The following is a 144179-nucleotide window of genomic DNA, read 5'->3' as shown; positions in this document are numbered from 1 at the left end:
AACGTAAAGAGCCGAAATTACCTAAATATAATGTCAATAAGTCAAAGACATCGTCAAGTAAAATAAGCCCGCCTAGCCCGGCTGTGGTAAACACATGTACATTGGATCATGTAGACAATCTTATCAAGGAAATTGAGACTACGTTAAATTCCACCTCCACTCAACCAGAGTACCTGATATGTTTCGAAGTGGTACGTGGAAAGTCACGCCTGGTGCTGATGAGTCTACCCTAAACAAGTATTGTATTGTATTGTATTGTAATCGTATTTATGTAGCGCTTACGACCCCTGACGAGACGTTGAAGCGCTTTTCGGTGAGTAGCACACTACTCTGGAACCCAACAAGAATTAGTGATGGATTAGTATCGGGAAATAATGAGTACAGTTTTAGTATTATTATGAGTTAATTTGATCTGCGGATATGAGAGTTTGTTAGTTAGATTGACTGGAGTAATGGAGGGGTGGAGGAGGAAAGAAATCCAGAAGTGTTAATTGGGAGTATATCCTTAATTTACTCAAACCAAAGGCTTGGGATGAGTAAAGGGGGATGGAGGAGGGAAGAGTATGTGGAAGGGTTAGGGAGAGCATAGTAGCAGAGTGAGATAAATGCGGGAGAATTTAGTAGGGTTGTGTGGGAGGTCACAGTAGTAGAGTGAGGTTTGGTGAGTTAGATGTGGAAGCGGAGGGAAGAGCTTAGGCAGAGCTATTTAGGAGATGAAAGTAGTAGAAAGGATTTGGGATGAGTCAGAGTGAGAATGGAGGATAGTTTGATAGAGACATGACACATGATGATGGGTAGATAAGTGTGATAAGATGAGAGCAGGAATTCATAGATATCTAGTATAACAACACACCCAGGAGCCATGCAATGACCCACGAACATGCCAAGCACAGAAACAACATATACACATACATACATACATATATATATATATATGTATACACACACACACACACATGAATACACACACATATGCACATACAATACATAATTAGAACCCTGGGTAAAATATACTTAGTCAAACAGGTTTAAATAGTGTGTGTGTGTATTTTATTGTTATGACATAGTAGCGATACATATTTTCTAAAGAAACTATACATAACTAGAAATATACACATAGGCGGTCATTCTGACCGCGGCGGTCGGCGGTCGCCGCCCGCCAAGCGGTACCCGCCGAAAGACCGCGGCGGCCATTCCGGCTTTCACGCTGGGCCGGGGGGTGACCGCCAGAAGACCGCCGGCCGGCCCAGCGGGACAGCCCCTTCAACAATGAAGCCGGCTCGGAATGGAGCCGGCGGAGTTGAAGGGGTGCGACGGGTGCAGTGGCACCCGTCGCGATTTTCACTGTCTGCACAGGCCCTGTTAGGGGGCCCCTGCAATGCCCATGCCAGTGGCATGGGCAGTGCAGGGGCCCCCAGGGGCCCCACGGCACCCGTTCCCGCCACACCGCCAGAAACCGGCTGGCGGGAAGGCGGTCGGAATCCCCATGGCGGTGCTGCAAGCAGCGCCGCCATGGCGGATTCCCTGGGCCAGCGGGAAACCAGCGGGAAACCGCCGGCTCCCCTTTTCTGACCTCGGCTTTACCGCTGCAGTCAGAATCGCCCAGGAAGCACCGCCAGCCTGTTGGCGGTGCTTCCGCCGCACTCCGCCATGGCGGTCATGGACCGCCAAGGTCAGAATGAGCCCCATAGTCTGAAGAAAATATTTATCAACATAGGCATATGCAGTTCATAGTTGTTTGAATATGGTGGTTATGAAGGAAAGAGCCAACTCTTGAGTAGTTTTCTGAAGACAAGAAAGTTATCTGTGGCTCTTATAGTTGGGGGTAATGAATTCCATAGTTTGGCTGCTTGAACGGAGAAGGATGTACCACCTATAGTCTTTTTCTTGTATGGTGGTGTTCTAAGGCGGGGTGCCAATCTTGAGCGGAGGTTTCTTTGTTGGATGTATTTGGTTATTTTGTTTCTGATAAAAAGCGGTCCTGTTCCATGTATAGCTTTGTGGGTGATACAAAGCAGCTTGAAAGTGCATCTTCTGGCAACGGTAACCAGTGTAGTGCTCTCAAGGCAGGGGAGATGTGGGCTTGCGGCTTTACATGTAATAGTAGCCTGTTGCGGAATTCTGGATACGTTGTAGTTTTTTCATAACAGATAGAGATGATCCATGGTAGAGGCCATTGGCATAATCCAGTTTGGATAGTATAAGCGAGATAGTAGCTTGCACCTTGTGTGGAAATCCGAGGTGGGGGAAGATGCGTCGTAAAGTCTTCAAGGTGATGAAGCTTGTCCATGCTAATTTGTCCACTTGGGCATTCATAGTTAACTTGGAATCCATGGTGATTCCTAGGTTTTTAACTTCCTTGGATAATTAAGGAGGTGGTCCGAGATCGTCAGGCCAGACGCACAGAGGGTCATAACTTTTCCAGTCACCACATATGAGTATTTCTGTTTTGGAGGTATTTAGTTTGAGATGGCTCCAGGTCATCTACTGATCAACGGCTCTGAGGCAACAGAAGATTTGTGAGTTTTCAATGTTTTTGGGGCATTCTAATTTAAGTAGTATTTGTGTGTCATCTGCATAGTTGTAGCATGTGAGATGGAAATCGTTGACCATTTCTGGTAAAGATATCATGTAGATGTTGAAAAGCAAAGGTGAGATGATTGACCCTTGGGGGACCCCTGCTTTTGTGAGGTAGGGTTTGGACGAGGGTGTGGGTGGGTGGGTGTCGTCCTTTCTTTTGCTGCCCGGTCTCTCTCGATCGTTGTGTGTGCTTTGAACCAGGCAGCCCTTTTTAACCCCCATTTTTGCCCTCAGGGCATTTGGGCGAAATTCAAATAATGCCCGCACCCCATTGGGTCACTTGTCCATTTCCTGTCCCCCCCCCCTTTTCCGTTTCCGCCCCCCCTTAGGCACTAGGAGCGAGCGATGTACAGCCACTACGTTGCAACTCACAATCTGACAAGCCCCCCCTGTTGTGATAGATGTGTGTGGCTAGAACGTGAATTGCCATTATCCCCTAAAATAGTTGTTGTTCCTAATGTTTCCTGCTCTAGTAGGTTCGAAGTTTTGGACGACGAAGTTCCAATTTACACAATGTACTAAGGCTATACAAGCAGGAGGCTCACTAATGCCTGCTTTTTCAGATAGAGGCCCTTTTACTGGCACAAATCGGTCGGGGACTGGGGCAAATGAGGAATTTCTTGTGATCCACCAAAAATTAGATCTACTCAAAGAGTTGTTTTTGAATCTCACTCTTGGATTAGCGCAGGAACTGAACCAGGAGAATAAGTATTGGTGCTCCTGCAATGCTAGGGGTGGCGCTGTTCAACAGGAGCTACCGAATGAGCCAGGGCCTGGGTCCACCGAGTTCATATCATCGGCTCCACCGACCATTCCGAAGCTTAATGCTAAGGGTCTATTATGTTTACCTGCGGTTTCCCGAGGCTGCAACGCTCCTACGGCCCTGAAGTTAAGTAAGGAGTACTGTGAAAATTGTGATCAACTGAGTTTGTAAAAAGCTAATTCAGCAGCTGGTACTTCTAATACTGTTCAAGTTGGGTGCCTGATGCCAGCGAGACCTGAAACATCACACTCGCATGCAAGGAATAGTTCATCAACCTCTCATCCCATGGTGATTCGGAACTCTAAGTCGATTAAGGGCCAGTCCGGGTATCGCTTATACAATGAATTGCCCAGGCAAAGATGCACTGTATTTTTGACATTGGTACCAAGCCTGGGACATAAACCCTTTGAGGACACTGACTCATTAATTAATACGGTGCTCATTGGTTCTGGTATTAGAGGGGTTGTTTATCTATTATTAGATCAGATATTGTGCATGCTACACGGTTTAGAGGGGAACTGCCTTCTGTTGATTACATAAAGGTAAACCTTTCTGATGAGCCTCTGATGGAGGAACTCATTCAATATGAGGTCCATGTTTGTCAAAATAGGGCTGAATCATCAGACGTAGCAAGAATTAAGTTATATCCCCCAATTCAACAATCATCTGTTATTACAAACTTAAAGCCACAGAACAATCTTGAGTGCACCCATTTTGAAGTCTTCCCTTCCTTGTGATGATTGTGAGAATCCTGATCTTGATATGATAGTTTGACTGAGCCAAGAGCCTAGTGACAAAGAAGTATTGGGTGCTTCTTTCTTACCAAATTCCTGTGCAGCGGTAACATCCTCGATCCCTAAACCCACAGCTGAGGAAATTCTGGGTAATAATTATGTACCAGAACCAGGGCCTATAAATTCTGATGGTACTGAGCGAATTGTTGATCCTTTTTCAAAAACTGTGTATAAGTCAGAACTTTCCTTAATATCAGGGAATTTGTCTGGAATCAGATCTAAGTTGGATGATAAGGACTGGCATTCTTTTATTTAAAAAAATTATGTATGCATTTTTCAGGAAACGTGGCCTCTAACTTAGTTTTTTTTAAGGGGGTTTACCAGCTATGGCATGGAAGGAATTCCTTCAACCAGAACCAGGTGGGCGATGGGTGGCCCTATGATCTTGGTAAATAATAACATTGCTTGATTACATGAGCATTTGTCAATAGATTAATTGGACATAATGGGCAACAAACGTAAGTTACCCAGGGGCTCGACATTAGTGCTATTGAATGTTTATGCTCGCTCAATGCCTATAAATTGTGACTCGCCTATTTTAAGCATGCTAGATAGTCTTATTGGGACTTACCAACAGGTTGCCAAAACAATAGTGACTGGTGATTTTAATATTTCCTTTGAGCCCTCATCTGTGATTTGTTTAGTAACGGAGGAAGAAGGTGAGATCTGGGGGATTCCTAGCCTGACAAGTAACCCGTAGCATTTTCCAACTAATACTGCTTTACAAGTAGCTTCTATAGTGGTTGGCCACAACCTGTGAGCATTTAATGGGAGAACTCGCTTGGATACAAGTAGGACATTCACTCTTTAAAGAGGTTGTCAGAGAAAGGTCATTGATTATGCCTTGTTGGATGTGAGGCTGTGTGGCGAATCAGTAATTGCATACAGAGATCTAGCAGCTTTTTATACATTTCATATCATGCTTTGGACAAACTCATCCGGATCCTTATTCAATATTAGGCATTCATAGGACCTTTTTTGAAAAATTACAGGTTATTTTTTAAACAGAATCTCAGGGTGAAAAAAGACCAACCAGGAAAGCCCCTAAGTGATGTAACCATGATTGCAAGCAGGCAAAACGTTTATTAAGAAGAGCTGTCATGGATTACAATTGGGGGGAAATTAGGATTGCAGGCTAGATGTACAAGACAGCACTTCAAACAGCAAAGCGCAAATGGGACAAAAATAACTGGCAAGATTTATTGCACACCCTTAAATGAAGGATAATCATACTTTCTGGTCAATAGTTGCACAAGGGAGCAAAGGGCACTCTATCCCTAGGCGTTTTCACATATCACCTGATAAATGCGAGGATCATTTTTGCAAATTATATTCCACAGTTAGCACTAATGAGCACTCCTTAACAGAGGGGCTGATGAAGTTTAGTAATAGCCAAGTAATCTCTGTACCTTGTTCAAGCGAGCCACTTTTCTTTAGCCTGGAGAAGACCCTATCAGCTATAGTTTGAAACCCCTAAAGGCCCCAGGACCAGACTGAATACCAGGGGATCTATATAAATCCGAACCCCAGCTATGAGCTTGTTGCGTGAATATTTTGTCAAATGTAATTACAAAAGGTGGCGAGATGCCGGACACTTGGAGAGGGGCCAAAATTATTCCAGTGTTTAAAAAAGGTGATGCAGTTTGTCCTGCTAACTACTGCTCCATCAGTCTATTAGATAATCTTCAAAAATTATTTTCAAGGCAACTATTAGACAAATTACAAGCTTGGGCCAGGAGCGAGCAGATACTCTCACCCCATCAGACGGGGTTCCAGGCAAAAATCAGCACTACAGATCAGGTTTTCAGGTTCTACCTTTTATATTGGAAGCAGGTATTTCTGTAAAAACAGAAGCTTTATGTGGCTTTTGTTGATTTTCAAGCTGCCTTTGATCTGATTCCCTGTGATAACATATGGAGGGTATTATTGAATATGGATGCCCCCGTAATCTTGTTCATATTTTGATCAGATTACATGATAGGAACTATGCTCAAGTCAGGTGGGGTGAGCAGGGAGAATTGACAACTCAAATTCCCATCCTGCGTGGAGTGCGACAAGGCTGTGTACTTGTGTCTATTCTTTTGACCTTATATATAAATGACGCAATTGAGACCTTATAGAATGCGTAAATGATTCACCCTCCATGAATGGGGAAAAAGTTTGATTCTCCTCTTAGCAGATGATTTGCTGTGAACATCTAAAACGCCTATGCGCCTCCAAATTCTATTGAATAAATGTATGGCATTCTGTGAGACCAGGGGCCCAGAGTTAAATTTTTTGACAACCAAATATATGGTCTTCGGAAAGGTTTCCTCCAGAAATAATTGTGTTAAGGTGGGCTCTGAAATACTTGACTGGGTGTTTTGTTTTGACTATTTGGGAATTACTTTGCCGGATAAATTTAAGTGGGATTCTCAAATTAGTAAGAGTTCTCTTACATTATCACATAGGTCTAATGCAATTTTACGATTTCTTAAAGCAACATAGACTCGCTCCATTTCTCCAGCTCTTGAGGCCTATCATGCAAAGGCCTTGAGTGGTGCAATTTTCAGAGCTGAAATCTCGGGATGGTGGTTTTGGGGGGGAGCGCCATATTTGGCAGTCTCCCCCCCCCGGGGAATTTGCGAGAGTGGGTTAGCCCATTCGCGCCGTTTTTGGGCGCTATTGGGCTGTATTTGGGCTGGGAGAATTGGTTAGCTGGGCTACCCTATAAAAGGGCACGGACATTTTGGGAAACCACCATTTTGTAGTGGTAGTGCAGGCGTGCCTGCCCGCCGAGTGGTGTTACCCAAAATGAAGCGGCCGGGCCCCTTGGGGGCCGCAAGTAAAGGCAGCGTATGGCGCGGCTGTGGGCGGCATTGTGATCGATCCGCCCCCAGCCGGCAGAGCCGGAGGACCAGTAGTAGGCGAGCCACGCCCCTTTGGGGCGCGGCAAACGAGTGTAGGCCTCTCTGCGAGGCCGGGCCAAGGACAGGGGGCAAGGAAGAAGGAACCAGCACACGGGGATACCCCGCGGGAGGCAGGGGAAGCGACCCAGGCGGAAGTGACTCGGGCACGGGAAAGGGGGCCAAAGGAGGTGAATATGGCAGGAAATCAGGACAGGGAGGAGGAGGGAGGGGCGGCAAAAAAGGGGAGGGAGGTGTCACAAATACAACTAAGGGGGGGGGAAGGGGGGAGCCAGAGGAATTACCTGAGGTGCAGGGAGGGGAGGACCTGTGGGAGAAGGAGTCAGGGGGCAGGTGGGGCCTGGATGCAGAAGGTGGATGGGGCTTTAGGTGGGACGGGAGTGAGGAGGAAGGTCTAGAGGAGGAAGAGGAGGGTAGACAGGAGGTAGAGGAGGATGGCATTACCCTTAAGGTGCGGCCGCCTCTTCGGACATACGGGGGCGTCAGGAGTGAAAGGAAGGGGCAGGCAGGGTCCAGGGCAGGTAGTGTAGTACAAGATGAGTCTGGGAGGGGAAGAGCTAGCAAGGGCAAGTCAGTAGGGGTAGGGGCAGAGGAAGCGTTCCTGATTTACGACAATTTTGCAATGTTGCAGGGGGAGAGGAGCAGTAGTGAAGAGGGGGACCCAGGGGAGCCATGGGCGGGCTCTGAACCCTGGGAAGAAGAGAAGGCGGGGCCCAGTGCGGCTGGCTGGACCGACTATCAGCTTGGAGGTTCGACGGGACAGGACAAGGTCATAGGGCAACAGCGCCAGCCTGGAATGGGTCTTGCGCCCTCCACTAATTTGGTGAGTAATGGGGAGCGGCCTGGTCTGGCGGAGCACAGGAGAAGGGGAGCAGCGACTTCGCGGCGACCGTACGTTGCGACGGCGCCAGTGGAGGATTTGATAAAGAAGGCGCGATGGGGGACAAAAGTGGAGTGGTGTGGCAGGGAGAACAGCGCGAGGGAGGTACAGTTGGATTACGAAGAGGATAGCGTGGAGGAGGGAGAGATTAGTGATGAGGAGGCATGGTGGGCGACGGGGGGGAGTCTAATTCTTGTGGTGAGATGTTACAGGTGTCGGAGGTGAAGTCGAAGAAAGGATCCAAACGGAGGGAGGCGGAATGCACGCCGTCGCTGCAAACAGGTAATGAGCACAAAGAGTTAAAATCAATAGGGGTGGCGGCGGGGTTGGATGCGATTTCAGGGGAGCGGCTGCGAAAGGGTGTCTATGTAAGAGATATGGGGGTCACCACAGAGGAAGGGAAGGAGCAGGTAGGTAAAGAAGGTGAAGGGGCTGAGAAAACAGAGTCGGAACACGGGGTGGGAAAAGTCAGGGGAAAGTGTAAGAGGCTGCCCTATATGGGGACGGCAAAGCCTCTTGGCGCCCATCTCATGCAGGCGACAAAAGAAAAAATATGGAAAGGGGAATATGTGGAGATCTTAAAGTTGTTACACCGAGAGGTTCGGTCGAAAGAGGGTTCGAAGGAGGAGGAGTTCAAATTGGCCAAGAGGCCTAGAGTACCAGTAACGATTGAGAATTGGACGGCGGCTTTTCTCATATTTGCGAGCGTTTATTGTGAGAAGTTCCCGGAGAGGTCAGTGGCGATGTTGAAATACATGGACGTGATACGCAAGGCTTACTTGAACTATGGGGGTATGCGTGGGCCCAGTATGATGAGGAGTTTCGGGCGCGTATGGCCGCGGACGAAGAAACCCAATGGGGCGAAATAAACGCGGACCTTTGGCAACATACCATGGGTCCTGCAAAATTCGGGAAAACAATATTCACAGCCAGTGGCCTACCTATTACGTATCGGCCCTTTCGGGATCGCCCCACCCAGGGTGGGGCCAATCTTACCGGCAACACGGGAGATAGAGGAGCGTCCGGGACTGCGGGTTCAGGGAAGAAGTCTGGGGCATGCTGGGACTTTAATAAAGGATTATGCACAAGGGAGTACTGTAAGTTCCGGCATGAGTGCTCCAAGTGTGCGGGAAGGCACCCCCTTACCAGTTGCTACGGAGGAACCGGTGTGGGACAACAGTCAGCGTCAGGGGGGGTGGGGCCAGCGCAAATCAGGCTCAGTCCAAGCAGAAGGGGCCACTGTTGGGAAAAAGCTATTACACCAATTAAACTGGACAAATTGGCTTTCTGGGTGGGTCTGTACAGCAACGAGAGTCAGGGTCAATTGCTTTTGCGCGGTTTTTCGGATGGGTTCGAGCTGGGGTATCGGGGTCCGAGGCAGCGTCGGTGGGCGGACAACTTGCGGTCGGTAAATGGCAAGGAGGAGCTAGTGCGGCTCAAACTTGCTAAAGAGGTGGCGGAAGGAAGGATGGCAGGCCCATTTTCGGATTGGCCTCTAGAAAATCTGATTGTGTCGCCTATTGGGGTAGTGCCCAAAAAAAGAGCCGGGTCAGTATAGGCTGATTCACCATTTGTCATGGCCGGAAGGATCATCGATGAATGATTTCATTCCGGAGGAATTTACGAAGGTGTCATATGCCTCAGTGGACGTGGCAATGGCATTGGTAGAGGAACTGGGTCCGGGCACCCTCATGGCAAAAACAGATATTAAGTCAGCATTTCGGCTGTTACCGGTGCACCCACGAGATTTTGAATTGTTGGGCATCCAATTTAAGGGCAGCTGGTATGTGGACAAGGCTCTGCCCATGGGGTGTTCCAGTTCATGTGCATTGCTTGAATGCTTCAGCACTTTTTTGCAGTGGGTTTTTGTAACGGTCTCGGGCCATAAGGCGGTGACCCATTATTTGGACGATTTTTTCTTGCAGGACCAAAGGAGTCCGAATCCTGTAAGGTGGCATTGCAAAAATTTCAAGGCATCATGGGGGACCTGGGAGTGCCCTTGGCCCCCGAAAAGACGGTGGGGCCCTGCACGGCCTTATCCTTCTTGGGAATTGAATTGGATACAGTGGATATGGTGGCGAGGCTGCCCGAGGATAAAAAGAGGACCATGTTTGGACATGGTGAGATGTGGTGAGGAAACAGAAGGCGACAGTGAGGGAAATTCAAATTTTATTGGGCCATCTAAACTTTGCGTGCCGGGTGGTACGAGCGGGTAGGACATTTTGCAGGAGGCTTGGCATGGCCCTGTCGGGGGGCACTATGCCGCATCATTACGTAAGGCTCAGCGCAGGGTCCAAAGAGGACCTGCGGATGTTAAAGAAGAAAAGATTGGGTGGTGCACCACTTTAAGTTGTAGACATATTCTTTATATACTAATTGTAGAAGAGTCGCAGATAATTAAACAGGTGATGATACACGGTTTCTGTTCTTTTTCTTCCAAAAATTCTTTTTATTTGATCAAGAATACTTTTTATAACAGTAAGTTGATGAAAGCAAGCAGCCAACGCGTTTCGCCCTATACACTTGGGCTTCTTCAGGGCTGCAAGAGTAACATATAACCATAAAAAAGTTGAATGATAGTGGTATTCCTGATATCATTTAATATGTAAGAACAAACAAGAAAAGTTTTTTACATAAATTTTATAGTGCAAGGCACAAAACAATATTTATATACAGTTGTGATTTATGTCCCAATGGAAAGAAACTATTTTTTATATTTGCCATAATTCCGTGTAAAAGTCAAACTCGAGTTATAAGTCTAGAAAAGAACCGGCAAGGACCATAAGAACTGTGGTAAGTAGAATAATTTAGTGAACCCTAAACGAAAAAGTGCCAGCATTACCATACCAGTGTGTTTAGAGAATATCATTGTGCATGCAATAATGAAAAGCCCTAAAAGAGAGCTGAAAAGTAAGATATTTTAAGTGAAACTAAAGTGAGACAGAAGTAGGATAAATGAAAAAATATATAAATTGGTATAACCAACAAACCACCTACCAAATGGTAAGTTCCAAACTGTATTGAAAAGTTGTTTGCAAAATATGACTGAGCACAACCAAGTTTCAGAGTGCTAAAAATAAATAAGAGAAGACAAAAAGAAAAACGATTCATATATCCAAGAAGATGTCACTGATATTGGATAAAAGCGGACTGTGGGGCTTTTGTAAAGGCTCAAGGCGGCATGAAGCAGGCCAGTCAGCGGCTCTTTCGTTTTGCCGCTGACCGGCCTGCTACACCTATCTATCGACAAACGGCATATATTCATACCTTTTCAGGTAAGGCTGATATACGGCACTTTAACTCGCAATTACGACTTGGCCCATGTATTTAATTAAAATTGGATATCATTTACCTTATCTTATTAAATGTATTTTGTTATGGCTTCATGCCGCCTTGAGCCTTTACAAAAGCCCCCCAGTCCGCTTTTATCCAATATCGGTGACATCTTCTTGGATATATGAATCGTTTTTCTTTTTGTCTTCTCTTATTTATTTTTAGCACTCTGAAACTTGGTTGTGCTCAACTTTTCAATACAGTTTGGAACTTACCATTTGGTAGGTGGTTTGTTGGTTATACCAATTTATATATTTTTTCATTTATCCTACTTCTGTCTCACTTTAGTTTCACTTAAAATATCTTACTTTTCAGCTCTTTTTTAGGGCTTTTCATTATTGCATGCACAATGATATTCTCTAAACACACTGGTATGGTAATGCTGGCACTTTTTCGTTTAGGGTTCACTAAATTATTCTACTTACCACAGTTCTTATGGTCCTTGCCGGTTCTTTTCTAGACTTATAACTCGAGTTTGACTTTTACACGGAATTATGGCAAATATGAAAAATCGTTTCTTTCCATTGGGACATAAATCACAACTGTATATAAATATTGTTTTGTGCCTTGCACTATAAAATGTATGTAAAAAACTTTTCTTGTTTGTTCTTACATATTAAATGATATCAGGAATACCACTATCATTCAACTTTTTTATGGTTATATGTTACTCTTGCAGCCCTGAAGAAGCCCAAGTGTATAGGGCGAAACGCGTTGGCTGCTTGCTTTCATCAACTTACTGTTATAAAAAGTATTCTTGATCAAATAAAAAGAATTTTTGGAAGAAAAAGAACAGAAACCATGTATCATCACCTGTTTAATTATCTGGGACTCTTCTACAATTAGTATATAAAGAATATGTCTACAACTTAAAGTGGTGCACCACCCAATCTTTTCTTCTTTAACAATTGGGGTGTTTTTTTCACCCCAGTGGTTCCTTAGTGCAGCAGGAATTTTTGTGGAGGTGCACACTACATTCTACTTTTTAATATTATTTGTGTTTATTGTGATTACTTGGAAACTATTAGGGATTGATGCGTCTCTTTATGAGCTTGCTGCACTCTGTTTAATTAAAGGACCTGCGGATGTGGTGTGTTTTTCTGGAGTCGTTCAACGGTATTCCAATTCAAGCATGGTCGATATGCGATTGGGATGCGCAGATATTTTCGGACGCGGCGGGTGCGTCGGGCTTTGGTATTTACTGGCAGGGAAAGTATTGTGCGGAACAGTGGCCGGAAGCGTGGCGCGCAGGAGGGAGGAGCATCGCCTTTTTGGAATTATTTCCATTGGTGGTTGCGGTGTGTATTTGGGGACACCATCTACAGCACAAACGAGTGCTTTTCAGGGTGGATAACATGGCAGTGGTGCAGGTGGTTAACCGGCAATCGGCGAGAGATAAGCAGGTCCTGCAATTACTTCGCGTTTTTGTTTTAGAGTGTTTGCGCCGCGACATTTATTTCAGGGCAAAACATGTGCCAGGGGTGAACAATGACATTGCGGATGCTTTGTCTCGTTCGCAGTGGGAGAGATTCCGTGGGTTGGTCGTGGACGAGCGGGTGAGCAGGACAGCGATGCCAGTGGCGCTCTGGAGTATAGGCAGCAGAGGATTCTGCGATTGGTGGTGAACTCTTTGGCCCCGTCGACGCAACGCACGTATGTAAGGGCCTGGCAAGCTTTTCTGGATTCGGGGGCGCGTCGGCGGCGACGGCAGCAAGAACGGGTAGATGATGTGGTTAACTTCATCATGGATATGGTGGATTTAGGTCTGTCCAGAATAACAATGGCAGGGAAGTTGGCTGGAGTGGCTTTTATGGGTAAGTTGTTGTGGGGTTATGCTCCTTCAGCAGGGGAATTGGGGCAGTGCATTTTGGAAGGCTGGGCAAGGGAATAAGGGAATCGGTCTAAGAAACGACAACCTATTACCTTGGAGTTACTAAAGAAGCTGTTGCAGGCGGCGGAGCAGGTTTGTAAGGATGCAGCTGAATGTGCCTTGTTCAAGACATTGATGTCTTGGATGTTTTTTGGAGCTTTCGGGGTGTCTGAGTTATTGGGTTCCGCGTACTGGTCGGGGGTTTCATGGCGGGATGTTCATCTCTCTCCTAGTGGGGTGGCAATATCGCTGGTACGATGAAAGACCGATCAGCAAGGCAAAGGGAGACAAGCATTTTTGAGGGCTTACCCAAAGGAGGAGCTATGCCCGCTGCGTTTAGCTTTAAGATGGCAACAAATTTGGACTCTCACGGAGGGTTTGGTTTTTCGCCACAAGGGTGGGGAAGTGGTGTCAGCTTACCAGTTAATGTCAGTTTTGAGGGCATGCTTGCGTTACATAGGTTTAAACGCGGCCCAATATGGCACTCACTCATTCAGGATTGGCATGGCGACAGAAGCAGGGCGGCGGGGCTGGCAAAAAGCGGCAGTTTTAAATTTAGGGAGATGGAAGTCAGATGCATATAGGAGGTATGTGCGCTAATGGAGTTAAGGAGAAGGCCAGTAATGACAATTTTTTATCGATGCAGGTTCGGTTCCAGGGCCGGATGTGCAGTCCTTGTTGATTTGGCTGGTGGGACACTCATTTGTGAAGTGGGCGGCGAAGCAAGCACAGTCAACTGTTTTGGGGTCCAATCTGGGATTAGATAGAGGGCGGTATAGGGTAAGGTGGGAGGGAAAAGGAGGAATGTCATGGCAGGAATTGGTGGGGACTTTGGAAAGGTTGAAAGGGAGGGGCCCATGCCCAGACGTATTGATAATCCATTTGGGCGAGAACGACTTGGTAAGACGAACTGGACTGGACATTTTGAAGGATATGAAGAGGGATTTGGTCATGGTGAGACAACAGTGGCATGGGTGCCATGTCGTGTGGACAGCATTTATGCCTAGATTAGCTTGGAGAGGGGCGAGGAAACCGGGGGCCATAGAAAAAGCGAGGAGATTAATAAAGAAATGCGTACTTTTTGTATGGAGCAGGGTTTAGAATATTTAGAACACTCAGATATCCGATTTGAGGATAAGGAATTTTTCAGGGGCGATGGAGTACACCTGTCCTTTATGGGCATGGAGCTGTACCTGCTCCAATTGAAAGAAGCTCTTCGGGCAATGTTCAAAGAACCTTAGACAGATGCGTAGAAGTGATCTTAGACGCTGGGGGGGCAGAATAGAAGGGGACGTCCCTGCGGGCCGGATCCCCTTCTCTTCTGGTGGCGGAGACCGAGAACAGGCACATGACAGAGGAGAACGGGCGGGGCGAAAATAGGACAAGACAAACACAGATTGGAAGAGGATGGACAGTAGCAGGGCCACGAAGATAAGACGGACATTTAGGGGCTGGTGACTTGCACGCTCAAGACGATAGGACCTGACTAGAAGGTACTAGACAGATAAAACAGGAGCGGGAGATAAGGAGGACTGGACTAATGAGCTGCAAGTATAAAGAGGATAAAGGGAGGGGGGAGGGGGGCTTAGGCGAGGGAGGAGCGGTTGGCAGGAGAGTTTATGTATAGTGAGGATTTAGTTTTGTAAGGCAAAGGCCAAGGGATAAAATACTGTGAGTGCACCTGTTTCCAATAAAACGGCCTTTTACACACAAACTGGAGTGAAGGGTGCTAAATTATCTCTCGCAAGGTGGTTTTGGGGGGGAGCGCCATATTTGGCAGTCTCCCCCCCGGGGAGTTTGCGAGAGTGGGTTAGCCCATTCGCGCCGTTTTTGGGCGCTATTGGGCTGTATTTGGGCTGGGAGAATTGGTTAGCTGGGCTACCCTATAAAAGGGCACGGACATTTTGGGAAACCACCATTTTGTAGTGGTAGTTTGCCAGTGCGGCAGGCTTTTTCCCCACCCTCCCTCCCAGAGTAAGTGGTGGGTAGGGACGGGTGCTAGTTTGTTTGTTGGGTCATGGCTGCGAAAATGGTAATTTTGGGTTTGCTTTGTTCGAAAAGGGTGCACGGGAATGGGATTTTGATATAATGTCGCTTGGTACAGGTGCATAACGGAGACCGAGAACGGGCACATGACAGAGGAGAACGGGCGGGGCGAAAATAGGACAAGACAAACACAGATTGGAAGAGGATGGACAGTAGCAGGGCCATGAAGATAAGATGGACATTTAGGGGCTGGTGACTTGCACGCTCAAGACGATAGGACCTGACTAGAAGGTACTAGACAGATAAAACAGGAGCGGGAGATAAGGAGGACTGGACTAATGAGCTGCAAGTATAAAGAGGATAAAGGGAGGGGGGAGGGGGGCTTAGGGGAGGGGGGAGCGGTTGGCAGGAGAGTTTATGTATAGTGAGGATTTAGTTTTGTAAGGCAAAGGCCAAGGGATAAAATACTGTGAGTGCACCTGTTTCCAATAAAGCGGCCTTTTACACACAAACTGGAGTGAAGGGTGCTAAATTATCTCTCGCAAATGCTGGTACATATAAGTTGGCAGTGTCAGAAAATAATTTCATTAGGGCCGTGGTGTCTTTTCCTACTAGCACGCCACCTATCCCTTTACATTATGATTTAGGCATTAATTGTGTATCAGATCTTGTCCAGCTGAAACCTTTCCTATATTGGGTACGTATTTGGTCAACATCTGAATTGCTTGTTTATAGAGACTGGTTACATGACCTAATATGTTTAGATTGCGCTATAAACCATGGTTGAGATTTATATAGAACTGGTGCAAGAGACTGAAGTTAGATGCCTTTTGAGATACTCCTGAGTGAATCTGTAAATAAGATAGGCAGGTTGTAAAATCAAAGTATTGGTGCTATGTGCTGGAGCAACAAATTACCAGGGACAATTTGGGTCACCTAGAGGAAATGTTTCTCGAGTCTAAAATTGCCCCGACATTTGAGGACCTTTTGGATACTGTAACCCCTCCTCTTGCCAAAAGCCTTTATTTAAGCTTTAGGTACGGTTGCCTGCCTCAAAAAACATTTAGTAGTTCTTGCCATAGTTGTCAGGCTCCTGTGATATGCCCCATATGTGAATTGGCCCCAAAGTCAGTGGATCATAGTTTTATGGTGTGCCCTGTTACTGGGAAATACAATGGCTTCGACCCATCTGCTTATCTTTAGGGGTTACACAATATTAGGTGGCCCTGTGTATACTTAGAACTGATACAGCAGAACCCATTATGTACTCAGTGAGCCGATTTCTTCTTAGTATTTGGTATAAGTGAGATACATCTGAGTGTGAAATATTTATAGATGCCTGAACTTTATGCTTAAATTATAGGGTTGTATGTACGGGTAATATTAACAGAAAAAATATTGATCGATTTAGATGCTTTTTTTATTAAATGTGAATAATTTAAACACTCAAAAGCTCATTTGATATAAGTGATAATTGGTAATATTAACTGAAAAATATTGACTAATATAGATGTTTTATTGTTTTTTATGAGTTTTACTGTTATTTAATTTATTGTTTCTATATTGTTATTGATTGTGATGAATTATGTGTACTTTTAAGTTATGTTTTACTGAATAAAGTTAAAGCTACTTGAATGCTTTGCCACGTTGTGGGCTTTGAGAAGGTTGCGGCCAAAGCCAAATTTGCTGCTAAGGTGGTCCATCTCAATGCAAGGTCTAGATTCCATGATGGAGCACAAAGCCTGCATGAATCATGGGAATGCAGATGGACTTTTGTGCCGGTTTTGCCGAACTGATGATGATAGAACAGTAGGGCAGCATGCCATGCTTTGTGCGTCAATAGTTGTGAGCTTTTTTAACTGTGTCACAGAAGTGTAGGTCTTCTGGCCCACTCATGTAAAGCTCTGCTCGTATGCACTTACCCAGATCCAAGGGCTAACACTCCAAGTCTGTGTGTGTGCATGCATGCATATTTTGTTTGTTTGTTTGTGTGTGTCCTGTGTGGTGCATGCAGGGTGTTTATGAGTGAACCATAGTGATGATGGCTGTTGACTTCATATTACATGCCCCTGGCCTTAATTTCTGCACAAGATGGAGGTGAGATTGTTTTCCCGGATAGTGGAATTGTAATGCAGACATTCCTGAAGCTGGGGGAAGAAGATCTAGGTACTGAAATGAGGGAAGAAGAAGCAAGGTTCCTTTAGACGTTTGCTTACAATTGTGCTGAATAAGTGCTGTCGATTAGTCTTTCTGGAGTACTGCTGTTTGACAGATGGTAGGGTTGAAGGGTGGGACTGCAGTTTCTGTTGCACATGTTAAAAGGGGGGCCCTTAGGCGAGGCCTACCTTTTGTCTTTCCTTGATCAAACTTTCAGTGTGGCCGATAACAGCCAGGTGCAAAAAGCACACACCACTTTGTGCCTTTGTTGTGGGGCTAAAGACTTTCCCGCCATGGGGAACATCATGCTACACAAAGGTTGTGTCTCAAGAGCAGACTGGGTTGGACAGATGAAAGGAAAACCACCCTAAAATAGCTCTGAAAGTGCATACGCTGGATCCACATACTCTAACTACTTTACAGTGGGACTCACTGACCCACTTGTTGATCTATTCTAAGTACTCCTCTGAATAATCAGAGGACTGGTGGGCACCCAGAGTTGGTGTCTGCCTGGCAGCCAGAGGTGGGGGGAAATCCCTTGAGTCTACCCCTTACTGAAATTGTTAATCTATCCTGAAGTGCCAAGAAGCCAGCCTGCCTTCTGAGAGAGGAAAGAAACCTGTCAACCTTGCAAGAGTGACAGTCCAGGAGGAGCAAAGTTCCAATGTGGTGACTCTACAGAAGAAGAATACTACGTGAACAATCTGTGTGCCCAGTGTCCACAGGTCTCAGACTCCCCAATGCCATTCCTGGTGGGAATCTTGGCATGACCAGAGGTGCTGGTGGAGTATGAACAGAAGGCCCGGCATAACCTGAAACTGTGGAATTGCCTGAGCTTCAGTCACCCACCAGAAGAGGAGGCACTATGCCTGTCCAAACTCGTCCTTTGCATGGCATGATTAGTGCATGATTTTTCTTGTTAGTGTGGTGGTACATCACAAACTAGTAAAAGAGTTTTTTCAGTCTAATAATAGGTTTTTGCAAAACCATCTGGGTCTAACCACCATATGACAGTCCCTGCAAGTATTTGATACTGGTTGAGAGTCCTCACAGATTTTTCAATTATGGAATGGAATGGAGCATAAGGTCATTGGAAGAGCTAGCCAGGTAAGTAAAAGTGTTAATTCTGCCTAATGGATATGGCGAAAGGTCTGAATGTTTTGAATAAGAAAGATAAGTTGTTTCAGCAAGATGGAAGTCATTACTCAGACTAAATAATTTGACTTGAGAATTGTATTTTAGAGATTTCTGCAGTACAGACAAAAGATTATCAGGTTAATTTAGAATTTAGTTGATTCCAGACATCTGACAACAATAATTAGGTGGCCCTACCATCCTATTTAGAATGTATACATGGAATACCCTATAATTATTGAGAAAGCAAAATTCACCTATTTTTGGCAGATGGAAAACATCTCCGTCACTGACAGAATATCAGAAACACAAATATCATGTGGACAGAATATTGTGTCAAAAATATTGAGGATCAAAATATCGAGAAAGTAAGTGTAAATAGGTCACTATATATTTTCTATTCTTAACTGCACATCTACCTACCTTGACGATACATGCATTGCCAAGGTACAAATTTGTGGAGTTCTATATAGTCAAACTTTGCTTACCTATAGAAACTTACCTTCACAATATATTTGCCCTCAATATTCTTGACACAGTATTTTGTCCACAGAATATTTTTTATCGAATATTTGGTCTGCACACCGAAAGATCTGCCAGACTCTAATCCCACGATCATGGCTCAATAGTCCTTCTCAACCTGAGATAAAAAAAATATCAGGTGTTCTGCAAACCTTTGGTGGTAGGCGTTATTGGTGATATTAATGCAATTTCAATATTGTAGACTTTGGGCTTAATTTAGAATTTGGTGAACAGGTTACTATAATGTTAAAGATATCCCATCTGCCTTATTAAAAGTGCATTATATCCTATGACACTTGTAAAAAGGTGAACAGGATACCCGTCATGTTTCTGATGGAGTATTTGGTCTACCAAACTCTGATTTTTAGGTTTTTGTTGTAGGACATCAGGTTGAGTAGGTTTTTGTGGTCAGGTCTTGAAGAGTTTCACAGCTATTTCCTAGAAATCAGATTGTGCGTTCTGGATGGGATTTCCCAGGGAATCTGTTTTGAATGGTCAAGTTAGTTTTATTTCATCTAAGGAACTGAGTAGGTGTGTAAGTTAAGGTAAAGTGAAAGTTTTGTAAGCATTGTGAACCTTTACCCCCTGTGTTTTGAAAACTGTGCATAGGAGTTTGAATTTTAACCTGTTTGCCACTGGTGGAGATTTTTTCAGAGCTGAAGTGATAAATTCAGATTTGTTTAGACAAGAAATATTTTTGATTCTTGATTTCCTTATCCTCTGAAACTTTTGGAGTTCCTTCTTATGTGTTCCTACAAAGACTATGTTACAGACATCTAGGCGATATAGGGCCTGACCCCTGGTTAGTTCAATCTTGTCTCTTCATTGTAGAAGAGGGATGATCCTTATGATCATCATGAGGTGGTAGTTGGTGCATTTAACAACAGTAGCAATTTTGGGTTTAAGGAAGAGATCTTTGTCAAATCAGATTCCAAGATTCATTACTTAGTGTTGGGCATGTGTGAGCATCCGTTTGGTCTTCCAGAAAATGTCATGGTACACTCTGTGAGGATTCAGCATTGTTGACTTACCAGTGACCTAGATTCTTAGACAACCTGAACATAATTTCATCACTTAACTGCCCATTTGGTAGTAAGACAGCTGGGCTGACGATCTCTCCTGTGGCTTTTCACACTGAGTGAAAAGTCAAATCTACCCAGGACAAGTGTGTTAAAAACCCCTTGTGTCTTAGGGGTGCAACCAAATCTTAAGTGACAGCTTCTGAAAGTTCCATGGCCTTTATGATGGGTAGTGTATTTTTCTAATGTACACCATACAGAGCCAGAACATATTTATTGCCAAGGACCCTGTCTCAAAGCCAGCAGGAGAGGCATATGCTCATTGCACCAGGGTAAGGTTGCAGGTAATGGCAAAGAGGCAAGGATGTATGCATTCAGCAACTCCCAGCGTTTCTCAGCAAAGGACAGAGTCCAGACTGGGCAACTAAGCACAACATTTTGACTGCAACGTTAAACTCTAAGAATATAGGTGTGCAATCTCTGTAGCCCCATCTTGTGGTTATTCCTAGTGTGCTCGAGGAAAAGCCACATGACAGGCAGCACACATGAGGTGATATGAAGCGTACCCAAGATTCAAATTGCAGTGACTATAGCAACCTCCACACCTTTTTCCCTCCACACTGCCAGTGAAAAAGACCATATGCAAGGTTGGCATTCCCTTCCAAAAATTGACGCTGGCCCTCTAGTGCAATATGTACTGCCCTAGGCAAAAATGACGCACATTAGGGAACCAGTTCCAAAAAATGACACAAAGTCTGATTAGCATCAAATTTTTAAGTCTGGTCAGACTAGGTGTTCAAATGATGTCCATACACTACTACACAAGGAAAACACACAGAAGGAGCATTGGCAACCCCTGGACAACATGGAACTGTTAATGCTCCAGCTTGGCACACACCGCAGACAACAGCGATGACAACAGGTCCTACCAGCCCGGCCGCAGCTACCCCAAACACCAACACAGCAGCCACAAATGCAGCGCAGAAGGCGGGAGAGGATATTTTGACAGTGCACAACCATCCTTGCGCTCAGGGAACAAGAAATCATCAGAACCTACCGTCCGAAGCGGGAGACCATTGTACACATGATGCACCACATTGTGCCAGACATCTCTGCAAGGGTGGAAACTCCAACAACTAGTCCACTCATGACCAAACTCCTGGCTGTCCTCCATATGCTAGCGTAAGGAGTGTTCCACACAACTGGCAAACATGTGGCTGGTATCTCCCAGCCATCTTTCTTGGCCTTCCTTCCAAAGGCTCTGGATGCAATCATCTGCCTCACACCACATCACATCTGCTTCCCCGACACCCAGCAACTGCAGAAAGAGATCAAGCAGGGTTTCTACCAAATTGCTGGGTTCCCGCATGTGCTGGGTGCAACGGACTGCACCTATGTCCAACTTGTGCCACCTACTGCAACGGAACACCTCTAGAGGAACCGCAGACACACCCATTCTATAAATGTGCAGACCACTGTGGGCCACCGTGGACTCTTCACAAACATCCTAGCCAAATATCCTGGCAGCGTCCATGATGCCTAGATATCCAGGAACTACACCATCAATGAGTGGTTCCAGGATGGCAATATGGCAATGGCCTACTCGTGGGTAAGCCACCATACCAACACAATACATACACCACACACATGAACAGGGGAACACAGATGTACAGACAACAACAGATTTGCCACATGCCACACTGCACCGCATTCATTGCACATCACACACACATACAACCATATGTACATAATATAGGCACAACCTGACCTCACTTTGCATACAGAAGCTGGGCCCAAACCACTACAAGTGTCTACTGGATGACAACTAAATACAGATCCCACACACAAAACACCTACCAAGCAATAGCTCAGCAATGTGAATGGCATTGGCCATGTCAACGTAAAGAGAGTCACATATAGGCACAGCTCACATTTGTCAGGGTGTAGAAGCCTCTGCGGTACCAATATCAAATGCCATCCAAGTGTTGCCATCACCAACTACATATCACCTAAACATACCAGACGTACCCATTGTGTCCACCTTCACCTGTCTGGTGCATTGTGCCGCACCTATAGGAATACAACATCACCAGCCATGAAAGACTATGGGGGTTATTCTAACTTTGGAGGAGGTGTTAATCCGTCCCAAAAGTGACGGAAAAGTGACGGATTTACCACCAGCCGTATTACGAGTCCATTATATCCTATGGAACTCGTAATACGGCTGGTGGTATATCCGTCACTTTACCATCACTTTTGGGACGGATTAACACTCCTCCAAAGTTAGAATAACCCCCTATGTGTATGGATGGACACCTCACAACACACCTACGATCATACCCAGTAATTCCACAACTCCCTAACATGATAGCAGGGGACCAACAGGGCACTGTGGAAGCTGGACTACTGACAATGTATTGGCAGAGGCCAGAGATGCACGTGAATGAGTAGACATGGGACTTAGCAAGAAAGGTCATGCACTGCAGGGCATTGCAAAAAAACACATCATTACCTCTCCTGTCACACAGGTGTCTGAAAATGCATGCATACATCACCAAACATACAATACAACAGTGCCACACTGTACCCATGATCTACATGCAGATATGTATGCCAGCCAGTGATTGCCAACAACAAAACTTTGTGCAAGGGAGCTTTTCCAAGGGAAAAAGGGTGGGAATCACATGCTACACACAGGGCACAACACGTGTGTCATGGCACACAACACAAAATAGGTTCAAAGTCCCAGAACATCACTCATCAGCAGATCTAAAGTGAAGGGACTGAGGGCCACATGTCAGGAAAGTGGTGCAGCATGAACAGCAGTGTCACTGTAACTGTGCCCCTTTGCCACACCCTACTGCCACAATGTGGGCCCGTATACAATAAACGGCACACCATGGTGCAGAGTAGGTGCAATAGTGTCAAAATAATGGATGTCATAGTTGGACTCTGTAGGAGTATTGAGAATATACCTGACCATTTCATGCACAGTACCTAGGGACCCATTCAAAACTATGGTGTGCCCCCTCCCAATGCCTGCTCTCTGCAGGTATTGAGAGTGGCTGTGATAAATCATGTCTAGGAGCCTTGGAGAACCCTCTGCACCAACTTTGCTAGTCTTCCTATTGTGTGAATCTCACCCTTGTACACATGATGGCGGGCAAAAGCATAATCTGCCACAAAAGGGTCACTAAGAGGGTAATTACGAGTTTCGCCGTACCAGGACCGCCATGTTGGCAAGGGTGACAGCACTGTCAACGGGCCGGCAGAAAAGACAACCAAATTATGACCATGGCGGTCTTCCCAGCAGAAGACAGCCAAACCATCGCCTGTACCGCCAGTGTGGTCATGCCGCCACGGACGGCGGTAGCCACCTTCAGGCCGGCAGACACCATGTTCCCGCTGGACATATTACGAGGCTGCACACTACCAAGGTTTCTGCTGCAGTTGCACCACCACAAAAACCCTGGCAGAAACCACCTCTATCAAAGGAGACACTCACCTTATTAAAAACATACCTGTTTGGAGCCGTCATGGGACCTGAACTGCAATTCCTCCTACTGTTCCTGCTCACACAACGACTCCGAAACCAGCGATGATGACAACAACTGTGTGTCCACACACCTACCTGACACTGTGGGAACAACCCAAAATACACACGGTGCACAACATACAGATCAAGGACGGCAGGGAACGATAACACACATGCGTAACTACACAGCTGTATGCACACACACACACACCAATATACACACACGCACACACATACTACACACACCAAGGCCAACACACACGTACAATACACACACCACCATGCACGCACACAGCGCCGGCACACTCCAACACAACAATACATAACACCACCAATTCACACAACTACACCACAACCACGACAATACAAATGGTACCGCAAGTTAACACACCTCCACATGACACTACATACATACAACAACACGTTACAACACCTGACATCCAATATACACAATCACGCAGCCATAGAACGAGGCATACGTCATACCACGCTAACACAATACACAACGCTTCTGACATACCCATCACCACACACACACACACACACACACACACACAACAACCACACAAGGGCATAAAATACCACCATTACACATGTCAGCACAAAGAATACACAAACTATCAACATACATGCATGTTCCAAACACAAATATATCCTGGACACAAAACACAGCCATCACAGCAGGACACATGGCAGGGCCACACCCACACATGCTGCCCAGACCCAACAACTAGCACAACCAACACAAACACACGTCACCCACACACAAACCAAAGCAGGCAAGACCAAAACAGCCATGTGGAAAGAAAGGCAGGAAGAGTATGTTACCATCGAACCAACAACTGGTTGGGCCAGATATAATAAATAGAAATAGAAATAGATATAAATAACTATGTACAAAAAGAAGGCCATTGACCAGTCCATAGTGCACAGGGTAGAAGCATCAATGGGGCAGGCAAGCACCTCAGGGATTGAGGGGTTTGAGGGGGCTTTGGGCTTGGGTTTGGGCTTGTGAGGGGGTCTTTGGGCTAGGGTTTGGACTTGGGAGGGGTCGACTTCTTGGCAGAGGGAGGCACATGGGTACGAGCAGGGGGGTAGGGGAGGGCTTGGAGGTGGAAGGACTGGAGTTGGGGAGGGACACAGACCATTTGGGAGTATCACGGGGTGGGAGAGGAGTAGGGAACAGGGAAAACTACAAGAGGAACACCTTCTTAGACACACAGGGGTGGCCATGGCAAAAAGGTTTGGGAGTAGAGGTAGAGGGAGTGGTTGTAGGAGGTGTTGTGGTGGATGTCTTCGGTGCATGTGTGTGTGAGGAATGCTTGTGGGTGCTGGGTGTCTGTTGGGTGGGTGAGTGTGGGCATTTATGTGTCTTGCGAGGAGGGGGATAGGGTGCTGGAAGATACCATGTTGGATGGGTGACTGTCTGTTGGGGTGAGGTCTGCAGGTATGGAAGATGTGCTGCATGTGGGTGTGTCAGTGGTTGTGGTATCTATGGATGTGGTGACTGGGGTGGATGTCTGATATAGTGCTGACTGTGGGTAAAATATGAGTTGTGGCTGGATCAGTGAATGTTGGTGTGGTGGCTGTAGGTGTGTCTGGGGTAGTGTCTGTGAAAGTGGGGGTGCTAGGTGAGTCTGTGCAGGTAGTGAGTGTTGAAGTGTCTGGAGTTGAGTGTTGTTTCTGTGTATGTCGGTGGTGAATCTTGTGGTTCTTGTGTTTGTCTGCGCTACCCTTGGATGTTGAGGTGGATGCATGCTTGTATGTCTGTGTGCTTTGGCTGGGTTTGGTAAGAGGAGTTTGGGATTGGGAAGAGGGAGGTGGAGGGGGGCGGTAGACAAAGGGTGACAGGCTGCCATCAGTGGTGAAGCAAGAGCCTGAAAGGATCTCTGTAGGCCAGCCAGTGCACCGTAAATGCCCTCCAAGAACGCATTGCTCTGCTGGACTTGAGCTGCCATTCCTTGGATGGCATTCACAATGGTGGACTGACCCACAGAGATGGACCTCAGGAGTTCAATAGCCTCCTCACTGAGGGCAGCAGGGCTGACTGGGCGGGGCAGAGGTGCCTGCAGTGAAGGAGACGCCCACCCTCTTGGGTGAAAGGCACGGGCAAATGGGTGGGGAGCTACAGGGAGGGTGGTGGTAGTTAGGGAGGTGGCAGACAAAGATAGTGCTGGGGTGGTCCCAGATGGGTCCGCCACCGCCAGGGAGTGTCCACTGGAGGAGGATTCCGAAGATGGCATTGAAGATCCGGTCTCCCTGTGGCACTCCCTTCGCCTTCTGTGCCACTGGGTTTCTCGCTGTCACTGGTAGCAGCACCCTGGGTCCCGTGACCTGCAGCATCCCCACTCACCTGTCCCCCTTCTCCTTTACCTGCCGATGCTGACACACACAAAGAGACAGAGGGAGGGAGAGAGAGAGATAGTGAGAGAAAGCGTTAACATATATCTCACATACACACATGTGAGAACACATATCCTATCTCAGGTGCCAATACACATTTCCGACATCATGCCACAACATATCACTACTATCTACCCCTGTATGCCAACCCTCACACCTACATCTATATCCAAGTAGGTCAGCATGACCGGGGTCATCCACATGATCACCACCAAAGCCATGTTTGCATGCACATCATGCCCTGGCTGAAGTACAAATGAATCCCTGATGTCACATCATACCTCCCAATACCCCTTCACCCATTGGAAGTGCAGCTCACTGAACAAAACACATCAGGCCTCCACAGTTACAACAGCTGATCAGTCCATGTCCTTTGTAAAATATCCACGACAGTGAAGACTACTCCACTCACACACCACACAGCATCTGCCTGTCACACTACATGGCTGACCTAACACTCTGTACAGTAATGGCAATATAGACATCATAACTGATTTAGCCACTACAAGTTAGACACCCGTACAGGTGACATCTGATGTGTACAATACATGTCCGGTGTATAACCATGTGATTAGTCTGACCCAATCAAAGAGGAAGATATGCAGACACCAAACACATATATCACAAATAATCATACATCTAAGTGCATCTACAATGGCCCATACTGCACATATTACACATCCATACTCAATCACTGAGAGCAGTGTCACAACTGATGAACATCATGACCACACATTTTATATCATGGTCCACATACAATACCACCACACGTGCAGTTTCACCAGTAGGACTTCACAACATGATAACACCACCCTCACACACACCATTACAGATTTGTCAATACCTGTACCTCAGTAAAGAAAACACACATCTCAGACAGTAAATACGTGTATGCATTATGCACACATGGACCAACACCACTGCCTTTGCACTGACAACACATCCCACTACTACATAGGGCATCCTCAGGAGAGAAAATACAACATTTGATTCACATCAACATCCGATAAGTCACGCAATACCCAATCCTGTCCTAATCTGCCACTTCAGCTAGGCCAAGGGTAGCAGACACTGCCCCTCATTCTGATTCTGGCGGGCGGCGGAGGCCGCCCGCCAGAATTCAGCCCTCCCTAATACCGCTCCGCGGTCAAAAGACCGCGGAGGGTATTATGAGTTTTTCCCTGGGCTGGCGGGCGGTCTCCAAAAGACCGCCCGCCAGCCCAGGGAAAAACTCCCTTCCCACGAGGATGCCGGCTCGTAATCGAGCCGGCGGAGTGGGAAGGTGCGACGGGTGCTACTGCACCCGTCGCGTATTTCACTGTCTGCTACGCAGACAGTGAAATACTAGCGGGGCCCTCTTACGGGGGCCCCTGCAGTGCCCATGCCATTGGCATGGGCACTGCAGGGGCCCCCAGGGGCCCCACGACAATCCTTACCGCCATCCTGTTCCTGGCGGGTGAGCCGCCAGGAACAGGATGGCGGTAAGGATTGTCAGAATCCCCTCGGCGGCGCAGCGAGCTGCGCCGCCTTGGAGGATTCTTAGGGGCAGTGGAAAACCGGCGGGAGACCGCCGGTTTTCCCTTTCTGACCGCGGCCAAAGCGCAGCGGTCAGAATGCCCAAGGGAGCACCGCCGGCCTGTCGGCGGTGCTCCCGCCCCGTTGGCCCTGGCGGTTCTCTACCGCCAGGGTCATAATGAGGCCCACTGTCCCACTCCATCAGATGTGCCCCCAAGTAACCATTGAGACATGATGTATGCAGTAACTAAGCTATGTTGCACTGTAATTGCTAGGGCAATGGCATACAGTGCATATACATTACATATTGATAATGATGAGGTCTGACTAGGCACTTATCACCTGTAGTACCATCCCATTGGGTTCAAGGTTTCATTCCCTCAAGTTTAGCTCTTAGAAATGCATGATGATTGCAATCAGACCTAATCAAATGTACATGCAAACATATCCTATTTTAGCAACCTTCACATAACCTACAATTAGCAGATTACCAATATATGGGTATAAAACTATCAAGCCATTAGTCCAGTCCTATACAGGCTATATCTGTGGTGGAAATGTAATGGCTGCCTCACATTCAGTCAATGCCATTCACAGTACCTGATATATATCGTCCCTTGTGATAAAACAAGAGTCACACAGTTGCATATACAGGTGTGCTCCACAGATGGGAGTGGAGTTAGAGCGACAAATGCAGATGGATGGAGCAGGTCACACTCAATGGTTAGGGTGATACACAAGCTCACATCCATTGTATAGACAGGACGGAGTCACACATGTGCCAATGTCATTAGATCATCTACACAATCCAGACATGGAGATGTCTTAATATGGGAGATGTAACACAGACAAAAGAAGAAAGTCATGCACACTGGCACCATACCAACAGGAGTGGCCTGTACACATCTGACTTACCAAGTGCCCACACATACCCATAATCTCGGCTCAGACATCTTCACTTCATGCCCTCTGCATGCATGTATACCCTCAACGGTACACTTACCCCACTCACCATCACTCACACCTCTATCACACATGACTATGGCATTGGGCTCACCTGCTTCTCTGGTGTCCACTACAGCTGTCCATACAGGGGCGGGAACCCTTCCACAAGCTTCTCCAGCTCTTATGGGGTTAAGGCTGGGGCCCTATCACCTGCAGAATGAGGCATGATGGCTCCCACAGAGAGAGTAAACAGCAGCTCAGGTCATGGAGGTGTTGTTAGCAACAGTGTCAGGAGTCAAGTGAGCAAGGCTGAAGAAAATGACAATCACGGTTGCCACGTAAAAGACCGACCCCACCAGCGGTCATCGCCAGTGACCCCAGTCTGTCATAGGCAGCAATGTTAACCAATGACAAGTTCCATGGCGGTTGTGTCAGCCTACCACCATGTGCCGGTGGACTAAGGTCACTTCCAACTGTCCAGTGCAGCAGGACAGGCGGCTGCCATTTTGTGCACATAGCATGTTTTGATGTGCCAAAATAAGTGCACCATACACATATTCGCCCAAATGGCAGAGTAAGCCTATGTTGTGCCATCATGGTAGTGCAAAGACATGTGACTTGCATGACACAGTGACGTGATGTGGCAGTATATCTGCTGATGGGCATGTTTAGATACTCGGAGGCACATAGGACGGTAGCACTATATTGGTATATCCAGTTACTATTCAAATGATCAGTGCAGGACAGCTCAGTGTGCCACATATGGTACATTACACATGTGATGTGTGTCCCATACGACTTACAGGTTCAACAGTGTATGTGTCAGCAGTGCTGTTCATGGCCTACAGTATTAGAAGTGTGTGATTTTGACATGTTCTGCTTCCATGTGTCAAGTACATTTCTCATTGTACCTTGTCTTCTCTCTACCTAGATATCCTGCCATAAGTAGACTTACACAACCACCAGTGTACCATCCACTAGTTAACCTTGCAACCCTGGAGGACAGGCATATCATCCAGACCTATCGTCTGAATTGTCAGACCATCATAGATCTATGTACACAGTTGGAGCCTGATCTCTTTCCAGCCATACGCAATCCCTATTACATCCCTCCCACAGTAAAAGTCCTGTCAGTGCTATTTTTTTTTGCCACAGGCTCCTTTCAGTATACAGTGGGCTTGACAGCAGGGATGTCACAACCCATGTTCAGTCTTGTGTTGATGGATGCACTGTGTGCATTGTTGAAACACCTGGACAGCTACATCAGGTTCCCCCAACGTGCAGATTTTGCCTATGTGAAGGCAGACTTTTATGATATGGTACACATCCCTCATGTGATAGAGGCCGTTGATGGCACCCATATAGCCCTGGTACCTCCCAGTGCCAATGAGCAGGTGTGTAGGAACAGGACGAACTACCACTCCATAAATGTTCAGGTGGTGTGTCTGGCAGACCAGTGCATCTCACAGGTCACAGCCAAGTTTCCTGGATCTGTGCATGACTCCTACATTTTGAGGAACAGCAATGTCCCACACATGATGTCACAACTATACACTGAGAGGGCCTGGCTCCTTGGTATGTATGCATACAAAGGTGTTTCACTGTTATGGCACCTGTCTTTACATTCTTCCCTGTCGCTGTGCCTGTATTTTCACTGGTCCAACATTTTTTAACACAGGTGACTCTGGCTATCCTAACCTTCCCTGGCTATTGACACTAGTGAGGTACCCTGCCACAGATGGGGAACACCGTTTCACTGAGGCCCACAGGAGGACGAGGCGTGTAGTCGAAAGAATATTTGGCCTCCTGAAGGCCAGATTCAGGTGCCTGGACCTATCTGGAGGTGCACTCCTCTACTTGCCCAAAAAGGAATGCCAGATAATATTAGCCTGCTGTATGCCCCACAATCTAGCCCTGAGATGTCAGATACCATTGCTAGCCGATGAGGGTGAGGCAGTTGAACCAGTGGCTGGTAATGCTGACATGGCAAGTGATGAGAAGGCAGAGGAGGGAGGTGCAGTTGACTCTAGGACTGAGCTCATCAATCAGTACTTCCAGTGACATACAGGTATGGTGAGTGTGGGTTTGCAAGTGTTGCATATCCACATGAATTGCTGACAACAGTCCTACTGAGTTGACTCATCAGTGGGGGTGTAATGTGGTCCTATCCCTATGTGTGTGTTGGGGGAGCTGACTGATTGAATGTAAGGTGCACAGTAAAAGTGTCTTAACTCTTACAAGTGTACTCACTGCTGTTTCCTACATTCTCACCTCCACTGTACAGACCACTATTGAGTTATGTTTGCTGCATTCTCCTGTTCTCATGTCATTTCATCCACTGACTATGGTATTGAAATATGTGCCTCTGCTGTCTTTGGCTTGAGGCATTCATAGTCATTAGCCAGTGCTAAATGATTTGAGAATTGAGGGTTCTACATGACAGATGGCAGCTAAAGTGATTTGTGATGAATAGTCTGTGACTGGGGATGTATAGGTAATCTCTGGGGGGCCCTGCTTAGGAGGTATTCTACACTGGGCATGACATCTATGAGCTGCATAGGTGCTTTGTGTGGCTCCATGCCTTCCATCCTGATGGTACTATCTGCCATTGTCTTTTTGCATGTTAGAATACTGACTATACTCTTGTGTGGCCATGAATTTTTGACTCTCTGACATCTGTCCTGGAACATATCTGTTATAATGTGTCTCCTGCTAAGGATGCCTCCCTCTGATGTCCATTACACTGCCTGTTGGATGTAGGGGGCCATAACCAAATCACATTTTGCAATCATTACATTTGTTGATGTTTTATTGAAGACACAAACACATTAGCTGTGTTCCATTGGTGTTTATTGTGAATAAAATGAAATTGTGACAACAAAATTATGGTGCATAAATTGTCCAAAAGGAGATGAGTGAAGTCATGGTAGATGGAATCCTCAGAGTAGGTGGTACAGCAGTCGGCTGCACAGATCGAGAGTCATTGTGCCAATGGGAAGTTGGAGTTATGTCACTGAACAGTCAACAGGGTGTCTCAGTGGCACACAAGGGAGACAAATCAGGTGAGGTTCAATTCCTGGCAGTGGATTGGGTCTTGGCACCTGCTCCAGCTGGATGGACAACCACATTTGTGGGGGAAGGGGTTCTTCTGATACAAAGGGCGGGGTGTATAAGAGATATGGTTTCCCTGGCAGGGCCTCCATTCCACTAACTACCCCTGATGTGGATGGCTCAGATGTAATGTTGCTTGCTGAAGGGGCCTGCTGGTAGGTGGTGAAAGCATGCAAGGTGACGTTGATATCCCTCAGTACCCCTGCAATGGAGGCCATGGTGACATTGTGTGCCTGCCACTGCTACATGACCTCCTAGTGGTATTCCCTCTGCAGCCTTTGGTTTTCACCCAACATGGTGATGATCTGGCCCATCCTGCCCTGGGATTGTTGGACTCAGGACTTAGGAGATGGTTTCCTGGTCAGGTGGGACCCTTCGGGCCCAACCTCTGGCCCACAGCTTCCCTCCCATGCCCCCTGCCCCCATGTGCCTGTGCCCACTCACGGTGTTTGCAGGACCTTCATTGTCTGGGGTGTGAGGGGTCGACTCAGGTCCCTGTCCTGTAGTGCACACAATAATGTGAACAGTCCTTGGGACACAGGTTTGGGGACGAAGGATTGGCTGTGATGTAGAAGCCCCTGGGTTGGGGGGCGTGATGTGGGCAAGGTGAGACAGGGAGTCGTAGACTGACCAGGTGTCAAAGATGGGCCAGGTAGGTCACCAGTTTGCTGACATCCAGACGTGTTGTCCTCACTGGGGATTCATCCTGAGGAGGGCTGGCAGTCTTGGGTATCTTCTCCATGGTGGCACTGGCAGGGGTACCTGTGGATGGACTGAGAGAGAGAGTTGAATGCTGATTATCTCTTTATCATATGCATACAGTGGCTTGGCGTGATTCCCAGCTATGACAATGACAGATGCTGCACAGCATACCATTGATGGTAGTTAGTGGTCTGTGACATGTGTACCATACTCCATTTTGGTTGGTGTCATTCAGGTTTAGTAACTTTGGCTCTGTGGATGGGTTCTTGTAGTGTCTGATAGTTCAGATGACTGTTTTGCACTGTTAGCTAGTGGCTATTCAGACTTGCTAGTTGTGAGAGGTAATGCTGGTCATTGCAGGATGGTGTTCCAGTGAGAGGAGGGAATGTGTATGCAGGGTTAATAGTCCTTTGTGTGCATGTTGTGCATGTGCATGGAGTCTGCAATCTTATATTCCATATCATGTTCAGTCAATTTCTGGGTTGTGGATCCTGATTAGTGGCCAATTGGATTTGTCACAGTGCTGTAGCTGTGTTTTTCTTGTTTGGCATCGTGTTGTGCCTTTGCATTGCTGTCATTGACATGTAGTGGTCCTCGGTCATACCATCTAGTTGGTATAGCTAGTACAATAGTCATATATGCAAGAGATGTGATGTAATGTGCACATTCCAGCTATTCACGTAGATCTGCTAGTGCACTGTGGGAGTCGTAGTGATAGTATTAGCCAATGCCATCTGTGCCTTTGCCTGGGGCTGTGTGGGCATTTGGACTGGGTGGAAGTGTGGCTTGCAGGAAAGGGGCATTAAGTGGATAGGTGGGAGCTGTAGTGAGACATACACTGAAGTGGGAAGGATTTGGGTGGTGAGGAAGCATGCAGGACACAACAATTGTGTGACATTGAAGTTGTGGGTACTTACCAGAGACCAGTCCCCCAGGTATTCCAGTCAGGCCCTAGGGAGGCAGAATGTCCATGACCTTCTCCTCCCACGATGGGAACTGTGGGGGAGGGTGTGGGGTACACTGTCAGTCTTGTGCACTGTTGATCTGGTGTTGTGATGCCATGGAACGCATCTTCCCCCTAAGGTCGTTCCACCTCTTCCTGATGTCCTCCCTTGTGCATGGATGGTTTCCTACTGAGTTGACCCTGTTGACTATTCTCTGCCACAACTCCATTTTCCTGGCAATCGAGGTTTGCTAGACCTGTGCTCTAAAAAGTTGTGGCTCTACCCTGACGATTCCATCCACCATGACCCTCAACTTGTCGTTTGTGAACTGTGTGTGCTTTTGTGGGGACATGATAGTGGTTGTGTTGAGGGTGGGGTGGGTGTTGTGCAAGGGTGCAATGTAGGGTAATTGATGGGTTGTGGGTGGTGCTTGGGAAACGATGGACACTTGTGGTGTGTGTGTGTGTGTGTGTGTGCTCATTATGTGTGTTTTGTGTTGGTAGTGCAGTTGTGTGGTGTGTACTGAGTGAGATGTGTATATATGCCTATGGTGTAATGGTGCTATATAAGTGTATTTGCCTGCTCTCAGTGTATGTGAACATCGAATTTGTAGCAAAGTATTGTGCGTTGTGTGGGGGGCTGTTATATAATGCAGTGAGTAGGTGTGTCTGGTGTGTGGATGTGTGTAATGTGTGAGGTAGTCAAACTGTCCAATGTGGTGTTGTGTTCTTCTGACTGCAGTGGGTTCTGAGCATGGCAGTTCGCGCCACCAATGGCTTTCTGCCGTGAAAGAACCGCTGTGGTGGTTTGTGGCTCGTAGTATGGTGGGTGGAATTGTGTTGGGCTGGTGGTGTTGGTGGTAGATCCGCCTCCATCCCGCCCTCCTGTCTCGTGGCGGTGTCAGATTTGTGGCTGTTTTTTGGTGGTCTTCACAGTGTGAGTCATAATACGGTGGTCGGATAACCACCAACATGGCCGTCTTTTGGTGTCCGCCACCGCTGCGGTCTTCTGAAAAGACAGCCAAAGTCGTAATGAGGCCCTAAGTGTCGCACTGCATGCGTAGTGCCACATGGTAACGTGGTGGCCTGAGTTTGACCTTGTAGGGCTAACATAGTGTCAATACAAATGACACTATTGTGGTGCAAGGAGGTGGTAGGTTCCACTAACATTGGGACACAGAATCAAATATGGACCACACAACACATAATTTGTATGGCCGAACTGTCAGTCCAAATTTAATTTGACAATTACCAGGTCCCTGAGCCACAACCTATGATAGTAATGTCCACCACCACACACCAATGCAACCATTCACAAAAACAGGAACACACACAATACCAGATGCAAGTCTGAGTCACCACTCCACCTAAAGCTAAAATCTGCCATGGCACATATGAAACCACACATATGCATGACAGACACATGTTCTCACATTCCTTTGCAGCTGACCAAGGTTACGCATCCAGCCATGGGTGATGACTCCTTTCGGCCACCCGACAAAGGAGGAAGAGCAGGCATACAATGAAGGGCCCAGGAGTACATGAAATATGGTGGAGAGGAAATTTGGGCTCCTGAAGTCAAGGTTCAGGCCCCTGGTGCTGACAGGAGGAAGCCTGTTGTATGCACCACCCCTGGTATGCAAGATGATCCTTGTATGTGCATTCTTGCATAACATATGTTTTTGGAATAATTTCCCCTGGTATGAACTGGTAGATGTCCCCAATAAGGAGGAGGAAGACAATGATGCATTACGGGTGGAGGAGGAACACCAAATACCGCTGCAGGAGTTCGCAGGAGACAACAAGTTGTACTGAACTTCTAAACCTAGACACTGTGCAACACAAATCACCCTGTAAATATCACCATTAAATCACTTTGCACCAGATTATCCATGGTGTACTCATTCTCTGCCATATACCATTGGAAAATTGCTCATACCTCAGTGAGCAGGAAAAAAAACACAACAGTTACAAAGAATGGTGGAACATAGATTGGGATGTAAGAGGGTTTAGTGCCTCCACGTCGCACATCAGTCACATTACTCACGCTCATGTGGCTCTCGAAGGCCTAGATCCACACACCAGAAATACCAAGCAGTGTAATGTAGGCATTGCGCCAATTCCTACACCTTGCACCACAACATGGCTACACCAGGCAAGATGTATGCAAGGGGGGCATACGTACGGTAGGGGTTGTTTCAAAATGCTGTACTTGAAAATAAGGAACTAAACTGTGTCACATCTCGGGCTGGTAGCTGTAAACCAGTACTGAGCAGGTGTGCCAAGGGGGAACACCATTAGTTTCAATGGACCATCATGGACTGGTCAGGGTTAGGGCCAAACGTTTTACCCTAACCCTGCACTGTATATCAATGGCGTTACATACCGTGCCACTATTGGTCCCAACCCTGCCACGTAGTGTGCTGTCTCTCAATTATAACACACACATGTTTGCTAAGGGTCGCAAGACAAGTGGAGAAGCAATGGGTGCTGATTCACTTTCTACACATATGCCCCACAATGATGACTAGTGTACCATCATTGCCGGACAGCAACCCTGCTATACAGTTGTATGCCATTGTATGTAACAGTCAAAACAAACATGTTGTGGTTAATTGTATGTACCAAGTGTGTGCCTTGCACACATATGTCTGAATTCTCAGTACACATGTACCTCTTCAATGGTACAGGCCTGGTATTGTGTAGTGAAGTGCGCACAAAAGTCAATTTTCCACTAATGAAAATGTGTATGTATCACATGATCATACATAGACTTATATGACCCCCATATCGAGAAATATAGGTGGCACTGAAATGAATACACAGCTGTGAAACAATGGCCAACATATGTTCATTTTGGAAGGTGGATTTGGGAGGTTTCATATCCGATTAACACACCGCTTTGGCATTCATTACAGATATTACACTACACATATCTTTCCACACACGTCACATACCAGCCTTCATTGGCACATGTCAGTACACAGTGCTTAATTTGTCATTATAAACGTTCAGGTGCCCAAAGCTCTCCTCTTTATCATGCTGCTCCTGCAATTAAATGCAAGCCCAAGGAATACTGAGGCAGCATAATCCTGAAGCCATCTCTGGCCTCCTCAATCCATTTACAGGCACTCCCTGCCCCTTCTGCTTACTTTTGCAGCTTTCTGCTTTCTCCCATTGTGGCGCTTTTTCGGTTTTTCTCTTCCTCTATCTTGCCCATATGTGTCTTTTGCTCCCAATAAATGCTTCGGGCAGAAAAATAAGTACCAGCCCTCAAAAATAAGTGCCGGTGCTCTGCACCGGAAACAACAAGCACATATTAAGCATATTAAGCACTGTCAGTACACCATCTCCTGCATCATAGATGCATGGGCTACCATATGTTACACATGTAGCATAGCATCATGAAGCCTGAACCATGCAACACACCACAGTGTGGACACACATGCATTCTCATTGCCATGGGTTATGTGAAATCATCCAGCCCTAGTCCACTGCATCCTTTGAGTCCGATTTGTCAAGGGTATCACATGCATGAACATGTATTGGACATAGTCCATCATATCTAAAGTAGTGTTGTCAAACGTACATTTGGAAATCAGACATGACAATGTGGTAGACCCACAATCATGTGTTACATCACATATGTACACTCCCAGTATGTGTGGTAATATGTATGTGGAAAAAGTCTACTAACACATGCACATATGCAAATGGTATCACTCATTGCATGCATCACACACACATACAAACATATAGTAACACATGTCAATGTTACCATCACGTAAATGAATGCACATGCACACACATGTAGCCATACCATACTGACTAAATTCATGCATAGCCCCAAAAACAAAGTATGTGAATCTGAGTGCACTGTCAGCCAAAATCCAGGCATTCCTCTTATGCATCAACATTTTTGACACAAATGGCAATACTCCATACTTCGCTAATCAAAAAAATAACACCTGGCCCCTGTGCGTCAATTGCAAGTCGAAAGGCCTTGTCAGCCTTCATGGGAAAAATGCCAAGCTTGACCGTCAAGCGTCAAATTTTTTCACACAAATGGCAATCCTCCATACTTCGCTAAACAATAAAATGACGCCTGGCCCCTGCGTGTCCATCTCAAGTCTACAGGCGTTGTCAGCCTTCATGCGAAAAATACCATGCATGGCTATCATGCATAAAAAAAATGTGCATATCAGAAAACGTGACGTACACGCCCAGGAAGTGATGGAGCAGGACTTCCTTGCTGCAAACATGGTACCATGATTTCACTTTCACTTTTATTTTACAGTCTTTTTGTCTGTGATTGTCAGAGCGTGTGTCGACCACCAAATCAAACACCGTTGGGCAGACCTCATTGCAAGAGAGGGAGATCTACTGGATCACCTGGTGATTTGGATTGGTGGACCAGTTGGCAAGCACCCCTTTTGCATTGCAACATCCTCATTTGCATGACAGGGGGACACAAGGTTGACTGCAGCATGTTTTGTTAAGGGTCAGGACAGGAAGTTTTGCATCTCAAGCAAACAGCATTTAAGAGAGCTTAGCAATGCCCTGGGTGCAGACAAATTGCACTTTCCACTTTGTGTACATTGTGTATCACATATACAACATAAAGAGTCAAATATCAGACACACATGTGCAATGGTGCAAGGATGCATGTTTCCATGCACAAAAGTACGTTTGTCATGGTCATACAACTGTGTAAATGGGGTAATTAAAGTTGAAGTGATGGGAAACATGACACAGGAGTATTGTTAGTCACGGGTGTGTGTGGGCCGAGAGTCAGGTATGTGAAGAGTGACATGACAGTTACACAAATGTAAGCAGGAGTGATTGCCTCATGATGCTACATCTTTGTCTAATTCTTTTGAAGATAATTTTGCCAAGGGAGGCAACTGCTACCTAACCATATGTAAAAAATGTGACAAGTGCAAGCATTGTGGTAGTTGAAAAGTTGGTGCCACGTGACAGCAGAACAAGGCCTGAGGAATGCAAGCTGTGTATTCCTGCTGTAGGTGGCACTCAAAAAATATAGCCTCAACATCAACTTGGTGACACTGCTCCTTTATTGGAGTCAACTTATATTTCTGCCTAAGGCTGGTTGATTACATGACTGCTCCCTTGTCATCAAGAAGCCAATTTCCACTTTGCACGTGTGGCATATTCATGTATGGTGCCAAACATGCCAAGTGCAACCGTACTGACAGGGTTCCCAACATCAGTGTCCTGACATACACCATGGGGTGCCATATGTTACATATAGCACACACATGATGGAGGTATGTGTTGGTGCTATGTGATTGAAAACAGGCAAGCATCTGAGTGGTTGTCTGCTTCTTCGCATTGATCAACTACAAGAGTCAATGCTTTAGCCAATGGCCAGTATCCTTTTCCCCTATATTGTTATCTATATGTATCGGAAACATATATGTACATATGTCTGCCACCCAAATCTGTGCATGTTCTTGTGTGAAAACCATGAGCCACATATGTGACAACAACAAGGGCAACACAGTGCTGTGCCAACATCAGCAGCACTGCACTGAATTTGAAACACAGGCCTGCCCCGTATTACCTAGAGTGCAGGGCAGGCATGCATCTGTGCCTGCACGGCACATAACTCAGCATCCTTTGCCAATGCAGGCATACTTGGACCACAGTGCAAGTGTGTCTGTGTTGAGGGGAGTGTCTATGTACTGGTAGGTGTCCCTTCCTGAACAAAAACAGTCGACAATGGCGATATGCCACTTCTATGTGTGCTGCAGAATGCAGCCCATCTAGTAGTGCAAAGACATCCGTTATGTTATTTTGTAAATATGCAGGAAGGGACACCTATGTGCACACAAGCAAACATTCATGGCATTTTACCTCTACTTTGTGTGCCTTCAAATGGGGCACACATATAAAACGCAAGAAACAAGGAGGTATCAATGCATTCCTCAACTCTTTGACATGCTTACACTACATCTGGGCTGTTGTCAGTCTTTTGGTGCTGGCAACAAGAAAGATGTCTTGAAAATCTGGGGCAAAGGGAAAGTGCTGCGTGTGTAGGGTGTAGGGGCCATATTTACAAGGTGGTGTTAAGCCACAGTAAGTGGCTTAAGACCACGTTGTGTATATGTCGGAGTGCATAGCGCAACCAGAGCGCCACTAAAAGTGAGGCTCCAGTGGCAAAAGGGCCTTTTGATTCTGTCCCTATGTGTCCCGATGCAACCCTTTTGCATGCATTCAGTGTGTCCTATGTGCTCCCCCTTCTACCACTTGTGAGATTCCAAATAGTCCCACCCTGCAACTTACCCTGCTTTAGTGGTAGTTCTTGGTAGTCTGCGCTGTCCTGCGATTCCAGTGACCAGCTCCTCCGGGTTGACTGCTGCCACCATCTCCTCCAGTTCCTCCTGGGGTGCAGGACTTCCACCTCAGCCTGCAGATCTGCCTTTCGGTTCCTGGCCTGTTTCTCCTTATTTCTGCGCCTGCAATTGTGCTAGCGTTTCTTGCAATCAGTGACAGTCCTCGTCACCTCTGCCACGCTGTTGACTTCATCTACTATTGCCTGCCATATATCATCTTGCCTATCTATTGGCAATTTGGAAGTGACGAAGAGCTGGTGTTGGTGCTCCGTCACCTCTCTGACCAAGATGTCATTCTCCTCCTCACTAAACTGACACTTGTTCCTCTTCTCCTTCTCCTGGGGCTTTGCTGGACCCTCCTGGCTGACTGAGATCTCCCTGGGTCTCTCCTTGATTGCATTCTCCATCTTTTTTGCTCACGCTTTTTTTTTTTTTTACACTAACGCTGTTAAGTATGGCGCTAACAAATTTTGCGTCAAAAAACGTGCAGCAAAATGTCCTAACGTCACTTTTGCAGCATTAGTTTCATTTTTACTTAAGGGATGTCACAGAGGTTAGCGTCATTTTTTTTACGCTAACCATTCCTTAGCGCCATGGGCTTTATTTTATAAATATGGTGCACAGATGACGCTAGAGAATGGAGTTAGCTTGCGGTCATTTTTTTGACGCAAAATTTTGCAAGCACAGTTGTGCGTCATTTTTCTTAAATATGGGGCTGAAAGTCCAGAGATCCTTCAACCTTTTATCAAAATTAACAGCCTTTGGCCCTTCAACACTTTTGCTTTCACCTATGAACTTACTCTCACTGTAGCTCACTCATTCACTCATTCAACAATTCACTATCCTTCACCCAAATTAATTCCTTTACCTACTGGCTCACATTCACACTTCCACAGTAAGCTTCCCATTGCCACTCACCCAGGTCAAATGCCCAGTCACTGATAAATAGATAGCCACTCACTCAGTAAACCTCTGCAATGAGCAGTACTGGACTGGCCTGTTAGGCACCCTGTCACTGCCGGAAAGACTGCTTAAAGGCACCAGCGTGAGATTTTTTTTGGTCCTATCACTGCCCACGGGACCAAAAACCTGGCCCACACGCTTGCTCTTTCAGGCCAGCTCATCTGGCAGTGCCTTATGAGCCAGTCCAACACTGCCAAACAGTGACTCACTCACTCACACAATTTCCCCCTAAAAGCAAAAAGCTACACTTAGTAACTTTGCTAATGCTTGTTTTATTTTTCATTCAGACTACATTTGTTTCATGTGACAGCAACAAATCTAGCTATTCCCCTCTCACGTTAAACAAATATAATATTCAGGGGAAATAAAACAAGCATGCAGCGATAACTAAGAAGCAGCTAACACGAACTCGTTGCTGCTGAAGAGAGACCAACAGACAGGGAAGAGGAGAGCACAGAGAAAAGGTATTTACTATTTTTTCCACACGTACATGTAGGCGCTCTGAGGTTACAACTTGCATGGGCTTTCTCAGGCAGACAGCTGCTTCCTGATTGCAACAAAACCATTTATAGAATGAAATTCCAAATGGGTTTCTCGTTAGCTGTTTCGTGTTCCGCTGTGCGTCCCAGAACGTGACCTTAACAAGACCCTTTCCCAGCTTATCAGTGAGTGGGTAAGAAATCTTGCTGGTTCCACCCCATCCTCTGACGAGATGGGAAAGGGTGGTGTAAGGAAAATGTCCACGCAGTTGAGTGACGAGCAGATTTGTATAAACTGGGCTTGAAAGTAAAACGCCCAGGCTGTTTATCATCGGTGCTGCAGGAGGGGGAAGTAGAGAAGCAAAGGACTCACCACTACTCCTCCATACACAGCGGTGCGTGGGTAAGCCCTGTCAATGCTGCACCTGCAGCACCTGCCACATGCTTGCCCACCTGCAGTTTCCCAAGGTCCTGGTGCTTGCTCAGAGTGAGAGTCAGCCATGTTTTCTGTGAGATGTCCAACTGTATTTATTGAAGTGACTGGGCCACAAAGGGACAGGGGTGAGGCAGCAAAGCCCTAAGGCATGATCCACCCATGACTTCTACAGAGCTTTAGGAGCCTCAAGAGATGCCACTGTGCACTACAGGCAGATAGCATGCTACTCCGTTGGAGATGCTCGTTTGACAGGGTGTGGCCTTTGTTTCTTAGCACAGTGGGGGATAGCACACTTGCACTTATCAGGCACTTGTCTTTCGATTAAAGTGGTTGGAAATTCAGAGTGGCTTACCTATGAAGTGTTTTGAGTCACACGTGATTGTCCGAGGATGTTCATAATGTGATGTGCAAGTGTACAACTGTACTCATGCGTGGATTATAGCGAAGGAGAGTAACAGAGAGCTGTACAGGTGTGTGTGCCAACCACCTTTTGGACTTGACTACTTGATTAAACCAATTTGATCTAGTTTGCTTAAATTTTCCCCTGGACTTGCCTTCAACTTCCTCAAAGAGACGTTCTAAGGCAATGGCAAAGCATATTCTGGCTCCAGGGCCCCCCGCCTTTCAGGCCCCGGGCCCCCTGATAGAGCCAGGTCTGTTCTGAAGAGTCTTGCCCTGATGAACTTCAATAATTTTTTAAACAGCTCTGCTAAAAATACAGTTTTTCTTGAACTTATTTTTAATGTGGGTGATGTGTGTCTCTATGACAGACATTTTGCAGAGCAATATTGCGTTTGTTTCATGCAGCATCCATAAAAAAAAGTTTATTTTAGTTCACAACAGGGGACCTCACATATGGGAAACTGGAGGGAGTCCCAGAGATTATTTGTAGTAATATTAGTGAGCTGCTGATCTGTTACAATATTAAAAGACCATGTCACTACCCCTGAATATTAAATGTAAACACATTTAGAATTTGGATGTACCTGTGCTCTGTCAATGACCTGTCCAAAGAGGGCATGAAAGCTGAAATTGGACCATAAATTCCAAGCTGTTCTGAACAGGAGCCCCAAAATATGTTTGGCCTAGGCCCTCCCCCTTAAGATGTCCTTGCTTCCTCAGTCGTCCTGGTTAGTTTCCTGACCAACGCTTCTGTCATTCCCAAATCTGTTTCTCTGTAAAGCGTTTTGAATATTGTTTACTCTTGACCGGTTTCTAGATATTGCTTTGAACATTCTCTTATCACCCCTGGTCAAACTCTGCATTGAGAAATGAGACTTTGGTTATTTCTTTGTGGTTTTTGTAAAGTGCTCAAACCACAAGTTGACATTTCAGACTACTGAGGAGAGAAGCGCAGGATAGAAACAGGGTAGACTATTTCTTAATAGGAAATGGTATTAGTATCAAAGCTAGAGAATTTTCAGAAAAAAAACTATCAACAGCTAAAGTCAAAAGGTACTCCAAAGGTATCAAAGCTTTGAAGAGAACATCTACTCATGAATGTGCCAGCTATAGGTGTATGACTGGCAATGAGGTGTAGGTGGTGATGAGGAAGGAGGTTAGAGAGGGAGACAGATATCACATTTGGCTGAAATCAGGGAAGAACCAAGCTGTACATGATCGCAAGATCTGAGTCTTGAAGCCTCTTCCGAACTTTAGGAGGTTGGTTTCCAATCCTAATGACGGATGAAGAGTGTTCTAAAGGGAGGAGCTCTCTACATGTGCAGATCATCCTTTATAATGTTTACACTTCTGTTGTTGAAAAACAAGGGGATTCGCGGAGGGTGATCTCAGGCACCATGTAATGTTGGAACAGACTGGCCAGGCAACCAGGCGCTCAGCTAGGTTCTCAATTGTGTCCAGTGCACAGTGTTTTCTAGTGAGATCTCTCATACTGCCCCAAATTGATAAGACCCAAACAAGGCCAAAACCAGTCTGGGCCTGTATGTGCTTCACTCGAGAGGGGATCTGACTGATAGTTCATGCTCATCTGTTTCTACTGGAGCAGAAGCAAGGCTGATTTGGAGAAAGTTGCTCTGCATCTGGAGTCAGACATAATACAAATGAATGTGAATGGGTATGCAGCCTAAAATAAATATTAGTTGCTAAGATTAATTAAAGCATTACACCTATATTTTTTGTAAAGCCCTAAGTCCAGCTGGTTTGCCCAAACATGGGTTCCAAGCTCACTGTGCTTAAGGACTCAAGATCTAACTCATTGATGAGGCCCAACAAGACTGAATCCAGCCTAGCGTTGCTTGTGTTCCTGTGTAGAAGAGATGAGGCCTGGCACTTTGTGCTTGATTCACCCCATTGGAGCAAGAGCTCGGCTTATTCAGAAATGGTGACTGTGTCTAGCTTAGTACATTTAGCACATGATGCACTTGGATGTTGGCCAGAGTAATTAACTTTAACTGAAATGTTTTTCAAGCCTTCCACCCATTGCACTTTGGCCATCTCAGTGATGGCCCAAACACAACAGATAGGCCCACATATGAGTCCCACAGCTAACTGTGCCAAAGGACTCAGGCTGCTCCTTACAGATGAAGCACAAGACATCTCACTTGCACGTAATGTCTGCTTGGTTTAAGACCGGTGCTTAAGTTGTAAACAACAAAGCTGTAAAGCTTAAAATGGTATTAGATGATCTCCACCTCCAGTACACACTTACTGGGTTCCCCCTCCAGTTGCCATTGCTGCCTCGATAATGCTGGCCATTCTTTTGACATAGTTCCTTCATTTAACCCTAATGATTTCAGGGCACTCCAGTCATCCCTGGCAACATTTTACAACACTGTAGAAATACCTATCTGTATATAGCATTTTACAGTTTGCTTTGTCGATTTTAACAAGCAATAGTCCACGTTTATGCAGAGACTGAATGCGACTGACTTGGTTCAAGAGTGATGTGGGAATCTTGTCCAGATCAGGTGTTCCTTGTGCATTCTGGTATTATTTGTGATCCGACATTTTAATACAAAACACGCTACGAGTACCAGAATGCAATTTGAAAAAAACATAGCTGGATCGGTTTCTTGCCCGACCTGAGCGAGTCAACTTGGCATCTCCTATTTTTAAGTTTGAATACGTCTTAGTCACAGTAGCCAGCTAGTCACATATTGCTGAACAGTAGGCGGGGGGGCGCACCGGAAATATTATGCTGGACTGGCCAACCCTGCCTCCAGTCAGCCAAAGGTAGATGGGCCAGATGCTAATTACAAGTCAATGTGTAGCAGGACCTACCCGAGGGCTTCAGTACTGCTGGTGTCACTACCGTTAGGCGTGGGGAGTAGTGCAAGCTTTTTTCTTTTTTTAACTACAGCAGTGTTCGCTTCAAGCAAAATGTACCAACACCTGGGTCCTGTACATGGCGATAATGACTGCATGCACCTAGATGAATCTTGAGGTCCTCTCATAAATATGGCGGTGAGCCCTGGCAAACCCCTGCTCAAGTTATGCACAAGTCCACACCACCTTACATTGTTGTCTAATTCATATCTTCAGTTTAGAACGTCTGCTAGAAAATAAAGCATTAGAGCAAATGGGTGTTATTTTTTCAGTTACACCTCCGCTCCCCTCGGACGTTTACCCAAGTGCGCATGAAATATAAGGCCACAACACGTGGAACTTGCACATGCTTCCAAAATCCGTCTAAAGTAATTAGAGGCAAAATGCACAAAAGTGCAAATCTGAGCCTGTGTGCACAGCACTCCTTCGAATAGTCGAGAGGAAGGGTTTTTCGGTTGGGTTTTATCTAAAGGTTTTGTTCTGAAGTTCTTTGAGTTCCCGACTGGCAGCGGAATCCTCTGCCTTCAGATTCGCTTTTACTTCTTTAAAAAGATACGGCGTTTAATTTCTGTAATTCTGCATGTGTTCCCTTTCATCGCCTCTTTGCAATACGATACCGTTTCTGAATGGCACATATAAAACAGAGGCAGGAGAATGAGCCGCGTGACCTTTCATGTTTACGTGGTAGAAGCTTTTCAAATAATTTACTGGCGGCACCACTGCTATAAAAGACATTCTTCTGGATGGGATGTGGCATGCTGATGTTGGGTGTTGCTTGCTGATAGAGTTCTGACCTTTGTTCCTGTTACTTCCGGACACGTGCAGCGAAAAGATCGCAGTCCATTTTCTCTGCTTGAGCAAGCTTGAACGGATTTGGTGAGCCCTCAAATCCATGGCCTTTATTGTAGCTCATCTAATTTAGACTCTATCGTTGTGAAGAGGCATCTAGCTTTGTGGTCGGCGGGAGACCACAAACATAGCCTTTGGCAGGACACTTAGAGGGCAATCTGCAGTGAAGCACATACTTCAGAGGTAGGTGTTGTTTTACCCTATGCCACGTTTGCTGCTTGCTGAAGTAATCATCTTGGCATGCATCTCTTTTTTTCATTATTTGACCTGTCTATCTTTTTATGGTGGGCACTAGCAGTCACGTTGGGTGGGTCTCTTACTGGTTCCACTGATAGCACCTATAGACGGTGATCTCACTACCTGATTTTTCTTGGCTTTTGAGAGAGCTGTGAGGTGATGGAATGGACTATTGATATGGTCTCTTTAATATCGCTTTTTGTTCTTGGTTGACAAATGCTTACATATTGATTTGCAGTATGGAGGACACCACTCACTTATTGCGCCTGAAGCTGGTGCCGGTGCAGGGGGTGCCTATGCTGAAACTTACCGCAGACAACTGGCCCGAGATAGAAGCAACCCAAGCCAGGCCCGATGACCTGATCATCGCCACCTACCCTAAGGCAGGTGAGTCTCGCTTGCGTCTCAAGGCCTGAGCGGAGGGCACTATTGATCCCTATTCCAGAGCATGCACAATTAACTTGTGCCTCTAGTGTCCATACAGTTATGCACTAAGTGCCGTGGTGAGTCAAAAAACATTATTCTAGCTCACAAAGCTGGACACACCAGATCCATTCAAAACCACTGGCTCTGGTTTACAGAGGTACTGGTTAAGTATCGTATGGGCCATGCTTTTCCCTTACAGGTCCAAAACACAAACCATTAGAAGTGAATCCTGATGAAGGTGTTTTTTCATCCAAAGGTACCACATGGGTCAGTGAAATTGTGGACATGATCTACAACAGCGGTGATGCTGAAAAATGTAAACGCGACGCTATCCATGTACGTCTGGCCTTTATTGAAGCTACCTTTCCAGGACTCCCAACAGGTGAGGTTGCATGTGTATAGGGCAGCCAGAGGAAGGAGGATGGCAGGGGGATCGCGGAAGACCCACGGCCTCAAGGAGATGGCAGTAGATGAGGTGTGCGAGTGTTCCACAAAACAAGCTTTGCAGAAGCACTGGTATTGAGGAACAGTAGGAATTATATTGTAGGGTGGGCTGTAGAGGAGCTGAAAGGAATGTTGTTGGCATAGCTACTATGGACAGAATCCTCTGAGTGGGGTAAACTGGAAGGGTGGGGTGTAGCTCTAGTGATTAAGTAAGTGCAGCGACTGGCACTGTAGGGAACAGTGTAGGAGCACAAGCTGCAGGAGAGTGTGGAAACTGATGTAAGAGCGCTGCCCGGGAAGGATCTTCCAGAGGTCATAATGTAGAAGTAATTGGTGTAAGCATGGAGGCATAAAATGGTTGCCAGGCTGTTCACGTTTTACAAATTTAGGATTCTGAGTTGATGAAACTGTTTCAGATTACCTCCACTGGTCTGTGCTGTTCCCCTGTTGTTGGCATTGAGTAGATTTGTGTATGTGTGGCATGTTTTACAGTTCTTAACGGGCAGCTGGTTGAACTGATTGGCAGCGTTTGGCACATTACTATGTCCCATCACCCATTTCTATAAAGTGCGCCTCCCTTCTTCTAGCTGTTAGGAGTTTTCTTGTACATCAGGAAGTGACTTCTCATCTTTTAATAAGGGTGTGGGCAAGCTGAGTTTGGGAAGGAGATAAGCTGTAGAGCATGAAATGGTTACTGTACATTGCATTTGGGAGGGCATACACACATGCTTTACAATGGCAGGCCTAAATAAAATGAAACCCAATACAGCCCTGGGATACCACCCCTGCATTGACGTTTTCTGACTCTTTAAAAAAACTTTGGGTTAAACTGTGGGAGTTAATGATAGGATTGGGGGCATTGATAGTGAATCCAGGATACTCTTTAAATTCAAGAATTCCAGGACTGACGCTTTCTTATGTGACCACTTTTCATTTTAGGGGTGCAGCAATTGAATGCTATGAAACCCCCACGCCTGGGGAAGACTCACCTTCCAGCCCAGCTCCTGCCTCAGTCCTTCTGGGACAAAAAAAGCAAGGTAACCCATGCAAGGGGGCAACAGTAGAGTGGTGAATGCAACAGGAAACAAGATGGGGTCACTGCTGGTGAAGAGAGCAACATGGGTGGGCAGTGACATAGCTATTGGCATCACATACAGTGAAAGAGCAGAAATAAAGTTGGAAACTAAGTGAGCAGTGTGTCAGAAGATGGGTATGGCCTGGCTGGATGGGCCTGGGCAATATTTATGTACAGCAAAATAGACTGGTGTGATTTGCCTATTGTTCTTTTCTGTACAAAACTGGGCACACTGGTTTTAAAAAAATGGGCAGACTGAGTTGCAGCTTTGTAGCTTTATGTGTAAATAAATGGGCAGAATGAATGGTCCTGGATGTTTTATCTCCTAGCTAATGGTTAGACTGAATAGTCTTTTATGGGTCGGGCGTAGATCCAGGAAAATGGGCAGACTGAATTCACCCTTTCCTTTCTCAGCAATAACTGGGCCAAGTGCAAATTCCCTATGGTGACTAATATTTGTAAGAAATGAATAAAGCATTTGGTATATAGTTTTCTCTATGTATGGGTTGGTCACATGCCATCAGATGGTATTTAATGTGCAGGCTGTTCTTGCGTTTGGCCCTCTCTGATCTACAGGAACAGAATGCCTAGGAGGTCTGGAATTTCATATTGATGGAAACTGGGAGACTTGATATGTCTAGTAATTTAGCAAACAAGCAAAATGCTATTTATGAACACGAAAAGAAAATCCATGCATCAGTATGAAAAATGTAAGGGAGCTGTAATGATTGTCGTACATAAAATTAGAAACATTTTTTTCCTTTGAAGTAGCTGTAGGCATGGCAGCGGAAGCTGTATTTCAGCAGTTGGCCCTGTACCCGCTTTTTTGCTCCTTGAATAAAGATATTGAGGCTCATTATGACTTTGGCTGTTGGAAAACTCCACCCACCAAAGCCGCGAGGAGGAGGCAGCCGTCATATCACCATGTTCGTGCCGGGTTGAACAGCAGAAACATCATATTATGACACTCCTGCCTGTCAGACTGGCGGGAGCAGTGCTAAAGTATTGGCCTCACTCCCTTCAGGAAGCTGAGGCCAATATCGTAGCAGATCAGCAGCCTCAGAATGACACCGTCTGCAAAGCAGACAGTTCGCATTCCGAGGGTGCTGGGCAGGGAGGGCCCACCTGTGTCCCCCTGCACTCTGTTTCTGCCAGCCTTTCCATTGCAGGGTACTCGCCCTGGAAAGGTTGGCGGAAACAGGAGTCCAACCCCATCAGCCCATTAGGAACCATGTTCCTGGTGGTGAAGGCGGTCCCCTGGCAGTGCGACTGCCAGGGTTGTAATGTGTAATGTGAAATGTGACCGCCTGGAGTGCGGCGGTCCACCACCACTGAGAGTCTGGCGGTCCTTGGACTGCCACACATGGAATGAGGACCATTATCTCTGTGCAATGGGTTGCCAGACTTACCTGAAGCGACCCCTCTCCTCAAGCTGGAGTAAACCAGGTATCCTGACTCTGGGCCACGCTGGGTTTGTGTAAATACAGCTTACAAAAAAAAAGTCAGTACAGCTAAATCATGCGCTTAAATAAAATTCCCAAATTTTTGCCTCAAATTGTCTAAACACTGGCACGGATGCTAGAAGTAACGCAGCGGGCCATGAGCGTCTTTGGTCTGATGGTCCAATATCAGCGAGGGCCCTACAGAACAAGTGATTGTTTCGAGGTAAATAGCAAGAGCACTTTTGAGGTTAGGACTGATGTTTTTTGTTTAAATCACAGAGCCAGTTGAGTTGTGACGTGCATGCCATAAATGGACATTTCTATAAATTTTATTTCAATAAGGCTCAAATTTGTGAACAAAGGGTACAAAAGATCGTTGTGGTGGGTGCATTTAACCTCCTGAGCTACCGTAATCGTGTTGGAAATCTTTGCCTGAATATTTGACACAGATGTCTAAACAGAGACATTTTTTTGTTTGCAGTAAAAAAAGAGAAAGGATTAGCAAGCCAAATAGGTTTGGTATTTGTTTGGGATATGTACACAGCGCAAACGTAAAAACTGTTGGGTTTGCTGATGCTCAGTTACCTGCGAGCACAGAAAAAAGCACGTCGGTATCAAAATTAACTTCACTTTGCCCATGACGTGTGCATAGCACTGTGTGTGTGTGTGCATTTAAATCAACTTTATTTTATTTAAAGCTTGTGCCTCGCACTCTATGCATGTTTGAATAAAATTCATTTGCTAAGGGTTGGTGTCTCACTTTGAATGCCTTTTAGAATCAACATTGTTGGACTTGGCCCTCTCTACTAGGTCACTCCCAAAACGTCTGCCTTCACCCCTGCTGTTCTGCTAAATTCGTTTTATTGGCCTTACAAAGTTGTGCACTTTACCACTGCTAACCAGTCAAAAGTGTATATGCTGTCTCCTTTAAACATGTTAAAATTGACTTACACCCAATGGCCACATATTATTTACTTATAAGTCCTTAGTAAAGTGGGACTGCATGTACCCAGGGGCTGTAAAGTACATGCAACGAGTGGTATTGCAGCACATATTGTACCACCCACTTAAGCAGTATTTTTAAACATCTGAGGTCTGCCATTGCAGGCTGTGTGCAATTTTAAGCTGCCAATTAGGCATGACTTAAATAACCCTTTTGCCAAGCCTAAACTCCCTTTTTAATACGTATAAGGTACCCCTAAGATAGGCCATAATCAGCCCAGAGGGCAGGGTGCCTGGTATTTAAAAGGTTTACATGTTGGAATTTTCTTATCCTAACCGTTCGGTGCCTGCAGCCTATTTTCTGGGTTACGGGACTAGGAGCGTCATTACGACTGCGGGGAGGCGGCTGCCATCATACCAACGGCCTCCCCCCATTTGTATTATGATGTTTCCACTGGTCAGACTGGTGGAAATATCGTTTTACTGCATTTTGCCCAGTCAGACCAGCGGAAACAGTGCCACTGCATTGTCCTCAGCACCCTAAGGGAGCTGAGGCCAATGCCATGGCACAACAGCACCCTCACAATGCAAACTGTCTGCACTGTGCTGGCAAGGGAGCCCCTGCACTGGCTTTCTACCAACCTTTTCATGGTGGGGATCCTGCCATGAAAAGACTGGCGGAAAGAGGACTTGTGATCAGCACGGTGATGCTAAACTCAGCGCCACCGTGGCTGACCACTACTCCGACTGCCATCACCCCGCCAGGATCCATGATCGTGGCACCGGTCCTCTGGCAGTCCAGCTGCCAGGGTTGTAATCTGGTGGTTGGACTGCCAGGATTGCGGCGGTCCAACCGCCATCACGAGTTTGACGGTCCTCAGACTGCCAAACTCATAAAGGGGGCCTAGGAGTAGTTGGCAATTGGCCTTTGTGTATTCCTCCTATACAGCTACACAATATAGGAACTGACTATAGGCAGGATAGGCCATCCAAGCAGGATGAGGTGGTGGACCTGTGCACAGCTACACTTGCACTTCACACACACTTCCTCAGCTCACACACAAAGAACATCACACTAGCCTATTGTGATTGCAGACAACCTGGTACCAGGACAGGGAGGCAGGAAATTACCACACGTCTGTGGGCAGAAAACTCCAGAAGTTTCTTCCACTTCAAAGGTGGCACCAGGTATAAAATTAGGACCCTCAGACTCACTCTTGAGTTCAATTCTGGACATGCTGAAGGACTCTCTGAGAGCTGCCCTGCTGCCACCGGCCTTCTATGTACATCAGGACCAAGAGGACTGCCCTGCTGCTTGAGACCTGTTTTCCTGCTTAAACCCAAGAAGTCCGGAATGACTCCAAGGGCTAAATGGCTGGCCTTCTGTTCAGAGCCTCAGGGACAGAAAAGGCTCTAAACATTTTGAACCTGTGCTGGTCCCAGCCTGAGTGAGTCCTGACCTTACAAGGGGTGTCCCTCTATTACTGGACACTTGGAAGTGATGCTAAAGGTACCCAGAAAGCCTAAATCCAAAACTTGGGTCTTAAAAAAATTGCAGACAAAATTTCTGTGAGAACAGAGAGGACCTACCTGCTCTCGGATCGACCCACAGTGATTCACTCATTGGCCTGGCTTCACGGCAGCTTCCACTACATTCTTCTCCATAGCATCAAATCCATTTCAGCAGCTCCTCACAGAAAGAATAGCCAGCCTCATTGTGTCCTCGTTGGCTACAGCCTGCAGCTTCGTCCAGCTGAAGATTTCCAATTTCCATAATAAAAGAGACAGAGGGCCTGATTATGACTTTGGCAAACCGGGGACTGCCATGGTGGCAGTCCAACAGTCATTGTGTTGGCTGTCCGAATGGCGTATTACAGTATTGGGGGTGTGCTGAACTAGAGTCTGCCAGAGTCCTGCTGACACCACCAGCCCTCCGCCGACCCCCTTGATGGCGGCTGGGGAAAAGCAGCCGCCACAGGGAGGTATTGGAAAGGGTACCACAGAGCACATTACAATGCACTATTCCGCCCAGCCAACTGTGGTGGGCAAGACCGCCTGCTACAAGATGGCAGAATCGAAGGAAATGAGATGCTAGCTCCCCTATTTCCTTCTTTACTCCACAGTCTCCAACATGGGCCCTTCATCTAGGGCTCCCCCTTCATGACAGTATATTCACCCCGGAAAAAAATAAAAAAATACAGGTTACTACAACTAGCATTTTTCTGCCATTGACTGGACCGGGCATATATGGCCCAGTCACCAGCAAGGCAATGGTGCATGCACAATGTATTTTTACACCTGTCATGCATATGTGTGCCTTTTGGTCAAAATGTACACACCTGCATCGACAAAAATGTAAAAATATGCCTTGTAGTGCTGACCGCATCCATGCCATCAAGTACACCGCTGGGCCAGAGGTAACATTGTAATACGCTGGCATGAGACCATCGACTCAGCAGTCTTTTTGGGACTGCTGCCTTGGCTTTATGGCAGTCTGACCGCCAAAGTCGTAATCAGGCCCTAAGTCTGGCCTAGGTAAGGAGTTGGACTCAGGAGGGGCAACATTTACTATTCCCACTGCAGTTGGTGCAACAGGAGGGAAGGCGTTGGACTCAGGAGTGGTAAAATGTACTATTCCCACTCCAGTCAGTACAGCAGTAGGGAAAGTGTTGGACTCAGGAGGAGTAAAATGTAATATTCCCACTCCAGTGTGTGCAACAGTAGAGAAAACATTAACATCAGGAGAGGTAAAATGTACTATTCCCATCCAGTCAGTGCAAAAGTAGGGAAAGCACTGGGCTCAGGAGGGGTAAAATGTAGTGTACCTACTCCAGTCTGTGCAACAGTAGAATAAACATTGGACTCAGGAGGGGTAAAATTTACTATTCCCACTCCAGTCATTGGAAAAATAGGGAAAAAGTTGGACTCAGGAGGAGTAAGATGTACTATTCCCACTCCAGTCTGTGCAACAGTAGGGAAAGCGTTGGACTTAGGAGGGGTAAAATTTACTATTCCCGCTCCAGTCAGTGCAAAACCAGGGAAAGCGTTGGACTCAGGAGGGATAAAATGTACTACTCCACTCCAGTTGGTGCAACAGTAAGGAAAGCATTGGACTTATGAGTGGTAAAATTAACTATTCCCACTCCAGTCTGGGCAACAGTAGAGAAAGTACTTCACTTCAAACACATACCTTATTTTAATACAAGTATTCATTTCATAAAATTAGAAAACTATTAACACAAAATTCAATATATACATTAAAAAAAGTTAAACAATTAAAATAGTTATAATTTGAAAAAATATTTAATATTAAAAAATGTTATTGAATAATTATTTCATTAAATTTCCACACTATAGTTGCACATTAAACCTATATCTAAATCCAAAAATTATATTTACACAATTTACATAATAAATTAACAAGTAATTAATTATAAATAAATAATTTATAATTATTTAATTCAAATTCATTTAACTTCCCACCCTATATCCCTACAAATCCAACAACCTGCACCCAGAATGTAAATGTAAAAATTAAAATAATTACACAATTTACATAATTAATTACAATTTAACAAGTTAATAATTTTTAAAATAATTAACAATTAATTATGTAATTAACTTCCCACCCTATACCTCTACAAACCCAACAACCTGCAACTAAAATATAAATTACAGAATTATAATAATTAAAAAATGTAATAATTTATTCATAATTAAAAATTACCCCACTAGTATTTAATTTAAGTAAATTTAATTTACTTTCCACTCTATACCCCTACAAAACGAACAACCCGCACTTGAAATATAACTTAAAAAATATTCTTTACACGATTTACATACTTAGTCAAATAATTAATATTCATTTAAAAAATATATACATTAATTATACTGAATTAACTTCCCACCCTGTAGCCCTACAAACCTTGCAACCCACTACAAAACTATAAATTACCATTTTGCAATAACATTAAAAATATAAATAACTTAAAATGTATTTAAAAACTATATTTGAAAACATTGACAATTACACAAACAATTTAAAACATCGACAATTAAAATATAATTTCAACACGTGAAGAAACTGGAAAAACTTTATTTCTTACCTTAAAACATCACTATTTCCGTCAGAGATATTTTTGCACACAATATTTCTGTGCCATGATATTAAAAACTCGATATTTGTGTAACTCAATATTTTTGAATCAATATTTTGTCTGAACACCGTCTGCTTTGATCTTTTAGGTGCTATTTTTCCTTTTAAACTTTAAATATTCATAACTCCAGTTCTACATTTTTGGTGTCAAAAGATTTAATAACATTTACTCTATTTTTTCTAAATTGGTTTGGAATTTTTATTGTATTGTATTTTAAATGTATTAATGGTTAAGTGTGGCATAAATACTTTACACATTGCCTCTGAGTTAAGCCTGACTACTTTTGTGGTAAGCTGCCAGAGGTTTAAGCACAATTTAATTTAGTGGCACTTGTGGTTCTCCCTGACAAGGATTGTGGATGTTGATTGAGTAGGATTTCACCCCCTCAAGCAACTGCCCAATTTTTCACAACATGGTCTTGCTTGAACTTTGTTATGTGAGTATTTTAGATGGGTGTGTCTGCCCTTTGTGTCTTCGGACCGCTAGCCTAGTAATCTGGCCCCTAATGTTTTAGGTGCTTGGTATGTCTGCGCAGGGAAAGATGGTGTCCTTGATGCAGGAATTAAAAAGAGGGCGGACCTGGGCTATCATAGCTGCTCTCCCTCTCCTCCCCTCATATCAAGACTGGGGAATGCATTCCCCTTTCCAACATATCTGTAGTGTCGCGCCAGTGATGAAACTGGGCACCCGGCACTACCAACAATGTTTGGTGCTGGAGGGGTGCTATTACTCTTCAGCAGCTCGTGGTGTTTTCCCCTGCTATGGGGTTGTGTAGTGGTTTACCCCGTGGCCATGTGACCAAGGTAATAAAGGGGCTGGAGGGCCGGGAGGCGTGATGTAACAGAGCTGCGGTAGACCGATGAGCGATCCGTGTCTACCCGCGGCACTTTGCACCTGCCTCAGGCCTGCCCCAGCAAACAGCCATACCAACGTCTAAGCCTCAATTATTTTCTCTGAAGTAGTGCCGGCCGTCGCCGACACTACACATATCTTTCATCTTCTAGTAGAGAGCGACGGTGTCCTCATCTACAGACAGAACTTCTAACAATCAGAACATCACAATAATAGATGCAATGGTGGACTGCCTGCTCCAATGTTTTGCAGCAATTGCACTAATAAACAGACATTCACACATTTATTAGTACAGTATGCTGTAATGCTGTAACACCATCACGGTATTTGGCACACTTTTTTTATTACTTAGACTTTTTAACTGATCACAGACTAATTTTTAATTGGATTTTAAAGGGTGGGAGGGCTGAGGGAAAGTTGATCTGTGTAGGTGTTTACAGAGTGAGTGAATCTTTTGAACATCTCGGCCTGTGTGTGGTCATGTATAAAGCCACTTCTGAGCTGCCACAACTTTGACTAGATCCACCATCTTTGCAGTGTGGTCTAGTCGTTTTTGGGAATAAACTGATTAACTATTTAAGGGACACCGTGGCGCAGATGCACAGAGGACGCATGCAGTGGGTACAACTCAGGCTAGCCAAAAGCAAGGCCATCTGCACCCGGGGGCCAGAAACGCTGCTCATTTACATAATGGGTCGAGTGTACTCGTACAGTGAATTGCACCTAATCAACAACTGTAGTAAGAACAATTGCAGGAGACCAATGCAAGTGGAAAACATACCCTTAGCATGTCAGTACTGTAACGGCAGTAGCAGTAATGTGTCTCCAAGTGAGGTAAGGGTGGTAAAGCACGGGGACATGCACACAAATTAAAAATGTATCTCCTACATTGTAGTTCCCTCTCCAAACAAAGAGCAGAGATCTTTATACTTTTAGAGGAAAGGGAGCCAAACACCATGTTTTTAACTGAAACCTGGCTCACAAACGAGTCAACCCCAGATATTGCAATGGCCCTTCCATCTGGCTATCTAATAGCAAACCACATCAAAGAGGGCAAAAGAGGTCGGGGTAGCGATAATATATAAAAGGGAGTTCTAGGCCTCTTTTACTCCCATGAATATACAGTGAGCTCGACTTTCACACTTTCATGCATTGTAGTATACCACCTCTTGGATAAGCCGCTCAATTTAGTATATTTCTATCATATCTAGTGATGAAACACAGTTTACAGAAATCCAATTTGACCTTGCTAGGGTATTTGAATTTGTATTTTGAAGACTTGGGCTGTGAAGACGCAAGACCTCTAATTCAAGACCTTGAAGCACTTCAACTGTGCCAAATTGTAAAAACATCTACTCATGAACAGGATCATATTCTGTACCCAGTGTTCACTAATCTTAATGGGTTAGAGGCAGATGAGGCTTTCCCTACACCTTGGTCTGACCTTTTCATAGTCCCTTTTGGGCACGAAGTTTCAGATGTAACAGCGAGACAGCCCCTGCCCCAAAAGCCTAAGATATTGTAATCTAATCTTAACTTGAGCGAGTGGCACAAAGTGTGGAATACGACTATTCCCAACTTAACGGGTGACATGAAGTTTTGAGAATTGTTTTATTAACACCCTTGAGCCTCAGGTTCCCCTGATAATCCTGGGATCCAGTCAAACCAAAAGTAGGTAGTACACCCCAGAACCGATTGCACAGAAGAAGGAAGCAAAAAGAAGAGAAAGGGAGTAGAGGAAGACATATAGGGATAACAGTAAAAGTTAACACAGGCAAGTTTTAAAAGACTACAAAAGAGCCACTCGGCAGGCTAGATGTGACCATTTTAAAGAAAAAATAGAAGATGCACCCCACGCCCCCAAGGAAATATTTAAAGTAGTAAAACATGTAATGAGCCTTCCTTCTTGTTCCACAGGGCCTCCACCATATATAGAACAATGCAACATGTTAGTAATTGTTTTCCCTTAGAAAGTAATAACATTTGAAACTCATTGCCTTCTTCCACTGCCTCCAAGTCATATTCGGTAAGACAGAGGGTAGGCCCTATCCTGTCATCTTTTCCTGTCCTGTTATGAGGATTTGGGAAGAATCCTCAGATCTATTAAATCTGGTTCCCCCCTCAGATCCGGCCCCTCCAGATGTTCTAGTTAGGGGAGATGCTATTCTTTTGGCTATTAACTATTCCCGGAAAACTGGCTGCATTCCACAAAAGTGGAAACATGCAATGGTAAAAGCACTTTTAATTGTTTTTACAGCAAATCTGCTATTGGCAGAGAGCTATAGTCCTATCTCACTGATTCCTGTACCCAGCAAAATATTGGAAAAGCGTGTTAGTAAGCATCTAGCTAGCTTCCTGGAATCCCATGAAATCCTTCATCCTACACAAACAGGTTTCAGGGCAGGCAGCAGCATAGAAATGGCTCTGCTGATAGTGATTGAGGAACTCAAGGCTATTTTAGATCAGGGAGGCTTGGCGGCCATGAAAATGCTAGACCTGAGTGTGAAATTCGATATTTTATCCCACCCTCATACAAAAAATAGAGGAAGTGGAAGTTACAGGAGAATCCATTAAATGACGCAAAGCTTTTATGAAGAATAGAAGTTTTCAAGTGTGTGAAGGTGCTTTGCACTCAGTAGACCAATCACTACAATGCGGAGTCCCTCAAGGATCCTCTCTTAAGCCCACACTTTTTAACTTGTATGTGTCACCTCTTGCAGAAATTGTACATTCACATAGCTGCACTACATTGTCATATGTGGATGACACTCAAATCATTATGGCCCTTACACCAGAAATCAGCCACTCTTACACCCTCCTTTGAACATATCTTAAAGAAATAACCGACTGGATGGATGGATGCAAGCAGCCTAAAATTGAATGGCAATAAAACTGAGTTACCGATTTTGACAACAATAAGTCTAGATCGACTGAGCTTACCTGGCCTGTGCAACTTCAAGATTTACCCAAGTGGCCCAACCAGTAAAAAGCTTGGTTTTCTGGATTGATGGAAATCTCTCAATGGAAATACAAGCTAGAAAAGTATCCGGCTCATGTTCTGGAGTCATAGGGTCCATTGGAGAAGTCCTCTATCTACTTCCTCAACCTACCAGAAGAGTTGTGGTGCAGTCTCTTATAAACTCAAGATTAGATTATGTTAACTCCCTTTTTACGGAGTCCTAAATATGTAATTAGAACATTGCAAATTATACAGAATGCAGAAGCCAAAGTACTGCCTATAATACCTAAACACTAATGGGTTGAGCTGACCCTGAAAGCGCTTCATTAGCTATTGGTTCCAAAAATAATTTATTTTAATGTCCTCTGCGTGGCCTATTGCGTCTTTTATGGAAAGAGTCCTCCTATCATCAGAAATCTACTTACTGCATAAGTCCAGAGAAGAGACCTCTGTTCAGGTAGTTTAAAACTCCTGGAGGTACCTAGGGCCAGAAAGCCAAGATTTGGTGGCTGCTCCTTTGCTCATTTGTCCCCCAGATTCTGGAATAGCTTGCCTCTTGCTCCGAAAAGCCTAAAATCGGAAAAAAAAATCAGAAAACATTTAAAAATGTATCTCTTCTAATCGTTATTTACAAGTTTGTCTAGATACCGTTAGTGGTTGTTGCATGAAGCCCAGTTGGACAGCTATGGGCTATACAAGAACTACTAAACTAACTAAACAGTGCAACGGTCAAACTCACATTCATCACCAAAGTACAACAATGCTTATATGAGAAAAGCATTTTTACACGGGAAAAGAACGCTCCTAATAGTCATGCCATCTCTTCAGTGTGATTTTGCCTTACTGCACACATTTAGCCGCTGATAGCCTTGTTTTGGTGAAATAACATTTGTTAAAACAAATAGCCATAAAAAAGTGCTATGGTGAAAAGCACATATACAGATGCAGGGAGCATAATATGCTATTTATTACTATTATATTCCTCTTGTGAGTCGTCATTTGAGATCTCATCAGTAATGTCATAAATGATGTCACAGAACATGTCATGAATCATGTAACATGTGAGGTGATAAGCAGTGCATGGTGGGGAACCAGGTTATCGTTAGCTCTTCTAGCTATAACTGGTGAATTTCTGTGGGTTTTTTTTGTTCAAAGCGTAAGGCACTGACATTTTTACCTAACTATACAGTCAATTTAACTTTAGTGTTTTTTAGTGAATTGCAAAGTTAAAAAAAAAAGAAAAATCAAATCAAATCTTTTAATCATACCTAACATAAAGTAATATTATATTACTAGTCCTAAAGTCGTCTGCCTGTGAGTAGTGGGGGTCAGCCACAATTCTGATTGCTGCTTTGTAGAGTGGTACAGTCAGTGAAAAAAGTGAAGTGGATTGGAATGCTACCCAGAGTGATTACCAGTGGTTTAAACTATTTGCAAGCATTCCTCACATTACCTTTTGTGGGTATTATTTTTAGTAGAGGCCCTGCACTCTGTGTGTTCAAACGCCCTACTGCATTGAACTCCACTGAAACTGGGCCTAATTTTCACATGATAGAAGCCAAACATTTTCTAATCTCCATTTACAAGATGTCAACAGCAGGAGAAAGCCCTCATGGTATACTCGCCTGGAGTTTGCTACTGGGTCCGTATTTCAAATAACTTGTCCCGAACATTAGATACATATTTAAGTCAGCTTAACAATCTAATTAATTTTGCCTAAACTCTGTGCCTCACACTGTGTGTATATGTAAGTTAGCTTCATTTTGCCCACTTCGAGTTGCTGTCCTAGTTGAAACAACAGAAGCAACATCTACTTTCATCACTTCCTTCTTTTTTCACCCTAACTTGTTCTTCCCTTTAAATAATGAAAGTGGAAGTTGTCTGGGAAGGAATCTTAAAAGGCAGGGGTAGAAAGAGCAAGGGTCTTTGGGATTTAAGAACAAGTATAGGGCTCGCATGGAGAGTGTAAGACAGATGGGTAACTCTGAGCCCGACAATTCAAAGTGCTTTGTTCCTCTCCTTTTGCATATTCATGATGCAAGTCTAGCTAAAGAGTGAACCATGAACTAAATTGGCCTTAACAGCTGCCAGGGACCCGGAAATGATTAACTCAAGCCGCTTCAGCGGCAGAACAACAAAGGGATGGGCATCCCGCTCCCCCCGTCAGGGGAATTAAACGTGTGCCAAGGTGGGTGCTAAGTCATCGGGCCAATGAGGGCCCAACAAGGACATTCCTTTCAACACCTCTATGGGGGGACAGCACCACACCCTGAGCTGGGGAACGGGGAGTTAAAAGGGTGGCACTCCCCCTGCAGAAGGGTACATTGAAGGGCAGGGGCAGTGCACAAGACATTTGATGGCCTCAACAGCAAAAGGTGTCAGTATTATGACAAGCAGATGACAAGGACTTGATTGACTTATAGCGGAGATGATTTAGGTCACGTCAACCATTTTGCCAAAATGATTTATGTACGGTGGAGAGGATGTATGACCTGTCAACTGTGATTTATGACCTGTCTCCTAATTATGATTTATGATCATGCCAGGAACGATATGTGGCACTCAGACTGAATTATGACACTGTAATAATGATTTATGGCCTTCTCATCTTGATTTATGACTGACCACTGTGATTGATGAGGTCAATGATGTATTGCAACAGTCCATGCATGTAACAAAACTGTGGCCAAGTATTCCAACAGCAAAATGCAGACACATGGCCGATGTGAGTTTATTCATAAGTGTATATGGGAAATTGCACTAATTGGAGTGGGTCAAGTGCAAATCCCTGCTCAAACATTTGGCCTCTTTTAGCCTAGCAAGAGTAAGTGAAATCTAGGCCTTTAAACACTGTGTCGTTTCAGCACAGACTGCCAGGCTTTATTTTTCTCCCACTTTTTTCTCGTGCATGGGGTGTATTTGTAAAGCAGTAGACAGAATTCCCAGCATTAGAAAACATATGTGGCTACTGTTCGTGTCACAAACTCTCATTATTGGCCATTTGGCATTATTGTATTCATTCAACAGCATTTCTGCTTTACACATTTTAGCCATATGGATTACTTGGCCTTTTTGAGTGTACATGCACACAACACTCCACTGCCACTCGTGCTAGGTCAGTGCTGTGTTGCTGCCGCTATGTTTTAGTCCTATTACTATAATTTGCACTCCTGTCTCGCGCACTTCCTCTATAACACTGCTACATGCTGTGCCCCAAAGGAAAATAAGAGCATGTCCCTGGTCACTTACACACCACATCAAAAACACTTCTCACATAGGCTCACACATAGGGTCACAAGAAAACTAACACTGTGCCATCCACACACTACTCCAAGGAGTAGTGTGTTCTTTGTCTGAAAATGCAGTGTGACACCCCACATTGGGGTGGATAGAGCTGTATACATTTTACAATATAATACAATCTGAAAATGCACGCTTGCTTTCTTTGGGCAGCACCCATTGTTCAGATGCTCTTGTCAGTGCTCATTCTCCAGTACTGATTATAAATGTGGAGACCATCTTGGGAGGGTAAAACAATAACAGTGTGTGTAGAATGCTGTTCTAGGATGGCTGTCATGTTTATAATTAGTCGTTGAGGGGTGCAAGAACACTGTAGATCGAGCAATAAAAAAGTACCTAGAAATGAATTCTGCTGAAAATAAAACAGCATTTTATCCCGTAGAATGCATATTCAGATGTTTATATCATTCATCACTTACTCCTAAGTACTAGCCTGCCTTTTGCTGACTGATTTCAGATATAAAACCCACATGCGTTTCAGAGGTGTCAGAAGGGAACAACCTATAGTAAAATGATTTTATTGAAATCCTCCTATGTGCAGACACAAGATGGTTTGACAGTTTTATAAGCCAATGGCTGAAGGTTCAATAGCTGAAGAACTCTGACCCAAAGCTCCCTAAGTAAATATAGAATACAATACATTCACCACGAATGGGGCAAACTCTGTACACCTCAAAGTTAACAAGCAAAGTAAATTTGACAATTGCTCTCAAGCACCAACTAAAGCAAAAACATGCCTGCTGTAGTACCAAACGATTAAAAAAGACTGTTTTTGTACAATGCATGGATGAGATCACAAATTAAATATGTTTTAACAGGGTGTACTGTTCAGATGTAAAATGGTTCCTCATGCCGTCCAATCGAGGGTTACACCTAAATAACCAACTGCAAGAATATGTGACTAAACACTTAATTCGGCTCATCCTGGATATGATTGGCAATATCTCAAGTCAGTGACTGAAGCCAAAGAAGCTAATATTTGAAGAAGGCTGAAGGAAAACTCCTTAGATTATGTATAGGATAGAATGTGTTCACCATGAATAGCACAAGTGCCATTACACATCAACCAAACAGTAATATAGGTTACCAGGTGCAATCAGATCACACCAAAGTGCATCGGGTTCCCCACAAGAACATGAGTAGAAATAATAAAACTAGCAACAGATATATTAAGAATAGATACCAACTGTGACTGCAATCTGAAAAAGATGATTTGGCATACACTTTTCAATGTGCCTTTGGACAAATCTTGGCATTGAGCCGGTCTTGCTCGGCTGCATTCGGCAAAGTCGTTATATATGAGGGTGAGAAGGGCAGCCCTCCTGACTCTCCCACCCCTGGAGATGGATTCTTTGGGACCTCTAAACTGAGGCAAATTAAAATGTCATTTTGTCCAGGCCAAAAATACCGCCTTCTAGTTGTTAACACCTTCCCATGGGAGGGGGGCACGGGACTCCTTTTGAGCACATCCCATATGGTCTACCACAGCTGTATTGCAAGTGACCAAAACTTACAGTAACACCTGGAAAGGTGGGAGGAAAGTACGAATTGAAGAGGAAGAGGAAGTTTCAATATGAGGTAGATAACTGATGAGTAATGAGTGCATTACTACTCCGACCCTCTTCCTTACCACAGCCCTCATATTATGAGGAAAAGCAATTAGTAACACCTATTTGTTGTATTTAACAGATTATTAAAACCATTACAATAAAACCATTACCATAACAAAATAACATGCAAAACCAGATTATTCAGTGACATAAGGAAGCTGCTATCACTGGGGAGCATCAATTAACACAACCGTTCTCAGTGTGAAAATAGAATTGCTGGAATGAAACGCCACAATAGGAATTTCGGGAAAATTCACGTCGTAAGGCGAGTAAAGAATTTCTGTGCCTTGTTTTCTCCTTCTCACTTTCCATAATTTTTAGGATGCGGCCAACTGGCCCTACGAGGGTCTGATCCCAGCCAACACCAACACTGTCAGAGCACAGCAGTAGCCGTTTGGGTGAGACGGGGTGCAAATAATCACAGATTCATTTTTTAAAGTGTGCAGGGCTGCTTTAATAGAGCCTCAAGAATGACCTGGCAATACGCCTTGGACTCTAGAGCTCCAAAATCCTGCCTCACTAATACAGAAGACATTACTTCTCCACCATTAAAGCTCTCACCAATAACTCCATATCTAGTCTACGTACCCCCACAATGTCTCTCCAGTACTTGCGTCATTACATCCCAAAATTCCACAAAGTAATATGGGTTGCTTAAAAATGACAAATGTATTCCATCTCTCAGTTTGTAATCAACAGCCATAATTGCATGTTGTACCCTGACGATGCCGTGCACTGCTGAAATACCCCTCCGTTTTCCATGAAGTATTTTTCTGAGCTTGTTCAATTGGCCCAAGATTAATAGCCCCTCTCAAAATCTTTGCCTTCACCAATTTGATCCACATTATGATTTACCCCGCCCCATATTCTTTTGATATCTCACGTCTTTTTTCTTGGCTTTAAGAAACATGATGCCAATGCTGTGTGCCTAATCATTCCCCTCAAGATGGACCTGAATGACACCTCCCCAATCCCTAATTGGGAAAACCTTCACTACCTCTGATCTCCCTAACCTTTGTCCACACCTGGTTCATTTCTTATCCAATCGGATGTATCTATAAACCGTGCCCATCATAACCGACCTTCTGTCTCAATGTACCTTGCACCCTTTTCCATTCTAACAACTCAGATATGTTTCCAAAATCTTAACAGTTCCCGGCCTCCCCAACTCCCATGCTGAAGGGACATACCCCTAAGAATATTTCCTGTAAAATGCTAGCCTTGCCAGTCTTCCCAGTCTTGCTTGTTTTCTAGCAGCTGTTATAGGTGACAAGGCTCTGTCCATCATCTGCACCACATTTTCTAAACTCTGCTTGGCTTCCTCGCTCCTAGACCTCTTCTCTTTACTCCACTTTATATACGAGCCAACCAATTTAGCTTCAAACTTGATCTGGTAGAAGCTGCAAAAGGAGCATTGAATAGACAGAACCCTCTCCTTCTCCTATCAAACAGCTGCCCTTCAGTATCACGCGTTTCAGTCTGACGTCTACCAGAACCAAGCCATGGAATCTCTACTACTGTGAAGGAGATAAAGCATGTACAGTGGTACTATCAAAAGCCTAGACATTACACAAGCAAAATAAAATTAGTCACACAGCCCAATACGAGTATGCAATTGCAACAATTGTTCCGTCCTTACCTTGTCACCATTCACTAAAGCCAGCCACCACCTCTGCACTGGCAACATTGAAAGTTACTTTCCTGCTTTACTTGACCATGGTTGCCACCAGTGAGAACAAATGCTGGCAAGCATAATCCTTCTTTCCTTCGATCATGAACCACCTACAGTCCAAAACAGTCCACAACCACGACCACCTGCCACATCTGTGAAAAATTGAAACTCTCTCGCCTCCTTCACCTCCATTTCACCAAATGGTTACACCATGATATAGATTAGAAAGGCTGTGCACTCTCTCAAATCTTCTGACACCTCTGTTCTTAATCCCAGTAAGTAATATGCTAAAACTGAAAATGAGCCTTCTGCCAAAAGCCAGACTCACTCACACCACACTGTATGCCTAATTTGGGGAGAGAGCAGGCCTACAACTAAAAAAGCTATTCATAACAGAACAGCAAAGATGTTCAAACTCCCCAGGTAATGCTAGCCCCTAGCTTCCATATTCTATCTTGATTCCACTAGTCTGTTGGGCAGCACTAATTTGCCCAAAACTTCACAAAGTGAGATAGATCTTACTACCTTCTTTTCCCCGAGACACTGCTTGTATCTGAGACCAAGTTGACATCAGGTTAAGACTACAGTACTGTGCTTTCTCCTGGTGTACACTGAGCAGCTTCCCAAAAAGAATGCATAGTACACATAGCATATAAAATTGAGGGGCGATGATACTCAGAGCTAGTGAGTACCGCACAATTAATTCACTTCCTACATCTTTATGTGATGTCTATGTCAAACCAAGAACTGAGGTATTTTGGATCATGACATAGTTCATACATCCATCAATGATCCAAGCTCTTTTTCTCTACAGAGACCCCCCAAAAAGAATAAAGATCATTACAGACGGTGGTTGAGCGTTTCTGAGTTCCCGCCACAACTCTTTGATCCAACTGCATCCGTGGAGACGCAGCACAAATTACGCCCTGTGGAGATTGGGAGGGCGACGGAGTGAGTTTAGATTCCGCAAATCGCTGTGGCCTGGGGAAGGAACTGAGGTGGTGAAGGACCACAGCCCATGAAATGGTGAGGTGGACGCAAGGCCGGTTCCAGAATTTGTGGGGCCATTGGCAGAAAGGAAACATGAAAGGCCCCCTCTAATTTGCAAAAACAAACGTGATTACCTAGGATGTTACATTCCCCCCCCCCAAGTGACAAAAGCACTCCCCCCACACCCTTCCAGCCTCTCTGGGAAACAGCTGATGCTCCATTCGGCCAGCCCGGCCTTGCACCTCCTTGAAGGGCTGAAAGAGTTGCACAGCCTTTGAAAAGGTTAAAGGAGGCACTGACTAAGTGACAATGTAAGTCACCCAGTGCTTTTCAGACGCCCTGATTGCTTCACATAATTTAATGTGTATCTCACCTTCCTGGGCCAGGGGATCGGTCCCTCTCCCTGTGCCTTGCAGCACTACATAATAGCTACTAAACCCAAGGAAGGGCCCCGTTCCCTTTCCCAGCAAGGAGACAAACCTCATTGTTATTTAACTGGGAGAAGAACAAAAGGATCAGTGCACCAGTCGGACTGTAAGGCACTAATATGAGGCCCCATGGTGATGGGGTGGGTGGGGGGCCCTGAGAAGCTGCCCATGCCTAGCGCCGGCCCTTGTGAATGGCTGCCCAAGACCCATCACCCGAGGGAGGAGGAAACTCTCCTCCTACCTCCCATCCTTTTTCTTCCACCCCCACTCAACCTCGTCCTTGCGGGCCCTGAGGTGGCAGCAAGATCTCCGGAGAGGGTCCTGGTGTGCGGATCTGTATAGGGCAGTGCAGAGACCCACGCAACCCAGCGGGAACGGAGAGTTTGTGCCTCCTGGTGCCATGCCCCCCTCCTGATGACCGGGATGAGGTGGGCTTAAGCTCTTGTGCGGGAGAGCAGCCAGTGAAGTAGAACCAGGCCCGGCATCAGGGCTGGGAGGCCCAGCCTCACAGCGAGGAGCCAACTTTGGGAGGTAGAACAGCACTAACCAGCGGGTAGAGGGGGCCCTGGAGGCACAGCAACTGCACGTGCCCCTCTAGAGCATCTGAGGTGAAACTGGCAGGCAGGCTTCAGAGCCTCTCTGGGACACAATGGGCCGTCCAGGGGACACCTGGAGGGAGTACCCCTTTATGGGAAGAGGGGAGCGCAGCTGCCCATGTCCGGCCTTGGACAGGGTAGGAGGTGGATCAGTGTGAGGAGTTTACCACATGAGTAAGTGAGGACCGGAGGGGAGACGGGGCCCCCAAGGAAGCAAATGCTGCCAAAGTGACATATAACAAGGGTCAGTGGAATTATGCGTTTCTCATATGTGACACAGTGAACCATCCGCTGCTAACTTTAATATTGCTCCGAAAAATGTGTTTCTTCCTCAAATAGATGAAATGTTATTAAACAAAAAAGTGCTAGATGCAATTCTGAGCAATGACAGATCCTTTGCAAAATTTAACGGTCATCTTTCAGTTCCTGACAGCCATATTCAGGTGTTTAACTAGTAATAATGTGGCAAACTTTGGCCAGACACTTTTAATAGATGCTACTATTATAAAATAAAGGAAAAATACTGCTGCCGATTGTGCCATATTAGACCGCATTAAGCAGTGTAATTAACCGTTCCTAGCAGCATAACTGTTAACCACTGACACCTAATTCCAGTGGCCCTGTGATTAATCCAAAACCTAAAGATTCCCCTGGGAAAAACTCTACACACAATCTATACAGTGACACATATTTTTTTTAAAACAAGATAATTCATAACCAGAGCAGATTAGAAAAATATATGTGATTTATTCTTATCCTGATACAATTTTTTTTTTTATTACATATACATAAAAACATATACACATAAAGACCAGATATATAAAATAAGAAACTGGGAGCTATTTTCGGACAATAAAATTAGTCTTTCCAAAAAATACACGTCTACTATTTTGTTACTCGGTGTCCATAAATTAAACATGTAACATACATGGTTCACAAGTGTACCATAGACTATCTGTTCAATTACCATCGATTCAGTTCAGTGAAAATAACTTACAACAATCACCTTCTTCTGGTCTACTATATGGATATTTCCTCCCCAACACAATCTCATATGATGTCAACGGTTTACACCATCGACAGTGGTTCTGTATGTCTTCGGGTTCTCTTCAAACCACACGATCCCGTCTACCCAGTAATAGTTAAAAGAACCTTTACAGTGTTTTCAGTTTACCTGGCGTGTGAATCTCCAGGCATTCCTTAACCTCTTAGCTGCTGGGCCTTTTCCCCCCCCAGTGCTGAGCCCTTTTTTGGCTATTTGGGGTAGTTCGCGCTTAGGCCTTCATAACTTTTTGTCCACATAAGCTATCCACGCCAAATTTGCGTCCTTTTTTTCCAACATACTAGGGATTCTAATGGTCCCCAGAGTTTGTGGTTTCCCCAGGAGGAGACCAAGAAAATAGCCAAAATACTGTGAAAATTTAGTTTTTTCCAGAAAAATGGGAAAAAGGGCTGCCGAAGAAGGCTTGTGGTTTTTTCCCTGAAAATGCCATCAACAAAGGGTTTCTGGTGCTGAAATCACTATCTTCCCACCTTTCAGGAACGGGCAGACTTGAATCAGAAAACCACATTTTTCAACACAAATTTGGCATTTTACTGGGACATACCCCATTTTTAAAACTTTTGGTGCTTTCAGCCTCCTTCCAGTTAGTGACAGGAATGGGTGTGAAACCAATGTTGGATCCCGGAAAGCTAAACATTTCTGAAAACTAGACAAAATATTGAATTCAGCAAGGGATCATTTGTGTAGATCCTACAAGGTTTTCCTACAGAAAATAACAGCTGAAATAAAACAATATTGAAATTGAGCTGAAAACAACAGCCATTTTTCTTTATGTTTTACTCTGTAACTTTTTCCTGCGATGTCAGATTTCTGAAAGCAATATACCGTTTTGTCTGCTGGACTCTTCTGGTTGCGGGGATATAAAGGGCTTGTAGGTTCATCAAGAACCCTAGGTACCGAGAGCCAATAAATGAGCTGCACCCTGCAGTTCGTTTTCATTCTATACTGGGTATACAGCAATTCATTTGCTGAAATATGAAGAGTGAAAAATAGGTATCAAGAAAACCTTTGCATTTCCAAAATGGGCTCAAGATAGGGTTTTGAGGAGCAGTGGTTATTTGCACATCTCTGAATTCCGGGGTGCCCATACTAGCATGTGAATTGCAGGGCATTTCTCAAATAGACTCTTTTTTACACACTCTCTTATATTTGTAAGGAATAAATGTAGAGAAAGATAAGGGGCAGTAACACTTGTTTCGCTATTCTATGTTCCCCCAAGTCTCCCGATAAAAATGATACCTCACTTGTGTGGGTAGGCCTAGTGCCCGCGACAGGAAATGCCCCAAAACACAACGTGGACACATCACATTTTTTGACAGAATACAGAGCTGTTTTTTGCAAAGTGCCTACCTGTAGATTTTGGCCTCTAGCTCAGCCGGCACATAGGGAAACCTACCAAACCTGTGCATTTTTTAAAACTAGAGACCTAGGGGAATCCAAGATGGGGTGACTTGTGGGGCTCTGACCAGGTTCTGTTACCCAGAATCCTTTGCAAACCTCAAAAAGTGGCTAAAAAAACAAGTTTTCCTCACATTTCGGTGAAAGAAAGTTCTGGAATCTGAGAGGAGCCACAAATTTCCTTCCACCCAGCGTTCCCCCAAGTATCCCGATAAAAATGATACCTCACTTGTGTGGGTAGGCCTAGTGCCCGCGACAGGAATAGATCACACAGCTGTCAATGTTGGTCCTTACGTGAGGCAGCTGTTGACCCTGGGGTGATCCATTCCTGACGCAGGCACTAGGTGTAGGCACTCAAGTGGGGTAGTGTTTTTATCAGGACAGGTGAGGAGTCACTGGGTGGTAGGAATTTTGTGGATCCCAGCATATTCCTGTAGTTTGTGTGAAAGAAATGCAAGAAAAATAGAGTTTTTATTCAACATTTCAGCTTTGCAGGGTATTCTGGGTAAGAAAAGTTTGGGGAATCCACACAAGTTACACCTCTGTGGACTCCCCCGAATGTCTAGTTTCCAGAAATGTTTGGGTTTAGTGTGTTTCTCTATATGGCCGCCGAATCCAGGACCAAAAACACAGGTGCCTGCCTTACAAAAGCAGTTTGTTTTGCCATAGATAATTTTGATGTCTCCACAATACGATTTGGGTGGTGGAATTTGGGGCTGAACTAAATTGGGGAGCTCCCAAGAGAGCACTCTCTCTCTCTCTGCTTGCCGCCGCATTCACCTGCTCTCTGGGTTGGGCTAACCCACTATTACCCAGTTGCACAAACAGCTTGCCAAGGGACAGCAGGACTGTCCTCATCACCTCCCTCATAATGTACTGGAAGAGGAGTTATCGAATGGGACTCCTCCGACTGAAAAATCACTCCCAGAGTCTGCGCCATTGTCCTATCCCTCAGATGCTGTCTCAGTATCTGATGTCTCAGTCTCTGATCCTATGTCAGAGCGGTCCTCTATAACCCGAGTGCAGGCAGCAGTCATCCATCAAGATTCCATCTCTGCTATTGGCTAAACTGTTGCTCTAAAACATTAGCCTACGTAGACAGTCACAAAATCGATGGTGTGTGTGGGATACGTGCAACAGTAGAGGCCACCTTACCTGCGCTTCTTCCCTCAATCAGCACGTTCTTTCAAGACACTCAAAAAACACCTTGTCACATACCATTCGTCACAGTCTTTAGCACCTCCTGCTCCCAGTCCAACAATCATTATTGGTGCTCCCACTCCCTCCTCCTCGGATTCCCTCATTACCACCCAGCAAAAGTGCCCTTCATCTCTCCATAGCCGCCCTCCACCCCGCACATACATTTCATTGGTATTATAGCGCAGGTAATTGCTGACTTTACTAATGTACTCAGCTATTTACATAAAATACAGATTTGCTCTTTGTAGTAGGCATATAAACCTTCTGCGCTTCTTTATGGCACTAAAACTGCCACTAGACAAGTCTGACCCTTTTCCCCCCAGGGAAACCACACACATATTGACAAAAGTGATATATATATGACAGCCAACCACCTGAAACTCAACTCAAGCAAAACCGAAATAATCCTCTTTGGCCCACACAAAAACACCTGGGACCCCTCATGGTGGCCCACCACGCTAGGCCCTGCACCCACCCCCGCCAACCACGCACGCAACCTAGGCATCATCCTAGACTCCTCCCTCTCGATGACCCAACAAATCAACGCTCTCCCCTCCTCATGCTTCAACACACTCCGTATACTGAAAAAAACATTCAAATGGATCCCCACAGAGACCAGAAAAACTGTCACTCACGCACTCATCAGCAGCAGACTTGATTACGGAAACGCCCTTTACGCCGGCACCACTCTAAAACTCAAGCGCAAACTACACGCATCCAGAACTCAGCAGCACGACTCATCCTCAACCTCCCCCGACACAAACACATCTCTCCACACCTCAAATCCCTCCACTGGCTCCCCATTGACAAAAGGATCACCTTCAAGATCCTCATCCTCACACACAAATCACTCCACAAGACAGGCCCTGCCTACCTCAACGAGAGTCACCTTCCACACCCCCACACGAAACCTCCGCTCAGCTGACCTCTCTCTCTCCTCTGTCCCCAGCATCAAACACACCACCACCGGGGGCAGATCCTTCTCCTACCTTGCACCCAAAACCTGGAACGCCCTACCAACCCACCTTCGCAAGACCCAAAACCTACTTCTTTTCAGGAAGGGCCTCAAAACCTGGCTTTTCGAACAGTGAACCTCCCAGCCCCTTTCCCTCCCCCCGTCCCCTCCCAGCACCTTGAGACCCTCACGGGGGAGTAGCGCGCTTTATAAATCTCTTTGATTGATTGATTGATATATATAGATCTATCTCTATATATATATCTATCTACATAGATATATCCATGTACATAGATATATCTACATAGATATTTCTATATATATAGATCTATATATAGATCTATTTTTTTTAGTTGTTGTATGGTTTCCTTGGGGGCCAAAATGGCCCCCAGGGAAACCCTACAACATCTAAAAAAAATATTGCCCCTATATTTAATTTTTTGTATTTTTTTTTTTTAAATTCCCCTGGGGGGGCGCGATTTGCAAATCCATGTAGTCCATTTTAAAAACTGTTTCACACCTAAAACAAAATGGAAATTCTGCTCACATACTTTTTGAGGGTTCACGCTTCCAGTCCTTCACAGCATTCATTAATACAGGCATTGGCAGTACAAATCATTTGTCTTTTGCTTAGTGGAAGGTTTAATATGGAACTTCACAACACAGAAAGGTAAAACACAGGCAGCAGCAGCACATCATTATCTAACACACAGAATAAGATACAAAAGTAGGAAGGACATCACCCGGTTCTCTCAAATATACAGAACAGATACAGTACAGGTGGCTAACACACTAAAGAAAGAATGAGAAGAGTTAAATGACTGTTGTATGCCCTCAGTACACAGACATAAACATACAAAGAGTACAACAGTCCTGGAGGAAACAGCCAAGCCTCTTATGGAATTACCATACGTTAATTTACTCACAAAGGATGATTTACCCTCACCTAGCTAGTGTGGTATGTTTTATCAATGAGTTCTGCATCTAGCATGGAAAGCATCCTAGTCAACTACTGTTTTCTAGTTATACAGTTTTCTAGCTATGGGTTCTCTAGTTTGGGTGAGGTTATGTCCCTTTAGTGGACATTTATGTTCTCCCGTTGTACTCAGAACTACATTAATACTGTGTGTGAAACAGCTAAAATGATTTTACTGGTGTCTATCCATCACAAGATTAACAGCAGGATGTCCAGCAACAGACACTGCTTCTCTTTTCCACCACCATGTTTTGGCACTGCGGTATTGCTCCTCTGGCTTCAGGTGCCTTCCTCAGCTCCATAGGTCTTGGTATCTCATGTCAAGTATTGTGAAACAATCCCCGAGTCACATGGCATATTATGCAGGTGCACTCAGTGGATTCTATTTGTTCATCATATAGGGCAACTGGAGTTGAAACAACCCTTCTTCATAGAACAGGAACAGGAGAGAACGCACTGGTAGGAGCCGTGGTAGAGTGGGACTCTCACTTTCATCATGCCTAGAGGCTAGAGGTGGCTGCACAACACTGCAGAATTCCCAGAGGCGCTACTTCTGGGACCCTCTTACCCTGCTGCGCAGGATGCGCTGGTTGGAGCCAGGTTGGAGTGGGACTCCAACTCCCATCATGCCCAGAGGCTAGAGGCGGCTGCACAACACTGCAGGGAACCTGGAGGCGCTATTTCTGGGACACTCTTACCCTGCGGTGCGGTGCAGGGTGTGCCCGGGTGAAGACTAGGCCAAGAGCAGGCCTGTCTGCACCCGTCTGCGGCTGGAAGAGGCTGGGCCAGGCCAACTCTCTTGGAAGTGCAGCTGTGAGGTTTGTGGCAGCGAGGAGGTATTTACCTTTGTGGCTTAAGTTGCCAATTGCTGCTGATTACGAGTGAAACCTACTTGTTAGTGCAGCATGCAGAAGGCCCACACCTGTAAATGTAAGCTTGCTACCAAAGCTGCCCCCAGCCCTCCCGGCCCTCAGAGATTAAGTATGGATAACTTTATAACGCAGGCAGTTGGTATTATTGACAAAGAAATCAAGCTGGCAGAGCATTGGCTTTCTGGTGCCTCACAACATTCTTCCCCCCTAAGAGCCTCAGGGGGTTTACTCCCCTGTTCAAATGCTATAGAGCCGATTCTACAAGGTGGTGGAGCTTCTGAGTTGACTCCCGCAGATGTTGCTTCATGAAGAGCCATTGAGGGTACTCTTTTGCCATCTCAGGCCCCATTCTAGTCCCCCGTTCCTTCGGAGCCTGAAGTTGTAATTACTGCCCCTACTCCTAGGACCAGAGAAGATCTGCCGGTGGGGGGGGGGAGAAAGTGACTAGAGCCCGTTTAGAATGCAGAAGCGCAAAAGAATTAGCATTACTCAGTCTGTTAGACAGAAGGCGTCATCAAAGGGAGTTGAGCAAGCACATGATTCTGTCCAGGGTCTGACGATCGACCAGCTGGAAGTTATGATATATTCTGCCCTGGATTTAAAATTGAAACTGCTAGTTGAGCGCTTGGGTCTAATCGAACTAGAACTTAAAAAGATTGGAACTGTACAAACCAGTGGATCATTTTTTCCTAGTCCATGAAATCAACTTGATACAAGAATTTGGAGCAGAGAGCAACCACTGAGGCCCAGGTAGCTTGCTCGACCAGCGCTGTTGACTGGCCTTCTGGGTATTCCCCACTGAGAAGGGAGAGGAGGTCTCTCAGTGCTAGAAACAGGCCTAATGAGGGTATTCAAATGCACAAACAACAGATGATGGACGGAATGCAGAACAAATCAAACATTCACCCCAAGTCACAGATCTGGGTTTAATCCATCAGTTTTTTTGCCTGCCATTCCAGTTTGGTCCCAACCATATGCAAATCAGTCTTGACCTGTTCCCCATGGGAGCAGTCCAGTCTGAACTGCCAGCCCAGGTCCTTCCTGGACCAGAAACAAGCAGCCTGGGACCGGTTTCAGGGTATTACCCTTCATCAGCCAGGCTAGCTTGAATCTGGTGGCATAGCAAGCACGGGACCCACGTCTGGGCATACCCTTCCCACTTGCGGCAACAAATGCAAAAATAACAGATGATGGACGGAATGCAGAACAAATCAAACATTCACCCCCAGTCACAGATCTGGGTTTAATCCATCAGTTTTTTTGCCTGCCATGCCATTCCAGTTTGGACCTAGCCATATGCAAATCAGTCTTGACCCTGTTCCCCATTGGAACAGTCCAGTCCGAACTGCCAGCCCAGGTCCTCCCTGGACCAGAAACAAGCATTCTGGGACCGGTTTCACAGTATCACCCTTCATCAGCCAGGCTAGCTTGAATCTGGTGGCATAGCAAGCACAGGACCCACATCTGGGCATACCCTTCCCACTTGGGGCAACAAATGCAAAAACAACAGATGATGGACAGAATGCAGAACAAATCAAACATTCACCACAGTCACAGAACTGGGTTTAATCCATCAGTTCTTTTGCCTGCCATGCCATTCCAGTTTGGACCCAGCCAAATGCAAATCAGTCTGCTAATGAGGGTATTCAGCAACGACCCGGGGAACATGTCTGCCAGGCCTGGAAAATGTGATGTTAGATCCCATATTCCACCTGAATGTACCCCATATATTATTGTTCTTGAGAATGTTCCACCTCTCCCTGCTGCGAAGCAGGAGTCGCATGCTTCACTTTTAAACAAAGTTGCCTATTGTTTACGGGAACATTTTGGTTGGACTTATGATCTCACTGGGGAAATCATTACTACTCAAAGGGTTTCTTGGGTGGGCCCTACTCGAGCAATGTCACAGGGTGACTGCGTTATTATGAATTTTAAACACCTCGCTTTGCTCAAACCCTGTCACAACTGCTCAGTCAATTTCATCATGGTAAAGGGGGTATTAGAGCTCTCTCTCATAGGCTTCTTTTACCCACCATTAGCATTGAGCGCAAGCATTGTCAAACAGCCAGCCTAGCAGAGTATTATAGAAGATTGGGTTAATAGTAATGTTAACGTTAGAATTCCCATTCACAATAGATTCTTTGCTCTTGCTTCGTTACTGCAGCTAGGTTGACTATGTCCTCTTGGGCAACATTTAGCTAATAGAAGTATTCATCCATCTTTGGTCTCAGCAGATGGGCTGAATTTTGAAGTTTCCCCTAAAGGGGCGATTAGTTTGTCAGTAAATGTAGAGCAAATGGATGTCCCTCTTTCAGCAGCTGCCATATCTAAGTCAGATTTTGATCTAATTTCATGGAACATGGCGGGGTTAATTGAGTTTGTCGATAAGGATTGGATCTCCTTCATTGGGAAGCATGATGTTTGTTTGTTCCAAGAAACCTAGGCTGGAAATAAGGTCTTATTAGTGGATTTACTACTTATAGTGTAGAGGCAATTCTGCCTAGGAAAACGGGGTGGGCGATGGGGGGACTTATGGTCTTAGTAAATAATAACATTGCTTGTGCACAAGAACCCCTCAAAACTGATTTGTCCAATCTAATGGGTGTTAAGTTCTAGGGACCTATCATTAATCTTATTCAATGTATATGCTCATTTAATGCCAGCTAAGTGTGAGTCGCCAGTCCTAAGTATGTTAGACAGTCTGGTGGAAATCCACAAACAGGATGCCAAAGTAATAGTGGCGGGCGATTTCAGTACTTCATTCGAACCTTGTAATGCACTCAGTCCGATAATTGAGGAAGAGGACGAGTACTGGTGTGTTTCACATGTGGCAGGCAACCCGCAGAGTCACTATACTAAGGATGCCTTACAAGAAGCCACATTGGTGGTTGCGCATGGATTGAGCACTTGTAACGGAAGAACACGTTCGGATCCCAGCATAGCATTTACATTCAGAAGAGGCTACCAGAGGAGTGTCATTGACTGTGCGTTGGTGGATGTATAGCTGTGGCTGGACCTCAGCGATATGAAGGTGATAAGCACTACTGTTAGTGATCACAATCCCTTGGTTACCTTTTTAAGGGGGGATTAATTTTACAGGATATCCTGTTTGGATTTTGCAGTATTGCCAGATCCTATTGTGACTAACAACTGTCGTAGAGAGGCGTGGCCTAAAGTCGTGGCGGATCAGGAACAGCAAGCAGAGTTTTACCGACTATTTGTTCAAAACATGTCGGAATTTGAAGGATCGATTGTGCATCCTAACCTCATGTTAAGTACCCACACAATATTTTTTGATAAACTTAAAGCTATCTTTTACAGGTACTGTCAGGGCAGACCCAGGTCTGTTGGGAAATTTCCTAAATGGTTTACCCAGGACTGTAAGCGGGCTAAATGATTCTTAAAGACAGCTGTGAGGGAGTGTAAACGGGAAAATATTAAACATGCCAGCGTCAGATTTAAAAGGGCACTTACAGTGCCGAAGAAAAAATTAGATGAGGATAAATGAAAAGAATGACTGCAGTCTCTCAAAGTGAGATAATAGTACCTTATGGTCACTAGTTGCGGCTGGAGCCAGAGAGCATGGAAATCCCAGGTGCTCTCATATCTCACTAGGTAGGTGGGAGGATCATTTTGGTGCCTTATATTCTGTGAGTAATAATCATGAGAACTCCTTGGCGGGGGGAGGAGATGCACACTGGTAATATCAGCCTGGCACCAGGTGCACGTGCCTCACTTTTTTTAATTTGGAGGACACCCTTTCTGCAAAAGATAGTCTGAAACCTTTAAAAGCCCCTGGCCAGAACTGTATACCAGGGGACTTATATAAGTCGGAACCTCGACTGTGGGCCTGGTATATAAATACTTCATAAAACGCAATAGCTGGTGGGGGTAAGATGCTGGACACCTGGAAAGGAGCTGAAATCATCCCAGTTTTCAAAAAAGGAGATGCAAGCTTCCCTGACAATTACCGACCCATTAGCTTGTTGAATAATCTCAAAAAAATCTTTGCGAGACAAGTGCTTGATAAATTATTTATGGGCGTAGCTAGAGAGGACGCACTTTCGCCCCTGCAGGCAGAATCTCAGATAATGATTAGTACCATTGACCAGGTATTTAAGTTTTCTATCCTATACTGGAAGAAGGTTCTTTTGCGACAGCAGAAGTTGAATGTAGCTTTTGTTGCTCTCCAAGCCGCCTTCGATTTGATTCTGCGTGAAAACTTGTGGAGGGTATTGAGGAATATGGGTGTCCCTAGTGATCTTGTGGATATTCTTGCTAGACTGCATCATGGAAATAGTACTCAGGTGCTGTGCTTGTAGCGAAGAAGACAATAACATGGTATATCCCAGCTCCAGTGATTTAAAAAAGTTGATGTCCCCATCTACAAGCTTGCCCTCCCACTTCTCGCTATGTTTCTCCAGGTTGTTGGGCTGTTCTAACATCAATGATGTATAAATTAATCTTATTGTTATATTAGGTTTTTCAATTAAATCCTCCAAAAAGGGATTACTTATGAATCCCTGTCCCCCCCCCATTTTTTTTACTCAGAAAATCTCTTATCTGTAAATATTTAAAAAAATCCCTTTGCTCGAGTCCAAACTGTTCTTGAAGATTCTCAAAAGACTTAACCCCGTAATCATCAAAGAAGTCTCCTAGCCTTCTTATGCCTAGAGAAGCCCATTTTACGGCATAGTTATCTTTAAATATTTTGGGCAAGGACGGGTTATTGTCTATTACAGTATAGTGATTAAATCTTCCCAGCCCATTCTTCTTCCGCAATGGTCGTCAACATCTATAGGCAGCCTCCAATACCTTATATTGTACTTTTTTGTAATACCCAGGTTCGTGAAAGGTCAGCAAACTTCCATTCGCTATTGGTCCCACCAGCAGCTCTATACCAGCTCTATACCAGCACTATAAGACGATGTTTGATTTATATTATACACCTGCTCATCTTGTTAAATGGGGTGGATAACAAGGGATGAATTGCCCAAGGTGTGGGGTATTTGGAGTTGATATTACCCATATGTTCGCCACCTGTGAGAAACTGATGGCATTGAAAGACGGTGTTCAACTTGTGTTAAAAGGAGTAGTGGGATATGAAGTCGATCTTACCCCTGAGATTATGGTCCTGGGGGTCGCAGAGAAAGCAGGGGAAAGGCACAGAGCCTTTATGTTTATGGCTATGGCGGTTTATCGATTGTGCATTTCCTCCTCATGGTTGGACCCACTACCCCCATCGTGGCAACAGTGGCTGGGCAAATTGTTATCCGTGTATCACCTCAAACTTGCTTTGTATGAACGGAAGGGGAGATCGGTTAGGGGAACAGGGAAGGCAATATGGGGTCAATTTAAAAAATGGATTATGGCTCACTAATGGATGGTTGTGGTTAAAGCTCTGCCCCTGAATGGAATGTAAATTGCGTTCTCAATTAGATTATGTAATTATTTTAGATTTCCTATGTTAAGGACCAAATTGGTAATTTACTGTAATTATTTCTCTTTCTTTTCCGAACAATAAAAATATTTTTTTTAAAAGGAAATAGTACTCAGGTACGCTGGATGGAGCATGGGGAAGAGACGTCCTAAATTCCTAGTGCCCGCGGAGTGCGCCAAGGTTGGGTGCTGGCCCCAACGCTTTTCTCTCTTTATATGAATGACGCAGCTGAGTTCCTCGTGCAGTGTATTAATGATTCTACCAACATGAATGGAGGAAAATCCCAATTCTTCTTTTCATGGATGACTCTTTGCTAATCTCTGAATCTCCAATGGGGCTCCAAAGCCTGTTGACTAGGTTTAGGTTATTCTATGATGAAAGAGGTTTAGAGCTAGATTGCTCAAAAACAAAATGTCTGGTTTTTGGCAAGAGTCCCACTAGAACTAAGGTGGTCATTACAACCCTGGCGGACGGTGTTAAAGCGGCGGTAAGACCGCCAACAGGCCGGAGGTAAAAAAATTGCAATTACGACCGTGGTGGAAACCGCCAACAAAGACAGCCACTTTAACACTCAGACAGCCACGGAGCTACATACAAACAGCGCGGCGGTCACCGCCAACAGACAGGCGGGAGACAATATACCGCCCACACTATTGTGACAGGCCAATCCGCCACCTTTTCTGGGGCTGATTCACCGCGGATAAAAACACGGCGGAAACAGGAATTTTGAAGGGAAAACGCTCACCTCTACACACTCAATGAGGAACTAGGACACCATGGCTCCAAATCCTACCTGCGATAGTCTTCCTGCTCCTCTACCAGGAGCACAAACGCCGGCAGCGAAGACCACAGTGAGTACTGCACCTACGACATAGGGGAGGGGGAGGGAAAAAACAGGGACACACACACGCAACACCCCACCCTCACCCACTACAACACACACACTAATGCATATCAATACATCACAGTTACACCCCCCAACACCCCTGAAAGAATGCAAAGACCAAAGAAAATGAGTGTAACCATCGGAATATATTACAAACAAGTAGGCAGAAACATATATATATACACCATGTCCAAAATAAATACCAGGTATAGTAGTCCAGGTACTGCACAAAGAAAGTCCGTGGAACACTTGGACCACACACACGCTATGGGCAAGGCCCACACAAGATCTCCGACCATGACGGAGAGAACACTGCAGGGGCATCAGATACCAAGAAAACAGGCATCTCAGGGGGAGGGAAAGGGGGGGCACCTCAGCCGCTTGAGTGCATGACGCCAAATCCACGAGGGGGCCACATGCCCACTATTCCATCCTGGGGAGTGCAAAGCCACAGTCTCTCAAGTCTCTACAGTGGGTTGGTTGCCCACTGTGCAATCCTGGGGAGTGCAAAGCCACAGTCTCTCAAGTCTCTACAGTGGGTGGCTTGCCCACTTTTCAATCCTGGGGAGTGCAAAGCCACAGTCTCTCAAGTGGATAACAGTCTCCACTGGTCCTCAAGGGGGCATGGTGCCCAGAGTGCTTCATCCTGTGAAGGACAGAGGTAGTGGATGGATGTCTCCACTGGTTCTGGAGGGGGACTGGTGCCCAGAGTGCTTCATCCTGTGAAGGACAGAGGTAGTGGATGGATCTCTCCACTGGTTCTGGAGGGGGAATGGTGCCCAGAGTGCTTCATCCTGTGAAGGACAGAGGTAGTGGATGGATCTCTCCACTGGTTCTGGAGGGGACTGGTGCCCAGAGTGCTTCATCCTGTGAAGGACAGAGGTAGTGGATGGATGTCTCCACTGGTTCTGGAAGGGGACTGGTGCCCAGAGTGCATCACTCATCCTGTGACGGACCCAGTTGCGTCAGTGCCCCTGCCGCTCATGGGCTAGCGGTGCTTGAGTTGGCGGTGCCCTATTCAGCGGTGCTTGAGTTGGCGGTGCCCTGTTCAGAGTTGGCAGTGCCCTGTTCAGCGGTGCTTGAGTTGGCGGTGCCCTGTTCAGCGGTGCTTGAGTTGGCGGTGCCCTGTTCAGCGGGGCTTGAGTTGGCGGTGCCCTGTTCAGCGGGGCTTGAGTTGGCGGTGCCCTGTTCAGCGGGGCTTGAGTTGGTGGTGCCCTGTTCAGCGGTGCTTGAGTTGGCGGTGCCCTGTTCAGCGGTGCTTGAGTTGGCGGTGCCCTGTTCAGCGGTGCTTGAGTTGGCGGTCCTTCATGGCCCATCGTAGTCCTTCATGGCCCAGCAGGGCTTTTGCTGGCGGTCCTTCATGGCCCAGTGGGGCTGGTGCTGGCGGTGGCCTCCTGGGCAGCTGGGCTGGGGCTGGCGGTGGCCTCTTGGGCAGCTGGGCTGGTGCTGGCGGTGCCCTCCTGGGCAGCTGGGCTGGGGCTGGCGGTGCCCTCCTGGGCAGCTGGGCTGGGGCTGGCGGTGGCCTCCTGGCCAGCGGGGATGATGGCGGTCTTCTCCGCCATGCAGCTCTTCCCAGACTTGCCGGGTTTCTTGTGGCCCTTCCCCACCTTGGAAGGTGTCACAGCTGACTCCACACTCCCACCGGGACCCCTGGGAGCGGCTTTGGTGGCTGGAGTCTTCCCCCTTTCCCTCCAGGCACTGGCGAACTTCTGATGCTTCACAGGTGGGGGACTGTCTGTGCTGTGGCTCCGTGTCACACTGGCTGTACTGGTGGCCGGTGCACTCCACATACCGGTGACTACAGGCACCACTGGTGCCAGAGATGTTTTGGCTGAGTTGCTACTTAGGGACCGATAAGATGGACGGGTGGGGGAGGTGTGGGAAAAAGGTCAAGGATGGACAGGAAATGTTTTTTGGACACACTGGGACGGGTAGCTGGAGGGGGTTTGGGAGTGGAGGAAGAAGTGGTGATAGTAGGAGGTGTTCGTTTGGTGACTTTGGGTGAAGGTGTATGCGCTGGAGGCTGTAGGTGGATGGCTGTTGGGTGGGTGTGTGCCTGTGTTTGTGTATCTTGGGAGGGGGCATCACAGACACACTGGGAGAGGACACAGGGGACGTGTGAATGGTAGTGGGGGTGGTGACTGCATGTGAGCGGGGTGTGCTGGTGGGTGTGCTGGTGAGGGACGTAGTGGCTGTAGAGGTAGTGCATGCAGGTGTGAGTGTAGACGAGACTGGGAGGGAGGAGGGAGATGAGGAGGAGGGGGACACAGTGGAGGCAGTGGATGTTGGTGTGTCTGCATGTGTGTTGCTTGCGTGAGTGCCTGTGGGATGTGTGGTGTTTATGTTTGCCTGAGCTTCCCTTGTTTGTTGAGGTGTGTGCAGGCTGGTCTGATGGTGTGCTTGGGATAGGCAGAGGTACAGGGGATTGGGTCTGGGTGGAGGAAGATGGAGGGGGGAGGCTAGAGACGGGGACAATGACTGCCATCAGTGCTGAGGCCAGAGTTTGAAAAGCTCGGTGAAGGACCGCATGACCAGAATGAATGCCCTCCAGGAATGCAGTAGTTTGTTGCAACTGCCTTTCTACACCCTGGATGGCATTCAAAATGGTAGACTGTCCAACAGTGAGGGACCTGAGGAGGTCAATGACCCGCTCACTGAGGGCAGCAGGGGTGACTGGGGCAGGGCCTGAGGTGCCTGGGGTGAAGGTGATGCCCACCCTCCTGGGTGAGCGGGCACGGGGCGATGGCTGAGGGGCTGCTGGGAGGGCGGTGCTGGTAGGGGGGGTGGCAGCTGTACCTGTAGATGCGGGGGGCACAAATGTTGCCGCCACCACAAGGGAGCTTCCATCAGAGGACGAGTCCGTGTTGCTGGTGTCAGCTCCTGTCCCCGCCGTGGAGCTCCCCTCGCCCTCCGTCCCACTGGTGAATTTAGACTCCGTAGTGTCGCCCTCCAGGGCCATGTGGGATGCAGCTCCCTCGTACTCCGGTGCCACTGCTCCTCCGCCTGATGATACTAATGCACACAAGAACAGGGAGACCACAAAAAGGGGGGACGACGAAAGAAGAAAGACATGTTGAGTGCATGGATTACCGCTACCGTTGGCGGACACGACAGACACAGAAGCCCCCTGCACTACGCCACGCTTTTGGGCTCCACTGTTCAAGTCCTGGGAAATGGTCTACAAGGCTATGGACGACATCTGCACACATAGGTGTACTTGGCACTCTACAGAGGTGGGCTGGGGTGCCACATGGCCTGCCTTACGGAGGGGCCTTGCCTACGGAACTCGCCCTGGCCTAGGGAAACCCACAGCTCTCCTACCCCACCCAGACAACTCCACTGCACGCAAAGTCAGCAGAATGAGAGTGTACTCAACCCCTTGTGTCTGCTGTGATGCCCTCAAGCACCCATCCAACTCCGGGTAAGCCACCGCCAGGATCCTGAACATCAGGGGGGTCATGGTGCGACGGGCACCCCTCCCACGTTGGGAGGCCATCCCCAGCTGAGCCTCCGCCGTCTTCTTGCTCCAGCGGCTAATGTCCTCCCATCTTTTCCGGCGGTGGGTGCTCTGTCTTTGGCAGACCCCCATGGTCGGGACGTCCTTGGCGATGGCACGCCAAATATCTTTCTTCTGTCGGGCGCTGACCTACATGAAATGTACAGGGGAAGAAGAGAAGTCATTACCAACTGCACCGTCAAAGTGATTGGCCCCCATCCCTACCCTTGCCATGTGGCACATGCATTCACCGTCTTTCATGCACACAGCACTCTGCCCCCTTCTTTCTTACATCCAGCCCTCTCCACACAGGCATAGCCCATACAACAAGCTCCCTGTGTACTTACCTGTTTGTCTGGAGGACCGTAGAGTAGCGTGTACTGGGGGAGGACCCCATCCACAAGCTTCTCCAACTCCTCCGATGTGAAGGCAGGGGCCCTTTCCCCAGACGCACGAGCCATTGTCTCTTCCAGACCGAGGTCACAGCAGCACTTGCAGTGTAGGTCCTCTCCTGTCGAAGATCAGGTATCGAGTGATTGAACAGATAGAAAATGGCGATCACGTCCGCGGCGGTGCGTACCGCCACGGCCGGCGTACATCGTCATTGGCTCCTGGGACCCATAGGGTCCAATGTTAACCAATGCAGCATTGCGCCGCGGTCTTCGACCGCCTACCACAACAGTGTACAACGCCAGCGCAGTTGCCTCACATTCCATTGTCCCACTTTAGAAGTCAGGCAGCCGCCATTTCAGGGGCCCATATGGCTTCTTTTTCAACTGCGTCACACATACCTAGGCCTAGACTCAACACACATACAGGCCACCTTTTGTGTATGATTGGTGTTCTGGGTAAACTGTGGGTACGTACCTCTGAGTTGTTTGACTCTGTGCTCGCTGTTGTCCTTCATAGGCACCGTCCGCTGGGACATGTGAGGAGATGGCGGCATCCTCAGGTGTACCGACCGTTGGTGGACCTGTCGACAATGGAGGAAAGACATTTGATAATCACCTACAGGCTTGACCGTGCCACAATCCAGGAACTGTGTATCCAGTTGGAGCCAGACCTGATGTCAGCAATCAGCCATCCCACATGAATCCCCCCTCAAGTGCAGGTGCTGTCAGGGCTCCATTTCCTTGCAAGTGGGTCATTTCAAACAACTGTGGCTATGGCATCAGGGATGTCCCAGCCTATGTTTTCCAACGTATTGTCCAGATTGTTGTCTGCCCTTCTGAAACACATGCGGAGCTACATCGTTTTCCCTCAGGTGGAGGATTTGCCTACAGTGAAAGGTGATTTCTATGCCCTTGGACATATCCCCAACATCATAGGTGCCATTGATGGGACCCTTGTGGCTTTGGTCCCCCCCCACAGGAGTGAACAGGTGTACAGAAACCAGAAGAGTTATCATTCTATGAATGTACAGATGGTATGTTTGGCAGACCAGTATATATCCCATGTGAATGCCATGTTCCCTGGCTCAGTGCATGACGCCTACATCCTGTGCAATAGCAGCATCCCTTATGTGATGGGTCAACTCCAGAGGCACCATGTGTGGCTATTAGGTGAGCACCTGGAAGCTAGTCAGTGGGAATGGTTGTCTGGGTCTGGGGTTATCCCTCCAGGTTAGTGTGTGTCTAACAGTTGTCCCTCGCCATTTGCAGGTGACTCTGGTTACCCCAACCTGTCATGGCTACTGACCCCAGTGAGGAATCCCAGGACAAGGGCAGAAGAACGCTACAATGAGGCCCAGGGGCGAACTAGGAGGGTGATCGAGCGGACCTTCGGCCTCCTGAAGGCCAGGTTCCGGTGCCTCCATATGACAGGTGGATCCCTATTCTACTCACCAAAGAAGATGTGCCAGATCATCGTGGCCTGCTGTATGCTTCACAACTTGGCTTTGCGATGCCAGGTGCCTTTTCTGCAGGAGGATGGTCTAGATGGCGGTGTTGTTGCAGCTGTGGAGCCTGTGGACAGTGATGAGGAGGAAGCAGAGGAAGAAGACATGCAGAACAGGGACTCAGTGATCCTACAATATTTCCAGTGAGACACAGGTAGGAATACAAACCTGCCTACTACATGTACTTTGACACTACTACCTCTCTCCTGTCTGTCGTTTTCACCCAGTGTATGGTCACTGAGTTGTCACTTTCCCTTACGATTTCACAGATGTGGGTCCCACTGTGTGACATCTGCTTAGATTCCTCATGGACTAGAGCTGTGTGACATAGGTATGTTGACATTATTATTTGAAAAACATTTTGTCACTCTAATTGCTAATACACTATTTCGAAATCACAGACAGACTCCAGATCATTTTGTGCTTTAGGTCTGTTTATTTAAATGCTCAATATTGGTGGGTGCTGTTAAATGGTGAGGGGTGATGGTGGAGGAATTTCCATGGCATAGTCCAGTCTATTAGTCTCACAGGTGCATTGCCCATATGGGCATAGGAAGTGGAGCTGGGGCAGTTTAATTATGGACAGGGTGACAAAGTGGGACAGTAGGATGACAATCAGGGTGGTCTCATTTCTTGGCGGGGGTCTTGGCATCGTGCTCTGTCTTTGTCCTGGATCTCAGGGACCGTTTGCGGAGTGGTTCTCCCTCTGCAGGGGTTGGGGTACTGGTGTGGTGGTCCTGTGGCGGGGCGTCCTGTCCACTAGTGCCAGCTGAGGTGGTGGGCAGTTCATCATCCATGCTAGTGTCAGGGGCCCCTTGTAATGCCACAGTGTCCCTCCTGGTGTTGAGTACTTCCTTCAGCACCCCTACGATGGTGCCCAGGGTTGAGCTGATAGTTCTGAGTTCCTCCCTGAAGCCCAGATACTGTTCCTCCTCCATGCGCTGGGTCTCCTGAAACTTGGCCAGTACAGTTGCCATTGTCTCCTGGGAGTGGTGGTAGACTCCCATGATGGAGGAGAGGGCCTCGTGGAGAGTGGGTTCCCTTGGCCTGTCCGCCCCCTGTCGCACAGCAGCCCTCCCAGTTCCCCTGTGTTCCTGGGTCTCCGTCCCCTGGACCGTGTGCCCAATACCACTGTCCCCAGGTCCCTGTTGTTGTTGGGGTGGTGGGTTATCCTGGGTTCCCTGTAGTGGTGGACACACAGCTGATTGACGTGTCCTGGGGACGGAGGTATGGGCCCGCTGGGTGGGTGCTGTGCTGGTGTTTCCAGAGGGGGGAAGGTCTGTGGTGGCCTATGTGAGGGGAACTGACTGTCCAGAGGTTCCCGATGGTTCGGGCTGGTCATCTAGATCCAGTTGGACAGAGGTGCTGTCATCACTGTGGGCCTCTTCTGTTGGTGGTGTGGACATGTGTGGACCCTCCTGTCCGGTGATGTTGGGTAGGGGTCCTGCAGGGGTATAAAAGGATGTTTATTAAATCTGTGTGTGTAATGGTGTGCAATGGGTGGGAAACCTACGGCTGACCCGAGCGACCTGAAAAACTTCTGCCCCATCTCTCTTCTGCCTTTCCCAGCCAAGGTAATAGAGAAGACCATCAACAAACAGCTGACCACCTTCCTGGAAGACAACAACCTGCTCGACCCTTCACAAACCGGATTCCGAACCAACCACAGCACTGAAACCGCCCTCATCTCAGTCACAGACGACATCAGAACCCTGATGGACAACGGTGAAACAGTCACCCTCATTCTTCTCGACCTCTCGGCTGCCTTTGACACCGTCTGTCACCGCACCCTAATCACCCGCCTCCGCTCCACCGGGATCCAAGGCCAGGCCCTGGACTGGATCGCCTCCTTCCTCTCAAACCGTTCCCAAAGAGTTTACCTCCCTCCGTTTCGCTCAGAACCCACCGAGATCATCTGCGGCGTACCTCAAGGCTCATCACTCAGCCCGACACTCACCAACATCGTACGCAAGCACAACATCATCATCACCTCCTACGCCGACGACACCCAACTTATACTCTCCCTCACCAAGGACCCCGCCAGCGCCAAGACCAACCTACAAGAGGGTATGAAGGACGTCGCAGATTGGATGAGGCTCAGCCGCCTAAAGCTGAACTCTGAAAAAACGGAAGTCCTCATCCTCGGCAACACCCCGTCCGCCTGGGACGACTCCTGGTGGCCCACGGCCCTCGGCACCGCACCGACCCCCACAGACCACGCCCGCAACCTCGGCTTCATCTTGGACCCTCTTCTCACCATGACCAAGCAAGTCAACGCCGTGTCCTCCGCCTGCTTCCTCACCCTCCGCATGCTCCGCAAGATCTTCCGCTGGATCCCCGCCGACACCAGAAAAGCCGTGACCCACGCCCTCGTCACGAGCCGCCTGGACTACGGCAACACCCTCTACGCCGGGACCACAGCCAAACTCCAAAATCGCCTGCAACGCATTCAAAATGCCTCGGCCCGCCTCATCCTCGACATACCCCGCAGCAGCCACATCTCCGCACACCTGAGACACCTGCATTGGCTCCCAGTCAGCAAAAGGATCACCTTCCGACTTCTCACCCACGCACACAAAGCCCTCCACGACAAGGGACCGGAATACCTCAACAGACGCCTCCGCTTCTACGTCCCCACCCGCCTCCTCCGCTCCTCTGGCCTCGCACTCGCTGCTGTCCCTCGCATCCGCCGCTCCACGGCGGGTGGGAGATCTTTCTCCTTCCTGGCGGCCAAGACCTGGAACTCCCTCCCCACCAGCGTCAGGACCACCCAGGACCACTCCGCTTTCCGGAGACTCCTAAAGACCTGGCTGTTCAAGCAGCGATAACCCCCCCTTCTCCCCTAGCGCCTTGAGACCCGCACGGGTGAGTAGCGCGCTTTATAAATGTTAATGATTTGATTTGATTTAACCATGTACCCCAGTGCTAGCATTCCTGTGTGGGAGCTTGTGTGATGATAGTTTAGGGGGGTGTATGGGTATGTGCAGTGGGCATGCTTTGGTGATGGGTGTCCATGCTTTGTTGTTGCATGCAGGGCTTGGTGTTGGGATGTGTGGTTTGTGATGTTGGGACATATGTGAGGAGTTGGGGTGCTGGGGGTGAGGGTGAGGGTGGGGTATGTGATAGCATGCAGGTAGGGTGGGGGATGTAATAATTGAGATTTGACTTACCAGAGTCCATTCCTCCACCTACTCCTGCGAGGCCCTCAGGATGCAGAATCACCAAGACCTGCTCCTCCCATGTTGTTAGTTGTGGGGAGGAGGTGGGGGTCCGCCTCCAGTCCTCTGAACCGCCAGGTGGTGTCTTGAGACCACAGAACGCGCCTTCCCCCGTAGGTCATTCCACCTCTTGCTGATGTCCTCCCGATTTCTTGGGTGTTGTCCCACTGCGTTGACCCTGTCCACTATTCTTCGCCATAGCTCCATCTTCCTTGCAATTGAGGTGTGCTGCACCTGTGATCCGAATAGCTGTGGCTCTACCCGGACGATTTCCTCCACCATGACCCTGAGCTCCTCCTCCGAGAACCTGGGGTGTCTTTGCTGTGCCATGGGGTGGTGTGGGTGATGTGTGGGGTGGAGTGTGTGGTGATAAGTGTGGTGATATGTAGTGGTGTGTTGTGTGAGGTGCGTGGAAGTTGTGTGGGTGATGACGTTGTGTGCCTGTGGATGCTGTTGTTCTTGCTGGTGCTGTCTCTCTCTGGCCTTCTTTCTGGATTTTTGGTCGTAGGGGGTTGTGGGTGTTGTGGGTGTGTGTTTTACATTGTATTGGGTGTGTGAGAGTGGTGTGTGTATGAGTATCAGGTGTGTGTATTTTGAATTGTCCAATGTGGCTGTGTTTTGTAAAAGTGTGTGTATTTTGAGCGCGGCGGTGTGTACTGCCAATGGAATACCGCGGTTGAAAGACCGCCGCGTGGATTTGTGTGTTGTGATAGTGTGGGTGTATTTCTGTTGGCGTGACGGTGTCGGTTTTGTTTTCACCAGTTTATCACTGACCTTTGGTGTGGCGGACTTGTGTGGGTGTCTGACTTTTGGCGGATTCTGAGATGTGGGTCATAATAGCTGTGGTGGAATTCCGCGGCCGCTGCGGTGTGTTGGCGGTCTTCTGCACGGCAGTAAGTGCCTTTTACCACCAGTGTTGTAATGACCGCCTAAGTGTGTTAAGATGGGCAATGAAAATTTTGACAGGGTGACGTGTTTTCATTATTTAGGAATCGCCCTGTTGGATAAATTCAAGTGGGACCCTCAAATTCTAAAGAGCACCCTGGTGTTGTAGAACGGGTCTAAAGCAATTTTGCGATTTTTTAGAGCGACTTCCACTCATTTGATTTCACATGCTCTTGAGGCTTACCGCACCAAGGCCCTGAATGCTGCTATTTGTGGCATTGAAATCTGGGGGTATACTAAAACATATAGTTTAGCGGTGTCTGAAAACAATGTTTTTAGAGCCCTAGTGGCTGTCCCAAATAGGTACACTGCTTATTCCCCTGAGCTATGACCTAGGCACTAATGGGGTGTCTAATCTTGTTCATTTGAAACGCCATCTTTACTGGGTTCGCATTTGCTCTACTCCTGAATTGGTTGCATACTGTTTAAGTGATCTATTAAGATTGAATCATGCCCCAAACTTACCCCAGTTGACGTTTATATACACTTGGTGCATAAGGCTGATGCTTGGTGCACTCTGGGAGAACCCTGATCGAATCCGCAAACGGATAAACAGGTTGTGAAGTCAGCATTTTGGGGCTACATACTGGTGCACCAACAATCCAGGGTCAATCAGGGCCACTTAACATAAAAAGTTTTTCGGGGTTAAACCAGCACTGATGTATGAAGATTTTGGGACACTGTAACCCTCCTGTTGGCCAAAAGACTTTATTTGTGATTTAGGTACGGCTGCTCCCTTTGAATGCTTTTGGTAGCTTATGTTGTGAAGGAAGCAAACCTGCCTCATGTCCAATCTGTGAATTTGTTCCTGAAATAGTAAATCATATTGTCATTGTTTTCCCAGATTATTGAGAAATAAGGCATTGTTGGCTTAGGCTCATTTGTCTATCTTTGGGGGTTGAGGATTACCAGGTGGTGATACACCTATTCAGAACAAACACAGCAGAGTCTATTGTGTACTCAGTGAGCCACTTCCTTCTCAGTGTCTAGTACAAGCGAGCTAGGTCCTTAGCCACGAGTCAACACGTTTAATCACAGTCCACTATTGATGTACTGTTCAGGGTTAGCGCCAAAATTTTGGTGCTAACCCTGAACACTACATAGGAGCCCAAGGTAACCAATGGTGTGCCCCCTTTTAATGCCTGCTTTGAGCAGGCATTAAAAATGCTGCACAAAATGGTGCAAAGAAATCTTTTAGATTTATTTGTGCCATTTTGTCAGCCCCCCTAATGAGGGAATGCCCCCCTTGTATACATTATACCCGGTGCAGGCTTAATGTGGCATTCATGCATGCATTGCATTGCGGCACTTTGTAAATCTGGCGCGGTGATCTCCTTGGGCCACATTAGCATTAAAAAAATGATGCTAATGTGGCGCAAGGAGGTGCTAGGCTCTCTTAAATCTGGGCCTAAGTCTAGGAAAATCAGTGACTGGGATTTGCCAAAGTCTGCAGCACTGCGAAGGGCTTCAGTTACTGTTAAAAGAGCAGTTTTCGTGCTGTGTTAAAGTCTGAACACATTCAGTGAGTAGTCTAATATTTGATTTTGCTCTAGAAAATCAGCCGGGAGATAATTCACGTGTTTCTCCACAACCTTGGATAGAAATGACAATACTGAGATGGGTGATAGTTTTCTGGCTGGGTAGCATCTTGCAAAGACTTTTTTTTAAAAGGAGTAACCTTGACATGTTTCCATTACATTGGCACCACTGCAGTGCTCAAAGAAAGATTGGCCAGTTCCAGAAAGATAGGTGTAATGCTCTCCTGAAATTTTAGGATATAATCTGGTTTTATTGGGTCGTCCAGGGATCCTGATTTGACTTGGTGTAACAAGGTAGAAATAGAGCCTTCATCAAGTAGAGTCAGTTGGTCCAGTACTGTCCATTGTGTATAATTAATCATTATCACAGGAGAATATGGCTCTTCTAGTCAGGGCCTGATTTAGAACTCAGCAGGTAGGTTACTCCAGCACAATAGTGAGAGATATCCCATCCACTAAAACTAAATCCCATTATAGCCTATGGGATTTAGATTTAAGCAGACGATAAATCCTTCACTGTTATGACAGGGTAAACCGTCTGCTAAGTTCTAAATCAGGCCCTAAATGTAATTGACCTTGCTGACAAAATGATATACAAATTAATTACAGTGGCTAGTTGGTGCTTCCGCCAGCCTGGGAGTGGCTGCTGGCTTGATCAAGTTGTTAACTATGGAGAACAGTTCCTTAAAAGATTGCTGCTGTTTTTGTTTTTAATCTGTAAAGAAATTGGTGCATGCCTTTTTGACCATTTTGTAATAGCCTTTAATAGCTCTCACATATTGTTTTTTTGGTACAACGTCGAAGGTTTTCCTCCAACCACGCTCAAGTTTTTTTACACCTTTTTATTTCTGCGATTAATGTTTCATTGAACCAAGCAGCTGAAGCTGATTCCTTGCTCTACATGCCCTGAAAGGAATAAAATGATGTGAGAGAACAGGGCTGACTGCAGAGGCCCCTAACAGTTTGCCCCCATTTTTCACTTTTTGCTGGTGTTTTCCTAACTCTGATGGTACCCTGGGTACTGCTAACCAGTCCCAGGGCCTGTGCTCTGTGTAAAATCAGTATGCAAATTAGGCTAATTATAATTGGCTAAGTCAACCTAGCTATAAGTCCCTAGTATATGGTAGGGAATGTAGGTTTAGGGACCCTAGCATAGGTAATGCACACATAGGTGCACTGCTGAGGTGCCCAGTGTCATTTTAAAGGCAGGCCTGCCTTGCTGGATGCTTTTAAATTAAAGTTATATGCAAATTCGACTTTGGAATTAAAAGTAGTTCCAAAGTCTTAAACTACCTTATTTTTACATATAAGTCACCCCTAAGGGCTAGGTGCCTTGTAACTATAAGCAGGGACCTTATAAACATAGTTTTATACGTCCTGGTGCGGTAAAACTGCCAAATTGTTTTTTTCCATCATTGTAGTGAATGGCCTCTATAGGCTAGAAGGGGGAGACTTTATTTTAATTTTAAAAGTCCCTTTAAGTAACAGATACCACATGTTTGGTATCAAATTAATTGTTATAATAAATCCCACAACTTCCAGTTGTGGGATTTAATATAACTTGTTCAGGTAAAGAGTTTTAAACTTTACCTGAGAAGTTGCGAACTTCAGCCCTGCAGTGTTTTTGCTGCTTTGCTCTGATTGGCCAGCCTCTGGCAGCCTGGCCAGGCTACCTTGATGAGGTGTGAAGTGGCCTGGCTCAACACAAAGAGATGTGCCTGGGGGAAGAGATCTCCCCTCAGCAGATGGGGAAGCAGGAAAGGGGGAAGGCTGCCAAACTGGTTTTCAACGGCAAGGAAGGACATTTTGAGCAACCCAGCAACACCCTCACAGCCTGCAAACCCAAACAATTAGGTGCCCCCTTTGATTAGATTAGGAGAGGGGTGTGTTTAGGATTTTTAGCCACATGTAACCTCCAAAAATCCCTTTCAGCCATGATGGATTTTTGAGGAATGTTGCCCCCTGGGATTGATTTTTGCTACACTTCCCAGGAAGTGGTCATCACAGGGGAAAGGACCCTGTCCCTGATTGGAGAACCAGGACCCCCCTGTTTTTCACCCAGTAGCAAGGATAAAACTGGCAGACCTGCACCCACACCTCAGATCACTATCAGATTCCAACAAGGAAGAACTACAGAAGAAGAAGGACTGCCCTGCTGGATCCCTGGCCTGTACCTGGACACTGCACTTTGGAGGACTGCACCAGCTGCACACTTGGGCTTCACCACAAAAATGTCTTTGCCTGGCTCCAACTGGTTCAAGTAGGGACTCCCTGTTTGCTACCAGTGAAAACTTGCTAACCAGAGTCCCCTGCACCAACTCCTGAAGAAACCAACCAGCTGACCACTGTCAAAATGATCTATGACTGAATTAAGCCATGCTTTTTATTCCAATTGAGAAGCACTCGCCTCAGTATCACTGGAAAAGGTAGAGAGATATAACTTATGCCACTGCCTTCTCATGGTAGGGTTAACAGTGATAGTCTTATCAGCTCTGGAGATATCGATGGTCGTAGGCACCATGTGTTGGTCTGACCAGGTCACCGGAGTAGGGATAAAATGTTTGAGGTTAGATAGATTGGAGAAAACTGGATCTAACAGACGCCCAGCCACGTGTCAAAAGTTCTTCTAGCTGGGTCACTTGCATGATAGCTAGATCATTAATGAAGTCCTGAATTCATTTATCATTGATCAACTCAAAATGCAGGTTATGGTCACCGATGATGTTACAATTAGACAGTTTAAGTAAGCGGGAAGAAATACTTTGTATTAGAGATTCCCTAAACTTTTTAAGCAACCTGGTGGTCTCTAAATCAAGAGACCTGAAAAAGTAGAATTTTTGTTAAAATTACATTTAAATAGCGTGCTTTCACAGTCCTGAATGAGGCCAGGGGACATATTGCACTTAAAACAAGTGCTATCAAAGATTGTGATACCGCTCCTCCTGCCACAGGGCCTTTGCATCTTTTTGATGCAATACTGTAGAAAGGGAGCAAAAGCAGATTCTACATGAGTGTATTGTGTAAGCCACGTTTCTGTAAGAAATAAAATGTCAAGCATTTTGTCCAGAATTAGGTCATAGTTATCAGAGCAATGGTAGCCTAACAAGCGGCAATTGATACAGTACAATTTCAAAGTGGATATTGCTTAGTTATGCTGGAAGAAAGCTGCAATTTCTGCACCGAACCTCAACTTTTTCATCTGCCCCAAGGATCAGGAAGTGTAAACAAACATTTTCACAGGGTGTTCTGTATTGCAGTAATTGAGAGGTGGAATAGTTACCCTAGATAACACAAGAGAAGCAGGGTCTCTGGCCCCTGCTGCTGTCGTGGTGCGGACGGGCAAAGACGGGCTTGCCTTTGGAGAACCTACAGCATGCCAGCGGCACCTCTGTGCATTGGCTGACTTTTTAAGGCCGATCAGGCACATTGAGAATCCCCACAAATAGCTGCCACTAGAATGCTAACTCACTCTTTTTAGTGGCTATAGCAAAATGGCTGATGAAAAGAGCAAAATTAAGAAACATCAAAAAGATGCCCGCTTGTCCCATAGCCCCCAAACATAGCCCCGTATTCCCCCAACAATCAGATTCAAATAGCAGCAATTTTAAAATGAATCCACAGATCCAAGGTCTGCCCCCTAACCTGCTTTCACATGTTAAAGGTGGTTCCTGCAGCTTCATTGATAATCTGTTCACAGCAGAATACCACCCTTGGACAAACGATCCGAAAGACTATCTGCCTAGTTGTAACTCAGGCTAAGTGAGCAGACAGGAAGTGACCAAAGAATATATACAGAAGGTGGGTGAAGATGTTTAGCGTCAAGCTCTCTTATTGGTTTTAGTTATACGTAACATTGTGAATGATAAGGACCTCCAAAGAGAAATGTAGGCCCACTTTAAGAATAGATAGAAAATCCTGTTTTAATTTTTTTTTAAATGGCACCCTGCAGGGACGAAGATGCTTCATTCTTGAGAGCAGGCGCGCCCCGTCCTTTAGGGCGGAGGGACCACGCCCCCTACCTTTTGCCCCTCATGAAGAGTGTCTGTCAGGCTGAAAAAAGGTCAGCTTGACAGACACTCTTCATTTTCAGCTCAGACAGCCAGGAGTGAGACATGCGCGATTTGCGCAGACTCCTGGCTGCCTGAGCTGAACTTTGCTGGGCTGAGGAAGTCACAGCTCCTATGGGCGTGACCTCCTCGGCTCAGCAAAGGTGCCTCGAGGCCCTCCCCCAGGTGACAAGGGAATCGTCACCCATTGACTTCGATTTGGGCGCTTCAGGTTTAAACCCTGAAGCACCCACGGCGAGTGTCAATCAGTGACACTTCGTCACAGAGTGGGGTGGGGTCAGCAGTCTCACTCACCCCATCCCACTATGTGAAGGCTGGGAGGCTGCCTTAAGGCAGCAGTCCTAGCCCTCCTGGGACTTCAAGGCTGAAGGTAAGTGTATGTGTGTGTGTGTGATGTTTTAAAATGAATGTTTGGTGTGTGCGTGCATGTTTGAATGTTATGAGTGTTAATGGATGTGTGTGATGTTTTAAAATGAATGTTTGGTGCGTGCGTGCATGTTTGAATGGTATGAGTGTTGTTAATGGATGTGCGTGCGTATGTGTGTGTGAAAGAATGAGTGTGTGTGAACTTTTAAAATGAATGGTTGGTGGGTGCCTGCATGTTTGAATGTTATGAGTGTTGTTAATGGATTAGAGAACGTGTGGTTTCTATCAGCCGACATGTAGGTAGAAGATAGCTTGCTGTCTTGTGTTCTAGTCTGTGGGTCATGAAAAGAGATCAGCTTCCCTCCTTTCAGAACTGTGTGCAAAATAAGACAAACCCTTAGCACTGACGTGCATTTCTTCTGCTGCAGCTTCAACAAAGAGTTCTAATGAACTATTAGAACAATAACGTACTGTAGTCATTATAAAAGTGGGGCACTGCTAGATCCCATGTTGCTGGGCTATGAACTGTTAAACTTAAAGCCCTTCATATGAAACAGCAAATTTTTCTCTACATGATACATTTAAGTTGTTTTTTTAGCCTGCTTAAATTTGACGGAGGCATAGGTCTCCAAAAAGCTTTAAAAAAGCAACCTTTTGTAGTGGAAGGAAAAGGGGATGGAGGGGATGGAGGGGATGGAGGGGTGAGAGAAGGAGAGATGGAGAGAAGGATGGAAAGAGGATGCAGAGATGGTTAGATAAATCAATGAAGAGATGGATGGATGGATTCAGAGGACGATGGAGGAATAGATGGAGAGAAGGATGGATGATGGATTGATGAGGGAAGCATGAATGGAGGTAAAGAAAGGATTGTGCTGGGTGGAAGGAAGATAAGATGGATGGATTGATATAATGGATGGGTGAAAAAAGAAAGAAGGAACAAGATTGAAAGAATGGAGAGAAGGAAGGACAGATACAACAAAGGTGGAGATAAGAAATGATACATGGATAAAAAGACAAAAGGAACAATGAATGGATAGATAAATGGATGGATGATTGAATGGATGGAAAGTACAGAATCTATGAAAAATGAAAGAAAACAAGAAGAAACAAGACAGAAAGAACGGTAAGGAGACTGAAAGAAATACATTTGATGATTTCAGAATTACATCAAAAGGAGCAATTCCCCAAGGACTGCTGGATTCACTTGCCTCACCCTCGCAATCAGAGATATTTGGGACATGGTTCAAAGTGGGGGTTATGTTATTTTTATGGCTACTCCCCTGCTCTCACCTCTCCCACAATTTATGCTGGTGTGGATTAGAGATTTTAGAATCAGACAAAATTGACAGAGAAACTCTTATATATAAAGGTGATGTCCCTAAGCCACGCCTTTAACACCAAAATCAGTAGATAGACTTATTAGGCATTTTATATTGAGTTAGAATTCAGTATGTGTTATTCTCAAGTAATGTAGATGAATGAGAAGTATTATAAAAATAGTAAGCACCTCGGCAACTAAATAAAAAGTATGAACAGGAAATAACCTCCAAATATAGTTCATAACCCCTAATCTTTACCAAAAATCCTTAATTATATTACATTTACCTGGCTTGCAGCTCGATATTTGTGTTTTTAAAAATCTCATATACAGCCCCCACCACGTATTTGCATTCTAGTAGGCTTAAAATCAGAGTCCCAGTTTTCAGTATCTCTCACTATCAACCGGTCAGTGTGCTTGCCCATACACATTTTAGGGTTTTTTATTCTATTTTAAGAACTAGTCTATTAAGCAAGGGAGAGCCCTCGCACTTCTGTCCTCCTTTTGATTCACAGGACAGAAGAAAAGGCTTTTTTTTTAGCTGATTAGGAAGTATACATACAATATTGCATTGTATCTTTTTAATACCACCAGCATGGAACTTTAACAAGGTCAACTTGCAAGCAGATCTCTGGATACCATGCAAGGCCGGACTGGCCGTAGCGGGCATCGGGCATTTCCCCAGAGGCTGGAAGGGTGGGGGCCAGTTTTGCAGCGGTGGGGGCCGGTTTTGTTACCGGGGGCTGGTTTTGCAGCAGTGCTAAGAACTCGCCCCCCCCTAACAAAAATCGCAGTGCTTCCTACTTGCACATGCCCCCGTCTCCCCAATCCCCCACCCCCGCCCGTCCTGGGGGCTGGGCTGGCGAAATTGCCAGGACTGCTTTGGGTTCCCAGCACAGCCCTGCTACTATGGAATGCTGGAGAGACTGGAAAAATCCATCTCCAACTATTGAGAGATAATCAGCAAAAATATGCGATAATTTAGCATATACAATTACAGTTACCAGAAATTGAAGCTAAAAAGCCTGCATTAATGAAAGCTAGAATTTTGAAGACCTATTACTTCTGTCATGCACTTAGATCCATTCAGAGCACACACAAGGACAATGGTAACATGCATCACACCCTGTGATACATAACATTATCCAACATGTAGGAAAAATGTGCCACATATGACACAACGAAGAGAACAAAGGAACAACTATGACAAGGGAAGATAACTTAAATTAGACAAATGTTACTTAAATATGAATTTATCTAAAGACAGGGATCCTGCTCGCCCACCTGATCATTTTTCCACATATAATTAACCCGCGAAGACCTGTAATCTGAATGAAAAACACGGCAATGAATGATAACTACTAACGGAGTGGGGCAGGTCAGAGGGAGTCTTTAATGTGGTTTTAGGGGAGATTCAGAATTTAGGTAGAAATGTCTCATTTTGTAATTTTCTGACACCTAGTAGTGCACTGAAGAATTTTACAGTCTGTTCCTAACCTTCTTTTCCTCCCCTCTCTCAAAATACCACAGATAATATATGTGGCACGCAACGCCAAGGATTCAGCTGTGTCCTACTTCCATTTCTACAAGATGGCAAAGGTGCATCCAGAGCCTGGCACATGGCCTGAGTACCTGGAAAAATTTATGGCTGGAGATGGTGAGAAACTAAGCAGGGGACTGTATGGCAGGATCTTAGTGTTTACACATATAAGCTATTGAAGTGAGCATTTGCTTTCATCAGCAGTATAGCAAAGAAGCACATTTTGACCATGTTGTCTTGAATAGAACACTTGCTATAGACTAACATGCCTCTCTACATATGTCAAACAACTGAACATGTAATATAAGCCTTCCATAACTGCCTATGAAAGGGTCAAGTTATGATCATGGGGGACACCAAGCTTTCTAGCTGTATTTCCCCTATCAGAGAGCAACTCCTGGGTGAAGCTTGGCAAGGAAAAGCAAACGTATTAGATACTGTTCTTAGCTGGAACATAGCAGGGCTGGAGAGCAAAATGCAAATTCCAGGATGGGGCCAATTTATAGACGAACATCAGACATGTCTATTCTAAGAAACATGGGCACTGGGGCCTAAATATAGATCTTGCTTCAAAAGCTACTGGGTTGCAGGGCGTAAGGTGTCTTCTGGGAGACCATCGGGCGGGCTACTTATATGGCTAAGCTGTTCTCTTAAGTGTCAGGTTGAAGTTGTAGATATGGGCTGCCCTGATTTACAGGCCTTACTAGTATCGACCCTCAAGGAGAGACCTTTACTAATAATCAATATCTATAACAGGAGTGTGGGCAGTAATTATAATTCTGGCGCTCTGACCATACTGGACAGCTTCCTTCATAGCAACATTTCATCCTATTTCATCTTAATTGCAGGGGACTTTAATGTTACCTTCGAGCCCTACCCTCCGGTCCAAGAGTTATATAAAGAAGAGGATGCCTATTGGGGCATCCCTCAGTTAGTGTCAAGTAAAAGACACAGAATGAACAGAAAAGCGCACCAAGTTGCTGACATTACACTAACACATGGTCTCCGAGCTTGCAATGGTCGCTCCCGTTCAGATGCCAACTCTTACTTCACTTTTAGGCGTGGAGCTCATAGGAGTCAGATCGATTATATTTTACTTGACATCCAACTGTGGGGCCATATGACTGGCATGAGGGTGCAAGAACATGAAGAGAGTGGCCACGATCCACTGATCTTATCGACTGGGGTCTGCTGCCTTCGCTTGAAGTTCCCCACCCTAAGGCATATGCACAACTCGCTCTGACAAATAATAGACGTAATGTCAAATGGGAGTCTGTTAATACCTCCTCTGGTTCACTTTCATCAATATACAATTTATTAGCACACCAAATGGAGCACATGCTTTTGCATCTAGAGGACGGTGATGGGCTTTTAGCAGCTTACACTGAACTGTTCAACTCTTTAAAGTACCTTCTCACAAAAGAGATCATTAGTAAACCTAGGAAAAAGTGCAGTGCAAGGTGGCTTAGCAATACATTCAGGGAAGCCCAGCATGAGCTATTGAGAACACTGAAAGGGGGTCATGTAGAGTATATAAGACAAGCAAGGAGGGACTACAAACAGGAATGTCATAGGGCATGCAGGAGATGGGAGGAGGCCAGATGGATAGCTATCCTGGAGACTGCAAAAGTAAATGATATTTCCAGGTTCTGGAAATTGATAGCAGATGACAGTAGAGATTCATCCCCCCCGCCTGGTACCTCAATCCTCTCCGCAGTGTGGGCTGAGCATTTTGGTCGACTATATGAAGGGCCATCTGAAGCTACCTTTAGGAACCTTGATGATAACTCGACTTCCGGGGCCACCCCGATCAAATTCACTCTAGCTGAAACCAGAGCTGCAATAATTTCACTGAATTGGGGAAAGGCCCGGGTCCTGATAAGATCCCTGGCGACCTATATAAGACAAGACCTGATAAATGGGCCCCTTACTTAAATTTAGTCTGTAATGCAGTTGCGGCAGGAGCACCTGTCCCACCCTCTTGGAAAGGGGCTGAGATAGTTCCCATCTTCAAAAAAGGCAGTCCCAGTGATCCTGCCAACTACCATCTGATATGTCTACTTGACAACTCCCCAAAAAGTTTTGCGAAGCAAGTTTTGTTCCATCTTGACGAATTGATTTCAGAGTCCGAAGCTATATCTGATCTACAGGCAGGGTTCAGACCCGCAGTTAGCACCATAGATCAAGCCCTGAGGTTCTTGGCAATCAAATGGAAGAATGTGGACCTGGGGGGGGAATCTTTATGTGGTTTTCTTTGACCTCAGAGCTGCATTTGATTTGGTCCCCAGGAACTTGTTATGGCTGACACTATCCAATATGGGTGTTCCAAAAGGCCTCCTGAAACTTATTGTTCGATTGCACAAGAATACCTACGCACAAATTGGGTGTGGTAAGGAACTGGCAGACCCTGTAGCTATCAAAAGAGGAGTCAGACAAGGTTGTGTTCTAGCCCCTACCCTCTTTCTCCTATACATAAACAATTGTATTCAATATTTAGAGAATTGCACCAACGATTCGCCCAAGCTGGCTGGGAAGAAAATACTGTGTCTGCTATATGCGGACAACACTATCCTGCTAGCCAAATCACAGGTGGGAATTCAAAATTTGGTAAATCAATTTTGTGTTTTCTGTAGAGACTATGGGATGGATGTTAATGTTAAGAAAACAAAACTTATGATATGTAGTGCCTCAAGAAAAAGATTACGTGCAAGAATAGTAATGAATTCAATTCCGCTGGAAAGAGTTTCAGAGTTCGATTATTTGGGCATTAGGCTAACGGACTCTGGCAGTTGGGAGGCTGCTATTAGTAAAGGAGCACTCATTATAAGCCAAAGAGGTGGGGCATTAGTATGCAAGGCTAGAACTGCAGTGAGCCCTCCCTTGAATCCAATCTCTGAGATTTATAAAGTCCAAATCCGTGCTGCGGCCCTGTACGGAGTGGAACTCTGGGGTTCCTACAGAAAATTGGATATTTTACAAACCAAAGAAAATCACTTCCTTAGACACGTATCCAGGTTAGGGAAGGGTACACCAATGACCCCTCTTAGACTCGATTTAGGATTAAACAGCATCAAAGCCACAGCGGGTCTGAGCTTGCGTTTATACTGGATCCGTTTATGGAAAACAGACGAACGTGAACCATTTAGGGTGGCGATAAGAGAACTTATAATATCCTCACAGGGATGGGAAAAAATCCTTTGGCTGAAGGAGATGAAATCTGCCTGGGATAAGCTAGGTTTCCCTCACTACTGGAAGTACCCTAAGTTGATCCCTGCTAATGCTAGACAACTTGTCAAAGGGAGATATTGGGAGAAAACCAACGATGAGCCTTTCCACCGTAACGGGGTAGGCAGATTAACAGCAGAATTTTTGCAAGTCAAACATGAACCCGGGCCTGAGAATCTCATAGACCTCCCTATACCTGCACGTTCCCGCGCTTTATTTCTTCAGCTAAGATACGGCACTTTACCCGTTAATAGCTTTACGGCCCATTGGTCGACAAGTAATCCCAAGACTGAAAGATGTATATTTTGTCATCAATGCAAGGAAACAACTGAGCAAGTGCTGTTCTTCTGTCCCCTATACAAGAGCCCCATAGGGAGGTGGATCATTCCTCCGTGTAAAGTCTTACTACTGCAGGACCGAGCTAATGCTTTCAGAATATGCACATATGATACATCCATGCTGGTAGTAAGCTCAGTTACCAAATATCTATCTGTAGCTTGGTCCATTCGCCATAGGTTCACCTTAGCCCTGGGGCTCCAAGCCAGCTAGGTACTCTTTTGTCTACGGATGGGGACTTTAATTAGATATATTTATTTTTTCTTTTTAACACTTAGACGTGTCATGTATCTTAACTCTGATTGGAATTTCACTTAATCATTGTGTGGATTTTAGAAATTTTCGGATCACTAGGGGGGCTTCTGGATATGATCTTTTGAATGTATGTTTTATTTCTAACTATTAGAATTTTTTTCCTCTTTTCTTTTTTTCTATAGTGTAGTCTAACTGGCATTGAATGTAATCCAATAGTGTGGATTATTTTTATAATTATTTATATAATTTAGTCCCAAAGTATGTCTTAACAATTATTCTATATTCCCACAGGCTTGTCTCTTTTGTGAGAAGTTACGGTGTTATTAGTCCATATAGATGAATTTTTAGTTCAATTGGCATGGCATCTTATAAATTATATTGATATGATAAGAAATGTATCAGTCCACAAATCGATCATGTTACTGGTTTCAGTTTCATGGAACGTATTAACTGTACTTATTTGAACGATGGACACAAGTTTTTACCATTGCCATGTATGATTGTTTTAGTGTATCCACAAATCGATTATGTTACCGGTTTTAGTTTTAAGGAACGCACTAATGGTATTTATTCGAATGTTGGCTACAAGTGTTTATCATTGTTATGTATGATTGTTTTATTGTATTTTAATGGTCTAAATGTTAGACTGAATAAATAAATAAAAGAATAACTGCCTATGCATTGCAGACCTTCTCCATCACTTCTACATTTACTAATCATGTGCTTCTGGCTGACTCTACCCACAGAGGCCCATGTACCACTCATGCGCTTCCGCTGACACCACCACTGTTGCCCACATGCCAATAAACTGTAGCAGCCTGACCCCTTTTATTCACACACAGATACTGCCCACGTGTGATAAACTGCCCCAGTACCACCCTTGTAATAACTATATAAAACAGGAAAACCTAACCACTTTTGAAGTAGTGAGCATATAATACAAGTCGATGCACCCCCCTGCTTTTTGACCCTACCGTTACTGTTCTCATACATGACACATGCTGCAGGATTAGTTTTTTTTTCACTGTTCATTGTGTACTGTCTATATGCCATAATCTGATCTCTAAGCTTCTGCCAGTGTACTTCTCACATCCTGTTGAGTGACTCATAAAGTGCTAATAGATGGCACCCTCCCTCATCACCAACATAGTACGTGTCTCCAGCATTACCTTCCAGTTTCCCGTATCTCTCAATATAAGGCATGGACAGCACAGGTTGAAATCTCCTACACAACTCTGTCAAGTGCATTTTCCCCAGATCTCCCTTTAGCATATTGAGGCAGTTGAACTCACCCGAAAAGGCCCCATCACATCTGCCATCAACAAGAGCGACTCCTCGAGGTAACAGGCACACTCTTATATCTAGGACCAGAGGGCAGGTTTGGACAATGTAGTCTGTAGGCTCCAGGGAGACTCAGAAGGCATTTACTGAGTCAGTCATACACTTTATTCTTTTTTAAATGCCCTTGTTTAGGTGAGAACTTAAAAAGGAAAACATAATTTCTCTGCAAATTGTTGGTGATTAAAAAGAAAATACAGGGGTAACCACGTCGATGTGTAGCCGTGGTGTCAAGTGTGTAAACAAATTATTTAGAGTCAAGGTAGTCTAGCAATCAATAATGGCAGTGGGTGTGTTCGGTATGTTTCCAGAGGGCACTGCCTAGAATGTGTATTCCTAATGCCTGAAACTTATGAAATGGTGGATAGGATAAGATCAGCTTCTTTACTATGCCAATTGCGGTATAACGCTAGTAAGATTAAAAGGAGGACTCAAACCTGCAAGGCTGTTAGAAGGGCTGGCCAGTTGGGTGTTTTGCAAAAAATCCCTAAAACCATAAAACCTGGCCTGCCTTTGAAATGTTCCTTAGTGTGTTTAGCCCTCCTCTCCAAATATAATTATGAACTGTTGCCACTGTCTTTTTATTCCTTTGTTTGCTTTGTAAGTGCTAGTGGCCATGTTGTTAATTTTCTAACAGCCACCATCTCTTAAAACCTAGTGGCATTTGGCTCCTGGTATGATCATGTGAAGGGCTGGTGGCAGAAGACCCGGGACCACCCCATACTCTACGTGTTCTATGAGGACATGAAGGAGGTGAGTGCCACATAACTAATCTGCCATCTAAAATCCCACTTCTGACACCAATGAAATTTTAATGCAGAAGTGTTCTGTCTCATTCAAGGAAATAAGGTAGACTATTTCAGTATATTAGAGCATGGTCTAGGTGCCATGAAAGAAACTCATGAACAGTGTTGGACTGGTCTAGAAATTTTGATACCACAGTCCTGGTGCCTCTGAAAGATGGCGAGTACTTGACATCTGGTAGATCTTGCTTCAGTCAATTATAGAAATATCCCAATTGTCTGGCAATGGTAAGGCAGGTCAATCTAACTCTACGTATTATGAAGAAATGTGGCAGCATGACATAACCAACAATTCCAACCCACAGGAAAAAATAAAATTGTTACCATGTCATCTTTGGTCCTTCATGGTGGGAATCCAGATCTTTGTTTCATACATGCTCCTAAATGAAATCTGCTATTAAGGCTTTTGCACCACCTCTTAGACTATTTGACATATTTTATGCCCACTTGCATTCTACTCTCTGCTTCTTCTGTACAATTATCCTTTAAATACTAGTCCTCTTCACTTACTTCTAATTAGATCCTAGTTGGCAGCATGGCTGTCCGCAAGACGTATTGTACCCAGTGCAGGCTTTAGATCATCCTCTTCAGACATTGGCTTGTTTGGGCAGCCTCCTTCAGACAGTGGTTTGGGATTCTGTGGGGCTGATTTGAGAAAAGTGCCCCTTAGTGCCCCCTTACCACCACCATGTATGCGTCACATTTAAAATACAGGGAACAGCATCAGAATTCCTGATGCTATTGATGTACTCTGCAGGAGTAGCGCCAAAATGATGGTGCCACTCCTGCAGAGCACATTGGGCCCCATTGTATTAAATTACATGCCCCCTTTTAACGTCTGCTCTGAGCAGGCGTTAAAAGTGACACAAAAAATTACGCAAGGAAATCTCTTAGATTTCGTAGTGCCATTTTTTCTACCCCCCTAACGGGGAACGCCCCCCTTGCATACATTATGCCTGGCACAGGCATAATGTGGCGCAAGGGTTTACAAAATGGCGCAATGCATGTATTGTGCTACTTTGTAAATATGGCGCATGTAAAAAGCTACTTTTGTGCTGCCTTAGCAATGACACTATGGCAGCGCTAACGTGGGGCTGGGGCCTCATAAATCAGGCCCTGTATGTTGCATGGATCAGCCCGGAGTAGTGTACAACTCTCACCTAATGCTATTGGCTGTTTGGTGTATCATTCCACCTTATAGGAAGTGCTTACAATATCTTCCAACAGGTTTATTTGATATCTGAAAATTACACTCAGCCCTGCTAAAAGTCATACATATAATGCATTTAGAGGGGGGGTCATTACGACCCTGGCGGGGGGTCATTATGACCCTGGCGGGGGGTCATTACGACCCTGGCGGCCGGCGGAACACTGACGGTAACACTGCTAACAGGCTGGTGGTGTTCCACGAGTGTATTATGACCGTGGCGCATTAGCCAAGGCCTTACCGCTGGCCCCTCCAGTATACCGTCAGGCTTCTGCCAGGCTGTCATAATCCCCAACCACCAGCCTGTCCATGGCTGTGCCATGGAAAGGCTGGCGGTAACGGGGACTCTGGGTGCCCCTGGGGACCCCTGCACCTGGCATGGGCAGTGCAGGGGCCCCCAGGCACACCCCCATAGCGCATTTCAGCAGTGAAATGCGTGATTGGTGCTGCTGCACCCGCTGCACATCAACATTGCCGCTGGCTTTATTATGAGCCGCCTTCAATGTTGATGTCACTTTTCCACTGGGCCAGTGGACAGAAACGCTGTTTCCGTCCGCTGGCCAGCGGAAATGTCATAATAGGGTGCCACCAGTACCGCCAGCACTGGCGGTATTGTGGCACCCACAGCTTCGGTGGTCTTTTTGCAAGTCATAATGAGGGCCTGAGTCTAAATACCCAATTACCTCAATTAATGAATCAGCCTATCCAGCACCCTAAGAGCCGCATCTTAAACTTATATTCATTTACTTCTCACCATCAGAGATGATACTTCATTACTTGCTAAATGTGGCCAAACAGAAGTACCCACCGTAGTTAAGGCTAATCAGAAAGGCACTAAGGGCTCTCTGGCCCAAGCTAGACAACAGAAGGACACAGAAGGACCTCCTAACTAAAGTAGAAACATGTCTTGAGATTTATAAATCAACATAATTGTAATTTACTATAAATGTTCTTAGCGATTGGAACCCACCTGTTCAAAGGCTAACCTTGTGAGCCGGGAATCACCTTTGGAAATGCCTCATAAATTAGCATTGTTGCAGATGACCTCCTGACAAGCGTCTGTTGCCCTCCCCAGCTCCCCCTGCTGCTGCTACTGCTGCCGCCTCTGCCTCAGGGAACAAACTGAGAGTCTGCCTGACTCTCAGTTCAAGGACCCCCTCCACCCGTTGGCTCCTGCCTGTGCCTCATCCCTGGTGGCCTCTTGGCCACCTGTAAGTAAGTATCCTCTGTCTCTCTACTCCTGCCTTTCTTCTTTTTACTTCTTTTCATTACTTTTTGTGGTTCTTTTTATTTATTTTTCTTTCACTCGTCCCTGCTTGCTAACTCTTGTGTTCCTCCACACCGCTGCTGCTCCACTCCCGTGCCCCTCCCGCAAAGCGTTTTTCCCACCCTCCCGCCTCCCAGCTGACCGGACCCCCAACTCCCTCCTCTTCTCAACCACGGCCGCAGCACTGTGAGAGGGTGACTCCACTGACCTCCCGGCCAGTGTCTGTTGTCCTCCCCAGCTCCTCCTGCGGCTGCTACTGCTGCTGCCTCAGGGAACAAACAGAGTCTGCCTGACTCTCAGTTCAAGGTCCTCCTCCACCTGCAGGCTCCTGCCTGTGCCTCATCCCTGATGACTTAGTGGCCACTTGAAAGTAAGTGTCCTTTCTCTCTCGCTGTCTCACTTTACTCCTGCTTTCTTCTTTTTACTTAGTTTTTCACTTTTTCTGGCTCTTTTTATTTATTTTTCTTTCCCTCTTCCCCCTTTCCCCTTTTCCCTCCCAAATTCCCCCCACACCGCTGCTGGTCCTGCGGCCCCACCCCCCTGCATCCCCGCGAAGATCTTTTCCCACCCTCCCGCCTCCCAGCTGACTGGACCCCCCACCTCCCTCCCCTTCTTAATGGGAGCTGCTGCGCTGTGAGCGGGCGACTCCACTGACCTCCTTGCCAGTGGCTATTGCCCTCCCCAGCTCCTCCTGTGGCTGCTACTGCTGCTGCCTCTACCTCAGGGAACAAACTGAGAGTCTGCCTGACTCTCAGTTCGATGCCCTCCTCCACTCACAGGCTCATGCCTGCGCCTCATCCCTGGTGGTCTAGTGGCCACCTGCAAGTAAGTATCCTCTGTCTCTCTTTATTCCTGCCTTCATTTTACTTTGTTTTTCACTTTTTCTGGCTCTTTTTATTTATTTTTCTTTCCCTCTTCCCCCTTCTCCCTCCAGAATTCCCCCTGTGGTGCTGCTGCCCCTGCCCCGCAATGCACTTTTCCTACCCTCCTGCCTACCAGCTGACCAGACCCCCCACCTCCCTCCTCTTCTTAATGGCGGCCACAGCGCTATGAGAGGGCAACTCCACTGTCCTCCTGGCCAGCGTCTGTTGCCCTCCCCAGCTCCTCCTGCTGCTGCTAGCGCTGCTGCCTCTGCCTCAGGGAACGAACTGAAAGTCTGCTTGACTCTCAGTTCGAGGCTCTCCTCCACCTGCAGGCTCCTGCCTGCGCCTCATCCCTGGTGGCCAGTGGACACCTGCAAGTAAGTATCCTCTGTCTCTCTCTGTCTCTCTTTACTCCTGGCTTTTACTCCTGCCTTTTTTCTTTTTCTTTTGTTTTTCACTTTTTCTTGCTCTTTTTATTTAGTTTTATTTCCCTCTTCTCAATCCCACATTTCCCCCATGTCGCTGCTGCCCCTGCGGCCCACTCCCCTACCCCTGCGAAGTGCTTTTCTTGCCCTATTGCCTCCCAGCTGACCAGACCCCCAATGTCCCTCCCCTTCTTAATGGCGACCGCGCGCAGTGGGCGCACCACTGGAGTGCCGATGCAACACCAAAGGCAAGCCCATCTGTGTCCATCCGCGCCTGGACCGCACCCAGCGCCAGAAAACCTAGATCTCTAACGAGCTATTCCCTGGCCACCCTCCATTACGACACCAAGACCCTCCACCGCCTTAATACTGGACGTCTCAGCGCCTGCTGCACTGTATTTCCTAAGGACACCCACAGGCCTTTTTGCTGCCGGAACTGCAACCTCAGTTCGAGCCACAACAGACAACCAGAACACCCCAAACCTGAAACCACAAATGCCTGCCATAACCTTATGAACTGCCTCCTTCTGAATATACGCTCTCTCTACAAGCACACCACCGAACTCTGAGACCTGATCAGCTCCACCCATCCAGACATCCCCTTCCTAACCGAAACCTGGACCACCCTATCTCCGGACCAGACATCCCCATCGCAATCCCAGAAGGCTACAACTTCCTAAGGAAGGACAGACCCTCCTGTCCGGGCTGAGGACTGGCCATAGTACACAAGTCCTCACTCCGCATCACAGTCAACATGAAGGAGCACTGCACCACAATGGAACACCTACACTTCCTGATCCACTCCACTCCCAACTCCTCCCTCCGCGGCACCCTGGTCTACAGACCGCCTGGTCACCACCCAGCCTTCATCGACGCCACTGTAGACATCACCAGCCCCCACGCCCTTGCGTCCACCAAATACCTCCTCCTGGGTGACTTGAATTTTCACCTCGTGGACCGCAACAACCGAAACACCACTTCCCTACTCGACAATCTCGCCACCCTCGGCCTAAAGCAACTGATCACCACACCCTTGCACGCTGCAGGATACACACTAGACCCCATTTTTACCTCAACCAACCAGATCACCTTCAAGAATACCTCCACTCCTGATTGGACCGACCATCACTGCATACAGTTCACCTTTACCACACCCAACAGCCGCCTCCACATCTCCAGGGTCCCCCACAGGAAATGGAAATGAATCACTGACGAGCAACTCACCATGACCCTTGCCAAATCACCCCTGCAGCCCAATGCTGCAGAACGCAACCTCAATTCCTGGATCACCTAATGCACCAACTCCTTAACCCCCCTCTGATCAACTTTGGTCAAGCGTGTCCCAAAAAAAGCCAGCGGGTTCACCGCTGAACTCCAAGAATCCAAATGCATCTGCAGGCACCTAAAGAAGAAATGGAGAAACAGCAAAACCACGAAGACCTAGCCTTTTTCAGAGCCACCATTGCCATCCATCACTAACGCATCAAGAGCGCGAAAAAGCCACACTCCGTGAACACATCAGCACCTCCCCACACAACACAACAGAACTTTTCACGGTATTCAACAAACTCCCCAATCCTCCTGTAGTGTGGTTAGTTTTACGTATCCTTTGCGCATTAGCTTCAGGCTTTAGGCCTTTGTGCACTTTGCCCTGAATGTATTTTATTCATTTGCTGACAGCTTAGAGCCTCTGTGCACTTTGCTCTAAATGCTTTTTATTAGGCTTCGTACTGTTATTTTTCAAATAGCCAGTTCTACGGTGTTGTTTTTTATTCAGATCACACTGTTTTGCCTTCTTCAGCACTGGAGTTCTCCATAACATATTCACTCTGTGCTTCAGTCAAGGATACAGTCTGGTACATTGCCGATAGACGTGGTAGGAGTTTAGATTTGGCATTCCTGTTTAGGGACATTTTGTGATCACGATGACATGTTAGTTATAAAATCACTTCCTTGTCCCAATACACGCAAGAGGGAGATTCCAACCAGGGAACCACAACTAGACGCTGACTGCCTCGTTGCAGATGCTGAACCAGATCACAGGCCTTTGCTCAGGTATGAGGGCTGATGTTTCCCCGGTGATTCGGAAAGGCAAGCTAGAAGCTTAACATGCTGTGCTCTAAATAGAACAAGCAGAGGGAGAGTAGAAACTGTTAGGCACTATGATAGCTTTGTTCTTATGTTTTACTCTCCTGGTGACTATTTCAATCCTACTATGTTGTATTGTTCTGGTTATTGCGGCTCACGCTGTATTATCTAAAATACAGTCGTTTTATTAAAACATTATATAAAACTTATACTGTCTTTGTCATTTGTATATGAGATCATATTGTAAATGAGAGAGTTGGTTTGGATCTGAGTGACCACGACTTCCCTGAGAAGTTCCAAAGATGTCATGCGCTCGGCTGCCTAATCATTTCTTCCCCGCGGGAGAAATGAGGCACTGCTAGTTAGCCGGAGCAAAAACCGGATTTAGGGTGACAGAGTTCTTTACAAGTGGGTCAGACTCAGTCCCCCACACCGTTATCGATGCTGCTAACTAGAAATCCAGTAGTCTCATTTAGGATAATGAGAGCCCAAGCGACATGGCGCCGCCAACGATTGGTCTGGCTCTAATGTTTAGGTCCGACTGACTCTCTCGGTCTCATATATATTTTGACTCCTCGGTTCCATACGCGGAGACGTCCGTGGGGCTGAGGGTTTCCGCCACCACGGGATAGGTACATCCTATTGCTTAGTGGTTGGTTGTTCAAGCTTGAACTTTGAAAGGAAAAACCCCAATATTGGTGTGCCTTCTCTGACCTAGAGCTATTTTTTTTCTAACAAATGGCGAATCCTAATGTAGTGAATATAGCAATCAATATGCGTCACCCGCTCACAGGACATCTGATAGCACATGGATTGACAGTCCAGGGGGGTCCAGTCACTTTTGTGGTGGATGTCCATGCAGCCTATAGGACAGAACTTTTTTATTCTTGTGTCGTATTTCCAGCAGTTGATGGGGGTACAAATACTTTTCACGAATACACTGTTGCGAATGTCCCTGGACAATACAGGGCTTACGCTTACTTAGAGATACCTCTATCTCATCAAGAACACCATAATTGGCTTGATGGCGCCCTCCCACACACAGTAGCACAAGTAAGGTTAGGTCCACTGAGTAATGATGGTCCGACCTGGCCTTTATTGGCTACTTATACACCATATCCTGCGGTTGCAAATTTGGCAGTGGCTGACGTGCGTCGTTTATATATAGACTTAGCAACTACATACAGAAGACTGGTTCAGTTTGTAATGCAGACATTAAATACTAATGCAGCGCGTGCTGCTCCGGCTCACCCACAAGCAGTGGTTCCGGGTATCAATCCAGCCACTGTACACTCAGTTATGGGTAAGGTACCGGCTAAACGTGAGGAGACTCCATTTTGGCTGGCGCAGAAAATTAATACGCTGGAAGCAGTATTTCCCCATACGGGACCTCAGGATAAACATAGAATTTTGACGATGTGTTTGCCGTATGGGATGGTTCCTCCGGTGGACCTTTGTAATACCTGGGGCACAGTGTTTGCCGCGCTCTACACTACAGCACACGGTACACCGACTTTAGCTAATTTACCGGAAGTGCTTAAACAAATTAAAGATTAATATGGGGCTGCCCCTGCCTTAGATTTGGGCATGCAGTTAATGGGCAATTTTGCTGCGGTTTCTTCTATTATTTTGAGTAATCTCAAGGGAGAGGCAGTAGCACTAGCGGTGCGAATGCGTCTTCGGGATGTTCTGCAGATTGATCAGGAGCGGGAACTTCCGAGGATAATAGCAGAGACCTATTCCAGTATTGGTCGCGATAGCCTAGGGGCTAGACCGCAAAAACCCCAATTGCAGGGTAAAAATAATAAAGATAATGCTAAGCAACAGCAACCTGAGGGAACAAAAAAGCGCTGGGAAAAGAAACAGCAAACACCTAAAAAAGATGGGGGACAGTCTCCGCAACCGGAGACCCCGCAGAATAGGTATAATCTCAGGAATAGGGATAATTTGAAGACGCCTGATAGATATCAATATACTGATACACGCCAATCTCGTTCCTTTCAGGACTCCTCAGAAAAGAGAAGTGAGAGAGGTGGGCGGTCAGAGCGGAGGACGGAGTACGTGAAACCGAGACAGGATTCACAACGCTCAGCGGAGGTTTCTGTTAAACAAGAAGAGAAACCGCTGCAACAAAAACAGCAATTTAAAAAGAAGAAAGTGGCAGCAGTCTCAGTTAGACATGCCGCTCAAGAAGAGAGTTCTCTTGACGAACAAGACATGGGCGTTAGCACTGTTAGACAGCGCGGCAGAGGTCACAATAGTTCGCCGGAGTCTTCTAGAGCATCTGGAGGTGAAAGCAACTGATGACTTCATACAAGTCGAAACGGCGGACATGCGAGTCTCGGATCCTGATAGAGTATATCAAGTGACTCTACGATTAGAAGGGGACATTGACCGCATTGTACACGCCATCTTTTGGGACCATGTGGTAAAATCATATGATGTTCTGTTGGCCGAACAGGATTGGCCACCTGACTTTGTTCGCGACTGTCCGGTTGGGGAGGATGTTATTGTACCTTCCTTCTCACCACTTGTTCCGAGAGAGCTAGCAGAGTCCTATGGTAAAACATGGGCTCTTGCACAGGCTCCCGCCCTATATAGAAATAACGTGGGGTGGGATAGACAATCACCTTATCATGTAATTCCAATAAAGGGCACACCTCAGCCACAGCCGCAGTATCCTATTAAATTTGAGGCAAGGGCATCGGTTAGGAAAACTCTTACACAATTGAAGTACCAGGGTGTAATTGAGCCCTGTGTCTCGCTGATGAATAATCCCTTATTTCCGGTTGCTAAACCGGACCATTCATATAGGATAGTGGTGGATTACAGACATTTGAATAGTCATACACGCACATATGCAATACAGAATTCACATAGCGCAGCGCTTACAAACAATATAGTGCGTAAGAAATACAAAACAACGTTGGATATCTCGAATGGATTTTTCTGCCAAAATATAGCGCCCGAAAGTCGGGACTATACCAGTTTCAGTGCGTTTGGCTCTCAGAAAAAAAATTGTCGTTTGCCTCAGGGGTATAAAAATAGCCCAGGACTGTTTTAGGCTCGTGTGACTGAAATGCTGCACGAGTTGGACCCTGAAGCGTTATCATATGTTGATGACATATATTTGACAGACAATGAGATTCTGCAACATCTAAGGCGCGTATCGCGCATTGTTGTGGGGTTTGCTGATATTGGCTATAAGTTTAATTTTAAGAAATCAAAGATTGCCTTCCTCAGCGTCATTTTCCTGGGATATGAGTTGTCGAGTGAGGGCAAGAGCCTAGCGCCACATTTTTGAGAGAAATTTGCTTTATTGCAGCCTCCTAATATGGTTCGGAAGCTCCAGTCATTGTTGGGGTTTCTGAATTTTGGCAGAACTTACATTCCTGATTATGCTACGCGTATAAAACCCTTATACGAACTGATTCGCCCGAATTTTTCGAGTAGATTTTGGACGATTGAGCATACACACATACTGCAAGAGTTACAGACTGATCTCTTAGCAGTTAAACACTTACACACACAGGACAATAAGACACATTTAGTCATCAGGGTGATACCTGGGGCTGTTGGGTTTACGTATGTCACCTTTAATGAGGGTGAGACAGTCCCGATTGCATACAAGTCCCACTTGTATTCTGCTGCAGAACAACGATTTGCACAGACTGAGAAAATACTCACTGCAGTACAGATGGCTGTGATTAAAGAAAGACCGCTTGCCCAGGGCCAACGCATCATTGTCGTTTCCCCGATTCCAGCCTTAGAGGCTGTTACAAAAGCAAGTGTTCCTAATTCGAAAGCTTTACACCCGCGATGGATACAATGGGCTACGTCTTTGACAGCCACTGATGTAGATTACATATTTGACCCTAAACTGCAGACTCAAGAATTTCTTCAATATGAAATAGAGTACCCAGTTCCTGCTGGCACGTTGCCTATTGACCAATATCAGGTGGTCATGTATACCGATGGCTCTGCGCAACCAGCGGTTGGGACTAAACAACAGTATTCTGCTGCATGTGCGGTGGTGAGCGGCACTATGGAGGGGGAAGTGTTCTGCCCCGACATACTTATACTAAAACCTTGGGAGATTGCACGGCGCAGCTGGCTGAGCTCAAAGCTCTATTGTTAGCGTTGGAGCACGCGGATCCGGCGATTTTGACCTTGCTGGTCTGTGATTCCTACTACTGTGTTCAGTCTTTCAATGAATATCTGCACTATTGGAAGTTGAATGGGTTCAGAGATTGTAAAGGCAACACCATTAAACATAAATTGTTGTGGGGTAAGGTTGCGGATCTGAAAGAAACGCTTCCTAAGGTCCATGTTGTGCATACACTTGGACACCAGCGCGTTGGGATACACGGTGCTGGGAATACTTTGGCTGATGAAGCCGCGAAGTCGGCAGTGGCTGTCGCCACTGTGGCCGCAGTGACTCGTTCGAGTTCCAAACCAGACACAGAGATTTCGGCTGCCATAAGAGCTACGGCTGATGGCACTCCATTTCCTAAAGGATTTCCTTCTAAATATGGTTACTGCTTGAGTAGTGCACTAAATGCTGTTGTTAATATTCCAGGCATTGGTGTACGTGAACTACCCAATAAAATTGAGAAACCTCGATTAATTTCTGCAGCACATGAGGGGGTGGCGTCTGCACATGCTGGTGTGGCTGCCACGATTTCACTTTTACAGGCTCGTTACTGGTGGCCTGGTCTCTATAAAGAGACAAAGCAATATGTCCTTTGTTGTGACGTTTGTCAACAGATTAAAGCTTCGTCGGCTAGACGCCCGCAGCAGACGCCCCTTCTGATTTCAAACAAACCTTTACAGTGTGTGTACTTGGATCATTGCGGTCCGCTGACACCAGATAGTGCATACAAATATATATTGGTTGCTGTAGATTCGTGCTCCAGATTTGTGTGGGTATGGCCACAACGCTCGGCTGACGCTCGGACTGTTATTAAAGATTTGCGCATCTTTGTCGATACATTTGCAGTTGCGGCTTTTCATTCGGACCAGGGCCCTGCTTTCGCCTCTAAGGCATTCAGGGACACCATGGCTTCGTTGGGGGTCCAACTCCAATTCTCGTCTCCATTTCATCCAGAGGGAAATTCTGTAGTGGAGCGTTTAAATCGTGATTTAAAGCAATCCTTAACGGCCAGGGTTATAGGTACGGGTCGTAGTTGGCTAGCCCACCTTTATGGAGTACAGAGAGCACTTAATAACGTGCCTAGATGGTCACTGGGGGGGTCGTACTTCATATGAGTGCCTGTTTGGAACACAAATGTATGTTCCTGATCTAGATGGTCCTGGTGTGGAGGCGGCAGTTACGCACTTTGACATAAATGATCGTGTCGCTGTTTTGCAGGATTTACAACAATTCCGTGAAGATAACTCTTCTGCAAGTGCTGCCTCCTCAGGAATTAAGGATGAGCCAGTAACACCTACTGGCTGGATACCCAGGATTGAGGATCTAGTGTGTGAAAAGGTCGCAGTAAAGAAAGAATTTGGTCCTTCTTATCGAGCACCTGTCCCTGTGTTAGGGGTGAGCGGCACGAGAACTGTGATTTTACCGCCGCTGCAAGGGGCCAAAGGAAATCGCTTTGTTTCCATTGATAATGTCAAGTTACAACATGTGGCCGATTCTCCACAGCAGACCAAGAGGGACACCCAGTAGTTCCGGCATCCCTCTCACTACTGGGGAAGAAGTCCCGCTGCAGGTGATTTACACCGACGCTGTTTCCTCTCCGAGCTTGGGGAGGGTGGAAGATGATCTTGCGATTGTTCCACAGACAACGATTAATATGGAATCTTTTGATCAAGTTGCTGTACGTTCTACTGATGTTTCTGAACATGTGGTTTATAGCGTGCCTAGGAGAGAGCCTCCATCTGCTTCTTTGTTCACAATTGCACCTTTTGCAAGAACTGCCTCTGGCTGCTTTAACGACGCTGATGAAGCAGTGTCCAGCTCCTCGTCCTCGATGTCTTCTGTCCGAGGTCCACGTAAGCTGCTGGATTGGCTTAAACGCACATATTTTGTTTTTCCTTGGAACTATTTGTGGCTTTTTATGGCTGTAATGACTCCTTTTTTATGGTTGGGATTTGTGGTTACTTTTTTTCTAGTAATACATGGTCATTTTCTTCCTGATCGATCTGACATTGAGCATGTGGAGACTGTGTTGAGACCACATTTTTCGTCTCATGTGGTTCGAAGAGACTTGTCCGATGTGAGCATTTCTGCAATACCGATTCCGGATGGGATTGTGTGGGATAAAGTAATGTTTGATATATATGGTCCCACTGAATTGATTCAAATACCGTATGTCCTCAAGTTATCAATGAATGATATTGTTATACCAGGCATTGTTTCTGATGATTGGGATGTGAAGACAGTAGATTCTATGCTAACAGATTTGCAATATTATACTGTCTATGACGATGAAGATGCTTACCAATTTAGAGATAATCATGGTGACATGTTTTGCTACAACTATTATGGATACCACTTTATTCATAAAGCTAGTAGCCCTAAGTCCATATTTAATTATGTGCAATGGGAACATTGCTCGACTCCTCCACAAGGGAGTTCGAAAACGTATTATGATAAATTTGCATATTTTTCTGGGCATGATCAGCGGAATGCTAAGTCTTACTATTTTAAAGTTGCACCGTATTCTAATAAGCAAATTTTATTGACCAATACTAAATTACTGTATTCAAATTTGTTTGTATCTAAACTTTCGGTCGAGGGGTATGAATACTGGTTAAAGACTGTTGACTTGAAAAGTGTTTGGGGTACGAAAAATTGGCAGATGCAAGGCAGGGATACATTATTTAGAGCATGTATTATCCCTGTGCAGATGATTTTCCTCAATGACACAGTACAACAGACTAGCTGTTTGGGCTTGGCGACAATTAGAGAGTTGAATTTGCCTAGTATACCTGTCCCTTCCAAATTAAACAACTGGCAGCACTATGTGAATGCTACTTTTAGTGAATTTACACATTGGGTCCAGAATGGTACGCTTAACACTTCATCGTTACATCCGGGCGGGTGGTTATTATGGCCTGTAGATGCTAATAAATGTCATCAACGTTTTGTCACCTCTTCAGGGGGGTTCAGGACTAGTAGGGCAGACCCTCGTTACATTTCACCAGAACATGCTGATATTATAACTACGTACAGCGTGGGGAAGCTTTGTCAACAATGGTTGAAGTCATCCACGCTGGATGCAGTTAAGTCACATCTCAAGTTACTGTCTAATGGTACTGATTTACAAGATTTTTTGTCAGGTCCCAAGGTACCACGGAAGAAAAGGTTTTTATAAGTTGTTTATAATGAGATTTGGAAACTTTCACAACAGGAGGCTGCAGCCCGGTTGAGGCAGATTGATCAGGAAAATCTGCTGCAGACTTTGGGGGTCATTCTGACCCCGGCCGGCGGCGGAAGCCGCCGGCCTGGCTGGAACCGCCAGAATACCACTGCGCGGTCAAAAGACCGCAGCGGGTATTCTGGGTTTCCCGCTGGGCTGGCGGGCGACCGCCAGAAGGCCGCCCGCCAGCCCAGCGGGAAACACCCTTCCATGAGGATGCCGGCTCCGAATGGAGCCGGCGGAGTGGAAGGGGTGCGACGGGTGCAGTTGCACCCGCCGCGATTTTCAGCGTCTGCATGGCAGACACTGAAAATCTTTGTGGGGCCCTGTTACGGGGGCCCCTGCAGTGCCCATGCCATTGGCATGGGCACTGCAGGGGCCCCCAGGGGCCCCACGACACCCCATACCGCCATTCTGTTCCTGGCGGCCAAAACCGCCAGGAACAGGATGGCGGTATGGGGGTCGGAATCCCCATGGCGGCGCAGCAAGCTGCGCCGCCTTGGAGGATTCACCAGGGCAGCGGGAAACCGGCAGTACACCGCCAGTTTTCAGTTTCTGACCGCGGCTGTACCGCCGCGGTCAGAATGCCCATGGGAGCACCGCCAGCCTGTTGGCGGTGCTCCCGCGGTCGTTGGCCCTGGCGGATTTTACCGCCAGGGTCAGAATGACCCCCTTTGTCTGTTGTTGATAATGGCATGCATACCCTTTCTGACCGTGTTTACACGATTGACAGCATTGTTTCCTCTGCTATTGACATTATTAAATCGGACATGTCTTCTTTATATCATGGGCAGAGTCAGACGCGGTCCATCATGCAGCTGGGTTGGACTCTTCAAACCTTGAAGGCGGGTCGCGTTCCATGGCAGCACATTCGTGCCAGGGAGATCTTTATCTCCTTTAATTTGACTCGTCAACAACAGTTGATGGCTAAAAAGGAAGCGACATATGTTATGTTGAATATTGAGAAATTGGAGAAACTGCCTTTCACGGTGGCTGAGATTCCGTCAGCTGAGTGGTTGATTCATGGGGTTATTAATTTGCCTATCTCCACTCTGCAATTTACTTCTTGTTTGAAGCACATTCCGGTGGGTAGATATGAACTATTGGGATACAGTTACATACACAAGGTGTGGGAGCTTCCCTTTCAATACAGATGTGTTAATGGTTTGAGGGAGGTTTTTCTTAGCGGTAGCGAATGCGAAGCTTCTGTCAGCCATTCCATGGTTTGTAAACAGCTGTCCTTGCACGGAGCGTGTAACGCTTCGATTGCTAACTTAGCTTGTTATTTGAAGGGTGTTCCAGTCCCGGTTATTAAAAACACTTTCCAGGTGCTTTCTAACGGCAGTTACATTGTTCTTAACAGCGAACGCTGCTGTGGCATGCGTGCCGGAATAGTTTACGTTGTCGTTGTCAACAAGGCCGTTACGTGCTGCGGGAATGTGTTGTTTCCCCCCACTCAAATTAGGGAGGTAGCGGACATCTGGCCTCATATTGCTACTTTCAAGGTTGATTTTGACAAGTTGAGTCGGCTGAAAGCTTTATTGTTTCAAAAGCATGTGGCCCTTACATCTGCTAGCGAGACCTACGCACTTCAGGTGGCAAGGTCATCGGCGGAGATATAGTCCCTTTTGAATACTAACTTTCCAAGTCACTTCGGTGAACTTGTGGGACGTATATGTAATGCATCCAGCACTGCTGGTATTGCTAATTTTTTCAAAGCCGTTGGTGTTGGTTTCGCTCACACCTTCTCTTCCATTTTCGGTTTGATACCTTCGGCTATACACTCTATTTTCGGAAGCATTTTTGGGGGTTTCCCGATTACTTTGGCTTTGTTGGCTGGAGTCTTGCTATTGTTGCTATTTTTTCGCAATGGCTGTCCCGCCACGACGAGATCCTATATTGCTGATCCCGTCAGCGCAGCTGTGTCGTGAACGCATGATGCAGCATTTTGGAGCTACACTCCTGGGCCATTTGGAGTGTGACTGGTCTCTGTCATTCAGACCGGTTTTGGATTGTGTACAACCCGTGTTTCGGTGCCTTTGGTGCTCGTTTGAACATGCACTGGCTTTTTGTCTCTCACTGCAGCGCCCTCCATTGGTCGATCCTGATCTGTTGATGTTCCCGATTAGGGCTCATTCCCAGACTTGTGCACTACGGTTGCGTTTGCTTCGTGAGGTGGTTTATGAGATTCCCTTCCTGGAGGAAGATGGTATTGTCTCTTTCATTGGCCCTGCACGGGGTGCCGCCCTGAATGGTTTTGGGGCTTTGGAACACACCTGCTCCATGGTACTTTGTGGCGTGGAACTTCCGATATTAACATATATCGAAGTGGAGGAGCTCCTACGTTCTATTGCTTCTGTCTGACAATTGGATTTTTTTTTCTCTCTCCGGCAAAATTGACACTATATTGAATTTGGCTTTATCGTCACATGTTTCCTAAATTTATGACTTTGTTGTCTTCTTACCTTGTCGAAATATATGGTTTTATATATTGTTTATATTTGGGGCATGCTTTTATATTATTGGAACCACTCGCTACCGACAAGGGAAGGGTGTAGTGTGGTTAGTTTTACGTATCCTTTGCGCATTAGCTTCAGGCTTTAGGCCTTTGTGCACTTTGCCCTGAATGTATTTTATTAATTTGCTGACAGCTTAGAGCCTCTGTGCACTTTGCTCTAAATGCTTTTTATTAGGCTTCGTACTGTTATTTTTCAAATAGCCAGTTCTACGGTGTTGTTTTTTATTCATATCACACTGTTTTGCCTACTTCAGCACTGGAGTGCTCCATAACATATTCACTCTGTGCTTCAGTCAAGTATACAGTCTGGTACATTGCCGATAGACGTGGTAGGAGTTTAGATTTGGCATTCCTGCGTAGGGACATTTTGTGATCACAATGACATGTTAGTTATAAAATCACTTCCTTGTCCCAATACACGCAAGAGGGAGATTCCGACCAGGGAACCACAACTAGACGCTGACTGCCTCGTTGCAGATGCTGAACCAGATCACAGGCCTTTGCTCAGGTATGAGGGCTGATGTCTCCCCGGTGATTCGGAAAGGCAAGCTAGAAGCTTAACATGCTGTGCTCTAAATAGAACAAGCAGAGGGAGAGTAGAAACTGTTAGGCACTATGATAGCTTTGTTCTTATGTTTTACTCTCCTGGTGACTATTTCAATCCTACTATGTTGTATTGTTCTGGTTATTGCGGCTCACGCCGTATTATCTAAAATACAGTCGTTTTATTAAAACATTATATAAAACTTATACTGTCTTTGTCATTTGTATATGAGATCATATTGTAAATGAGAGAGTTCCAAAGATGTCATGCGCTCGGCTGCCTAATCATTTCTTCCCCGCGGGAGAAATGAGGCACTGCTAGTTAGCCGGAGCAAAAACCGGATTGAGGGTGACAGAGTTCTTTACAAGTGGGTCAGACTCAGTCCCCCACACCGTTATCGATCCTGCTACCTAGAAATCCAGTAGTCTCATTTAGGATAATGAGAGCCCACGCGACACTCCCTCTGAAGCCACCAACATCGCCTCATCTCAAGACCTCTGCGACAAACTGGCCACTTTCTTCCACTGCAAGAATAAGGACATCTATGACAGCTTCCTCCCGCAGAACCCACCCAGCGTCAGAGCCCACGACCGACCCAGACGCCAGAACCCCGCCCAAACCATCCACAGCTGGTCCACGCTCACCACAGAGGAGACTGAAATCATCATGAACAGCAATCAACAGATCCCTGTCCTCACCAAATCTACAACAGAGCCAGTGCATCAGTAGCCCCCCAACTCCTCAAGACGCTGAGCTACTCCATTACAACAGCCACCTTCCAGGAAGGTTGGAAACATGCCGAAGTCTGCCCCCTCCTGAAGAAACCCACAGCCAACCCATCAGAGCTCAAGAACTTCCAACCCTTCTCGCTGCTACCCTACCCAGCAAAAGTCCTGGAAAAATCTATAAACTCACAGCTGTGACAATTCCTCGAGGACAACTCTCTGGATACCTCGCAGTCTGGATTCCGACGGCAAACTACAGCACGGGGACAGCTCTTCTTGCAGCCACCAGTGACATCCGCACACTCCTCGACCATGGACACACCACAACACTCATACTTCTCGACCTCTCAGCAGCCTTCAACACGGTCTCCCACAGCACCTTATGCACCAGACTCCATGACGCAGGAATCCGCGGAAAAGCCTTGCAATGGATCCACTTCTTCCTCACAAGAAGAACGCAGAGAGTCAGGCTCCCACCTTTCATATCCAAACCAACAGAAGTCAGCTGCGGAGTCCCTCAGGGATCCTCTCTGAGCCCAATGATGTTCAACATTTACATGGCCCCCCTGGCAGCCATCATCAGAGACCACGAAATGAACATCATTTCATACGCCGATGACACACAACTCATCATATCCATCACTGAAGACCCAGACAAAGCTAAGAGGAACTTTCACATCGGGATGAAAGAGGTCGCCACCTGGATGAGGGAGAGCTGCCTCAAGCTCAACTCGGATAAGAACGAGTTCATCATCTTCGGAAATTCCACCTCTGCCTGGGACAACTCGTGGTGGCCAACATAGCTCAGCGCACCACCTACTCTGACTGACAACGCCTGCAACCTAGGAATCATCCTCAACTCCACACCCTCCGCCAACTTGGCAAAATCTTCAAATGGATCACGGTCGAGTGCCGCAAAATAATCACCCACGTCCTAGTCATTAGCAAGATCGACTACTGCAACACATTAGGAAACTACAAATAATCCAAAACGCCACAGCAAGACTCATCCTGAATTTTCCCCCACCAAGAACACATCTCCCGAAACCTGAGGACTCTCCATTGGCTCCCAGTAGAGAAGCGAATCAACTTCAAACTACTCACCCACACCTACAAGGCCCAGCACAATAGCGGGCTGAACCATTGCATCTCCTTCCATAACACAGCCACACTCCTCTGTTCCTTCCAGCAGGCGCTAGCTACCGTCCCACGCATCTGGAAAACCACAGCCGAAGGAAGATCTTTCTCATACCTCGCAGCTAAGAGCTGAAACAACCTGCCCGCGCACCTCAGACAAAGCCCATCGCTCACCATCTTCAGGAAGAACCTGAAAACATAGCTCTTCGAATGAGGTCCAGACCCACCACCAGCGCTTTGAGACCCTTGCGGGTCAGTAGTTGCACTTTACAAAAACTGATTGATCAATTGATGTTCTCTCCTTGCATACAGACACTTCCTCGTACTAAAGTCTGGTCGGTCTGTCTCAATCGGATGCATCAAGTGAAGCAGAGAAGTGATAGTGGCACCTCTGGCACCTGATGAGATGTGTTACATCATTTCCTCAGTAGTACCTTTTTTAGCTCCTGATCCCTGCTTGCTGATACAGTTTCTCCTGGGGCTGGTGGCGCTCAGCTGCAGATCCCAGGTTTCTGTGACGGAGGTCTGGAGCTGCAGGCTCAGGGCTGAGAAGATGAAGAGGGGGAAGGCAGGGCAAATGCTGTTCTACCCAAAACTTACTGCTTCCCAAGTTCCAAACCTCTCTTAGACCGCAGAACTAGATTAGCAGTACTTTTCCTTTTCAGCTCATTTGGTGATAAATAAATAGCGTGTTATAAATGGCACCATTGTAAGTTTGGACGCGAATAGAGGTGTTATATTTAAAAAAAACGTGTCTGCATGACTGGCCGCACAGTTACATCGCTGACTTTTTGGTGATGTCGATTTGGCCACAAAGTCAGCAGCAGTTATCAAAGTGTAGATGGACTAAGTTTGTGGTTACTGAGCATTTCCCAGCGAATGATTTTTTAAGGAGTAGTAAATATGTTGCTCCAAGGGTTCCGCACTCACTTCTTTTTAAGTTTCGGAAAAAGACTTAGTAGCATGAGCGCCACTTTAATGCATTTCTTGTTTTTTAGCCAACTACCTCGTAGGCAAGGTCCCACAGATAAACTACAAATCCCTGAATGTAAAGTTGCTGTTGGCTAAAAGCCAGTACTAGCCAGTACTAGCTGATTGTTTCACCCAGTAAGGTGATTTGGCATCTATGCAGAACAGCAGTTCATCTGCATTGTCATGAACTAACACTGCTTCACGAGCAGCGAATTTTGGGTTTGATCTCCTTGCAGTACAACCGAGTTGTATATGTTCTGGCAAATCCTCGGATCTTTATATGAGGGGAACATTCCTTTTACAGGAGGGGTCTGAGATCCAATTCAAAAAGATTAGCTAAAAGGTTTGAGGAACACCATTAAATCTTTTTCCATAATTCAAGGCGAATACTTCCTTGCACTAATGTGTGTGTGTATGGGAGGAGCAGAAGAGGCTGAACATTATCCATGATTTAGCTGGCAAGTGGATGTGTCTTTTATTTTTGAAACCTTTGATCAGTCTGGCTTTTTAGTCAAAGTATTTGGGGCATTTTTAAATAAAGTGGCGCTGCACACAGTGCAGCGTCTCTTTTCATGTGCCCTTTACCTTCACCATGTGTGTGCCATATTTAAAATACAGTGCATCATGGCGCAGGGTAGGGGCCAATAGCCTCACTCTCTATGATGCTATTGATCTACTCTGCAGAAGTAGTGCAAAAATCTTGGTGCTACTTTTGCAGAGGACAGAGGAGCCCATTATAAACAATGGTTTTCCTCCTCTTAATGCCTGGTCTGAGCAGGCGTTGAAAGTGCTGAAAGAAATGACGCATGGAGATCTGTTATATTTCCTTGCTCCATTTTTTCGGCCCCGTAACGGGGGTAAGCCCCATTTGCATTCTTTATGTCTGGCGCAGGCAAAATGTAGCGCAAAGGATTACAATGTGGCGCAATGCAAGCACTGGCCCACTTTGTAAATATGGCATTGGGATTTTGACCTTGTTGGGCCACATTAGAGTTAAAAAAAATGATGCTAATGGGGCACAAGGAGGCCCTGGGGTCTTTTAAATTTGCCCCTTTGTATTGTGGGACCTCTTGTTCCCAGTGGGTCATCTGACTGTCGCCAGCTAGCTGTACAGTTGGCCGTCAGTTAGGCTGTTTTATTGCAGGTGATCACATTCCTTCTAATAGCATCACTAAAGATAAGCATGTTTCTAAGGGTGTACCGTATATTACACACTCTATGATGCAGCTGTTCCCCATCAATCGCCCCTGTAAATGTCATGACACATGTCTTAAACTTATGTTGAGTGAGCTATCCATTCGCTCATATCTTGTCTAAATAACTTACCTGTTGTCGTAATCTCACTGAAATAGAATATCTGGCTGTGTTAGTGGATTTCATGAGAAGACTTTTTTTAAATACTGTACAAGCACTTTAAGAGTTTGAAAGCAAATTTAAAGCTGTAAAACTTCAAATAACCCATGAGACATTAAAATGATGCATGCACAGTAAAACAGAATTCCTTGGTTTATTATTTTAGGATACTTTGATTTAAAGTCTTCATGTGATGTCAAAATTGTGGTCTTTTTTTGTTTACGTTTTAAAATGAATAAGAAAGATGTTGTAAGTTTCATAACAAGCTAATAAGAATGCATTTTTCCTAGATTACACCTAAAATAGATGCCTATATGTACTGACACCATGATTTTTTTCTCCGCATAGTTTTTGGTGAATATTCTCCCAGTAATGTTTTCGCCTACTTTGCTGAATAACAAACTTTCCTTACCTGCATCGCAGGATCCAAGACGAGAGGTCCTGAAACTGCTGCGCTTCTTGGAGCGTGAAGTCTCCGATGAAGTTCTGGAGAAGATTTTGCACTACACGTCCTTCCAAGAGATGAAGAGCAACCCCATGGCTAACTACAGAACCATACCTGACGAGTTAATGGACCAAAATGTGTCTCCTTTCATGAGGAAAGGTAAGACGATTGGAGTCCTGACCTAACCTCAAAGCACCAGGAGAAAATGGAGGGGGAGAACACATGACACACGGAAGAGGCTTCTTCCGTTTGACTTTCCAGTCTCTGTGACTATGATTTTTTTCCTTGGTGCTACTAAACTATAGGAAAATGACTCCTCAGGAGAGTAGTTATTTGGCCCTTCTATTGTCTACTAGTTAAGTCATCACTACCCAAGTGCTCCAGATCTTTTAGAGCCCAGATGTAAGCTAAGCTACAGCCTTGGATTTGATATATTTGTACCCAGATGCACTAACCCACAGTTAGTAATTCTGGGGTGTGGGAATACCGGACCATTCTGAGTTAGTCATACGGAAATGGTGAATAGCAACAGGAATCAGTGTTTTATCTCTTATTCTAACCTGTATTTCCTCATTTCTGCACATTTTACCTGTTTTTAGCAGTTGATAAGCCTATGGAAAAAAAGGGATTTGCGTTCTGAACAAAATCTAGGCCCAAATTTAACAGAAAATGACGGAGCACGACACTTCGCTAAAATTGGCAGCGCCACGCTCCATCATTTTCACATCGAAGGGATGCACCATCTTTAATTGAATACAGTGCATCCCTGTGTTGTCCCCTCGCTGGCGCTGAAATGAGTTGCCAAGCGCGAACGCAGGATCCCTGCACCATTGTGCATGGATGTCTGCGTTGAGAGGTTTGATTGTTTATATGCGGGAAGGTGTCCCATCCTGCACATAAACAATCACTAATGGCGATTTAGCACTTGTGTGTGTGCTGCAGATTACAAAACAAATTTTACATGAGGCAATATTGTGGTGGCACACTAGATAAATGCCTAAAAAGTGATTATTGTAGTGAAACCCCATTTCCTAGAATAACACATGAGGATGACTTAATTGCCTCCCCAGTCATCAAATATATGAGGAAGCCCTATTAAATAACTTATTTGAACGTAAAACTGGAAGTCCTGCACCATGAAAAATATAGTGGTCATTATGTGACCACCAAAGCTGCGGGTGCCAGAAGACCGCCCGTGCTGGCGGTCTTCCGCCCACCATATTACAGGTACTGCTGGATTTCCATCACACTTTGGGCGGAAATCCATCAGAAGTCGTGCTGGCGGGCAGAAGCGCTGGGGCGGTTCCACCACCGACCCAGCCATGCCAGAAGGACACCGCCTGCCGTATTATGTGCAATAATACGGCCTGGCAGTGTCCTGCTGGCGGGGCGCCGCCAGAGGTGGAAGCGCCTGTTCCCTGCCGGACGACCTCCTCCCTGGACCAGGTAAGTTGATTGTCCGACAGGGGTGGGGGGTGGGAGGGTAAGGGCTGTTGTGTGTGCGTGTGTGAGTGTGTGTTGTCTGCGTGTGTGCATGAATGTGTGTATGCGTGTCTGAATGTAGAAGTGAGTGTGTGTATCCATATAAGTGTGTATGCATGGTTGAATGCGTGTATGAGTGCTGATGCGAATGCGAGTATGGATGCATGTGAGTGAATGCGTGTATGTAAATGTAGGTGAATGAGTGTTTATGAGCAGTGCATGTGGGTGTCTGTGCGTGTGCATGTATGTGGGGAAGGGGGTGGGAGGGCGCTGTGTCTGAGGGGGCGCTGTGTCTGGAGGGTGGTTGGGGGAGGGAGGTGGATGGATTGTTGTGCTGTGTCTGGCGGGGCAGGGGGGCTTAGTGCTTGCTGGGGTGGGGGAGTCATCTACCGGTGACAGGGAAGAAATTCTCTGTCACCGGTAACCCTTCAGGGTTTTCGTGGCTGTGCTACTGCCGTGAAAACCTTGGTGGAAAGGCGGCTCCTAATTTAGTCGGCAGTCTTCTGTGGACCATCGGGTCGGAGATGCACCTCTCCGGCCCAGCGGCTCCAACCACCCTGGTAGTATGAGTGGAGATGTGGCAGGTTGGCACAGGCCAACCTGCCACACTCATAATGTGGCAGTCTTTACCGCTAGCCTGTTGGCAGTGAAACCGCCACCTTTGCCCTGGCGGTCAGGAGACCCCCAGGATCATAATGATCCTCTATACGTTTGATGTACTGGTGCATTAAATGGATGCAATGAGTACAAACCAAAATGAAAAGTGGGCATGGGCTGTGACACAGAACGATAGTGAGAATTTACTTTCATAATATAAAAAGCACTACAGGTAGGTCCGGAGCTTAGGTGGAGAGCTGCTCCTGATTATTCTTCTACAACACCACAATACTTATTCCGAATTTATGGTCGCTCATAGAACAGTGTTAAACTGGCCTATAAGGCGGTCTGGCAGTGCTTTAAGGGGAGGTCTGACAGGTCAGTGTGTCAATCGTTTATTTTTGTTTTGTTTGTTTGTGGGTTTGGTTTATGGTCTGGTGGATCGATATTTAATGTAGATTTTACTGGTTTTACCACAAACACTGCATGCAGCAAGCTCAAATCTATGCAATCGCCCAAACCTTGCAAAACACCAATACAGAGCATTTGTACAAATCCTGAACTGCCCCGACCTGGAAATATGGGACACTTTTTTATCTATCTGATTCTCTAATATGTGCCACATATATTTTGGTGCATTGTGTCCCAGTTCTACCATGTCTAAAGCAACGCAAAACATACTTCAGAAGCCTTTGTAACGGAGGCACCAAGTAACTCTGTATTGTCCTTTGACTCTGTCCCTCCACACAGGGATTACCGGAGACTGGAAGAACATGTTCACCGTTGCTCAGAATGAGAAGTTTGATGAAGATTATGTGAGGAAAATGTCAGGGAGCACGCTGCAATTCCGGACAGAGCTATGAGGGCAACAGGCGGCACTTCGTCAACCATATTTTGAATATTGTTTCATGGACTTGCAATATTTTTTAGCTTAAATCCAAAAGATGAATAAAAGATTTCTCCAACGATCACATTTCCATTCTCCCTCCTAGTTGCTCCTGTTTAACTCCTATACATTTCTTCCCATGTCCCCGGGTATTTATCAACATTATGGCAAACTGGAGTTTCTTTTCTCATAAGAAAACCTTTTGTAGATACATTTCGTTTCTATTTTGACCTTGTGTTTTTGCATCTGCCTTGACAGTGCAGCTGTCTCCCTTACTTTATGTTATCAATTCCTTAAATATACATACAGTAGGTTTTGGCTCCACCCACAGGAGTATTTCCCTCCCACCTCATACTGTTGGCTCTTGGCGTAACATTTCCTATGGAGTACTTGGATTGCAATGCATGAATGATTATTTTACACAGCAAAAGTACTCTGAATCGTCCCAGTCTACATTGTTTAGTTCACAGATACACTGTATACAGAAAACAATTGTTTTTGTTGTTTTTTCACTCTAGCAGGCTTTTTTAAATGTATGTCAGGACTAAAAATGCAAGCCAGAACTATTGCTAATGCTTGTTCTTCTTTATTTCTACACTTATGCTGTTTGCTTGTACATTTGCAAATATTGTTTATTTAAAACAAGAATCCTGAAAATTTTAATCAAAGATTACAGTACATGACAACTATAGTTACATGGGCAAGTATAGTATTTGAAAACCATTCACATATGGTTCGAGGTCACCTATCATAATGTAGAATATTTGTATGTATTAACAGATGATACGATATATTTTTTTAATGTCATAGAATCGAAATAGATTGTCAGAGAAGTATACATGAATGGTGTGTGACATAATATGGTAAATTTGGTTACAATAGCTTATTAGGAAGATGATGAATGCACTTATTGCTTTTCTCAAAGAGCGCAGATCTTTGAACACATGCGGTTAAACTCGAATGTGAGAACCACATGCAAGCTCGGACTTTCCCTCTATTGTGGTCAAAGCGATTATTTTATAATCCTTTGTCATCCTTAGAGAAATTTACATGATCGAAATGGATAGTTACAAACATATTCAATACAGCTTAAAGCAATTAGATTAGATCGCTGACGGGATGTCGAATGCATTTATGCTCTTTAAAAAGAATTTGGAATTGTGACAACATGGAGGTTAATGTAACCGTTAGATACATATGGAAGCTTATATCTTTGTTCATTGTAGTTGAAGTGGTTATCGTGTAACCAACTGTCCTCATTAGGGTGATTAATACAAGAAAGGCATATAAGTGAAAAAAGGAATTTTTGGAAATGCTAAATGATTAAGGGCCAGATGTACGAACCGGTTTGCATGGCGCAAGCTGCGAAAATCGTAGTTTGCGTCATGCAAAACGGCCATCGCAATGCACATTCCCATTTTGCGAGTCGGTACCGACTCGCAAAATGGGAATGCGACTCGCAAATAGGAAGGGGTGTTCCTTTCCTATTTGCAACTCGCACCGCGATGCAGAATTGCTTTGTGACCGCGAAAGCGGTCGCAAAGCAATTTGCAGTTAGCACCCACTTGAAGTGGGTGTTAACTCATTCGCAAAAGGGAAGGGGTCCCCATGGGACCCCTTCCCCTTTGTGAATGTCGCACAATTTTTTTTTTCAGAGCAGGCAGTTGTCCAATGGACCACTGCGTGCTCTGAAAAAACGAAACCAAATGGTTTCATTTTTTATTTTGTATTGCAACTCGTTTTCCTTTAATTGAAAAAGCAGTCACAGACATGGAGGTCTGCTGTCTCCAGCAGGCCACCATCCCTGTGAGTGCAGGGAATCGCAAGGGGGTCACAAATTGCGACCCACCTCATTAATATTAATGACGTGGGTCTTTGCGACCCCCTTGCGATTTGCATGAAGGTGTCTGAGACACCATTCTGCATACAAATTTGCAAATCGGAAATTCGATTCTTGCTACATCTGTCCCTAAATGTGTAATCATGGGGAGATATATTGCGAATGCAAGAATTCCAGTGTTGGAAATTTGGTTTAATTTCATTGTGTTTTGGTAATGTTTATCACAATCACATGACATTTAAGCACAGCCAAGATGGCGATTTTCAGGCTGACGAAGGCGGTAACGCCAAAAAGCGTACCTGTTGGTGAATAAAATAATAATAAGCCTTAATTTATTTTTTTTCTTCTATATTTTAGATTCAATATTTTCGTCTAGATTTTCCGGAGGTGAGTGAGCCACTGAAAGCCCAACATCCTGTGGCTCTGGGAAAATCACTTCATCTCCACATCCCTATAAACAATGACTGGTGACCTTGTGTAATGTATTGGGTTTCTATGTAAAGCACTCCAATACCTTCCTATTGAGTTTCTGCTATATAAAAATTGCTGAAAGGTAAAAGCAAAGCCTTAACAGAAGGGATGTTGCTCTATAATAATCTGGGCCATGTACAGGGTTTGCATGACCATTGTCTTGCCTCTTAGTTCAGTAATGGGTCATGTTTGAAAAATATTGCTTTTAATGAAGTACTCCTCAGTGCAGTGCTATAATGTGACATATTAATGACATAGCTTCAACAAGCTAAATAAATAAACTTCTTTGAAGTTCGAAGAGACTTTGGCCCTCATTACAACCTTGACGGTCGTGATAATGTGGAGGTAATACCGCCAACAGGCTGGCAGTAATTACTGCCATATTCTGACCATGGTGGAGAGAACTCAGATAGACAAACACTTTACCACACCAACCGCCAGGGTGGAAACAACAGGCACCACGGCGGTAGCCGCCTACAACCAGGCTGAAGTCAATATTCTGCCTACCATATTAAGACCCAGGAAACCGCCACCTTTTCCGGGGCGGTACCAACGACATCAAAAGCCTGATGGAAACAGACCTCAGAAGAGAAAGGACTCAGCTTTGGAGACACAGGGAACAACCACGCCACCATGGAGCCCGAGCTGAAAATATTTCCGATGATCTTCTATGTCCTGCTCCACCACGAACACGAACGATGGCGAAGACGAACACGGTGAGTACAGCTGCCTAGCACACAGGGGAGGGGGAGGAAAAAGAGTGTGGCACACACACGCAACACCCCCACCCCCAACACCATACACACAATCAGATGCAGTAATAAAACATAATTACCCCGTACCCCAGAGGAATAATGCAAGGACAACAGGAATGTGATAAAGTGAGTGTAATGTGATCAACACAGTAGAAAATCAAAAATGCAATGCAACTGATATAAACATATGTACAGTTCAAGGGACACTGCCCAGTCCTCGTTGTGCATGGGCCACAGGGCCACAGGCCAAAGTCCAAGGCCCCACTTGTCACCTGCAACAACACAAAGAGAACACTGCAGGGGCATCAGTCGGGAAATAGGCAGGCACCTCAGGGGGACGGGGAACGGGGAGGCACCTCAGCCGGCAGATGGAACAACACCACTGGTTCTGTAGGGGGCAACATGCCCTGTGCTTGGTCCTGGGGAGTGCAAGGCCACGGTCTCTCAAGCGGGTGACTTGCCCACATGCTCTGGAGGGGACAACGTGCCCTGCGCTTGGTCCTGGGGAGTGCAAGGCCACAGTCTCTCAAGTGGGTGACTTGCCCACTGGCTCTGGAGGGGGCATCGTGCCCTGTGCTCTACATCCTGCGGAGGCTGAGGTTGGTGGGTGTCATACCCACTGGTCCTTGAGGGGGCATCAAGCCCTGTGCTCTTCATCCTGGGGAGGCTGAGGTTGGTGGGCGTGTTACCCACTGGTTCTGGATGGGGCACCGTGCCCTGTGCTCTTCATTTTGGGGAGGCTGGGGTTGGTGGGTGTCATACCCACTGGTTCTGGAGGGGGCATCCTGCCTTGTGCTCTTCATCCTGGGGAGGCTGGGGTTTGTGGGTGTCATACCCACTGGTTCTGGAGGGGGCATCGTGCCCTGTGCTCTTCATCCTGGGGAGTGCAAGGTCACAGTCTCTCAGGTGGGTGTCATACCCACTGGATTTGCAGGGGGCAGGCCGCACAGCAGCCCTGGACTCAGGACTACATACTGTCCACCGGCAGTGACGGCTGCTCAGTGGTGGTAGTGGTGCTGCTGATGCTTGTGGGGGGAGGCTCCAGCCCATCTCCTGCAGCCTTGGACGGCTACCCACTGGTGGTGGTGCTGCTGCTGATGCTGGTAGGGGGGGAGGTTCCTGCCCATCCCCTGCAGCTTTGGACGGCTGTCTACTGGTGGTGCTGCTGCTGGTGGTGGTAGGGAGAAGCTCCAGCCCATCCCCTGCAGATGCGGACAGCTGCCCACTCCTGGTGGTGGTGCTGCTGGTGGCGGTGGGGGGAAGCTCCAGCCCATCCCCTGCAGCCTCGGACGGCTGCACATCCATGGTTGGTGGTGTGGGCTCTGTCTGAGTCCCTGCACCAGGCCCCTTGTCCTTCCTGCCTGCTGGCTCCGTGCCCTCCCTGGCAGCAGCTGGGACTGGCTCTTTGCTCCTCCTGGAAGCAGCTGAGGCTGACTCCTTGCCCTTACTGGCAGCAGTTGGAGCTGGCTCCTTGGTCTTCCGGCCTGCAGCTGGGGCAGGCACCCTTTCCTTGAGGCTGCCTGGTGCAGGCTCCTTCAACCTCTGGACACGTGCCCTGGATCCTTTCCCACCACGAGTGGGTGAGGAGACTACAAGGCCCGTGGACTGGGTGGCTGAGATGCTTGCCTGGGTTTTTGCCACCCTGGCCAGACATGAATGACTGGGGGGGGAGGGATAGGGAAGAGGTCAATGGTGGAGAGGAAAAACTTCTTAGGGACATTGGGGTGGGGAGAGGGAGAAGGTATAGGAGTGGAGGAAGAGGGAGTGGTTGTGGGAGGTGTCTATCTGCTGTGTTTGGGTGCAGGTGCATGGGCTGGATGCTGTTCTGAGGTGGATGGCTGTTGGGTGTCTGAGTGCTTGCATTTGTGGACCTTGGGAGGGGGGGGGCAGACACAGTGGGAGAGGACACTGGACGGGTGCATGGCTGTTGTGGACGTGTCTGCAAGTGAGGTGTGTGTTCTGCTAGGTGTGGTGGTGATGCTGGTAGTGGATGAGGATGTAGTGCATGCAGGTGTGAGTGTAGACACAACTGGGAGGGAGGTGCTCGAGGAGGAGGAGGACAGGATCACAGTGGTATCTGTGGATGTTGGTATGTCTGCATCTGGATGGTGTTGTGGGAGTGCCTGTGGGATGGTGTGTGGTGTTTGTGTTTGCCACTCTTGTGTGTTGTCTTGTGTGCATGCTCGTCTGCCTGTGTGCTCCGAACAGGAGACCAGATAAGCTAGCCTTTTGAGTCACTTCTGAAGTCTTGGCTGCAGGCAAAGAAGCAAGGCTCCACAGCAGGTCTGGCCTCTGAAGGTACAAGGCAGGCTCCAGGCAGCAAAGCAGTCCTTCCAGGTACAGCAGCAGTCTGGTAGAGTGCAGTGCAGGTCACAGCAGCCAGCAGACCTCTGAGAGTCCTTCCACAGGTCCAGTAGTGAACTGAAGGGTGTGTCTGAGAGCCTTACTTTTATACCCTGGTGCCCTGCTCCTAGAATGTGGGAGAAGTTTCCAGAAGGGTTCTTTGAATTTCCAGGAGTTTCCTGCCTCCCATGCCCTGTCTCCTAGTTTGTTGCACTGAGAATACTTTTTAAGCCTATTGTGAGGTGGCAGAGCTCAGCCCATTGAGGTGCAATTGGGGCTGTGCTTAGGTCTGCCTCCCAATCAAGTTAGTTAATGGCCCATTCAGGTTCTGCTATGCCCACTATTGTGTGAGTGTCTGGGAGGAAAAGGGCCTAACTGTCAGTTACACCCAGTCATGTGAACTAAGGCAGGCTGCAGGCAGAGAGGGCTAAGGGCAGGAAAATGCCAACTTTCTAAAAGTGGTATTTTCAAATGTGTAATGATAAATTTAAGGTTACCACTAAAGAGAGTCATGTGAACTAAGGCAGACTGCAGGCACAGAGGGCTACGGGCAGGAAAATGCCAACTTTCTAAAAGTGGCATTTTCAAACGTGTAATGATAAATTTAACTTTACCACTAAAGAGGGTTTATCATTACAAGTTTATAGGTACCCAACATGACACAGCTACCCCCTCTGGTTTGGGAATTACAGTTTATTAATCCCCAATGTTATCCTATGGGAGGATAGTCCTCACAGCAGTGAACATGAATTTGGGAGTTTCTCACTACTAGGACATGTAGAACTAAAAAAGTACATATCCTAACTTTTACTTACACAGCACACTGTCCCTAGGGGCTACCTAGGGCCTATCTTAGAGGTGACTTAAATGTAATAAAAGGGGAGTTTAAGGTTTGGCGAGGGGTTTTAAATGCCAAGTCGACACAGCAGTGGGACAGGTTTTTAGGTGCTACTCAAGTAGGTGTCACAATAAGTACTGAAGGCCTACTCATAGCATTTAATTTACAGGCCCTGGGTATATGGTATACCTGTCTACAAGGTGCCCCCTTGCACCACAGTTGCGTCATTTCTTTCTACGTAAATGTGGCCCAGCGAGGCTAAAAACTCCAAGTCATATTTACAAAGTGGCGCAGTGCATGCATTGGGCTATTCTGTAACCCTGTGCGCTACATAATGCCTGTACCAGGCATAATGTATACAAAGGCGGCATTCCCCCGTTAGGGGGGTCAAAACAATGGCACAAGGAAATCTAAGAGATTTCCGTGAACCATTTTTTTCAGTACTTTTTACTCCTGCTCAGAGCAGGCGTTAAAAGGAGGCTTCCATTATTTACAATGGGCCTCTGGGTGCTTTGCAGGATAAACGCCAGAATTTTTTATGCTAATGCTGCAAAGTGCTGGACTGCTGTTCATTCTGACACTAGTTCCCTAACCATCACCATGGTGCGCTGTATTAAATACGGCACCTACATGGTGGCATTAGGGGTGCATGAAGGGGCACAAGAAAAGTGGTGCTGCACTGTATGCCCTTAAATATGTCAGTCAGGTATATGCTAGTCAAACCATGTTTTAGGGTAAGAGCACAGGCACTTTAGCACTGGTTATCAGTGGGAAAGTGCTCAGAGTCCTAAGGTCAACAAGCCGAAACCCAGCAAAACATAGGAGGAGGAAGGCCAGAGCCTGGAATGATCTATGTTGGGCTGCCAATCCAGAGTGAATGCCCTCCAGGAATGCATTTGTATGTTGCAAATGGGCTGCCAGCCCCTGGATGGCATTCACAATGGTTGACTGCCCAACAGAGATGGATCCCAGGAGGTCAATAGCCTCCTCACTCAGGGCACCACCGTCAGTGAATTCGGCCTCTTGGGCCCTGTGGGATGCAGCTCTCTCCGTTGCCGGTGCCTCTGCTCCTCCGCCAGATGATGCTATTGCACAGAAGGACAGGGTGACAAAACAAAAAGGGGGGGGAAGATACACTTGGTCAATGCCAGCAACAACACCACTGTTGGTGTACACAACACACAAGGATCACCCCTACGACAGGAATAGATCACACAGCTGTCAATGTTGGTCCTTACGTGAGGCAGCTGTTGACCCTGGGGTGATCCATTCCTGACGCAGGCACTAGGTGTAGGCACTCAAGTGGGGTAGTGTTTTTATCAGGACAGGTGAGGAGTCACTGGGTGGTAGGAATTTTGTGGATCCCAGCATATTCCTGTAGTTTGTGTGAAAGAAATGCAAGAAAAATAGAGTTTTTATTCAACATTTCAGCTTTGCAGGGTATTCTGGGTAAGAAAAGTTTGGGGAATCCACACAAGTTACACCTCTGTGGACTCCCCCGAATGTCTAGTTTCCAGAAATGTTTGGGTTTAGTGTGTTTCTCTATATGGCCGCCAATCCAGGACCAAAAACACAGGTGCCTGCCTTACAAAACCAGTTTGTTTTGCCATAGATAATTTTGATGTCTCCACAATACGATTTGGGTGGTGGAATTTGGGGCTGAACTAAATTGGGGAGCTCCCAAGAGAGCACTCTCTCTCTCTCTGCTTGCCGCCGCATTCACCTGCTCTCTGGGTTGGGCTAACCCACTATTACCCAGTTGCACAAACAGCTTGCCAAGGGACAGCAGGACTGTCCTCATCACCTCCCTCATAATGTACTGGAAGAGGAGTTATCGAATGGGACTCCTCCGACTGAAAAATCACTCCCAGAGTCTGCGCCATTGTCCTATCCCTCAGATGCTGTCTCAGTATCTGATGTCTCAGTCTCTGATCCTATGTCAGAGCGGTCCTCTATAACCCGAGTGCAGGCAGCAGTCATCCATCAAGATGCCATCTCTGCTATTGGTTAAACTGTTGCTCTAAAACATTAGCCTACGTAGACAGTCACAAAATCGATGGTGTGTGTGGGATACGTGCAACAGTAGAGGCCACCTTACCTGCGCTTCTTCCCTCAATCAGCACGTTCTTTCAAGACACTCAAAAAACACCTTGTCACATACCATTCGTCACAGTCTTTAGCACCTCCTGCTCCCAGTCCAACAATCATTATTGGTGCTCCCACTCCCTCCTCCTCGGATTCCCTCATTACCACCCAGCAAAAGTGCCCTTCATCTCTCCATAGCCGCCCTCCACCCGCACATACATTTCATTGGTATTATAGCGCAGGTAATTGCTGACTTTACTAATGTACTCAGCTATTTACATAAAATACAGATTTGCTCTTTGTAGTAGGCATATAAACCTTCTGCGCTTCTTTATGGCACTAAAACTGCCACTAGACAAGTCTGACCCTTTTCCCCCCAGGGAAACCACACACATATTGACAAAAGTGATATATATATGACAGCCAACCACCTGAAACTCAACTCAAGCAAAACCGAAATAATCCTCTTTGGCCCACACAAAAACACCTGGGACCCCTCATGGTGGCCCACCACGCTAGGCCCTGCACCCACCCCCGCCAACCACGCACGCAACCTAGGCATCATCCTAGACTCCTCCCTCTCGATGACCCAACAAATCAACGCTCTCCCCTCCTCATGCTTCAACACACTCCGTATACTGAAAAAAACATTCAAATGGATCCCCACAGAGACCAGAAAAACTGTCACTCACGCACTCATCAGCAGCAGACTTGATTACGGAAACGCCCTTTACGCCGGCACCACTCTAAAACTCAAGCGCAAACTACACGCATCCAGAACTCAGCAGCACGACTCATCCTCAACCTCCCCCGACACAAACACATCTCTCCACACCTCAAATCCCTCCACTGGCTCCCCATTGACAAAAGGATCACCTTCAAGATCCTCATCCTCACACTCAAATCACTCCACAAGACAGGCCCTGCCTACCTCAACGAGAGTCACCTTCCACACCCCCACACGAAACCTCCGCTCAGCTGACCTCTCTCTCTCCTCTGTCCCCAGCATCAAACACACCACCACCGGGGGCAGATCCTTCTCCTACCTTGCACCCAAAACCTGGAACGCCCTACCAACCCACCTTCGCAAGACCCAAAACCTACTTCTTTTCAGGAAGGGCCTCAAAACCTGGCTTTTCGAACAGTGAACCTCCCAGCCCCTTTCCCTCCCCCCGTCCCCTCCCAGCACCTTGAGACCCTCACGGGGGAGTAGCGCGCTTTATAAATCTCTTTGATTGATTTTGATATATATAGATCTATCTCTATATATATATCTATCTACATAGATATATCCATGTACATAGATATATCTACGTAGATATTTCTATATATATAGATCTATATATAGATCTATTTTTTTTAGTTGTTGTATGGTTTCCTTGGGGGCCAAAATGGCCCCCAGGGAAACCCTACAACATCTAAAAAAAATATTGCCCCTATATTTAATTTTTTGTATTTTTTTTTTTTAAATTCCCCTGGGGGGGCGCGATTTGCAAATCCATGTAGTCCATTTTAAAAACTGTTTCACACCTAAAACAAAATGGAAATTCTGCTCACATACTTTTTGAGGGTTCACGCTTCCAGTCCTTCACAGCATTCATTAATACAGGCATTGGCAGTACAAATCATTTGTCTTTTGCTTAGTGGAAGGTTTAATATGGAACTTCACAACACAGAAAGGTAAAACACAGGCAGCAGCAGCACATCATTATCTAACACACAGAATAAGATACAAAAGTAGGAAGGACATCACCCGGTTCTCTCAAATATACAGAACAGATACAGTACAGGTGGCTAACACACTAAAGAAAGAATGAGAAGAGTTAAATGACTGTTGTATGCCCTCAGTACACAGACATAAACATACAAAGAGTACAACAGTCCTGGAGGAACCAGCCAAGCCTCTTATGGAATTACCATACGTTAATTTACTCACAAAGGATGATTTACCCTCACCTAGCTAGTGTGGTATGTTTTATCAATGAGTTCTGCATCTAGCATGGAAAGCATCCTAGTCAACTACTGTTTTCTAGTTATACAGTTTTCTAGCTATGGGTTCTCTAGTTTGGGTGAGGTTATGTCCCTTTAGTGGACATTTATGTTCTCCCGTTGTACTCAGAACTACATTAATACTGTGTGTGAAACAGCTAAAATGATTTTACTGGTGTCTATCCATCACAAGATTAACAGCAGGATGTCCAGCAACAGACACTGCTTCTCTTTGCCACCACCATGTTTTGGCACTGCGGTATTGCTCCTCTGGCTTCAGGTGCCTTCCTCAGCTCCATAGGTCTTGGTATCTCATGTCAAGTATTGTGAAACAATCCCCGAGTCACATGGCATATTATGCAGGTGCACTCAGTGGATTCTATTTGTTCATCATATAGGGCAACTGGAGTTGAAACAACCCTTCTTCATAGAACAGGAACAGGAGAGAACGCACTGGTAGGAGCCGTGGTAGAGTGGGACTCTCACTTTCATCATGCCTAGAGGCTAGAGGTGGCTGCACAACACTGCAGAATTCCCAGAGGCGCTACTTCTGGGACCCTCTTACCCTGCTGCGCAGGATGCGCTGGTTGGAGCCAGGTTGGAGTGGGACTCCAACTCCCATCATGCCCAGAGGCTAGAGGCGGCTGCACAACACTGCAGGGAACCTGGAGGCGCTATTTCTGGGACACTCTTACCCTGCGGTGCGGTGCAGGGTGTGCCCGGGTGAAGACTAGGCCAAGAGCAGGCCTGTCTGCACCCGTCTGCGGCTGGAAGAGGCTGGGCCAGGCCAACTCTCTTGGAAGTGCAGCTGTGAGGTTTGTGGCAGCGAGGAGGTATTTACCTTTGTGGCTTAAGTTGCCAATTGCTGCTGATTACGAGTGAAACCTACTTGTTAGTGCAGCATGCAGAAGGCCCACACCTGTAAATGTAAGCTTGCTACCAAAGCTGCCCCCAGCCCTCCCGGCCCTCAGAGATTAAGTATGGATAACTTTATAACGCAGGCAGTTGGTATTATTGACAAAGAAATCAAGCTGGCAGAGCATTGGCTTTCTGGTGCCTCACAACATTCTTCCCCCCTAAGAGCCTCAGGGGGTTTACTCCCCTGTTCAAATGCTATAGAGCCGATTCTACAAGGTGGTGGAGCTTCTGAGTTGACTCCCGCAGATGTTGCTTCATGAAGAGCCATTGAGGGTACTCTTTTGCCATCTCAGGCCCCATTCTAGTCCCCCGTTCCTTCGGAGCCTGAAGTTGTAATTACTGCCCATACTCCTAGGACCAGAGAAGATCTGCCGGTGGGGGGGGGAGAAAGCGACTAGAGCCCGTTTAGAATGCAGAAGCGCAAAAGAATTAGCATTACTCAGTCTGTTAGACAGAAGGCGTCATCAAAGGGAGTTGAGCAAGCACATGATTCTGTCCAGGGTCTGACGATCGACCAGCTGGAAGTTATGATATATTCTGCCCTGGATTTAAAATTGAAACTGCTAGTTGAGCGCTTGGGTCTAATCGAACTAGAACTTAAAAAGATTGGAACTGTACAAACCAGTGGATCATTTTTTCCTAGTCCATGAAATCAACTTGATACAAGAATTTGGAGCAGAGAGCAACCACTGAGGCCCAGGTAGCTTGCTCGACCAGCGCTGTTGACTGGCCTTCTGGGTATTCCCCACTGAGAAGGGAGAGGAGGTCTCTCAGTGCTAGAAACAGGCCTAATGAGGGTATTCAAATGCACAAACAACAGATGATGGACGGAATGCAGAACAAATCAAACATTCACCCCAAGTCACAGATCTGGGTTTAATCCATCAGTTTTTTTGCCTGCCATTCCAGTTTGGTCCCAACCATATGCAAATCAGTCTTGACCTGTTCCCCATGGGAGCAGTCCAGTCTGAACTGCCAGCCCAGGTCCTTCCTGGACCAGAAACAAGCAGCCTGGGACCGGTTTCAGGGTATTACCCTTCATCAGCCAGGCTAGCTTGAATCTGGTGGCATAGCAAGCACGGGACCCACGTCTGGGCATACCCTTCCCACTTGCGGCAACAAATGCAAAAATAACAGATGATGGACGGAATGCAGAACAAATCAAACATTCACCCCCAGTCACAGATCTGGGTTTAATCCATCAGTTTTTTTGCCTGCCATGCCATTCCAGTTTGGACCTAGCCATATGCAAATCAGTCTTGACCCTGTTCCCCATTGGAACAGTCCAGTCCGAACTGCCAGCCCAGGTCCTCCCTGGACCAGAAACAAGCATTCTGGGACCGGTTTCACAGTATCACCCTTCATCAGACAGGCTAGCTTGAATCTGGTGGCATAGCAAGCACAGGACCCACATCTGGGCATACCCTTCCCACTTGGGGCAACAAATGCAAAAACAACAGATGATGGACAGAATGCAGAACAAATCAAACATTCACCACAGTCACAGAACTGGGTTTAATCCATCAGTTCTTTTGCCTGCCATGCCATTCCAGTTTGGACCCAGCCAAATGCAAATCAGTCTGCTAATGAGGGTATTCAGCAACGACCCGGGGAACATGTCTGCCAGGCCTGGAAAATGTGATGTTAGATCCCATATTCCACCTGAATGTACCCCATATATTATTGTTCTTGAGAATGTTCCACCTCTCCCTGCTGCGAAGCAGGAGTCGCATGCTTCACTTTTAAACAAAGTTGCCTATTGTTTACGGGAACATTTTGGTTGGACTTATGATCTCACTGGGGAAATCCTTACCACTCAAAGGGTTTCTTGGGTGGGCCCTACTCGAGCAATGTCACAGGGTGACTGCGTTATTATGAATTTTAAACACCTCGCTTTGCTCAAACCCTGTCACAACTGCTCAGTCAATTTCATCATGGTAAAGGGGGTATTAGAGCTCTCTCTCGTAGGCTTCTTTTACCCACCATTAGCATTGAGCGCAAGCATTGTCAAACAGCCAGCCTAGCAGAGTATTATAGAAGATTGGGTTAATAGTAATGTTAACGTTAGAATTCCCATTCACAATAGATTCTTTGCTCTTGCTTCGTTACTCCAGCTAGGTTGACTATGTCCTCTTGGGCAACATTTAGCTAATAGAAGTATTCATCCATCTTTGGTCTCAGCAGATGGGCTGAATTTTGAAGTTTCCCCTAAAGGGGCGATTAGTTTGTCAGTAAATGTAGAGAAAATGGATGTCCCTCTTTCAGCAGCTGCCATATCTAAGTCAGATTTTGATCTAATTTCATGGAACATGGCGGGGTTAATTGAGTTTGTCGATAAGGATTGGATCTCCTTCATTGGGAAGCATGATGTTTGTTTGTTCCAAGAAACCTAGGCTGGAAATAAGGTCTTATTAGTGGATTTACTACTTATAGTTTAGAGGCAATTCTGCCTAGGAAAACGGGGTGGGCGATGGGGGGACTTATGGTCTTAGTAAATAATAACATTGCTTGTGCACAAGAACCCCTCAAAACTGATTTGTCCAATCTAATGGGTGTTAAGTTCTAGGGACCTATCATTAATCTTATTGAATGTATATGCTCATTTAATGCCAGCTAAGTGTGAGTCGCCAGTCCTAAGTATGTTAGACAGTCTGGTGGAAATCCACAAACAGGATGCCAAAGTAATAGTGGCGGGCGATTTCAGTACTTCATTCGAACCTTGTAATGCACTCAGTCCGATAATTGAGGAAGAGGACGAGTACTGGGGTGTTTCACATGTGGCAGGCAACCCGCAGAGTCACTATACTAAGGCTGCCTTACAAGAAGCCACATTGGTGGTTGCGCATGGATTGAGCACTTGTAACAGAAGAACCCGTTCGGATCCCAGCATAGCATTTACATTCAGAAGAGGCTACCAGAGGAGTGTCATTGACTGTGCGTTGGTGGATGTATAGCTGTGGCTGGACCTCAGCGATATGAAGGTGATAAGCACTACTGTTAGTGATCACAATCCCTTGGTTACCTTTTTAAGGGGGGATTAATTTTACAGGATATCCTGTTTGGATTTTGCAGTATTGCCAGATCCTATTGTGACTAACAACTGTCGTAGAGAGGCGTGGCCTAAAGTCGTGGCGGATCAGGAACAGCAAGCAGAGTTTTACCGACTATTTGTTCAAAACATGTCGGAATTTGAAGGATCGATTGTGCATCCTAGCCTCATGTTAAGTACCCACACAATATTTTTTGATAAACTTAAAGCTATCTTTTACAGGTACTGTCAGGGCAGACCCAGGTCTGTTGGGAAATTTCCTAAATGGTTTACCCAGGACTGTAAGCGGGCTAAATGATTCTTAAAGACAGCTGTGAGGGAGTGTAAACGGGAAAATATTAAACATGCCAGCGTCAGATTTAAAAGGGCACTTACAGTGCCGAAGAAAAAATTAGATGAGGATAAATGAAAAGAATGACTGCAGTCTCTCAAAGTGAGATAATAGTACCTTATGGTCACTAGTTGCGGCTGGAGCCAGAGAGCATGGAAATCCCAGGTGCTCTCATATCTCACTAGGTAGGTGGGAGGATCATTTTGGTGCCTTATATTCTGTGAGTAATAATCATGAGAACTCCTTGGCGGGGGGAGGAGATGCACACTGGTAATATCAGCCTGGCACCAGGTGCACGTGCCTCACTTTTTTTAATTTGGAGGACACCCTTTCTGCAAAAGATAGTCTGAAACCTTTAAAAGCCCCTGGCCAGAACTGTATACCAGGGGACTTATATAAGTCGGAACCTCGACTGTGGGCCTGGTATATAAATACTTCATAAAACGCAATAGCTGGTGGGGGTAAGATGCTGGACACCTGGAAAGGAGCTGAAATCATCCCAGTTTTCAAAAAAGGAGATGCAAGCTTCCCTGACAATTACCGACCCATTAGCTTGTTGAATAATCTCAAAAAAATCTTTGCGAGACAAGTGCTTGATAAATTATTTATGGGCGTAGCTAGAGAGGACGCACTTTCGCCCCTGCAGGCAGAATCTCAGACAATGATTAGTACCATTGACCAGGTATTTAAGTTTTCTATCCTATACTGGAAGAAGGTTCTTTTGCGACAGCAGAAGTTGAATGTAGCTTTTGTTGCTCTCCAAGCCGCCTTCGATTTGATTCTGCGTGTAAACTTGTGGAGGGTATTGAGGAATATGGGTGTCCCTAGTGATCTTGTGGATATTCTTGCTAGACTGCATCATGGAAATAGTACTCAGGTGCTGTGCTTGTAGCGAAGAAGACAATAACATGGTATATCCCAGCTCCAGTGATTTAAAAAAGTTGATGTCCCCATCTACAAGCTTGCCCTCCCACTTCTCGCTATGTTTCTCCAGGTTGTTGGGCTGTTCTAACATCAATGATGTATAAATTAATCTTATTGTTATATTAGGTTTTTCAATTAAATCCTCCAAAAAGGGATTACTTATGAATCCCTGTCCCCCCCCATTTTTTTTACTCAGAAAATCTCTTATCTGTAAATATTTTAAAAAATCCCTTTGCTCGAGTACAAACTGTTCTTGAAGATTCTCAAAAGACTTAACCCCGTAATCATCAAAGAAGTCTCCTAGCCTTCTTATGCCTAGAGAAGCCCATTTTACGGCATAGTTATCTTTAAATATTTTGGGCAAGGACGGGTTATTGTCTATTACAGTATAGTGATTAAATCTTCCCAGCCCATTCTTCTTCCGCAATGGTCGTCAACATCTATAGGCAGCCTCCAATACCTTATATTGTACTTTTTTGTAATACCCAGGTTCGTGAAAGGTCAGCAAACTTCCATTCGCTATTGGTCCCACCAGCAGCTCTATACCAGCTCTATACCAGCACTATAAGACGATGTTTGATTTATATTATACACCTGCTCATCTTGTTAAATGGGGTGGATAACAAGGGATGAATTGCCCAAGGTGTGGGGTATTTGGAGTTGATATTACCCATATGTTCGCCACCTGTGAGAAACTGATGGCATTGAAAGACGGTGTTCAACTTGTGTTAAAAGGAGTAGTGGGATATGAAGTCGATCTTACCCCTGAGATTATGGTCCTGGGGGTCGCAGAGAAAGCAGGGGAAAGGCACAGAGCCTTTATGTTTATGGCTATGGCGGTTTATCGATTGTGCATTTCCTCCGCATGGTTGGACCCACTACCCCCATCGTGGCAACAGTGGCTGGGCAAATTGTTATCCGTGTATCACCTCAAACTTGCTTTGTATGAACGGAAGGGGAGATCGGTTAGGGGAACAGGGAAGGCAATATGGGGTCAATTTAAAAAATGGATTATGGCTA

The 144179-nt window shown here is 46.1% G+C and overlaps 1 protein-coding gene across 2 annotated transcripts; it reads left to right on the top strand.

Annotated features, from left to right (window-relative positions):
- Positions 1 to 45393: 45393 nt before the first annotated feature.
- LOC138304190 (sulfotransferase 1 family member D1-like) lies at positions 45394 to 130175 on the top strand. Of its 2 annotated transcripts, none has more exons than XM_069244038.1 (8): positions 45394 to 45652; positions 45933 to 46093; positions 46389 to 46514; positions 47516 to 47613; positions 97765 to 97891; positions 103587 to 103681; positions 124630 to 124810; positions 127481 to 130175. In XM_069244038.1, exons 2-8 carry the CDS (start codon positions 45946 to 45948, stop codon positions 127591 to 127593), a joined length of 888 nt encoding a protein of 295 aa, XP_069100139.1. In that variant the 5' UTR covers positions 45394 to 45652; positions 45933 to 45945; the 3' UTR covers positions 127594 to 130175. The 2 variants fall into 2 exon arrangements, with proteins under 2 accessions (XP_069100139.1, XP_069100140.1); XM_069244039.1 differs by having other exon boundaries at positions 45395 to 45652; positions 45945 to 46093.
- The last annotated feature ends 14004 nt before the right edge of the window (positions 130176 to 144179 follow it).

This window comes from Pleurodeles waltl, chromosome 7 (genome assembly GCF_031143425.1).
Source record: "Pleurodeles waltl isolate 20211129_DDA chromosome 7, aPleWal1.hap1.20221129, whole genome shotgun sequence".
In the NCBI taxonomy this organism is placed as follows: domain Eukaryota; kingdom Metazoa; phylum Chordata; class Amphibia; order Caudata; family Salamandridae; genus Pleurodeles; species Pleurodeles waltl.
This window is presented reverse-complemented; position numbering and strand designations above follow the sequence as displayed.

Excerpts from the sequence above, each read along its gene's own strand:
- LOC138304190 (XM_069244038.1), top strand. The coding sequence starts at position 45,946 with ATGGAGGACACCACTCACTTATTGCGCCTGAAGCTGGTGCCGGTGCAG. Across the intron at positions 46,515-47,515 it reads CTTTCCAGGACTCCCAACAG|GGGTGCAGCAATTGAATGCT; the intron begins GTGAGGTTGCAT and ends TTTTCATTTTAG. Across the intron at positions 124,811-127,480 it reads GTCTCCTTTCATGAGGAAAG|GGATTACCGGAGACTGGAAG; the intron begins GTAAGACGATTG and ends CCCTCCACACAG.